A 122,632-nucleotide genomic window follows, 5' to 3' on the forward strand; every position below is an offset into this window, starting at 1 on the left:
GGGTCAGATCATGTCCGATAAAGACAGATAGTGGTCGATAAGGATCAGATAGTCTGATAAGGGTCAGGTCGAGTTCTATAAGGTTGGTAACGACTGATAAAGGTTGATAAGGGTTAGATCAAGCCCGATCAAGTTGATAATGATCGATAAATTTTGATAAGGGTTTATACCGGTCGGATCACGAGCCAATACAGATTGGAAGGACAATAAAGCATACATATAATGAACCGTTTACTGCTTTGTCAATCGCAGTAAACATACGTTGCGTCGTGTGCATGGTGATGAGCAAGTGGCACAATGCTTATGGAGTTTCTGCATAATTTTATTCGAGGTAATCTGCCTCGTATGCCGAGATGGCGTGTCATCAGGTGCGCTGTCTTCCCGCGCGTTTAGTACTGAAGGTTGCGTAATCTCGAGCTTCGGAGACGCGTTGAAGCGATGGGGAGACGGAGCATTCGCTTCCCGTTGCTTTCATTATAGCGTCGTCCCGCTGCGGGTGACACTATCAGCTGCGGTGGCGGAGTGGACGCAAGATTGTGACTGGCGCTTCGCTTCGTACCGCCGATGTGAATATATCGTCGACACGGCGTGAAAACGTATCTTTCGTCACCGACTCAAACAAAAACAAAACATTTTTCTCAAATTTGCTTTTCTCGATAATCCGGAAAACTTTGCGGCTCCTTGCCAGTAAGAAAAATCCATCGGCGACTGAACTCTCGCATAAAAAATCAAATTTCAATAGAACAACATTGCGATATAACAAAGCAAATCGCTGGTTTTACCGACTTCTTTATATCGAGGTTTAACTGTACTTGTTAATTCAATGGTCATCCTGTTAATAGTTTCTGAGAAAAGGTACATCGAAATCTCACTTAAAACTGGATAGAGAACTATAAAGGATATTAGAGGTGTGGTGAGAAAGCTACAGAATATTAAGCTAAAGGGCCTCTCCATTCAGCATGCAAAATTTCAGATTAACACATGGAGTAGTTTTAATAGACACTTAAAACCAAGGTAACCCATTCAACCTACCATCCCTCCTTAAGGAAGACAACCAACAAAGGGCGGGGTGGTCAGTTGCAATGCCGAAACGTCAACAATATAAACAATTAATGACGATCGACAATTTACGAATTTCCAAATGACAACCTGTCATTCTTTTACCGCAAAAGCGATTTCTGCTTCGGTCAGATATAGGTATGCCGCCGACTTCCGCTACCAGAAACAGAACCTACGTCATGATTTGAGATGGCCATGCCAGGCCTGCCTGTTTCATGACAAATGGGAAGCCATTTTCGTACCCACTCAGCCCCTTCATCGGAAGTGATCGAATGGTGTTGTAGACATTCGCTACCCCTAATCTCGCATCGTAGCAAAGTTCGGGCACTATCTCAGCAGCTTTCTTGAGATTGGCTCTTGATCGATGGTGATGATATCACACGATGGCTTAGCTGATGGCAACACATAGGCTGCTCTTCACTTGGTTGCACTAAACACTTGGTTCATGTCACTGGCTTCGGTGCAGATCTAGAGCCTGCCTAGAAGTAATTTTTTTTTTTTTTAGAGAGAGAGAGACTTTATTTGAAGGAAGGCAGAGAGGTCAGCCTGAGTTAGCGTGCTCTAGCCTGCTACTCTGCACAGGGGGAGGGGGAAACGGGGACGTAAAGGCTGGATGAGGGGCGATGATGACATAGAAGAAGGATGTATGTACAACGATAAAGGCAAGTTCAGCATCCTCATGGCTATCAACAAAGTCCAAAAAGGTAATTCAAAAGTGTGATCCACCTTCCAGAGCATGGATGGTGTCCCGAATACAATAGACCCATCCCACCGACCGATCTGCGCACGCGCCGGTTTTCCGGAAGTAGCACTGCCACCATCTTGGTTGTAGTCAACTGGTCAACCACACCACCGCAGTCCGTGCTCGTTGAGAACTACGCACGAGCTTCCCAGACACCTCTGCGACTCCACCACCGAGAAAAATTCGTCATGTATTTTAAGAAATTACATCGGCTGTTTATTGCAGCATGCGAGGCGAACGTTGAAAAGTGCCAGCTGCTCTTTCATTTCGGTTGTTACCCGCTGATTACGCGTTGAGTATCGTATTTGTTCGAGCTTTGTATGTATGCTGATGTACGCGGTCGTTTTGCGTTACTATTTTTGCACATGTGCATCTCGGTGACTGCAACGTCATGTTTGCTTAGCGACGGACATAATAGGATTAAATTTATATACCTCTTGGAGACAGGTTTGAAATGCGGCGCCGAAACTTTCGTGCCCTAATGATGCTTACCTACATGGGTTTCGCGCACGACTTGCAGACTTCGGTAACAGCAATATCTAGAAGAATTGGCTAGGCGTTTTTAACAGCGGAGCTGTTCTGTTAAAAACGCCGATAGCCAATCATCGCCAAGTCATCGATAGCCAATCTATAGCTAATCGATCAATATTCAATAAATTCCGGAAAATTCTGGGGATGACTTGGTAGTGCTTAGCCTAACCCAAATACGTGGCCAATACCTTGCGATAGCCAAACAATAGCTAATCAATCAATAAATTCCGGAAAATGCCGGGGATGACTAAGTAGTGCTTATCCTAGCCCAAATACGTGGCCAATACCTTGCGATAGCCAATCAATAGCTACTCGATCAATAATCAATAAATTCCGGGAAATGCTGGGAATGACTTGGTAGCGCTTAGCCTAGCCCAAATACATGGCCAATACCTTGCGATAGTCAATCCATAGCTAATCGATAATCGATCAATAATCAATCAATTGCGGGAAATGGGGATGACTAGCTAGTGCTTAGCCTAGCCCAAATACGTGGCCAATACCTTGCGATAGCCAACCAATAGCTAATCGATAATCGACAAATAATAAATGTTCGGGTGGCACAGCTGAGCTCAGGGGACTTCAGGTTGGCAGGTAAAGATAAAAAAAGAAATCCATGTGTTTCAGTCTATAACATTTTATTTATTTATGTACAATACCCTCAGGGCCCAAGGGCATTACAGAGGGGAGTTGGTTTTGATTAAAAAAAATTGAACATAACCAGCAGTATATATACATGCTATTCCAAATATAAAAGATGCTCACAAATGACAACAAAAGTTTAATTAAAATTAAATATGGGGTTTTACGTGCCAAGACCACGATCTGATTATGAGGCACGCCGAAGTGGAGGATTCCGGAATAATTTAATTTCTCTCTTGAGTACTTTCTGGAGGGCCGGGGGAGACTAAAAAACTAGCTGGAATGCGTGCTGAGTAGGTCGTGACAGTCTTACTTTTTTTTTTTCGCAACATGCGTGCAATTTTTTAGATAGTGACATTTTTCAAGTTACTTTTTTTTTTTCGCACCAAGCATTTTTTACTTTCGGGTGATACGTCATTTTTCAAATCGCACCAAGCACACATAAATTTATTGGAATAAAAAGCATAATTTATAAAATGCTTGCGAGCCTCCAAGGAACGTGCAAAAAAAAAAAACCAAATACTAAATAACGAAGGCCAATACCTTGAGAAAACGGCGAGTTTAAAACGCACCAAAGTCTTTGAATCACATAGCATGTTTGTATAATCGATAATGCGATCAATAATCAGCGTTGTATCTCAATGATAGCAGCTATAGGCAGTAGTGAATTGGTAGGATGACTGAAGCTAGTGCTTAGCAATGGCTAGCCCAAATACGTGGCCATGCATACCTTGCGATAGCCAACCAATAGCTAATCGATAATCGACAAATAATAAATGTTCGGGTGGCACAGCTGAGCTCAGGGGACTTCAGGTTGGCAGGTAAAGATAAAAAAAGAAATCCAGTGTTTCAGTTCTGTCTGAGACGTCCACAAAAAGCGGGATCGGCCACACTACTGCTATTCCTTTAACACTCGTCGAAATAAAACTGTCCGGATGCTCGCGAGGACACCGCAACAAGCGGAGCAGACGACGCCATCACGGAGCGACACCGGACCAAAACCGCGTGGAGTCACGTGGCGGCGCGGCCAATCGGTGGCTCCGGCACGACCTTCAATCATTTGCTTTTTGTGTGCTTGTTTCTGTATGGAGGAGATATGGCAGTTTTGAAGACGGAGAAATGCGCTTTCCAACGAGACCAAGATGCGGCGCTCGGCTGCGCCGTTCCGAAGATATCGTGGCTTGAAAAACGCGCCGTTTTTTCGCGATTTCCGCGCAATTTTTCGGCACCTTGGCCGATACAACAATTTTTTTAGAGCACTTCTACTGGTTTTCAGTGATGATATTTCGGAATCAGATAGAATAAGAGTTACAGAATGAAAATTTTCAAAAAATGATTTTTACCATTTTTCCGATCGGGGTTCTTTAATGTGCACCTAAATCCAAGTACACGGGTGTTCTTGCATTTCGCCCCCATCGAAATGCGGCCGCTATTCGTCCCCCATGTTTCTTCTCGCGCTGTGTATTACCAGAACCACCTATTAATCCGTTGGATCCACATCTCTCGAAGCTTTCGCTCTTTAGCAAACACAAAGAATCCGAAGCCTTTGTGCATTGTGTGGTTGTTGTAGCACGCAGGAACACAGCAGATGAATCCTTCCATCGCACGATGGCTCTACACGAACCATAAAAATTGCCAAAAATCTTTCGGAAACAGGACGCACAGGCACTCCGGGCGGCTGGAGTAGCCGGATGACAAGTACCAGCATGCACCGTGGCAGCGGTGGCGTCGTGAAACTGGCCGGTGGGATCGGTCTATTGAAAGTTCACAGAAACGCGCAACGAAGGAGCTAGTGTGTGGGCTTCTCCTCCGTGAGCAGCACAGGTGCCAAGAAAGGTAATTAAAATATGTAAAGAGCAGCGACAAGCTGCTCCAGTACGGCGAGGACATGCACGGCACTTTTAGCGGCGGGAGTCTGGAGACCACAGAGAATCACACGCATTGATTCTAGCAGGTGCTTCAGCATTTTTTCAACGCTTTCTTTGTCGTTATTTTCAGCTCCTGAAAAGCGGGTGGCTAATGGCAACTCCTTGAAATGCTCGTTGACATACACAAATGCACGAATGCATCAAACAATTAGTTTTGTAGAAGCATGATGTAAGCTCATCATCATCATCAGCCTATATGTCCACTGCAGATGAAGACCTCTCTCTCCCCGCGATCTCCAATTAAAACCCTGTCTTGCGCTAGCTGATTCCAATTTAGGCCTGCAAATTTCCTAACTTTATCACCCCACCTAGTTTTCTGCTGTCCTCGACTGCGCTTCCCTTCTCTTGGCACCTATTCTGTAACTCTAATGGTCCACCGGTTATCTACCCTTCGTATTACAGTGAAATCTCGATGATACGAATCTCACGGGGTCACGAAAAATATTCGTATTAACCGAAATTCGTATCACCGAAACACAATACTAGCTAAATTAAAGAGTCGGAGGTGAACTCACTCAGGCACGCGCACGTAAAATGCATTTACAGTATAGATCACTTATAACGTAACTGTTTATAGTGCAGAAGTGGCTACAACGCGGCCTTTTCCGACTCCCGTTTACCCTCCCATAGAACTCCATGTATACGCATACCGCTTACAGTGCAGCTGCGTGAGACGAAATACCGGTTATAATGCGGCTTCCGCTGGAAAATCTCGCCGACAAGGGCGGTAGCGAGCACGCTTCTCAACGAGGTGCGCCCACCGACGGGAGAGATCAACGAAGGCGATGTGGAGGAGGAGCATGAGACGTGGAGCATGAGTCCAAGGGCGATAAAATCGTCACCGCGCGCCGTATGTGCGAGTGAAAGCGCGCCTTCACGCACGGAGAGCGAACGCACAGGGGAGAGCAAACGCGACTTCCGTCGCGGCCGGGCGCGCCAGTCGAGCCCGGCCCTGCTTCCGTCGCGCGAAAGGGGCCGGGGGGGGGGGGGGGGTAGGGAGGGAGGGGGGGGGGGGCGACGCTGTGCTGCGGGGCACCAAATGCGTAACTTGCAACGGAGCGCAAGGGTAACTGGCGACGCAATCTCCCACCGAAAGGAGCGGGAAGGCAGCGCAGGAGGGAGGAAAGGAGGGAGGGGGGGGGGAGGGCTTCTACTCTGCCAACAAATGCGTTCTTGTACTTTGCGCCTGTGCCGGCTGTCGGGGTTGTCGCGCGCACCGTATCTTGAAAGCGATCTCCACACGGCTCTGACCTTTGTATGCGCTGTGCTTACGCCCCTCAGTTTCCGTTGAAGCGATAGACCGCACGAACCTTTGCTCGCTGCGGCGGCCGCGCGCAGAAGCAAGAAAAGCGCCACCGCGTCAACCTCATCGCGCCCAGTCGCGGCCTCCGCGCTGTCCTGCGCCGCATCCGCGCCTCCGCACCAAAAAAGGGAGAAAGCCCGTGACTGCGCGCTGTTCTCTTTCGCGGCCGTCGGTGAGGCGGCGTTTATTCGTATCAACCGACGCGGGTCGAAAATCGATTCGTAACAACCGTTCTCTAGCACGTTGCAAAGTAACGAGACTCAGCCGGGACCACAGAAAAATTCGTATCATCCGGAAATTCGTATTAGCCGTGATCGCATCATCGAGATTCCACTGTACATGGCCTGCCCAGCATCACTTCATTCTCTTAATGTTTACTAGAATATCGGCTATCCACGTTTATTCTCTGATCCACACCGCTCTCTTCCCGTCTCTTAACGTTAGGCCCAACATTTTTCGTTCCATTACTCTTTATGCGGTCTTTAACTTGTTCTCGAGCTTGTTTGTTAACCTCCAAGTTTCTGCCCCATATGTTAGCACCAGTAAAATGCAATGATTGTAAACTTTTCTTTTTAACGACAGTGGTAAGCTCCCAATCAGGATTTGGCAATGCCTGCCGTATGCACTCCAACCCAATTTTATTCTGTAAATTTCCTTATCATGATCAGGGTCCCCTGTAATTGACCTAGATAAAGGTACTCCTTTACAGACTCTGGAGGCTGACTGGCGATTTTGAATTCTTGTTCCCTTACCAGCTAGGCCGTTCAACATAACCTTTGTTTTCTGCATATTAATCTTCAAGCCTCAGATGTAACATAATCGGATACAAAGACACGCGTCTCTTATTCTACGCGCTACAGACATGTATAATTCTGGTCCTTTCGGCATTCGTTTATACATATGGAAGCTAGCGTCTCGAGATGAATGAAATGTTCAATTACCTTCACAAATGTAAAAGTGTGTTGGAAAGCTTCTATAGATATTTCCCTACTGCTAAATTTGGGAGCCACCCTACGCTTGCTGATTGGCCCAGGTGGTGCAGGAGCTAGAGGAACCTTACAGGTCAAGATTCGATTTCCAAGCCACAGCGAGGCATCTGGTTTAACTGTGTTTCACAACAAATGAATTCGTTTTGAGAAAGCACTGCATCAACGACTGAGTTCACGGACTGGGTTAGGTAACGTTGCCAGAGAAAGCTTCAAGTGGACAGCCTTTGGAACGAGCAAGAAACTCTGTGACCGTGCTAGCCGCACAGAGGTGGTCTACGTATCGCCAAGCACGTGGTAGTTGCATACCTTGTTGTATTTACTTTCGATGTTCCTGCAGCACTCATGAGCCTCAGCTTCTGCTGTGGTAACCTAATTTAGTCTAAAAATCAATTAGCCCTAAATTGATTTTTCTAGACAGCTGTTGTGCTCCGCTTTATTCGATGTGTGATTGGTGTAAGCCATGGGTTCTCAAGGTGTTTCCGCGGATCCCAGGGGTTGCGCAGGCCTCTCTTCAGGGTTCGGTGAGCCACTGATAACTTTTCCTGGTTCCGCGCTTGCCAAATGGCTAAGACGGTGAACGTGAGGTGCGCTCTATTCAAAGAACCTCCATTACCCATTCCCGAATTTCAAAAAGCACCATCACAGTGCGTAACACAAAACGCGCGAACTGTGCAATAAATCGGCCAGCAGCTTGTAGCCATCTAGCCTCCGAATACGGGCAGCGCGCCTAAGCTTTTGCACTTAAATCTTGGAGGCTGCAACTTACACCATGCGCATTTCTCCCGTTTGTAGATCGGGGCAGGTAGCGTGCGCGCTGATGTATACGTCGGAGGAATACGCAAAAACAAAAATACAAAAATAAATGCGCGACACCAAAGAGCAAAAACGGCGCTGGCATCCAACCGAAACGAAGTGGTGGAGTCCGCATCCGTCCACATCGCCATTTCTCGTCAGGGGAAATCGTACGTGAAACGTGTCTGACAGCAACACCGGAACGCTTTGTGCCCTTAAAGCCTTTATTCTTGCGTTTATCGCCGCTCACAACACAACGTTGGCGACTGGCCCCATGCCTTCATAAGTGCATAGTCACTATCCATGATCATGTCAATAGCCACCACGGTTTTGTCTGCAGTAGTTGCGGCAAACAGTAGTTTCGTTTCGACTCAGTGAGCGCGTTGGCCGCGTGCCTTCAAAACTGCGTAGTTGCCATTCATGATTGCGTCGATAGCGACCGCAGTTTCGGCCGCACTTGTTGCAGCAAACGGTAGTTTCATTATGACTTGGTGTGTGCGCCGACCGCCTGCCTTCAGAACCGCAAGGTCGCCGTCCATGATCGCGTCGATAGCGGCCGCGGTTTCGTCTGCAGCAGTTGTGGCAAACAGTAGTTTCGCTTTGATTCAGTGCAAAGCTGTCAAAGATAGAGCGCACCGGCTACATCACAATGGACAGACGATTTGTTGGCGACCAGCTCACGGGCGACAAAATAATCGGTATGTGCGCATGGTAGTGAAAAGCGTGTCTCAGATGAAAACACGTGCCGCGGCCTCGTTGCGAGCACTATATAATCAGTCACGAGATGACGAGAATTGCAGCTTCCACACTGCTTTTGTGCAAAATAGAAACATGATTTCCTGATTCATTCAGTAAATAAAAGCATGTTGACTTAGTGAGCATTTGTTTATTCTTGTCTTGATACCCTTAATAATTCGACATTCGGCTAATTCGTATTTTTTTTCGTTCCCGTGAAATCCGAATTAACAAGGTTTTTATACTGTACTCAAAGTAGTGTTGGCATAAATTCTAAGACCTCTTGTGAAGAAATGTTATAATTAAGTGCGATAAGCACTGAAAACTGTCATTCTTTCTCGGCATATGTCTTGGTTGCGATGCTGTGTTTTCTTGGCTGTGCTTTCATAACGATTGCACCCAGTTTGGACCACGTGTATTGCACATCACCATCAAAATAGCCTGCCGAACACCACCAATAGCCCCAAACATGTTGCGTGCTAAGCCTAGCCTATTGGGGGGGAGGGGGGGGGGGGTTCCTTGGCACTTCATTGAGCTTAGCAGGGTTCCCTGGGACCAACTTGCTTAAGAACCCCTGGAGTAAGCAATGACGTCCTTGGAGTAGCCACGTTTGCACTGCGCAAGGACAGCACCAAGAACAATCACTGGCTTCCGTACAATTGTGGTGGTGGAGTCGCAGTGTTGTAGTACAGGCGGAGGCATAATGAGCGTATCATGAACGTAGCGTCACACACAGGAGATCACTGGCATCACTTAACAGTTCTGTCAGAGGCTACATAATTGAGGCAAAATTGCAAACAACGCGTCCGAATGAAGAGCAGAGGCTGATGAAGCAACAGATTTCTTTGGGTGGCTTTGGTTTGGGGAACTCGGGGACAGCGTAAGGTTTCGATGGGTCGGGAAGGAGTCTGTCTTTAGATACAACCTGGCCGAGAATCGCAAGCTTCTGGGTCATGAAGTGGCACTTTTTCAGGTTTAGTTGCAGGCCATTTGCAGGCCAGAAGTGAATGAAACATAATGGACAGTCTGCCCAGCACAGCCGCGACTAGGAGGTGACGTGTTGGGCCAACTCCTGCAGGCACGAGTGAGAGAAAAAATGCGAAGAGGACAGTTTCACAGAGAGTTGGCTAGAGAAGGCTGGCAGCATGCTATCATGCTTGCTTCTAGTTCTTTTTCTTGATCTGTGCGACACATCCTCGACTTCTTTTCTTTTGCTATTCCACAGCCCATAGATGACGGCTCATACAGTATAGACCACTTATAACATAAATGCTTATAGTGCAGGACCGGATATAGTGCGGTCTTTTCAGACTCCCGTTAATTTTCCCATAGCACTCCATGTATACACATATCGCTTATAGTGCAGTTGCGGGAAACGAAATACCGGTTACAGTGCGGCCACCTGGGAGTACGGAAGTCAGCGGAGACGGCGAACGCTCCCCTCAAACGGGCGCCCCAAGAAGTGCTCGAGAAAGAAAGAGTAACGAAGTGGAGGAGAAGGGCACGTGGTGCGAACGAACAGCCAGTGAGGCTGAAACCAGAATATTGAGTGCGAGTCGTGAAATATCACGGCGCGGAGGGCCGCGAGACTGCCAACGCCATCCAACGATAACGGCAGTAAACGAAACTTCAGGGAGTGGGCGGCGCTGGCACAGCACGGCGAAGGGCGCACGCGGAGACTGTGGAATGTGAGGAGGGTGGCAGGGAAGCGGATTTCGTCTCGGCAACTCCGCCGCTTCGGTGGCTCCCCTCGCCCTCCCTCGTAGCTCCCTCACTTTCGACTGTCACCGTGCGCGCTCGCCGCCGTGCAGGTGCCGCCGCTCCAGTCGGCCCGGCGCCAGCTCCCCAAAGTTTCGTTTTCTGCCGTTATCGGGAAGCGGAGTTTGCCGGCGTGGGCAGTTTCGTTGGCCGGCCTGGGACAGTGCCGCTGCTTCCCTCGGCGCCGTAGCCGCAACGTGCAAGGTCAACACGTGACTAGAAAGTAGAGGAAGCATAAAGGAGAAAGAAGGGTTCATACACGTGGCCACGGTAGCGTGGCTGAGACGTCAGCACGTACACGCATGTTCCGGCGCAACGCAGAATCGGCGACCTTGCCATTTGAGAGAGGGTGAAATTTCCGGCACGTTTTTTTTTTCTTTTGTTTCGTTCGCGCGCGACAATGAGGGGTCTCCCCTAAGCTTTTACTCTATGGCGGTGCCGGAGCAATGCCGGTCGGAGGCGCCGCAGCGTGATTTGGTTCGAATTAACGAGATTCGACTGTAAATTGAATGCAAACGTTCTAGCCGCATTCCTCGACTGTCGCATACGCGTGGCGGCTCGGTGCACATGTTTTGCATATGTGCGGGCCTTGAAAATTGTTTCTTTGGTTATAGTGTGGTACCACTTATAGTGCGGATATTCGCGACTCCCGCGACTGACGTTATAAGTGGTTTACACTGTATATAGTGCCAAAGACAGCATACATAATGCAGGAAGGAAGGGGCTTTTGTACAAATTTTAAGGGGAAAATATCAACATATCTATTGTTTTTTTACATGTGTACTGTGATTATTTGTGTACTGGCTGTATTTTGTAGAATCTGCCATCCTGCAGGTTCTACAAAATACAGCCACTGCGACAGGCCTGCTGGTAACGACATAAGTGCTTTACTAAAATCTTGATGAGGGCTAGTTGGTCACTGTTGGAACTATGCTCAAACTAATACCCCTGTCAAGCGGGCAAGTTAAGTGCACTTACGGGGAGTGCACTTTGGGACCTTGAGTGACACTTTAGGCTACGCGGTTCTAAACGGGAAAACAACGCACTCGCAGTAAAAAAAAAAAAAAATTTTGACAGACTACGAGAGAGTTTTGTGATGATGTAGATTAAAAAGAAAGGTATTTCCAAAAAGTGATTGTTTTACGTTGTATTATTAATAAAAACAAACTTAATCTGTTTTTTCAACAAAAAATGAAGATTTTTTATTACAAGAGTGTGGCAAGTCAATGCCGGCCAAGAAAAATGCCTAGCCAATCCAGAACAACATAGTGGTGTGCGACGAGGCGACATTTGATCCTGCTAGAACAGAATATGAACCAGTTTTAGGCTATTATCTGTGCGCAACAGCTGTTCGACCACTAAAATGAACTTCCGTGTCCTTTTTTTTATGCATTACATTTTGTACCATTCAAACCACTGGCTACGCACTCGGCCAGCAAGGTGCATTCTGTGAACGCAGTTTGACCAGAGTACTCTTCTGCGAGTGACACTCCACTTGCGACGTTTAGATTTGGCAAAGTGCACTTAAACAGAGTGACACTCTCCGTAAGTGCACTTAACTTGCCCGCTTGATAGGGGTGAAACAACGACACGCAGACAAATATCATAGAACAAGCACTTGTTCTCTAGTATTTATCTCCGTGTGTCCTTGTTCCATTGTGCTGTCTGAGCATAGTTCTGAAGCATTAGTGCCTCTCAATTTCTACTTTATTGCCTTAACATGAACAGCTTAATTAAGCAGTGTAGTCTTTAAGTCCTAAAGTAAGATGCAAGCTACAAGAGGTGCCATAGTGAAGGGCTCTTGATTATCTAAGAGCACCTCTGAGGTGAAATTGAATTGAAATCTCACAGTACTATGAGCATTATTGCGCTTCGCATTTACTGGAACACAGTTGTTCCGATTGGAAATTGAACCTACAGCCTTGTGCTTGGCAGCAGAATGCCTCAGACGCAGCGAACATTGTATTCACCATCAAACTACCAAGACACCTTTCAATGAATGGAGACAGAAACAGGTGATCTCAACTCTCTTCTTTTAATGCAAACAAGCAGCAATTTTTTTTCTTTGCAACTTCCTAAACTAGTATTATACTGTATTCTTTCAGCCTGGCTGCTGTGCTACTTGACAGCTGCATCTCACAGAAGAAAAAAAAAGGAAGAAAATCCTACGCGCCATTCCCCGCAGCAGCGGCAGAACTTCGCCTGTACATATGTATAGTGCGGTGAGGAAAAAGGCAGATAGAAGTGACGGCTGCAGTCCTCGCAGTGTCCAGGCATCTGTGAAACAAGCCTAGGGGAACAACGGCACCACAGGGTTGTGGCCAACAGCGTCCTGGGACGCGGCCAGACGCAGGTGCAGTAGGTGAGGCCAAGGGAAGGAGGGCCAGGGGTGCATCACAGGTTGTCCTTGTGCCACACCCAGCGTCTTGAGGTGTGGTCGAAGGCGTGTGTTGTCCACTGTTGCTGCAGCAGCTGGAACCGCTCCACGCTCAAGTAGAGTGGCTTCCCTCGCCTGCGTGCATGTGCCGCATACCCAAAACGTTTTGAATCAACATTTTCATTCAATTCAGGCCCTCTCTGATGGCGGGGAAAAGATGAGAGACATCACCAAGGGCAGCATGGTGCAAACAGTTGAATTCGGTGCTTCCAAGTACAATTTGACCTAGACATAACCAAGCCATTAAGCCATACTTGCAGTAAAAAGTTTGTTAAATCACAAGCTTGTGAGGTCGACGTGTCTAGGTTTCAACAGCAAAAATTACTTCACAGGATTCTAAAGCATTACCAGCACCTACTGATAGCGGCCACCACAACATTGTGCCAGGCATACATTTGCATAATGTAGTTGTATGACATCTATAATTTGACGTACCACATGTATAATGTGATGTGTGCATCTGTGATGATGTATGCAATTGTACATGTGATCATCATCATCATCATCAGCCTATATTTAAGTCCCCTGCAGGACGAAGGCCTCTCCCTGCGATCTCCAATTACCTCTGTCTTGCGCTAGCGTATTCCAACTTGTGCTTGCAAATTTCCTAACTTCATCGTCCCGTCCTCGACTGCGCTTCCCTTCTCTTGGTATCCATTCTGTAACCCTAATGGTCCACCGGTTATCCATCCTACGCATTACATGGCCTGCCCAGTTCCATTTCTTCCGCTTAATGTCAACTAGAATATCGGCTATCCCCGTTTGTTCTCTGATCCACACCGCTCTCTTCCTGTCTCTTAACGTTACTCCTAAGATTTTTCGTTCCATCGCTCTTTGTGCGGTCCTTAACTTGTTCTCGAGCTTCTTTGTTAACCTCCAAGTTTCTGCCCCATATGTTAGCACCGGTAGAATGCAATGATTGTACACTTTTCTTTTCAACGACATTGGCAAGCTCCCAGTCAGGATTTGGCAATGCCTGCCGTATGCACTCCATCCCAATTTTATTCTTCTGCAGATTTCTGCATCACGAGAAAGAAATCACATGTCATCACACCCCACTAAATCTATGATGCCATTATGCTCGTTTACAATGGTGTATTAAGTCACGATAGCGAGATCACTGTGATGTTATAGCTGTATCCGTTCCCTTTAATGACGCCACTGGTACAACACATGCTCCTTTCATCCCTGCCACATTATTTTCACTGTAAACTCATTCCATTTGGCATTTTACTGTTCGAAAAGGCCACTCGAACCTTTCTGGAGCATATCTGTGAGATCATGGAAATTAATGCGGAGCACCAAATGTGGTTTCCATATAGGCACAACAGATGGTGACGCAGCGTATGCCATTATGTGCTTGGCAGTTGTCATTTTTTGTCGCTTACTTGCAACATCCACATACAAAAGGATGCATGAAAATGATAAGGTCACAGTCGCACAATGTTTTAAGCATGAAATGCTTTTAGCTCCCGTTGTCGGCGACCTTCAAGTGACCTTGAGCCAAAAGCCAGAGCTGTTATTCGGGCACTCAAAACGAGAACATGCCGGCAAGTTGCGAGAACAAAACAAGATCATCCAAAACAAGTCAAAAATTCCGAAAATGTGGTCTCTGGCCCCCAACCCTTTGTACAGGACCGTATTACATATGCTAGTTACTCTCCCAACAAGTTACAAAAAATATTGCTTCCGAGTTCTTCCTAATGTTTGTTCACAATATCACTCAAGCTGTAACTTCTAGTACGCTGAAGTTTCATTTGTCATTTCCAATAGCAACGTTCAAAAGGCTGATACAGGGGACCTAAGGCCGCGCATTTGAAGCTGACCACTTTGATGCGACAAAAAAAAGTGGCGACAGACGCTGAGCACGTTGGATTGTTGAAAGAAGAAACGCGGTTGCAAGCGGCGGCACCACAGGCAGCAATAGACGCCGTATGGTAGCCATTTCATGCTTACATCTAGACTCGATTATGGGAGAGCCAGCAACTTTTTATTTCTTTTTGCTTGTCACAGATGCTCCAGGTACTTGCATGTGTCAGGCATGGAATTTGTTAGCTCAAAATTGTGGAACCTAAAAAACATCTGACATTGAATGGGAGCAAGATCAAAAAATTAAGAAAGTTTGTTATGTCATAGATATTGCTAAATCACGTATGTTTATTGAGCTTCAGCTGCAGCGACATTTTGTATAGTTATGACCAACCAAAGACAAACTGAAATATTTACAAAATTTGTAACTTATTCTACACACCATGTATAAATTGCATGTATACATGCATACAGCTGCAAGTGCTAGCTAAATTAATGTCAAAGCACTACACAAGGGCATGGAAAGTGCCAGTGGCACTGACTGCAAGTCGCCTGCTGCAAAGCCGGGCGACTGTACACCTACGGCCTATGTTCATGTGTTCTCTTTAACAGTGGACAGCACTGTACATTGTGCTTTTCTTTACAAACAATCTAAATGGCTAAAGAAAAATGCAACTCCTTCAGCTGCAATCTTCTCCACAATGAAGTCATTTTTCTTGTCACAAAGATGACATTGTGGAGTTCCTAGAAAGATAAACTTCACTGTCTATTTGCACTCACTTGAGGTCTCTGTCCTCTTCACCAAAGCTGTCGAGGTAGACTGAGCCCCAGAGGCAGGCCCGCTTGCCTCGTATCACAATCACTGTCGACGAATTCACCGCCAAGTAGATGGCTGTGCCCGCGCCACAGTTAATGGAGTGCTGTGCAGTGCGAAAAACAGAATATACAGACCAATAAGCTATTTAACTTGCACTCAAGGCCAGACAGAGAACAAGAAAGACCACAAGAAACCATGTTGTAGCATAAAGTGCTTATGGTAATGCCCGATGAGCACAATGAACGTACTGACACTGCTTCTAGGGCCTTGACATGCAACCTGCATACTGTTAACCTTTAAGAACAGACTAAATCTTCTGGGTACTGCATGTAGAGTTCTGTTAATATGTGACAGGGAAAATGCATGACCATACATTTCTACTCATCATAATGTTGTCTATCCCAGTACCAGTAATGCTAACAGCACAATACATCTTATAACCTTCCGTTACGATCCCATGAAAGACCTAGCGGTATAAGAGGTGCAAAAGCCTGCCCGGGCAAAGGAAAGTGGGAGTCGGGAATATATGAAGGCCATTTTTTTTTCATGGCAATACATTCAGAACACTAAAAAAACAGACTAGTAGCAGTGTCTTTGACCAAATAACGGCTATAGCAACTGTCTTTGGGAGCTCTGTCCGTCCACTCATTTGATGCTATATCTGAGATCAGTATTACTCAAGATCAATGCTTGTTCCCTCTCAGTGTCTCAGTTACTTGAAAAAATCCTGGTTACTATATATGTCACTGCCGGCATTTTACTGCAGTGTACTGGCTTTCCTCCTTTAGTAAAGTGTTTCTTTCTAATTATAAAAAACAATCAAAGCAACAATTTTACAATAAGCAGTAATTTTGCATTTGATAAAGTTTGTTAATACCATACAAAATATATTTCAAGTCAAGTTTTAGAGAGCCAAAACTGCTGCCCACTAGTATGTTTGCTGGTGGTAGGCAAACAGTCATGACATTAAATACTTCTAATACCGTATAGAGTCGTGTAAGGGCCGCACCCCCAACATGGCAGCTCAATATGTGTGAAAAAAATTGCCAACCGAGAAGCAATTGCGTTCGGTGCCTCGAAACCGCGTGCACGCATAGGTGAATTTTCGCGTGCCAAATACTTTTGCGTGCGGCTACTGGAATGCGAGAGCTGTGCGTGGACCTTTGATACAATGGTACATCTGGGGATTTGGGGATGCATAAGTCTCCGGCTGTGCTGGCGCCATTTTGAACAACAGGTTCGGTCCCATGTAAGTGCCGCGCCTCATCAGAATTGTGAAAAAAAAAGTGCAGCCCTTACACAAGCCTATACGATATCTTATTTGATTCAATTTACCCTGTGCCACTACTACTTACTCGAAGTAGTCAAGCCTAATGGGCACACTAAATTTAAAAACAATGCTACAGAAGCTTTTGGGCAACAGAAAATCACTGACAAACAAACTACATTAATGACAGAACAATCACTGCATGACACATGTATGACACATTGTCTGCATCCGGCTGTCTATAACTTTCAAATGCATATGTAGAGTACCATGGCACATTTTGGGTTTGATTATTATCTCTTTCCGAAACAGCAAATTTAGAAGGAAGTAAATATCTGTAGCTAGAAAAATTTAAGTGGTTTTGAGCCTGTAAAAAGTCCACAACTAGTTACTGTACAAGCCTTAGTGAAAGGTAACCACATTCAATGGAAGTGCAACTGGAGGCCACACACAAAACAAAAATAATGGCGACAAAGACAACAGTGCTGACTAGGATTCTCCCAAACGCAGTCTGCTTACACACATACTCAATAAGGCCACCTCGTAGAGGGCCCGCTAACCAGAAATGTCTTGAACAGTTCGCACAGCGCGTGCCTGTTGTTGCATGCAGTCTAAATACTTCTTCAGATTGTGACGGCACTTCTTTGAATTCTCGAGGAGTTCTAATGTTTTCCAGATCACACAGAATTCTACGAAAACTATCTAATCACAACAGCTCTAACCATTACCGTATTTATTCGATTATAAGGTGGTCATGAATGTAAGGCAAGGGTGCCATTGGGGGGGGGCCAAGAGAAAAATTTGAGTCCACACACCAATATAAGGCGAAACAGAGTGGCCAACGGATTATCGACACTTGGCGGGGATCGCCTGAAATACTGAATTACTGACACAGCCAGGACACAAAGTGGCAATCATGAAATACGGGGGAAGGGAGCTTCAACACACGGAGCGCGAGTTATATGCAAATTCTGCCTTTAGGCGTGGCTTCACGGCAGCGCGAGTTTCTCCTTATAGTGTGGCTTCATGGCCCTACGGCGTGCGCTGCCGTAAAGCCACACTGTAAGGCGAAATTCGCGCTGCCGTGAAGCCACACTGAAAGGCAAAATTTGCGCATAAGGCGGGCAGTGACTTGAGGCTAAAAATTCTGGGAAAAAAACCTCACCTTATATTTGAATAAATATGGTACGTCTTTTCACGCCCAAGCATCAGGTGCTTCCCAGGTTTTTTTTTTTTTTTTTCTCTCTCTTTCTTGAAACGATAAAGTAATGCTGACTAGCCCAATGCAGATGACAGCCACTGACAGAAAACGGGCAAAGGTAATAGAGGCAGCACAAGTCGACTCACGTGCACAGCCTCAAAGTGCGCTTGCTGGCGACAGCAGCTCTCACGCAGACAAACCAGCGTGCCGCACACGAGGCACACAGACGGGTCCTTAGGCACGCTGTGGCAGTTGCTGCACGCCCGGCTGTGGTAGTACTGGAAGAGCTCGTCATAGCGGCCCGGCAGAGACAGGAGCCGCGGCTGGGCCCAGTTCCACCTCACTGACATCAGGCCCTGTTGCAAGACGAGGAATGCCTTGGAGCATTCTTGCACAGTGCACAATTAAGGATATACCCCTTATAGGGTAGATTCAGCCACCACAACCTAACCTAACCCAGAAAAGATAACAGATGTCCTCAAGAACAAACAAGGAACTCACCGCGATTGCCTAGTGGCTAGGGCATCGCATTGCTGGGCTCGAAATCGCAGGTTTGATCCTGCCTGCCCCAGATGCATTCCGAAGGGGGCGGAATGCGAAAACTCTCATGTAACGTGCATTGGGTACACGTTAAAGAATCCTGGGTAGCAATTTAAGTTCCAGCCCCCCCACTACAGCGTGCCTCATAATCAGATCGTGGTTTTCGCACGTAAAACACAAAAATTTATTTTAATTGTAACAAATGAGGAAACATTCCCGTTCACTTTCTGTTGTCCCCGTGTAAAGTTATGCTTGCCAAACCTGCCGACATTCACCGACTATCTCAGCTAAATGCTCTGCTTTAATAGATGCCCCACAAAAACGGGTCCCTTGCCTGTTGCCTACCGCACACGCTTCGATAACCCCATAGGGTATACTACAGTAGAACCCCGCTGTTATGTTCCCGGGTGCTGCGTTTTCCCGGCTGTTACGTCGTTTTTGGCCAGTCCCGGCACAGCTCCCATAGAATCCAATGCATTGGTAACCCCGCTGTTGCGTCGCAACTGACCGTTCTCGTATCATACGTTGTGAACTGCCACCCTGCGCCGGCCCGAGCGGCCATTTTGACTTTTCATGTCGCTTGGCTTGGTGGCTTGACGATGGCATTGGCCGCCCAAAGTGCCGGGGGCAACAACTATGACGTATTTTCGGTTTCCGCCAGCAAAAGCATGGCCCTTGAGATCCGTATTTGCTATCTAAAGATTGTGTCTATGACGCGTTGTGGCCCTAAAATTGGTTCTGGCTCATAGATGTTCCATATAAAGTCTAAGGGCGATAACGCTGTCGCCGTGCACCGTATGCTGTATGTGCGAGTGAAAGCGTGCGAGGGGAGCTGACGACCGCGTCTAAACCTCGCGCGTGCAAGAAAGAAAAGCAGGGAGGAAGCGTGCCTTCTTCTGTTGCGCTCGAGGCACCAGCGAGGGAGCGAGAGGGGAGGGATAGCGGGTGGCGTTGTACATACTCTGGCATCAACTGCGTACTGCGCGGTGGCGTGGGCTGTATCTTGAAAGCTATCTGCGTTGGGGGCAGAGTCTAGGCAGTGTAGGTGCGTCGGCGGCTCGTAGCTTTGTGCATGCTGTGTGTTCTCGGCGCTCAGTTTGCATTGAAGCGATAGACAACAGCACGAAGGCCACTTCAGTCGCTTCTGCAGCGGTGCTTTCTCACGCCAGCGTTAGACAGCGCGTGTCCGCGCTCATCGAGTGTGATGTGTTCATGTTTGCCTGTGTGCGCTGACACCATGCTTGTTAATATAGTTAATAAGCAAATGTTTACAAGTTCATGTGGACGATAAAACTACTATCCTTACTTTGTATAGCTGTCTACTAATTTGCTATCGCAATCGATGCTTCGGCTTTCCGGCAAAACTATAACTTCTTTTCACACGTAAGAATTAAAATAATATTGTGTGCAGTTCAACACTACTCCCATTTCTCAATTTTTCCTGTTTCTCGGGTCTAAGAGTTTTTTTTTACCGTCCCATGAAAAACGTATCAGCGGGGTTCTACTGTACTATGGTGACCATGCTGCTTCATTTTCATCAAGATACGCGGTGACCAGCGATTAGTGTGGATGCCAAATTTCCACTTGTTTTCTCCAATTGCGATTTTCTCTGCAACCATGTCATCTCTCGATGCGGAATGAACACCGAGATCTCTGGTTCGTGATACATATCATGACTCTTGGTAGACTTACCTGCCCCTTTAATGTACGATGTAGTTTCATGATAATGTTAGCAAGAAATTGAATAGTCGGCATGATTAATTGCCAGAAAACATTCTTCCCACTTACCCTAGCAGCAACTGGGACCCCGCCAGCAAATTGGTTGAACTCGCGGCACCAGGAGCGCAGGAGAACCTGGGGACTCTCGGTGACCCACGAGACACCTGCTGCAGCCAACTGGGGAGGCTGGCCCTCACGGCCGAGTCCCAGAAACTGGCACAGCATGCCCAGCTCGTCCGCGGGGTCCTGTCAAGAGTGGGAGTGCACCAAAAAATGAAGAGCTGCTGCCAAGTGCCTGAATGTCTCAGACAACAGGGTCTCCAGATCAGGACAAAACGTGAAAGAATATACCATAGGCACACAATTAAGACTGAACCAAGAAAGTGTTCCTCAGAAAGGCAGTGTTCCATTTTTGATAGGCTGCCTCACCTTTGTCAAGGTAGCCTTATCACCCTCAGTGCTTTTGAAGGACTACAGACACATCAAAGTGGCATAAACTCTACCCCACACTTCTTTCACATGAAAGGTTCATACTTAGCACGTATGATGGTTCAGAAACACTTTAGGCTATTTTAATTTCATACTAAAGTTGGTCTCGAAATGCCAGGGATGGCGTCATTGACATCACTTTGATGCCGGACACCGAACAAAGTTTGCCAACATCGTGCAGCGACGAACTATGTTGCTAATAAACAGGCAAACAAGAGTGATACATCTCTTTCTCTTGGTTGCACTCACGTGCGACAGCCACAGCAATTTCAGAAATGTAGTTGACCAGCGTATCACACTGTCATGATGTAATCTATCTCTTAGATACCAAAATCAAAACCGGTTTGTAGAAAAAAAGTATTATACAGTTGACTCCCGTTAATTCCGACCTCGGTTAGTCTACTTTTCGCATAATTCTCTTAACTTTTGCTAATCGAAAGCCTACCTACTTTGGTTAATTCGATCCCTACCGACCCGCATATCGGCACCCTCTCAGGCACGCAGCGGTTACTATAAGCTGGAAAACACAAGAAATTCAGCAGATAATACTTCCCTAGGTGTGAGGCTGTTTTATATAAATTTATTTCCATCCTTTAGTGGCAGACGCCCCTTCTGACCGTAAAGAAATAAGTTGCTGCTTGTTTTGTGTCGTGTCATGCTGAGCCAATGTAACATGTTGGCGCTCGTCCCCTCAGGCTAGTTGAGTCATGTTTCAAGTGCAAGAAACAAAGACATTACAGACTACTTCAAGCAATGAAAAAGAGATCTGAATTCGTTCATTTTGCTGCAATTTGTTTATTCGACCTTTCAGATAATTCAAACAAATATTGCAGTCCCACAAGGGTCGAACTAACGGGAGTAGACTGTGGTAGATTATTTAGGCCATTCTGATGCTTGCCAATGATGTGTACCGGACTTGGAGGGCCCTCATTTATACCGCAAAGAAATAAGACACCGGAAATGTCATATCAGTATTCCTTTAACTGTTCACATATGGATGACAAAGCAGCCTTGAAGACGGTTTCTCCTCCAAATGAAACCTTGGCACACCTTTCCAAGGCACTCTAACTTGCCTCAACTTTGCTCCTACAGTCTGATTTCCATCATTTTTGCCTTGTCTCTTAACTTTCTATCATAATATAACTTCTGGGCAATCCATGCCTTGCTGCATAGATTTTTCATTTATAAAGGCAAAAACAGAACTCGCCTGCATGTGACACGACCCTTGCTTACATGCACGTCACCTGAGAGGAAAAATTGATAACGTGGTAGTTACTCAAGTTGCCAGTTCTTCCTGATGTGAAATGCGTGTAAACTGACGAACTGTAACGCAGCACACTGATAATAGTATACTGCTGCTAGCAATCAGCTATGTTACCAGGACCAATTTTCACATCATCGCTGGGCAGATGCCAGGTACAGTGATTGAAACTACTGTCTCACAACGGATACAATGATAACAATTCTAGCTTGAAGAAAAAATAAGAAAGGCAGAAAAACCATTCCCATGTAAATCAGACGTAAAATAAAGTGAAATTCTGGTAAGCAAACAATGCCAATGTGGCCTCTAGTGGCTTGATGCTGGGCTCTTCGAAATGGCCCCACTATGCCACATGTCTGCAAGTGTGAGCGCTGCCCCAGGCAACTGAAACGTAGATGAGAAAGAGTAAAATATAACTACTTTTACAAGTGCAGTTAAACCACGATATAATGAACTTCAATGTAATGAAATTCTCAATATAACAAAGTGTTTATATTTTTATAACTTCTTGTCCATAGAACACCATGTATATTGAAACTCAATATAACGAAGTGTGTTCATACAAGATTTCTATTTAATGAAACTTCACTGTTGCCGTGAAGGAATACCAAGACAATAAATAGAAACTTTGGCAGATGCAGAAGGTCAAATGATTGAATTACATGCAGCTGCATGCGAACACACCTCTCAATTTGCGGCCGTGCAATTGAGAGAGACTGCCGTAGCGAAGTAGCATTATTTTCCGTGTAAAGTCGAAGTGCAATAAGATTCTATCCTGCCCCGCATGCTGTATGCGTTGGGCACGAGTGAAAGCGTGTGAGGGTGAGACGAGAAAGACGGTGGCTTGATGAGCGCTGTCTTCCCGTGCGAACAAGGGGAAAGGGAGAGGGGAGTGAGCTCGCAGTAATGCGATCAAGCGTGCACAAGGGTCCGGGGAGGGACTGGCGAGCAGGTTCTCTTTTTCTAGCCCAGCTGTCGTGGCTGAGCGCATATGCAGCCTGTACGTGAGGTAATCCGCCACGTGTGCAAGGACTGGGCAAGCCAAGAGGGTGTGGCATCACGTACGCTGTCTTCTCGAGCGCTTAGTGCTGGAGGATGCATAATCTTGAGTTTCAGAGACGCGGTAGCATCATTCTACTGCATGTGACACTATGAGCCATGGGGGCGGAATAGGTGGAGTGGACATGAATCGCATGGCTGGCTTCGCTTCGTACCCCCAATGCGAAGATATCGCTGACACGGCATGAAACCGTATCTTTCGTTGCCAACTCTCAAATTCAACAAAATGAATTTTTTTTGCTCATCTAAGTTTGTTTTTTCTTCGAGAGGCCGATAATAAGGAAAGTCCTGCAGACCCTTCCGTGTAAGAAAAGTCCATCGGTGCTTTATTTGCACAAAAGTACAAATTTCAGTGTAACAAAATTTTGATATAATGAAGCAAATTGGCAATTTTACCAACTTCATCATATCAAGGTTTAATTGTAGTAGTAACTGATAATGTGATTTCACACCAATGGCCACTGAAGATGGTTGAAGCTCTAAACTAATGGCACATTCGACTGGTTCCTACGACGCTCCGACTCAGAGTGCAACGATGCGGTGCCCTCTTGAGAATGGAGTCAGAGAAAGACTCCTCTGAACACTCTGAACTATACTCACGCATAACCTACCATGGCAATGAACGGAAATCTACGGAGGCAGAGTTCATGCAAGAGCACTCCTGAAGAAAGTTCCACATTCTCATCCACGCTCGTTTAAGCTGGGGAAGAGAATACATAAACATCTTGTATTTACAACAGCAAAATAAGGCAAAATGCACCGTTGAGTGTTAAATTTGACTTCTTTTCCTGCTTTATATGTTACACGTGTGGGCAAATGCAAAACTGTCGCACCTCGAAGCTACGCTGATTCAGTATCCATTCCAAGAAACCAAGGTGCTGTCAAACGCTGCCAGACGACTTGGAGCAGTAAAAGAGTGCAGATGCTCCGCCATTGTAGCTTTTCCTTCAGTGCCTCGGAAAGCAGTCCACGAGTATAGAGCGCAGCACTCTGAATAAACCAGGCAAATGTGTGTTCCAAGCGCTCGATTTCAACCAGCCAAATGTAAAGTACACCGCCAGAGCACTCCAGAGCTCTTCAATGCAACCAGTCGAATGTAGTATAGGTATACAGTTGAATGTAGCATAGGCATACTAGCCAAACTAGCATCACTGTCGTAAAAAGTTGTGAAAGTGGAACCAAAAACATGTCCTGGTTGGCTATTACTCACAATTGATTAATGGGGTTTTCTGGCGCCAAACAATGGCATGATGTAGTCGTCTTCTTCTTTCTCGGGTTTTACGTGCCAAAACCAGTTGTGATTATAAGGCACGCTGTAGTGGAGGGCTCCGGAATAATTTTGACCACCTGGGGTTCTTTAACGTGTACTACAACGCAAACACACAGGCATTCTTGCATTCTGCCTGCATCGAAACGTGGCCGCCGTGGTTGGGATTTGATCCCACAACCTCGTGCTCAGCAGCACAACGCCTTGGCTAACTGAGCCACCACGGCGGGTATGATGCAGTCGATGGTATCTTCGAGTAAGTACATACAGCAGCCAAAATTGCACCGACATTATACGAAGTGGTGAAAATGGTACCGAAAACATATCTTAGTTGGCCATCATTCATGTAAATTTCATTTATCCATGGTAGTACGCAGATAAACAAAGCTGACAGTTTTTTTTTTACGCACCATGGCTGTGGGCAGCTTCTCCTCGAAAAGGTGCGACTGCAGCAGGGCAGCTATGCGCAGGAAGGGTCCGCACATGGCCATCACTTGCTTCTCCAGCTGGTGACCTGTCAGCTCCTGGCCTCTCTGCCGCTGGTCAACACAAATTGCATGCAAAGGAAGCAAACAGAGCCACATCAGTCTCTACCAAGACAAAAGGCACAGAGCAGTCTCTCAGATTTTCCTACTCGCCGAACTGGTAACTTTGAGTACGCTCCTGAAATGTTCTAACCATAACTTGTGAGCATGAACAGCACGGCATGTCTGCGCCTTACAGTGGCAAGAAGCGACAAGACGGGCGGCGATAGCAATCTCCAGTTCGAATGCCATCTGTTATGCTGTTTGCTTCAGGAGGGCACACACACTTGCCTGTTTTACTTGTGGGGCCCCGTTGTGCACCACAACAAATACCAGGCCACACAGCTACAGGTATTTGCAACCATCGCTTCTGCTTCCTTTTTACGACTATACCTGCCACGTGCTCATAAATTGTCTTCCTTGTGAACTGTGCGCCACGGTGATGTTCAGAAGGCGGAGCGGAGCCTTGCGGCCACGCTTGCTCCGCCGCCGTAGCTTTCGCAGTGCAAGGCATTGAAGAAGGAGCGGAAGCACCACGAAGGTGTTGCTTGATTGCCAATAACCCCACTTCTGATGAACGCATTGAAGCACTTTTTGTGGCAAAGTATTCCTGAAATAGCCCATTTTAACTTCAAATGCATTTCTAGACATCGATAAAAAGTGGTTCAGGGCCCCTTTAAACCGTAAACACGGCTCGTACATTTCAAGATTTTTCCTAAACCTCAACCAGTCGTGAAGCAACTTGGCTGCAGCATTTTTCAAACCCCAATCACATTTTAAACGACAGTAAAAGCTAAATCTATCGCAATCCTGGTTCAGAAAATCTGACATAAGATCTGTAGTCACATGGCTATGAGTGTCATTGCATCCCATGACATATGAATGTAGCGGTTTCGTACCACCCACTGATGGTACACAGTCCTACTGTGTTTTTTTCTTCCTTGCACCTCTAACCTAAAAATTTGCACAAGTCACTTCTGCAAATTAGAATGACTAAATTCCACAATGCTGCCATTGGCTTCAATCACTCTTGGCCTTCTTATGAAGTTAAGTTTAAGCCTGCCTGAACTTTTGCAATGTTAGAAATGTTCACGTCTTAGCGTTCTTACAAGACTTATTATTACAATCCTGCATTTTTTTCTTTCCCTTTGCTAGTCTATAAATCATCTTGAAGTGACCTGCAGTGTGAATTACAGTATAATCTCGAGTAAGGGGTTCCACCTGTGTATGGGCTGCGCTTTAACTTGGCGGCGCAAAATTTCGCAAAAATATTCCGATCCAATCACATTTGTGTTTGGTGTCGCGCGCACGCATCGACGAATTTTCGTGTGCCACTACTAGCTGACAAGAGCTACACTTCGACCTCTGCTGTCCCGGGTGCGGCCATGACTGGTTCCTCCGTGTTCCTCTGTGGCAGCACGCAAATCGCTGGCGCCATCTTTCCTGGCAAATGTTTCAAGACTGCCTCGGGGCTGGTAGGTAGCAAGCAAGGGTTATGCTTGCACCTTCGGGACAGTGCGTTTGTGTTCACACCCACGAAGGCAATTGGCAGAAGCCTGCCAACGATTGGAGGCCCAAGCGTGGCCGGCCAATGCCAACTTCGCAACCACCTATTCTAGGCTTGGCTCGCGACTAGGTGGCTTCTAGGGGCGTAAGTTGCGTGCCATGGTGCACACAGACGATTACCTTGCCCGCTACTTTGCTTCCAGAACTGCAAGTGGTACTACATAACTGGTCTCTCAAGCATTTATGTAACCGATAAAATGAGCACTCCAAAGAAAGGTCAAGACTGCCTTGCAAGATGCCTTGTGGCATTTTCTTTAGCATGTTATTGTTTACTGCACTTTTTTATGTATTATATTACCCTAGCGCTTTTTGTAGTGTCTTAAACCCTTGAAAGTATCTTTAATAAATAAATAAATAAATATGTGAAGAATTCATTTGACTGACTCACCGCATGGGTGTCCATGTCCTCGTCATCAATGTACAGGTTGCCTTGCTCTAGTTGCTCGACCAGCAGGCCGAGCACAGAATCTGCAGATTCCAGGGAATTCTGCAAACAGATGAAAGAGCATACAGGGATCAGTTTAAAGCAAGCAATAAAAATTAACACTGAATTCTATTGCGCATTTTGCCCTGTCCTCTCTTCCAATTATTTACAGGTGGTTGACTGCTTGTCGAGCTATAAACAAGGCAGATTTATCCTCAATGTTATCTTTTCTCATAATTGGATAACATGTAAAGATTCAAACGACGATGTTTAAATGTTTCACAGCAAGTCACAGGCCATCAGAGGAATCATAGTGGAGGCTCTGGATTAACTTCGGCCCCATTAGATTCCTTTAAGAGCATACCTGCCAACCTGAAAACTAAAACATTCGTAAAATCCTGCAGACACAACACCGAGAATTGAGGAGCGGGGGGGGGGGGGGGGGGAACCTAAATCTGAGAATGCAGGCGTTTCTGTGTTCCTCCCACCAGCGCCTACAAACGTTCATACCAGCATCCACTCAAACTTGCCGATAGTTACTCACGTTCATACTTGCATCAACTCAAACTCACTGGCTTCTCATTCCCATTCATACTCGCGTCTAATCACACATTTTGTAACTCCCTCACACGTCTATGAAATCAGAGTGCAGCGGGTTGAATCGGTGTACTGGTGAGCGAGTATGCTGACCTGTGGCTATCACAGCTGATACTGACGTGGCTGCTGCAGGCTGATTGAGCAATCAATTGAATGAATAAAATGAAAGAAGTAAATGAGGGGTGTGGGAAAACAGAACATATACTAATTCGGGAATTTAAAAGTACCATATTCTAAATTACAAAGTTTTTTGGGGCCTAAAGACTGAAGAAGGAATGATTCAAGTTCTAAGGGCAATCTACATACTCATGCTCCTATCTCAGAGTCGAACAAGACACCCACTGGTGAGCCGAGGCTTTTCTGCTTGAACTGGGTCCGTTCCATGTGACCAAGATTACAGCTGATCTGCACCAAGGACTGGACGTAGTTGAGTGCATACAGTGACCGAACCAGACACGTGTAGTACGCTGCAAGAGAAAAAGAACAGGGGGGGGGAGAAGAGAAAGCAGCAGTTTATCACTCTCATTCATAAATAGCGCAATGCAGTCAAAACACAACAGGCAATGACTGACAGAAAGAAAAAGTAAAAAATGAAAGGTTGTCTGCTTCAGTTACCTATCATTATATTCAATTATTTATTTATTCATTCAAAATACCTTACAGGCCCGAAGAATGGGCACTGGGTAACGGGAGCTTCAAAATACTGCATGGTATAGACAGCAACATGGTTGTCATGCCATCATCATCATATCACTGCACCCACTTTAACATCGTCATATCATTGAGATCACTCCAGCATTGGCATCCCATTGTCATCACTCCAGCATAGTCATTTCACGATCGTCATGCAGTTGACGTCACGCGATGGTCGTCACATTGCCGTTGTCATACCATCGGCCACTCTGCACACATTTGTGTTGTCTATACCTTTCAGAAATGATTTGCGTAACATAGAAAATCATCAAGGATGGTTCCTGCTTTAATTTTGTCGTCAATCCGCTGACACTATGACCTGACGCTAATTTCAATAACCATACTTTCCCATTGACAACGGCTCACTAAGTGGGGCAAGATTGAAAAACCCAAAATACACCTGGAAAGATGCTTACAGTTATTATAGAAGCTGAAATCCACGCCTAATGGATTGAAGTCAATAAATGTTCCAGTAAGAAAAAAAAATGTCACAGTTTCGCCCTAAGGGCGAAGCAATGAATGCGATAGCAACACAGCAATGTCATACGAAGTAAGGTGAGCGGCTTTGGTAGCAATATGAATTGTAGTAAACATGAGCTGATTAAGTAAGCAGGTGTGCTGCGGCGTAAGTAGACCGACATGAAGAGAGACTCGATGACCACGAGAAGGCGCGTGTGAAACGGTGGTGTTGATGAGAAGCGCTTCCCGTGGGCAGCGCGTGCGAAGGGACACACCTGTAGCGCTGCACTGCCGACCCGGGCAGCATTGCATGTGTAGTGTGCGTTGGAAAATGTGGCCCGACTATTACTAACTGATTGAACAAGCGTGGTGTGAGCGCGCACAAACAAACATGAATAGATCACACTGAATGACTGCAGACAACGACTGTCAAAACGCTGGCAGCAAGCGCATACGCCGAAGCAACGGGCGAAGGTACGTGCGGTCTATCGCTTCAACGGAAACTGAGCGGCGAATGCACGGCGCATAAAGGTCAGAGCCGTGTGGAGATAAGAGACTGTGCGGGCGAGCGAGCGACGAGCGCGGTTGTTGGCAGAGTAGAAGTGCCCCCCCCCCCCCCCCCCCGCTCCCTCCGGCGCTGGCTTCCCGCTTCCTTGCTTGCGCGTGGGAGATTGAGTGCGTTCGCTCTCCGTGATAGTGCGCGTCCCCGCACGCTTCTGCTCGGGCATACGGCGCGCGGCGAAGATTTTATCTATAGGGAACCTCACGGCGACGGCGACAGCAGAAATCCGGTTGAAGTGTCCATATAATTATAAAAAAAAATATAAATATAAATATAAAAAAAACACTGAATAAAGCATGTTTAGAAATATTTGTAAAAGTTATAAGAATAGAAACACATGATTATCATCTCAAGGTTTTAGTATTCAAAATTGTGCTTTTTCTCACTCAGAATGCGCTTGTAGGCTGAAAATGAGCATTTCATATTGACAGAAGTGAATGGAGCATTTTTATATTTCTGTATGTTGATGGCTCCACACACTCTGGGATTCTTGAGTGTTTGTCCGTAAGAACCTCAAAAGTTTCTATGAGCAGAAAAAAAAAATGCACGTTTCTTGTCTACAACAGCTTGCACAAACTTTTTCTATAGCTGCTGCCACATACATAGGATGCATTAACTTGTGTTATGGTGCAGAAGCTGTGTCACCACTCGCAAACTGTTCACAAGAACTCTTCATAAGCGCTTTTATGTATCGTTACAACTTTATTCTTTACAAAGTGTTTCTCTTTGATCACACACTTGAGCAGAGGAGTATGTATCTCCCTATACAGTATAACCTCATTGATATGACCCATATCATACGATTTACCAGCGCCAACGTTCACGACCAAGAATTAAAAAATTACCCAATACAGTTACCGTATTTTCCTGTCTATAAGTCGCACCTTTGTATAAGATGCACCCCCCTCAAAACGGCAGTGTTTCCTGAAAAAAACGTATATAAGTCGCACCGGTGTATAAGACACACACCTGTTCGCTAGGTAAGCGATTCAAAAAATCACAATGACGTTTCACTCCATTAACGCGGGTCACGTGCAAGCGTATGGATGCCATGTATTTCCACTCCAGGCACATTTCTGCCGTCGTGGTTGCCGCGATGTTCCATATAAAGTCCAAGGGCGATAACATCGTCCCCGCGCACCGTATGCTGTATGTGCGAGTGAAAGCGTGCAACGGTGAGCCAAATCGCGTACAAGGGAGGAAAGCAGGAAGGCAGCGCGGGAAGGAGGGGAGGGGGCGGCTTGTACTCTGGTAGCAACTGAGTAAATTGCACAGCGGCGCACGCCGTATCTTGACAGCGATCTGCAGATGCGACGAATTCGGGGTCAGCCGACTCGCGGTTGGCCTGCCATCTCTTGCATTGCTGCTTTGTCCTTCTCGCACAGCGCTCAGGAACTCGATCACGAGAAGAACGTACCCGCCACCTCGATAGAGCGCACAGAACCTGTAGAAATTAAGTCAACCAGTGCGCTTTGCGTGGCCATAACATCGAATCCGATTTTGTCGGCAGTTTTTCCGAAAAAAAAAAAAACGTACATAAGTCGCACTGTTCTATAAGACGCACCGACGAAAAATTCAGAAAAAAAAAATGCGTCTTATACACTGAAAAGTACGGTATGCTTCTTCCTTGCCAGTTAATATGCTCCTGGTAAACACCATCTTTCAGCACCAACGTTCAGTAAATTGCCAATCTGCAATCGTACGATACGTTTTCCGGTCGCTAGATTCCATATGAAAAAGAAAAGGTGAAAGGTGTTCACAATCGAGATCACCCGCTTGCCACAGCAGCTTCCCTGCAGTGTACCAGCAAATCTTCTCGCAGGTCATCACATGCCACATTTACAGCTACCGCCGCCAACCCTATTGCGACAAGGATCTTCATTTATCTGTTTGACAGCTCGTGTGACGTAATGCCATTGGAAGCTTGCTGCATGCTTTTAATCGGTGATAACCCAAACATGCTGCTATTCCCTGCTGCAGAGGGCACCAAGTAAGTGTCATGTTTTGCTTTGGTGGCATTGTATTCCACTACTACCCACCAGCACCATTTTGTTTTGGTTTCCATTTGCCGTATTAAAACACTACGCAATAGGACAACAGGAAAGCGCGTCTCCATGCCCGAGCCTCACTAGCTCGATGCATGTCGGCATCTCGCACCGCACCGATTCTTGTCGAATGGGCACGTCAAAACTAACAGCCGAAATGCCCCGCCCAAAAAAGCTACTGACCAAGGCTGAATTCGAGAAGTGCACACGTGCGCTTGACCAAGACGCAAGAAAGACAATGCGTGTCTCGGGCCACTCAAGCCCCACCAAATTGGCGCGCATCAGCATCTCAAGCTTCATTTCATTAAAAGAAAAGCAACCAGAATCTACCTTTTTCTAGGTCCAGAGGCAAGGCCAGCATCAGTTCCAGCAGCACAGCTGCAGGGTCGCATACGAACACCGGTACCTTCCTTTCCATGGGTGTCAGGCTGCAATGCACACATGAAACATCATACATCACAAACACACATGGGATGAGCATACCTGCCAAACTGAGGACCTCAAAGTTCGGAAGATTCGGCGAGGGAGGGGGACGGAAAAGAAATACTGCTCTTTATTTTCGGGGTAGGGGGGGGGGGGTGCATAGCCACATCAGAAACAGCAATTTAAAGGGGTTTGAGCTCAAGCTAGTTGGTACAGTTGCGTAGCTAAAAAAGAGCACAAAATAAAACTAGGACAAGAAAGAAGACACTGGACGAGCGCTGACTGCTAACAAAATGCATTATTCTGTGTACATAAACAGCCAACGTCCGATTTTCAAACTCCCTAGAGGCTGCAAAAACGTCTGAAAAATCGGGCAGTCTGAAAAAACAAATGCTTGCCTTTTACTGCCCCCACGGGCTCAAATCGCCACAGGCATGTCCGAAATAGCTCTAAAGGCCTGCCAGTATACTTATGAGGCATGTCGGTGCTCGTACTATGATAGGAGAAAGTGGGTGTATGCTTCTATATTTAGGGAAACATACCATGTCCCGTGACAATTGCCCGTTCCCACCCTTGGTATGCTTCACCGCGTAACACAGCTGTACTGAGGCGAAGCTGACTATGGGGAACTGGCTTTATGCAATGCGCCGTGCTTTCCGAGCTTTGATGCCATTGGCGAGGATTACAAAGGCGGAGTCAGCGCCATTGCAAATAGCGGCAAATTGTTTCAATGAAAAACACAGCACCAAACAGCAAGAAGCTTTGTATTCAACGTTGAAGCCTAGCGTTGCCACGGTAGTGGCTACGGCTGCCAGTGGATCTGAGTGCAAGAGCGCTGGTTTGAGGCAGCAAGTTAATCGAAATGGCAGCAGCTGTGGCTTCGAGTAATGCTGTTTCGGACGCGTGGTCATGGCAAAAAGTCTGGAAAATCGGATGGTGAAGGCTTCTTGCATCCGAAATTTCAGACGTTCTTATACATTGACTCTATGGGGTACGTGGCATGCCGCAAAGACGTCCAAATTATCAGGTATGTCTGAAAATTCGGGCGTCCGGAAAATCAGTTGTTGACTATATGACCAAGAAACAAGGAGGGGGGAAGGAGAAGGGGGCTCGTGCTCTTATAACCGTGCATGCCCCCGTCAGGAAGTTAAAAACTTCAGAACAATTGATCAATCGTGGAGATAGCGAACCCCCTAGTAAGTTTTGGAAATCGAAGTCACACTGACACATAACGATAATTTGCAGTGCATAAAAAAAAGCTTTGTAGATCTTGTGTGCTTGCTGGTATCGGTTGTGGGGTCTCACACGTGCTTTAGGGACAAAGGAACGACAACACAGTAGTGCAAACAATCAAAACGGCATTTATTGCACCTTTCACACACTAATACATGCTAGGCGAATTACTATGCATAAAACATTCACATGGGCACGTGACAAGTCAAGGAAGTCCGACTCACCGCGACCGGATAGCGAGCGAATATGTTTGCCCCATGCTATGACATTATCGCCTTATCGTTCACGTGTACGGTCACGTGAACGGTAGCGCATTCGAACGATCCGAGTTTGTCCATATCGGTGCTCTGCTCCTAGCCACGCGAGATGGTCTCGCGAAGCGTGGATCGGCGCACGCGCGGGACGTCCGCATCACCACCGACCCCCAACTCGAAGAGGAAGCGCCTTCCACTTTTTGCTCCCAAGTCACCCCACCGTTCGGTGGCGTTAGCATCGCGACACTCGCACCATCTCTCACAATGCGCCGCAACCACCACGACCGCCGCCGGCGCTTAGACACGCGGAGAAGCCGGATTACAGGAGACGCAAGCTATGTGGGGAAAACAACATCAGGGGATGCGTGAGAGTCACGCATCCCCCCACGGCTCCGGCGCAGAACCCGTGCCTTTTGGAGTAATGGTACGCACCCACATTTGGCACAACGAATGGCCGAACTTCCCCCATTCTTGCACTTGAGGTTATTGGCGTGCTCGCTCAAGCGGACATTAAGGCAACGACCCTGCTTGTCCAATGTATGATCCACGGCACGACCTCGTACACAATATGTACACCTCACATCATACATACCTCGTACACATATATATGCACACGTAGAATAAATGCATTTTGCTAAGCAGTCAGCGCTCGTCCTGTGTCGTCTTTTTTGTCCTGGTATTATTTCGCGCTGTTCTTTAGCTACGAGTCAGAAAACACCCTGAATGGCTACCTGCACAGTTATTACACATCTTGGTGCTAGTACTGTGACCAGAGACGGCACATGAGCGTGTATTATTAAAGGAACGTATACTATGCCCCATGAAAGTGGTCCCTTTTCACCCTCAATATGCTCGATGCAAACCAGCCCGGAACATCGGCAGCCACAGCCCGGCACGCCCAACTGTAGTTCTTGCAGTTAAATTTTTGTAGTGAAATACCTGTTCGATGAAAAATTTCGATTTTTTCGGAAATAGTGCCTAATAGACGGGAATACAATTTGTATATCTCATAATTTTCGTAACATTTTTTTCTTAGTAGATACAAGCGTGTCTTTACAAACTTTGTTCAATTTTATCGCACAATCTTGATTTTAACAATTTATATCTTTATGACATACATTTCGTTAATACAAAAACTTTTATGCATGAAAAGTGCATTCATTTTGCTCTCTGTTTATGTATTCCATTAATTATTGAGTGCAGTAGTTCCTTCAGCAAAAAACATCTGCCGTAACATACAAAAAACACCTATTTTCCCCATGATAGGGACAGAGAACCCCTTAACCATTTCAGGGCAAGTATAGCTCGTCCGCACGGGATGATATCTCCTTTTGAGCGTTTTGAACAAGACACGCTCGTTTGCGGGCTAGTTGGTGTGTCGCTTCGCAGATGGCAGCATTGGGCAGGTAATTTCTGTTTTTTCAAGTGCCATTTCACATTTCTTTGGGGGAAACTCGTGTTTAAAAAAATGGCATCCGGTGGAGGCGACGCATTTTTTTGGTCCGTCATCGCAGAAAAGAAGCATTTCGCCGTCGTCCAGCTCTTCGGAGGATAATCATTCAGAAACCGAACTTTACTTCATTTCTGGAAACAAACAATAGCGATGACTTCGAAATTAGCAGTTCATCAGATGAAGAAGACTGCTCAGAAGAAGCTATTGCGAGTGTGCGTCATTGGCGGCACATTGATGTGAAGGACCTTCCCACGAAGGCTCCTCGGATTCCGTTATTGGGCGTCCCTGGTAAGGAGTTTAATATAACATTGCCTGATGACTTGATAAAACTTTCCAAACAGCGCTCTTGTTCTGTTTTTTATTGTTGATTACCAGCAGGTAGGTGGCCTTCCTTATCATGAGCAATAATAAACTTTAATATGCTAATTTGACTTAGTATGTGCTTGAATTCTTTTTCAACACCGATAACTTGCTTTTTAATGGAAAATATTCAATATCAAATTTTTAAAGAATAAGTAGTTTGGGCAAAGAAATTGTCAAAGTAATAAAGCGATTGAGGAGTTCACGCAGGTCTCAGTCAGAAGCGAACTGAGTTAAGCCTGCTCTGCATGCATACAAATAGCTCAGATTTAAATTTAACTTTGGCTAGTTACTTGACACATAATGGCAATTGCAATGCCTGACTGTGCCACATGACAAATTTCTTTTTTCATAATGGGCAATTTTTCTGGAGATTTATGGCCATGCCCGTACAATGCAGAGGATTGGTCAAAATTCGTGAGTCTCCCTGAGAAATCAGGAGAGTTAGCAGGTATGGATGAGTAAAGGCTCAATCACACAAGCAACTTGAGGACGTTGCATGACCATTTGCGACCAGCTACCAAAAAGCGACTGAAGGCAGCCAATGCCCACACCAGCGAGTGTGACCGGCCAATTCACAATTGCATCGCCACGTAAAATAAGTACCAGCGTATACAGATGTCCTATTTCTGCGAATCTGATTGGTTCAGCAGTTTTGAGACTGCGGTCGCACGACTAAAGATCGAGCAGCAAGCGACTGGCTCAAAACGGTCGCTTTTCGAGAAAAGCAACGATTTGTGACCAACTTGGTCACACAACCGCTGTCAGTTGCCGGTGTGAATGAGCCTTAAACAAAGGTAGGAAAGATGCTGCAGTTACAGCTAGCCTCCAGTACAAACATTCTTGCCATGTGGCCACAGACGACGGCAAGTGCTTTAAATTATTGCTAGGACAACAAAAACCTTTCTGATGGTTCAAAACACTAAAAGCCCCGTGTATCAAACGGTGAACCCGAACGAGTCCCTGTGTCTGCATAGACTTTTGCCTGTACATTTGTGCTCCAGTGCGAAGCTTGCTCCTCCCCCCCCGCCCCCCCTTCTCTCTGCCGCATGCTGCGTGGGGGTAGCGAGCCGACATGCCAAGACATGACAACCAAGCACCAACAGCTTGTGCTGCGGCTGACGATTGCCCCCCCCACCCCTGGGCAACAATGTTCCGGAAAGCTATAAAATGCAGCATGCCTTGCCGGTGGAATAGCCTTCATCTTTCTTTCATGAACAGCTACTTGAACAGACTGGTTGTTATGCAACAACTTAACTAAAGGTCATGTTTTTTTTCCACGTTGCATTGTCAATGCCCAGGCCTTCTCTGTTGATCTATCTGGTCAAGCTCCAGGATGCTGGGCCAACACTAACTGAGGAGTCTCATGCAACAATGGGAAAGAATGTGGTGCAAATTCTGCTAAGCTAAACCATCAGTACGAAAATGTTCTCAGGAGTGCTTGTTAGGGGAGAGGTGAGGGGCAGGGGTTCACGTTCCTTTGAGAACGGTTCCGAAATGTGGACACTTGTGAGCTGTGTTTTTAGATTACACTACTGCCTTTGCTGCTTGCTGCTCAGTGTTTGTTTTGGTGTATATTTACAACTTAAACCCAACAAAGGTTGTTTTGAGTACAGTGGCAATACAAAGAAAAGCTGCAGTGAAGCAAGTGGCTGCAAAAGCAAAGAGACTGGGTAATTCTTGTTTGCCGTACTATAGTATGCCTTATGTTTGAGTGTTGGAGAGTTCATAGCTGTGCAAAAGCAACCATGACATGTCTGTCTGAGAAAGACACTTGTGAGCATGAGAACTGTCCACAAATTTGCATTTTGTGAAAACAAAAGCAGGCTACACATTTTTGAATACAGCTCTCATTTCTGCCAGCTTTCAGAAAAGATGGATTGCAGTCATGAAATTCCAAGCGGCTTCTGACTTATAAATTGCTCTTCGCTTATACAAATTTAGCTATAACATCAAAAAGCATAAAGGAATTGGCAAGTTTTGATAATGCAAGTCACCCAGAAGGAAGGAAGGAGGTATAGGTGAAGGATAACGATGGCCGTGCTACCTGGTAAGATTCTCACTGAGCACCATGCCGGTGAGTTGTGACCAAAAGGGGGCTTGGCGTCGCTCCATCCACCGGTCTGCATGCAATGCCAGCACCCGGAACAAGGGCACTGCATATGCGAGCAAGGAACGTTAGCTGCGCGTGTCTATAAAAAAAGACCCAGCAGTCAGTGACAAATGAGCTAATAACTCTCAGGTACGCCCTTCTTCGGCGAGCTTACTTTTGGTTTTACTCACAAGAGGGTCGCTTGAAGAAAAACTTACTGTGCAAGATTACAAAGAATAAAAAAGTATAAAGTGGAGCGCAGATTTTCAAATTCAATGAAATAGGTGTCAGCAAATGAATATATGTATTAAAAGAGCATATTACAATCCCCACTTATCACGTGTACGCATATTCATTTGCTGATGTTCTTTTAAGTTAAAAGCACACACTTTATCCAGTCATATTATGTGCCTTTTCTATGTACTTTTGTCTAATAAGATTTCTATCAAGTACGGACCAACAAACCAGTGAGAAAATTCTTCTTTCAGAATATGCCACTACAACACTGCCTTGTTTTGAGCCAGAATGCAAATTTACTGAGTCGTCACTTGGAATTCTCTGCCCTACCTATGACCATAATTAAAGAAACAGCTTGTTCGTGTTTCACAGACAGGAACTCTATGTGACATGTGTTCCGTCACTACATGTTAGTGATGCAGAACAACTGATAAATTGACTATCGACAGTATCGATAGTTTTTTACAACAGATAGTTAAAAAGGTCTACAGTTAAAACTCAATCTAACGAAACCCAATTTTACGATTCAACGAAGAAATTTCCATTCCCTGGCAGGTACCCATAGGGTTAAACGTTGTCATCAGTCTGCATTAATGAAACTAATGGCCACCAAACCCGATTTAACTAAGTTTTTCCTGAAACAAATTAGTAAAAAAAAGTGGTGATTTCTTCCTAATTTGAAACAGACGGGTTTTTCTTCGAGTGTGCACCACAACGCTATCGCGTTAAAGCATCTTTGCGCTTTAGCCCCGACCCTAGCTTTATTTTACTGGCCGAGAAACTTTCTTGCTCGGCCAATCGGCAGCCTCGGACTTACAAATTGCTCTTTGCTTATAAAAATTTAGCTATAGCATGTGGGGACTGAGGAATGCGCCGTCGCCATTGCGTGGGCTTCACCTGTTCTGCCGTCACACGCCTATCCCCGTCCGCTCCCAACCGGTTTCAGCGATGGCGCTCCACTCGCGGTGGTTTGCGGTGGGGGTGCAATGCTGACGTCACTACGTGGCCGGGTTCAGCTGCGGGTTGCTGAGCGTGGCTCTCTTACCGCCGAGACCAGCGCAGGGTAAGTAGATGCTTTCCTCACGTCCGCCGACACCTTTGTGACTAGGACTTCAGCTCGCGCATGGTGTCCTTGCCTGTGCGGGGAGTGCGTACTTTGTGCTGATTCTTTTCTGACGCTAAGCCGAAGAGTGGTGCCTAGTGCTCATGCGAGGTCGTACCCCGCTGAGCCGCACTTGCCGAAGGAGATTGCACGAGCTCTCGCGACCCATAGGTTAACGCCAGAGCAAGCAGCATAGCTGCCAGGACTTTTCCTAGCAGCGTGTCCCAGCTTGAGCCTATGCTCTCGCAGCGACGTGCTATAGGCGCCCATATCTGTATTTTCATCCTTGGTGTGGGACCTCTTTAGTTCCCCGCTGCCCAGGCGTTTGTGCAGTGCTGGTGCCGCCGGAGAGAATAAACGGTTTCCGTTACTCAGGGCAATATGGTGTTTTTGCGTGCGTCACTCTGTAGCCCCTTGCGGCCTGACCACATGCACGGCGGTGCTGGAGGCGACGGCTGACACAGCCCTGTGGCTTGCTAAGCTTCAACCCGCGGTGGTCGGTCTCCTGTGAGACCCTAAGACCTCACAAACATAACATTATAGCACTATCGATAACATTGCCCTATTTCACTATGAAACTATTGATAGTAGTATACTATCAATAGTACTGTCGATCGTATTGCGATAGTTCACTAGTGACAGTGCAATGAATAGCTTCCAACGACGCAGCGTCGTTTCTAGCCTGCTTTGCACAAGTGATTCAGGCTGCCCTCGCAGACTTTTCACACGCGCAGGCGTGGGTTAGCGGCAAATGGAATGCCGCGGTAGCTTTTGGGTGTCGCTACGTTACATTTTTCAGTTTCGAAGGGCCAAAAAATTCTTTTCTCGATTTTACGAACTTCCCAATTTAACGAAATAATTCGAGTGTGGTCATTACTTTGTTAAATCGAGTTTCAACTGTATCAGTAGTATTAGTATCAACAGCACTATTGATAGCATTGCAGTATTTCGCTATGAAACTATCGATCGTAGTATACTATCAATAGTACTGTCGATCGTATTGTGATAGTTGACTAGTGACAGTGCAATCAATAGCTTTACAAATCTTGGCTAGTGATAAACCAAACCCTGATATAACAAACATGGATATACAGTGTAGACCGCTTATAACGTAAGTCGCCGGAGTCGCGAATATCCACACTATAAGCGGCACCGCACTATAACCAAAGCAACAATTTTCAAGGCCCGAACATATGCAAAACATGTGAACCAAGCCGCCACGCGTATGCGACAGTCGAGGAATGGGGCTAGAACGTTTGCATTCAATTTACAGTCGAATCTCGTTAATTCGAACCAAATCACGCGGCGGCGCCTCCGACCGGCATTGCTCCGGCACCGCCATAGAGTAAAAGCTTAGGGGAAGACCCCTCAATGTCACGCGCGAACGAACCAAAAAAAAAAAAAAACGCGGCAGCCATTTCACGCTCTCTCAAATGGCAAGGGTGGCAAGGTCGAACATGCGTGTACGTGCCGACGTCTCAGCCACGCTACCGTAGCCACGCGTGGAAAACGGCAGTGAACCCTAGTCACGTGTTGACCTTGCACGCTGCGGCTACGGCACAGAGCGAAGCAGCGGCGCCTGCACGGCGGCGGGCGCGCACGGTGACAGTCGAAAGTGTGGGAGCTACGAAGGGAGGGTGAGGGGAGCCACCGAAGCGGCAGAGTTGATGAGGCGAAATCCGTTTCCCTGCCGCCCTCCTCCCTCACATTCCACGGTCTCCGTGTGCACCCTTCGCCGTGCCGTGCCGGCGCCGCTCGCTGAAGTTTCGTTTACAGCCGTTATCGTGAAGCGAGCGTTGGCCGTTGCGTGGCCCTCGCTCGCTATGCGTGACGTGATATTTCACGACTCGCACTCAAGATTCTGGTTACAGCCTCACTGGCTGTTCGTTCGCACCACGTGCCCTTCTCCTCCACTTCGTCTCTTTCTTCCTTGAGCACTCCTTGGGGCGCCCGTTTGAGGGGAGCGTTCGCTGTCTCCGCTGACTTCCGTACTCCCAGGCAGCCGCACTGTAACCTGTATTTCGTTTCCCGCAACTGCACTATAAGCGATACGTGTATACATGGAGTGCTATTGGAAAATTAACGGGAGTCTGAAAAGACTGCACTATATCCGGTCCTGCACTATAAGCAGTTACGTTATAAGTGGTCTATACTGTATTGAAGTAAATATAAAATTTTGTTGGTCAGGCTTTATTACAATGAAGTATTCTCCTGCTAGTATAATGAAATCGAAAAAATTAGATCCAACACGATATCGGGTACAGCGAGGCAAATTTTTGTTGGCACTTGCCTCATCTAGTAGCGAAAATGTCAATCACAATTGCAGACCGGTTTCTGTGACGCCCAGTTTTTTGTGCCTGCACAATTATTTGGACTTTTCTGTGAATGTCGCATGGTGTTTCGGACATGAACAGGGCACACGATGTCACAAATATAGTGGCCATGAACAAGGTTGTTGCTCTCTCGAGTGGCACAATACTGCAACTTTGGTTGCAAACTTCCAATGAAGCAGCGCTGGTAAGGCCTAGTGGCTTGAGCAGTGTAACTCATGCAGTGGCTAGTGACAAGCCGTTGTGGGAAGCTCACTGTCAATATTAACACACGTATTTGCTTATATTTAACCGGTGACCGTGTTTCCCCATCTAAGAAATGTTAAAAATTATTGCTCAGCGCAAGACGCACCTTTCTGTATCTGAAGCTTCTCGAATATTATCACTGGTTCTATACATTGTCAGTCGTCACCGAACCTTGTGCAATCAGATTCTATGTCCGACATGAATTGTGTAGTACTTTCTGGAAGGCACACAGGAACCAGCGATTATGCTGGAACCTTCGACGAGTCATATATTAACCCTTTTCGCGGCGATCCCAGTGGGCGCTGCCATGTTTGATCCCATGGTGACGCGTATATTGCTTGCCTCAACTGCCTCCGTTGCCTCCTTGTTTACAATGGAAGTGTATGACGACGGCGCGGCTTAGAAAACCTCTGTTTTCGGAGATATCGTAGACGGTGACTAGGTGAACGATACGAAGCTTAGATCACAGCTTCAGAGAACATGCAAAAGTGCTTTCGGAGCTGATTAAGCTATGTCCAAACGGCGTAAGCAGTGTATATGATGCTTGTTCTAAAAGCGGGGCTAAATATCTATTCCAAGCTTTCGGATTATGAATTCAGTCAGGATTAGTGTGTTTTACTCTTTGTTCTTTATTCAGCAAATATTTGAAGCAGTGGCTTGTCAGTTTCTGACTCAGTGAAGTTCCTCGGTGCGGCCAATATGTGATTATTTTCTGCCTAATCGCTCGCGGGTGTGCTCAGTTCCGATAGATTTGTTCTTGCTGCGCTGAAGGCTTGAAACGTAGCTGTTTTGTACATTGTAATACCTTGTAGCAAATATATATTACAGCTAGTAACTCACTTACTCTTGTGGACCGTCACGAAATATTCAGCTTCGACCATTCGTGCGCCATAGGTATAGTCCCGTCATTTATTGTGCGTCTACAGTGCACATATATTCAAGTGTGCGCCCATTCACTTATTCTTGATACGTCGGCAATAGAGAGGGCGTAAGTTTTCCTACAATTTGGAACAGATGTGTATAGATAACGTGCGCGAAACTTACTATGACAGGAAGCGGCGCTACTCCCTTTGTCATTGTTTAACGAGTCGTACTCACTCTTGCCGACATTCTGGGGATGAAGCCCTTTCTTTGAAGGTTAGCGATACAAGGCTGGCGGATGAGCAAATTTCTGTATCCTCGAGGAAAGCCGTACATCAGGAAGTGCCGGTAACACGTTCGGACAGTTGCAGCAGCGGTTCGCGAACTTGGCCACACAGATTCATTCTGTTCCTTAACATGCCAGTCACTCTTTTTGCAGTCAACTACTGCACACCTCTTCAATCCACATGATTCAATCTAGCATGATTGGAGCACAGTGTGTTAGCAAAAACTCAGTTGCATTTCCGACAGCTGATCGCACAGAAGCAAGGTAGAAGCGGTAGTGGTTTCGTATTCGTGCGAGGTCGCTGAGCTGAGGTATGGTGCGCCGCCGTGAGCGCCATCTCGTTTCTCCAAAGCAAACTGCTCCGCGAAAAGGGTCAATACAAGTCGATGCGCTTGACCTGCAGATCAGATTTCGACGATCACTGACTATGCTCACCGCTATCGTTGTGCTTTGAGTGCCCCTTGCTTTGCTGGGCACAGGTTCACCCAATAAAGAGTTAACATATTGAAGTCGCGCTTTTGACAGTGTGTTACTCTACATTGTCACGATAATGTCACTGGTAAACCTTATCGGTTATTGAGTGTAAGATCGGACACACAGCTTAGGCTGATGGCGTAGTAGTGGAGGACGAATCCACGTGTGGTCTTCTCCACGTGCGAAAAGTCTGTCAGTGGCGTGCATATTTTTTTTGCTCATGCTCATACATTTTTGGCGACAGAGAACGAGATCAGATGCGTGGGTTAACAGCCACAGTATATAGGAGTGTCGATTCACGTGCATTCCTCTCCACTGCCTCCATGTCTGTCAGCGGCATATGCATTTTGGCCAGCAGTTGGGCTTGCAGATGGCAAACTAACATGCCTATTCTGTGTGATAACACCGATCGCGCAGTTGAGAATTCATGGCAATGCAAAGCAGGTGTATGTAATTTATTGGTGTTCCCATGCCTTATACTATCACGGCAAGATGCTGATGGGCTATCAAAATCCGTAGCAGACCTTTTGCTAGCCTGTTGGAGGATCCACACTTATATTTCTTTTCGAATAGACTTGATGGCAATTTTTTATGGACGATATCTGCAAGTATGCTCATAACGAATATTAAATATGAAAAAAGGTATTTTTGTGTCCAATGTGACTCCACTGTAACACAGTTCGACTGCATTACCAGAAATTTTGCAATAATTGACAATTCAATTCACTCAGTTCATGCAAGTGGGAACAGGGAAACGTTGTCAAGTTTATGATGCAGTGTTTACGTGTGGTTTGGTGTCACATTATTGATAGTATGTATCAATATTACTGTCAATCTTGCACTATCGATGCTATTACCTAACATTTTGTGCTATCGAACGTTCGATAATGACTGAACTATTGATAGTTTTGCATCACTAATACACGTACAATTTTAACTAAGTAGACACATCAAACAGGCTGAAATGAGCGCTTCCGTACCACCATCAACAGCTTAAAACAGAGATGGAAAATAAAATATAAATCTTTGCATGTTAAGGTTTGACTTTGTGTATTAAGGCTCCAAAACAGTTTTTGAATGACACCTGTTTAAACATTTTTTTTTAATAACTAGGTTTGGAGACATTGCATGGCCCCATAGTCGATGGCTAGTAGTGAGGCCATTCACAAAAATGAAAGTGGGAGCTATTTAAGCATAAAGATACAGCATTCAGCCATGCAGCTTTCCTACATTACAACCTGAACTAGTTTGCAGGAATCAGTTCCATTTTTTTCCTTTTCATATTTTAGTATACACTCAAGGACCTATGTTGATTGGGGATCAAAATGATGCACAAGGAAAGCCAGTGATAAATGTTCCTGTGAGAAAGGACAACGCACTTGTGCGCTAATAGTCAGGTCAAACAAAGAATTGACAACAGACCATGCAGCACTTACAGAAACAGGACTGCTTTTTGACTTGCTGTGGTTGTGGAAGGCAGAGGTTTCGCTTCCTTAGCACTATCTCCGCCTCCAGGTTGGTCCTGGTATGCAGAGGCACAAAAAGAAGGCCAAGGAAACAGTCACTCACCGCAGGATGCCTGAGTGCAAACTTATCTTGCATACGTTTGTATGCATGCAGAAGCACGCATGCACATATAAACACAGTGTGCAAAGATTTCCCCTAAGACATAAGTGCTGGTTTCTCTGCAAGCTTGTGTTTTGAAGCCAGTTACTTTTGCGCTTACACAAGTGATGCATTTGATGCTTCCAACTAAAGTCTCGGCAATGCACTGCGCCTAAAGCTTTCCACAGTGCTAGCTTACCTTGCTCACCCTTACTCACGCCCTTCTAATGTGCTCTTTCCAGTTTCATTGTTCACTAGCTGTTATATAATTGTGCATGCCACTGCACAGAAAGAAAAAAAAAATGACCAACAAATGAGGAAACGGTATCCTTAACCTTAGTCGGACCACGGCAATATCGCACCACCTAGCCTTCGTGTGAAAAACACGTTGCTGCTTGTAATCAGCAGCCGAGAAAAATAAAATTATGCAGATCCCATGCGCTGTGGGAATAAATTTTATATGAAGAATTTTGCAGAAGCTGGCTATTTGGCCACGCATGGTGTTTTGCAAAGTGGTACACCAGATGGTGCAGGGTGTTTGCAGAGGGTAGTGTTCCTCTATATGCTCTTGTGGGGGAGCAGAGTTGTGCAAAGATCTGCCACCTTGCGATCCTTTGTTATGAGGGAACGCCACTCCTCATGCTTGCAGGAACCAGGCTAATGAGTGCCGAACAATCTTCAGCGCTTTATTCTCATCGTTACTATTATAACAAGCCTAAGATAATTTTGATTGCACAAATAACTTCGCCTCCTCAAAAACAGTGTTTGGCAGGCTGAATTCATCACATAAGCTACACAGATAAGTCTCCACACCAATAGTGTTTTTATCTGGTTACATATGGTGCAACTAACCTGTGCACTGGTGTTTTCGTCAGTTATGCCTCGCTGTTGCTGGCACACTTTCACTTATCTTAAACAGAACACGCAAGCACTGTAATTAAATGTAGGTCAAGTAAGTTTTGAGAAAGTATGCTTGCAATGGTCATTTTAACAGCGAAGCTGTTTAAGCCAGCCGTAACTTGTGGTGCGTAGCAAGACACTACCAAGAAAATAAATTTTCTTGAGGAGGCGGCATGCGAACCCGCGTACCCCCGGTCCCAAAGCGAGCGTCGTAACCACTAGGCTATAGAGCCACACTTGCAGAACGTGCATTTATGTGAACCATATGATTGCGTTCGAGCGTCGTCATCTTCGTCCACAGCTGGCGCATTCGTATGCTCGTGCTCTGCGAGGTGAAGAGGTTTTGCGTGCTATGAGAGCGAGAGAGAGACGCATTCACGGAGGGGGTCTCCTGGAACGCGGTGTCGGCATTGGAACGCGGTGTCGGTGTTGCAAGCTGCGCTATGCAACGCGCAGTGACGGCCGTAAGTCCGAGACGCGCAAAAAGAAATTATCATCATCATGAGTAATAAGATGAAAAGTTCATGCGTACTTCCGGAAAATGCTGGGCTACGATCGCCCAGCTTTGCTGTTTCAAGCGTTGCGCGGCCGAGTGCAAGGTTTTTGTGCTATGTTATATGGAAACAAGGTGAATGTACGATCATTTAGTCGGACCACGGCAATACCGCACCACCTAGCCTTCGTGTGAAAAACACGTTGCTGCTTGTAATCAGCAGCCGAGATGTCTTCACAGCGAGAATAGTCCAAGCACTCGGGTGGGCGTCCTGGGAGTGGCGACTCACATATTTACTCACATAAAGAATGCATTCATGTAATGAACGCACCCTCCACTTCTTCGCACGCATGGTGCCAAGGGGAGAGGAGGGAGGGGGGCGGCGCAGCAACTGCGCATTGCGCAGCCGCACGCGCCTTATCTTGAAAGTGATCTGCATCAGGGGCTGGGTCTAGGTGCAACGGCGGCTTAAATCTTTGTGCGTGCTCCGTTCTCGCCACTCAGTTTGCGTTGAAGCTATACAAAGCACGAAGGTCACTTCGCTCGCTGTTGCTGCCATGCTTCTTCATGCCAACATTTTGACAGCGAATGTCCACGATCATCGAGTGTGATGTGTTCATGTTTACATAGTTAACAAACGTTTGCAAGTTATAGGGCCGATAAAAACAATTATCCTAACTTCGTGTAGCTGTCTACGCATTTGCTATTGCACTTGATGGTTCACCTTTCAGGTGAAACTGCGACTTTTTTAGAGGTGGCCACGAAAAAAAAAAATCGCTCCAAATTTTACCTTGCATAATGAACGCACCGCCCAACATTGTGCATATTTCTCGGGAAAAAAAGGGGCGTTCATCATGCGAGTAAATACGGTATATGCATGTCCCTGATAGCAACGCAACAAACAGTTCTGGTTCTTCACAGTACAGCACCAACGACGATTGAATGTGCCTAAAATCTCTGCAAATACTGAGGCAAGACCACTGTGACATCACTGATTATGATGAACAGTAATCCAGGTATTGGTGCCCTCAACAGCACCAAAACCAGCACAGCATTGGCAGTGGAGCTGTTTAGCTGGCTTCTCTGCTGAGCTTTGGAGTTCCATGTGACAGCAACCGTCGAATGTGGCATAAGTGGTGCGGGGAAAACAAACATGCAACTCTGGCTCCCTACAGGAGCCTATATAGTGACTCTAGAGTAAGCTGAGCAAGTGTGTGATGCAAGCGTGTGACGACAACGTCATCACCTATCACGACGGCCACAATATGCTGATAAGTGAATATCATGGTAATGACAGCATGACAACTGATTTATTGTACTCTGACAAAGAAATGTTACATTTTCAAAATTTATCAGCACTATGAGGAATGGAGCATAGATAAGTATTAACTGGAACATCGATTCATTTCGTCGGATTTTGAGAGTATATTTCGTAAACTGGTGTAAAGCTAACTGATTTCTGCCAGAATGCATGTTACTTCATTACTGCTTGATTTCAATGCCACAACTGGGAAATGTGCTTCAAAGATACAGCCGTCAACTTATTATTCAGATACCGATAACTATTCAAAGGCACCGAATTATTATTCAGACACCGCGCTCCGCGGCACCGCCACGGGCACCATACACTTAATGTATAAGGACAACCGAAATTTCGGACACCTTACAGCATGTCATGCGATAATTCGGACTCTGATTGCATGGCCATGTGCTAATTTGGCCACCGAGTCAAGCAGAAATAGTGATATTTTTGTTTTGATACGTTGTCAGCCATGTTGTCGGAGAGGTCGCCAATGCCTCCTTGAACCCAAAACTAGTGAAGCCTAGTCGAGTCTAGTACTCGCTGATCACACCTAAAGTGCAGGACAATAGGGGCCAATAAGTCGTAAAGGCCAACGTTACTAGAATTTTTCGTCACGTTGGAAAAGGCTGTATTTGTGATTTGCTTGATTCAAAGAGCGAGTTCCGTGCCGCTGTTATCATCCACCGTTCCTGACCGGTTGATCCCATTGACAACACAGGCAGAGCGTAGCTCTGACCACTGACGAAGCACAAGAAGCGGGAACAAAAATGGCATGAAAGGTCCCATTAGAAAATCATGGCCACAAACTATTTAGGTCAAAGGCAAGCGTATGTGCGCGTAGCAATGCGTTAACAAACCTGCGTCGTATTTTCGGATGCTCACTTTAGAAGATAATTTCACTTTCGTGATATTTTGTGTGACTAGCACCGAATGCGTCAACGGGCGACAGTGTTTCTGCACTGTGATAAGTTAGCGTGCTTGAGACTGTGCCAAGAATGCTGTCACTCGCAGACGCCGATCCACCTTGCACTAGTCGCAAAAGCGGGAACAGGAATGGCATAAAAGGCACCACTAGAAAATCACGGCCACAAACTATTTAGGCCAAAGGCAAGCGTATGTGCACGTAGCAATGTGTTAACAAACTTGCGCCGTATTCTCGGATGCTCACTTTAGAAGATACTTTAACTTTCGTGATATTTTGGGTGACTAGCCCCGGATGCGTCAACGGGCGGCACCGTTTCTGTTAGCGTGCTTGGGACTATGCCAAGAATGCTGTCACTCGCAGACGCCGATGGATCTTGCACTAGTCCCTCAAAAGATAGCGAGTTTGGCATTGTGCCAAGTTTGCCATAGAAGTCGATGCATCTTGTGCTAGTCACGCGAAATAGACGGTATCCCCGAAAGTGACGATCAGAGAATACAGCACATTTTTTTTTCTTGGCCACTTGTGGCATAAAGTTACTAATTTTATGGAGAATCCGGTATTTCGAGCTACCGATTAGTTGGATGTTTTGAGTCCCCGTCGTGTCTAGATTATGGTCAGCAACCCTATTAATTACAAATTTATTTTGTAATATTTTGTTAATTAGCTAACACCATTTGACAATTCGTTTTGCAAGTAGTTGTGTTTGCCTTTTCAAGTAATCCAGCTGAAGTGACCAAATTGCTATAACTACCACAGGAGATCATTAGTAGTTCTGTTATTAAAGGCCAACTGCAACGAAATTTCACTTTAGCTAAATTAGTTATTGGTGAGTAGTGTATACTAATGAAGCAATCTTGGCAATGCTGCAAGGCTAGTAGCTGTACAAATTTCTTATTAGCAGCCTTTAAACAGCACCAAGCAGCCGACACGTGCATCTGGTGGCTGTTGTATATGACTGAAGTCCCGGTATGTCGCCTCTGAGATTTTTTAGAACAGATGCAGTCTAATATGAGATGTCATGCAGAGGAGATTCATGCTCTCGATCGTGTGCCACTTCGGGCAAGCAGTAATGGTGGCATTTTTTTTTTTTTTCAGTTTCGAAATCAAAAACTCTTGCTAGCATTCTTTCAAAATGCATCCGCTTGCATTTCAAGTGCAAAATTTCGCACGGAGGCTACTCCATATATTCATCACAGAAAATAGGCCTTTACATAGTCCACAATTTCGTTGTAGTTGGCTTTGAATATAGAGAGACCGGGACATGGGGTAACAGTACTAGTTTCCTTGCGCTGGCAGTGCATGCAACACCTTCACCACACTTGCCGAGTGCAAGCCTCGCCCAATGGTCAGGCCCTCACCTGGCGATGGAGCAGAGAAACAACACCAGACTATGCGAATTGGGCAAGTAAGAGATGGTCCGGTACTGGCTGAATGTGGCATTGGTGAGGTCTTCCATGAAGGGCCGCATCTCCTTTATCGACGGCTCCTGGATCAATGCAGACACAGAGGTTGAAGCACAAGCAAGGGCGCCACAGCCAGGGGTAGACCGTTAATGTCTTTATTAACCCTTTGAGGGTTTTCACCGTATATGTACAATACCCCTGATCTGTGCCACATGGTTTTTGACGCTTATGTACGGCCCTGATCTTATGTTTGATATTTTGCACGTGTTCGACACCACTGGTTATAAGGAGGTGCTGCCATCTCTATGGAGTCACCCAATATAATCTGAAATTGCATTTCTGCTCAGTGTGGGATGCAGAACTCAACTCGTTTACCTCCAAGCGCTCGCTCACCTAGTCGTGCACATCTGCAACCTCCAAGGCGTGTGTGGCGGAGATGCTATCATGTTACCGGCAGCTTAGATATAGCCCTGCATGGCTGAAATGCAGAAATACTATTGAATTTTGTTTTTCTTTGCCTTTGATTGCAGCTCCCCTTCCAGTTGCGGTTCGTGTATTCCTGTACACTAGGGTAGCACAGTCGTGATTTCGGTATGGCAGTGCATGGTGCCTCTTGCGGTGACTGCTCAAGTGTTTCTTCTTCAGACTCGTTTTTGACGCGTTCCTGCATCTGATGTAACATGTCTTTGGGACAACAAATTGATAGCCATAAATACTGCAATACATTTTTTTTCGATCTCTTACTATTTGCGAGTAAAGTCGAACCCACTTATAACAATATTCAAGGGCCAAGAATATCCATCCCACTGTTACAACCGGGTTGCACGAAACAACATTCAAACATTTTAATTACACAGAAAGTACAGTCAAACACACTAACAGCCTTATTGGTTTTAACTAGAAGAGTGGAAATATTCTAAACTTTGAATATTCGATTCCAATAGGTTAGCATTTCATTTGATTCGAAATACACTTTTACTATTCGAAAAACCGTCGACTTCTGTTAATTCAACCCTGCCGGGACTGACGAAATTAATCAATTATTTCTTGGGTTGAATTGAAGATTCATAACAAATGCCAAAACACCGCCGATTCATTTCGAAAGTACTTCCCAGAGTCTAACACGCCCCCAAATCAAATGCGCGTCCACTTTCTACGTGTCCAAACCAGAAAACCAACGTAGAAATTACATTAAAGCTGCTAAACAAAGTAGAAATCTAATGCACACCCGATATTTTAGCAAGAAAGATATATGTGTTCCACAAAGGCAGTCGGTTTTACAAAATCCGTTCTGCCGAACAGTTCTTGAAGTCAGCTTCGACGCAGTACATCCTTGTTATGGGGTAAAGCACATAAATGCCGCAAAGGCAGTTTTGGTTTTGGATCCGATTGCACTGCTTAGGCAATTTTCGGCCCAATTTTCTAGAAAAAAGAAAGGAGCACGTTAGAATCCTGTAAATACCATAATCGGACATTATGTGATTTGGTTATTGCTAGAGAATCTTCCTGGGCAGGCAGGCAGGCAACAGGCATTTTCAACCGGAGATGATGTGTGTTCAACGCACTCACTGGCTGCTAAGCTCCACCAAGACAGACACTGCTACTAAAGGGGTCACTATTGGGGTGAACATAGGCATGCACATGCTGACTGGCCAAGTTCCGAGTTATCTATGAGAAAGCCAATTTTAGGATCGAAATAATGAAAGTTTGGGCCCCATAGAAATGCAAGGGTGCAGACCGGGAACTTCGGTTGGGATCGAATTAACAGAAAGATAGAATTAACTAGAGCAGAATTAATGGAAGTCTACTGTATTCAAATCGCTGAAAATTGCTGTTGTTGGTTCGTGTCTGTTTCGCTGCAGGTTCAGCCATTGTATACGGCGAAGCATATTTGTTGTGCAGCGAAGCATATCAAAAGAAGGGGCACTGTCACGGGACCCCTGCTGATACTTATGGCTACCGGACACTGTCAGCTCAAGTACACACACTATACTGCCTCTTCATGCAAGTGGACAACACCTGCCGTCAAGTGGAAACCTCTGTGTCTGCTACTTATCTGGCTAAGTGCTTGAAAACACAGCTTCCAAACTACAAATTCGACCAAGTAGCAAGCTTGGCAATGTTTTTAGACCCTCGCGCTACAGTACTTGAGCACCACCACGATGCTTCAATAACATAATAAACTGGGTTAAAAAACCTGGCTTTAGAAGCAGCTAGACAAATTTCAACACCAAGGAACCCCAGATATGTTCTCACAGTAAAAACTTCTGAAGAGGCTACTTTCATGTCAGCAGTGCCGAAAGACTTTGATAAGCTCATGAACCAGCAGCAATTTTCACTGTCACAAGCACAGGTTGAAAGATGGGTGTGCTATGAAATTTTGTACCAACATGAAGATCCATGTGAGTAGTAAAGCATGGTGCCCATTGTTGGCTTGTCTTGCAAAGAGATACCTGTTGAAACCAGACACTAGTATGTCCAGCGAGCAACTATTTTCAGTGTATGAAGGGAGGGTGTCACTGCTCCCCGAACATTTCGAGCAGCTACCCTTCCTTCACGACAACATTAAATAACTGCAGTTAGGATACTGTTAAGTAAAAGTGTACTAGAGAATTTTGTTGACCCCAAAGAATACTTTGATGCTGTGTGATTTGCTGTGCAATAAACTTGCTCCTTTACTTTTGCCAGCGGAGCTGTTTATGCCAAGTATAATCTGTCTGTCGTCAACAGAGAATGTGGGCCGATCCTGGCGGCAGTCCAGAAAGGGTCCAAGCGCAATGGCACATACCCCGTGAACTAGCAAAGCTGAGCCTGGCTAAGTGTAGCGAAGCATGGTTGGGACTACTTAATCTTAGTCAGTCATCGATAGCCAATCGATAGCTAATTGATAATTGATCACCAATCAATAAATTCCGAAAAATGCTTAGGATGATTTGGTAGTGCTTAGCCTAACGAAAATATGTGGCCAATACCTTGCAATAGCCAATCAATTGCTAATCAATAATTGACAAAATAATCAATAAATTCTGGCAAATGCTTGGGATGACTTGGTAGTGCTTAGCCTAGCTCATGTACGTGGCCAGTACCTTGCATAGCCAATCGATAGCCAATCAATAGCTAATCAATAAATAAAAATACATTCCGGAAAATGCTGGGGATGACTTCTCCTAGCCCAAAAGCCAGGACAAGCTAGGTGCCCATCCGCTCCGCTGTCTCTTTAGCATTGTGCCTTCAGTGCAAGCTACGCAAATTTCTTTTGTACCTCTGGCTGATAAAAAAAAATGCATTTTTGCAAAACCAATAGTATTTGTATTTGAAAAACTTTCTATTTGATTTGTACTTAGTTCTCATTATTCGAATTTGCTTTGAAATTTAAAGTAGCAGTTTCGCCCGAAAGGCGAAGCATCAATCGCAATAGCAAATTAGTAGAGAGGTATACGGAGTAAAGATACAGTAAAATCTCGTTACAAAAGACAAGTGAGACTCGGTTATACGGGAAATTTGAAAATGGTTTGGTTGGTTTTCCTATGTTCGCCATGTTAACATCATCGCATACAAGAAACATGGTTACAAGAGACACTCGGTTACTACGGACAACTTTTTTAGGTCCCTAGAGTAAATTCTTCACTATTTAGAAGACACAACTCACACAACGTAGCCGACATCGTACCAACTGGTATGCAGAAATGACATTTGGCTGCGAAATGGAAAAGAATCAAGCCAAGGGCATGAAAAGTGCACTTTTCATTCCCTTGGCTTGATTCTTTTCCATTCTGCAGCCAAATCTCATTTCTCGCAAAGCTGCGACTACAAATTGCACCGAACTTTCTGTTATTATACTTTCTGTCTATTAGGGCAGCAAGCGTCGGCAGTTGAGGCTGACGAACATCTAAGAGCACTTCAAAGGTATTGTGAGCAACAGGAAGGTTTGCAAAGTGAAGTACTTTACTTCCAGAAGTTGGGAAGGAAGCCAATACAATCTACAGTAACTAAAAAACAAACTACTATGAATGACTTTTTTAAGCCATACTGTGCAATTTCCTGTAGATGTGTTAAAACATTTTGATGCTGATGTATAATAAAGTGATCTAGTCTCCGGGGGTTTTAAAATTTTTGGTTACAAGAAACCTTGGTTACAAGAGACATGTTTTCCAGGTCCCTTCAGTGTCGCTTGTAACGAGGTTTTACTGTAGTAGTTTTATCGGCTGCATAAACTTGGACACATTTGCTTACTAACTGAATTAACAAGCATGGTGTCAGCGCGCACAAGCGAACGTGAATAGATCACACTCGATGACCGCAGACAACTACTGTCAAAACGCTGGCGTGAGCAAGCGCGGCTGCAGCAGCGAGCGAAGGTTCGTGCGGTCTATTGCTTCAACAGAAACTGAGCGGCGAAAGCACAGCGCATAGAGCCAGGTGGAGATCGCTTTCAAGATACGGTGCACGGGACAGCCCGCAGCCGCGCGAAGTACAAGTACGCAGTTGCCGGCAGAGTAGAAGCCGCACCCCCTCCCTCCCGCGCTGCCTTCCCGCTTTCCTCCTTTCGCATGGGAGATTGAGTCGCCAGTTCACCTTGTTCCCAAACGCAAGATACGCATTTGGTGCCGCAGCTAAACGTCGCCTCCCCTCCCTCCCTCCCAATCCGCCATGGCCTTTCGCACGAATGTTGCTCTCCGCCGTGCGTTTGCTCTCCATGAAAGCGCGTGTCCCTCGTGCGCTTTCACTCGCGCATACAGAATACGGGGCATGGCGATGATTTTATCGCCATTGGACTTTATATGGAACCTCACGGCGACGGAAACGGTGACGCCAACAGCAGAAATCTGCTTGGAGTGTCCATATAATTGCTATGGCAGCAAAATTTGATATTCGCACACCCCTAGTTTTAACAGTTAATATACAATCAATCGCAGATATATCAAACCTTGGCTATGTCGAATTATTGTCTATATCGAACAGTTGTAAAATTCCCACGAAAATCCCATGCAAAAGTATAGCAATGTACTATGCATACATCTAACTGTTGTTTACAGCCACATTCTATTTATCAAACACTGCACTGCACTACTCCCCTGCAAGTGTGCTTCTCCTAGTAGCAACGCGATCACTTCGATTGCATCGTCGGAAATATTTAACACCAACAAATTGAAATTATGTGGCACTGTTTAGGCACATGCTGTTAAACAAGATAATGAATCTGAAGGGCAGTACATGCCATGGAGGAAAATGAGCTGTGTGCTCTCAGTCTTGCTCGCCGTACATAGAGATGGCTCATGCAAACTGCGGCCGTTCGTTATTGGCAAGAGCAGATTGCCATTCTGCTTCAAGAACTCGAAACGTCTTGCGGTCCATTACGTGTTCCCCAAGAGAGTTTGGATGACACTTGATCTTGTCACCGAGTTTTGCCGGCAAGGGATGCCGAAATGAACATGCTGCACCACCAGGTTTGTTTCCTTGTAGACAAGGGCTTTCGACAAATGGCATTTTAGGATTTCGTGAGAGACCATAACGAATCTAACTCCAACCTCCACTTTTGTATGTGTTCTATAAAATAAACCACTTACTACAATGCTCCCATGCCGCATTATCTGTTATAACAATTAAATCTGGCTGAAGGATGGGGGCTCCGAAACAAGAAACAACCCAAAATCTTGGGGGAAAAAATAATAGAGAGTTTTAGAATAGGGGCCCAAAAGTTTGGGGCCCCAAAGAGCTTTGCGGGTGTTAGCGTTGGGGCATGCAAGAGTGAAGAGTTTTAGAATAGGGCTTTCCGTTTGCGAATAGCGTCTTGCGCTTGCAGCGCCACTACGGTGTCAAAGAAAAACTATTATAAATATTAAAATAAACTATACCCGTTTATGATAGGAAGAGTAATTTTGACTTTCGTGGTTTTGCGTTTAATTACAATTGAGAGGTTATTCTATTAGCAGCAAGCGATTTGTTGCGCCTAATTTTGAGTAACCAACTTGACGTGCCTTCACCAGCCAAGCTAATCCACGTTAGGCCTATGAGCGATGAAATCGACAATCGAATTCGGAATCAGCGGCGTCTAATGAATCAATCTTCATTACACACGTTAGTTGAGAGAAAACGATAACCGCAGTCACTTCTCCTAGCTTACGAACTTCACGCGTTACCAAGAATCAAGCCGAGTTTGGTACTCGGAGAGCCGTCGCTTCGATGGGTGCCGCCATGTTTGTTGACGCAAAGCTTTTGGGGCTGCTTTTGGGGCTCCCGCTAAATCGGTGAAATAGCATGCCCAACGCAAAACCCAAACGCAGTTAGCGTCTCGCGCATGCGCAGTGGTGTCGACGCTATTTCTTTGGGGCCCCAAAACATTTGGGGCCCCTATTCTAAAACTCCCTAATAATTTAGCCCCTTTGTCACACCTGCCTTTATCCCATGCACCCCGCATGGCATGCCTTCGTGGCACCCCTCTCGAGTCTCCCTTCCACCCTCTCACCAACATGGAGGGATGGAAGGGAGACCAGAGAGGGGCAACTAAGGCGTGCCGTGTGAGGTGTACAGTGAAGCAGCTCGCATTTTTTTTAACGCAAAGCATTGCTTGCGAACTTTAAGCAGTTTGAGTGTGTCTATCTATCTGTCTGTCTGTCTATCTCGCTAGCTAACTAGATAGCTCACCCTGTGCACGCCAACCGGCTCCTGATGCTCACAAAGAAGTTCTTGGAAGACTGCAGCTTCGTCAAGAAATGCGTCAACTCGGACATTGCGTTCTTTAGAGGCTTACTTGAGAAGCTCAAGATGGAGTACTACTGGGGTACTACCAGTGTTGCCAGGTATGGCTATATATAGCCAAATTGGGCTACGGTAAAAAATTTTTGGCGTCGACTTGAACGAGTTGGCTATGTGGCTATATTTGGGCTACTGATAATCTGCGACTTGGCTGTGTTTAGGCTATAAGTGGCGCCCCAATCCACGCTCCAGAGGTGGCTGTGATCGGGTAGAAGCAAATTTCGAAGGCTGTGTTTTAGCTGGCCGAGCCGGCCGCGTGGCTGTGCGTGTGTGCGTGCGTGAAATGACCCCCCCCCCCCCCCCGCCTTTCCTTCCCTCTCTGCGCCATTAGCTTTGATGCTCTTAAACTTACACCCTGCTTGCGCCCGTTAGGCACACGATCCCCGGGCATCGGGGATGAACCTGGGAGTAGTGGGTTTTTCACAGTACTGTACCAACATGGCTATGTTTAGGAAGGGAGAGCAATAACATAGGGTCGGGGCCGTCGGGCGATCGTGGCGCCGACATGAAAGAAGGGAAGCATGGGTGGATGACACTCTCCAGTGTGTTCATGGCCATGTCTTCCGGATGAAGTATCGCGCCGGGCACAGCTTTCGACCTGCTCCACGTTTCTGGCGATAAGCTTTACTGCCATTTTCCTTTTCCTGCTAGATGAATTTTTCTTCGTGCTTAGATTCGAGATTCATTTCGATAGGTTGGATGTAAGATCGGATCCTCCTCAGAGAGGAGAATCCAAACATAGGTAAGTGGGCCAAGTATGCGAGAACGTATAAAAAAGAATGGGAGCAAGACCCCGAGCCAAAGGTGGGTTCTGGTGCTTTTACTTCTACATGGTTGCCCGTAATGTCACGGATGCAGATACTCATTCTGCCAATATTGAAACATGTTTGCCACGATGACATCAGTGCACCACATCACATGAACTTCACTCATCGTGTTAGCTTAGCTTATGAGGTGTCGTACTGCTGGATCGAGGACGTGGGTTTGATTCCCGGCCACGGCGGCCGCATTTCGAACAAGGCGAAAGGCAGGAACACCCATGTACTTCGGTGTACGTTAAAGAACCCGAGGTGGCCAAAATAATTCCGGAGTCCCCCACTGTGTCATGCCTCCCAATCATATTGTGGTTTTGGCACGTAAAACCCCAGCAATTATTAGAGTTTTAGAATAAGGGCCTCAAACGTATTGGGGCCCCAAAGAAATAGCGTCGAAGCCACTGCGCATGCGCCAGACGGAAACCGTGTTTGGGATTTGCGTCGGGAACGCTATTTCATCGATTTAGCGAGAGCACCAAAAGCTGCCGCAAAAGCTTTCGTCAACAAACATGGCGGTGCCCATCGAAGCGACGGCTCTAACCTAGCACAAAACCGGGCTCGATTCGTGGTAACTCGTAAAGTTCGTAAGCTAGAAGAAGTGATTGCGGTTATCGCTTTCTCTCAACTAACATGTGTAATGAAGATTGATTCATTTTACGCCGCTGATTCCGAATTCAATTGTCGATTTCATGGCTCGTAGGCCTATCACAGATTGACTTGGCTGGGTGAAGGTGCGTAAAGTTGGTAACTCAAAACTAAGCGAAACAAGTTGCATGCTGCTAATAGAATAAGTATTAAATTGCAATTAAAGGCGAAAACATGAAAGTCTAAGTTACTTTTCTTATCATGAAATGGTATATTTTATTTTAGTATTTATAACAGCTTTTCTTTGACACCGTAGTGACGCTGCAAACGCAACACGCTATCCGCAAACGCAACACGCGTTTTCCATAACTGTCCACTCCTGCATGCCCAACGCAAAAACTCGCAAAGCCCTTGGGGCCCCAAACTTCAGGGGCCCATATTCTAAAACTTTATTAGCCATCAATATGGTTTGGTTTTTGACAGTAACCAGTTTTGACAACATTACCACAGTTATCAATTTGTTGTTTACCATTGCTCTTTGTGTGCCGTCGCGGCTTTTACCATTTCGAGCGAGTTAGTTCGGGACGTGCTCGTCGCCGAAAATGACTGCGCGCTTCTTACAACACTAGTGTGCCAGTTTGCGCAGTAATGTTTTAAAGCTCCGCTTACACCGATTCAGACAGTGAGGGGCATCTGTTGCCTGTCCCTTTTCTAAACGCAGGGCCAGGTTGATGTAAATTGACACTAAATAGGTAGTGTGTGTCCCAGCTAATCTGGGCCAAGCTAATTGAAAAACAAAAACAGGAAAATGAGGAAAACAACATAGGACAATGAGACAAATAACGCGACATATCATAGCACGAAAGACTTGTCTTAGCTCATCAAAAAAGAAGCCGTGAGGACGTCGCCGTCGCAGATCGCTGTACAGCTGAACTTCTACACCGTAGGCAGAGATAGCGTGAGAGATCGATGACGCTGAACATTATTTTGTGTTCACGACAGCTAAAAAGCAGAGTTCGTAGTTAATATTCCTGTAAATAGCTAAAAATAATAACTTAGTACTGTCTGTCATAAAATAAAAGCAATAATTTTGCCCTCTGCAGCGCTTCGCTGGAACTTAAGAGCTTCCGGGGCCAACCAAAAAGTGTTCTGTGCAAGCATGATGTCGCTGTTGTTGATGTCAAGGGCGGAGCATCACGGCGGCACGGACATTTTGTTACGACGGATTGTGCAAAAAAGGATTGCCGTAGTCGAATGTGAAAATGTACACACAAATAAAATTGCAAATAAAAATGGCTATATTTGGCTACGAAATATTTTGCACTTTTTTCTGTTTGGCTACATTTGGGCTACAACTTGTCTAGCTTTTGGCTACACCACCTCGTTGGACCTGGCAACACTGGGTACTACTTGGCGCAGAGGAAGGGGAATGTGTTGGCAATGATCGAGCAGCTAGGCAAGCCCACATTCTTTCTGACCCTTAATATGTACGAACTCCACAATGAGCACCTGCTCAAAGTCATCAAGAGAGTCAAAGAGCTGGTCAAGGCACGCCACCTTGGGGTCGATGCCTTAGCTAGCTATCGGCAAAATGCTTCGCATAACTTTGATTCCCACACTATGTGGGAATCAAACTTTTTTTTTATTATTTTCCCGGATTTTGCGTGCTTTTTCTTTTTGGCACAGACTTTCAATAGACATATTTAATTGTTAAAGCCAATAATGCAACACAGGAAAACTGTGGTAAGCAACCCGGTTATAACAATTATTGGTTATAACAATGGGATTTTCTTGGCACTTCAATATTGTTATAAGAGTGTTCCGATTGTAAAACTATACCAGTCCCACTACTCTTGGTTACAATGATAAAAGGAGAATAGGTGAATGATCATGCCGTGGCACCTTTCATTTGTTACCATGCATTTCCCCTAGTGGCTGATCACAACAATGGCCAAGCATAGCTTCATGCAAGCCAATAATGAAGGGTAAAAATTGGAAATGAAACGAATGCTTGTGAAATGCGGCCCCAGTTTCACAGAATGGCACTATCTACAAGGACAGGATGTTTGTCTCAAACCACAGAAGCTTGCTCAACAAAATTCCGCTGGTAATTTATACGGCACCACTTCTAAAGTTGTATAACTAAGAGGACAGATCACATGCAAGATGCACACCATGACGAATGCAGCACCTCAGTTTGTTTATTTACACGAAAAAATTCACAGGAACAATTTTAACACAATGACAAGTTTTTTTTTTTTAAATCGTTTCCATGTGTGCTATAAATACCTGCTTCATGGTTAGACGAGACATGCCAATGCTCACCTCAACTGGAGGCTTGTGTGCAAGCATCGCGGACAGGTCTTGCACCAGTTGAGCGTTTGGTGTCAAGCCCCTGCGCACCAGTGTGCCCCTGGGTTCCTCGGGGTGCAGGGGCAGGACAGAGTTCGCCAGCTGTCTGCACAGTGGGCACCAGTACTCTCCCCGCTCAACCGCCACAGTCTGCAACCGCTGGCTTTGTTGGCTCTACAGAAAATAGGAGAAAGAGAGAGAGAAAAAAGAGGAATTTTCCTTTTGGACATATATACACAATGAGCATGACAACAAGTATTTCTTGTGGTACACAACTGCCAGACACAAATGGCATCATTTGGATTTAATCATGCTTGGCTTCATCCTGCAACAATGTAAAGCAGGAATGTCAGCAGTCAAGACGGTCATATCAAATGCATCAGTGATAACGACAATTCTGCCAATGAACTGCTCAGATGATTGGTACAACATGGTTTAACACTACAGTCACACTTTCAAGACCATTGAAATCAAAGGTGACTTGAAATCAAAGAGCGCCACTGGCTCTGTTCCACGAGTTCACACAAAGCAGCCAATTAGGCGTGTGCACTTCGGTTTCGATGATCAAAGCGAGCAAGTGACAGCGGTATAACAGTGGCCTCAAGTGATAAAAATTGGTGCGGGCAAGGTTCGACAATTTGCAGCTCACAGGTGGTAAAGAGGATGTTGGCTGAGATGAGGAATTTGAGTCAACAGTTTACAAACATCTGTTACAAGAATCTAAGCTCAGCATTCTCGTTGCTCTAAGCTCTTGGCTTTGGTTACTATACAAGCAGAACCAGGAAGCACTGCGATCATAGAGCTATATGTTTTTTTTCTGAATTTTTCAAAGGTCAAACTGTCAGCCTTTTTCATGGCTACCTTATATACAGCCAGCTTCCGTTAATTTGACTCCAGTGAATTCAATTTGTTGGTTAATTGAATCCTGACCAAAAGTCCCAGCCAGTGACCATGCATTTCTATGGGCTCAAACTTTCGTTATTTCATTTCTAGAATTGGTCTTCGCCAGATAACTCGACCTTGACTAGTCAGAACGTATGCGCCTGACACCTATGATGACCTCAAATGCAACCTCTTTAGTGGCACCGTCTGTCTCGGCGGAGCTTAGGGGGCAGCGACTGCCATTGGACACATTTCATTTCCAGTTGAAAACACCTATTTTCAGCTTGCCCTACGAAAATGTTCAAGCAATAACCATAGCTCAGAACATCTGATTATGGTATTTATCGTATTCTAACATATGCCCCCCCCCCCTTTCTTTCTTTTTTTTTTTTTCGAGAAAATTTGGCCGTAAACTGCCTGCGCGATGAAATAGGAGACGAAACCAAGACCACCTTTGCACCATTTGTATGCTTTACTGCATAATATGAATGTACTGCAGCAAAGCTGACTTTAAATACCCTGCAGCGAAGCTGACTTTAGAAAATCGGCCCCCATTGTGCAACACATATTAGACCTTTGCCCATTATTCTTGCTAAAAAATTGCAAGCACATTAGGTTTATACTTTGTTTAGAAGCTTTCATGTCATTTTTACATTAGTTTTTTACTTTGGAAATATAGAAAGTGGGCATGCATTTGACTCGGGGTCGTGCTAGAATCAGGTAAACATTGTCAAATGAATCAGCGTTGTGTTTTGGCGTTTTTTCTGAATCTTGTTTAATTCGACCTGCCAGATAATTCGATCCAATTTTGTCGGTCCTGTCACAGTCGAATTAACGGAAGTCGACTGCATGTACAAATACAGTGTACGTCACAACGTTCATAGGGTGCTTCACGACTATTTGCAGGAAAGTACTCACCCTTTGGGACAGCATGTAGGACTTGTGGCAGTCCAGATGCAGGTAATGACCGCACGTCTGCACATGTACCCCACCCTCCCAGCCTATGTTGACCGATTGTGCCAGCGGGAACTGAAATTGACAAGAAAAATATCAGCAGCATTATATAATATAGCAGCGAGGTGCAGGTCTTTTGAACACTCATCAAGCCAAGTTGCACAATAGTAATACAAGAAATTGCGATTAACGGTCAATGACCAGGTCAAAAGCTTTCATCTTGTAATGCACTGAGTACAACTGACAACCATTGAAGGACACAACAAGCAAGGAAAATGGAGTATCTTCTAGTGGTTGTCAGTTTTACTCGGTACATTATAAGTATAGAAACACTAATTAGCCCAATTTCCTACTACACCCAAGAGCTGTTAATGTGAACTATGTGCACAGGAACAATAATAATCATCAACTTGGATAACAGAACAGTCATCATAAGAGAGAATGTGTGTCATCAGAACTACTGTTTGAACCTTTAGTTATTCAAGCAGTGCCTAAAACTATTAACCAGGTTCAAGGGACTGCGCCTCTAGCTTATTGACACTCACTACTCCACATCAGGGGTTCTCAAGCATGTTTGTCCCGGGGAACCCTGCTAAGCTCCATGAAGCACCAAAGAACTCCCCCCCCCCTCCCCCCGAATTAATCGAATTAAAATGTCCTAATTAACTAATGTCGAATTATCCAGGGTATCAAGAAAACAATAAATGAATGCTTACTATGTCAACATGCTTTTATTTACTGAATGCATCAGCAAATCTTGTTTCTATTTTGCACAAAAGCAGTGAGGAAGCTGAAATTCTTGTCATCTCATGACTGATTAGAGCTAGCAGCGGCGAAGGCCTCGCAACATCCTTCGCAGCGCGGCCGCGGCGCGCGTCTTCATCTGCAGACACGCTTTTCACTACCGTGCGCACATCCGGTTAATTTTTTCGCTAGTGAGCTGGTCGCCAACAAATCGTCTGTCCATCGCGATGTACCCGGTGGTCAATCTTTGACATTTTTTCACTGAGTCAAAGCACAACTACTGCTAGCCGCAACCGCTGCTGACGAAACCGCGGCCATTATCGACGCGATTATGGACGGCGACCTTGCGATTCAGAAGGCAGGCGGCCGACGCATGCACGATGTCAAAACGAAACTACCATTTGCTGGAACAAGTGCGGACGAATCCGCAGTCGCTATCGACGCGATCATGGATGGCGACTACGCAGTTGTGAAGGCACGCAGCCGACGCGCGCACAGAGTCAAAACGAAACTACTGTTAGCCGCAACCGCTGCGGACAAAAGTGTGGTGGATATCGACGCGATCACAGATGGCGACTACACACTCATGGAAGCACGCGGCTAGCCGCCAACGCGGTGTTACGCGCGGCGATTAAGGCAACAATAAGGGCTTTGAGGGCACAAATAAGCACAGAGCATTCCGGCGTTGCTGTCAGTCACGTATCGCTTACGATTGCCGCTGAGGACCATAGCGATGCGGACTGCGCCGCTTCGTTCTTGGACGCTAGCGCCGTTTTTGCTCTTTCGCGGCACGCATTTGTGGTGCTCCGCGCATTAATATTTTTATTCCTCCGACGTATACGTCAGTGTGCACGCTATCGGCACCTACCCTATCTACAAACGGGAGAAATGCGCATGTTGGTAAGTTACGGCCTTCGAGATTCAAGTGCGAAATCTTAGGCACGGAGCCCGTTTTCGGAGGTTGGGTGGCTACAAGCTGCTTGCGGATTTATTGTGCAGTTCACGCACTGCCGTTACGCGCTGTGATGTGCTTTTTGACACTCGGGCATGGGTAATGGAAGTTCTGTGGATCGAGCACACCTCTTGTTCACCGTTTTAGCCACTTAGCCAGCGCGGGACCACGGAGAATTTATCAGTGGCTCGCGGAACCCCGAGCAGGGGCCTGCGGAACCCACTTTGAGAACCCATGCTCCACATCTTGCATACCGAACTGATGACAGCGTTTTGTCCACTACATTGTGAATGAGGAAACAAACAGCACATTCCCCCTCCCTCAGTGCACTGCTCTGAACAATGCCCCGCAGATTTCTCTGCACCCTGCTGTCCCCAATATGAAGCACAATCCAGGCTATATAGGCCAGAACCTCAAGAAATGAGACCGAACCATACTTCGTGCTTTAAGTAAAAATGTGCTTTATTCGGGCTGTGTTTACCTTTCCTTTCAGCACTTAGCAGAAGAAGTAACATTCTGTAGCATAACTTGTTTATTGAAAAGCCTTACACAGCGACGGAAGCTGCACTGGGTCTTTTGAAGCAGCTTTCATAGCAGGAAAAATTGCAGTTCGGAGCAGAAAAACTTGCTGCCCTTATGCAAAGAGAAACCTCTGCAAGCGCTTAATGAAAAAAGATGAAACATTGCACTGAATATGTATTACACTAAGATACAAGTTTTTTTTTTACATTTTTTTTCCAACTTGCTGTACCATTGTTTTATTATTATACATGAAAATGAATATCAATGCAGATTTAACCCTAATTCACAAATAATTTTGCACTTCAATAAAGAGTTATTTTCCCCTTCCATGCTGTCCTTGGTTTCATTATTTGTTTCATCTGCTAAATGTTTCATCTGTTAAAGCACATGATAGCAGTCGCAGCCTATGGTCTGCTAGGCTGTTCTATTCACAGAGACACATCTGCATCGCTGCAAGACGCTGATGTGCTTTCTGGCTGCAGTTCACATAATATTATTAAAGAATTGGGCAGCTGTACTATATCGACACTATATATTATACTACAATTAAAATTACTAGCTGAGCGGGTTGGCAGCTGATCAGAAGCAAAACTAGGTTGCGCAAATTGAGATGGAACAGAAACAAGCATGCTTTTTTTGTCGTCCTACATGTATAGATTGAATAGTGTGTGTGTTGCGTGGCTTATGCGTCTGTCTACTTCCTTGTCCTGTTTCTGCAATCTTTTTCCATGTATGGCTGCCTAGCCATAATAAAATGTGCCCTGTACACACTTGTCAAAACCCCTAAGCGACCGCGAAAAAGGTGTGTTGAGCTCCTGTGCCCTCACAATCGTGCATCACCATAATTACATAAAATATTTATTTCTAAACTACAAATCCCAGATGTAAAACACTAACAAAAGGCATATAGATAACCGTGATAGATCGCAAAACGACCGCAAATATCCAACAGATTTAGCAGCGAGAAATCATGTGCTACGTAAGTGCACACAGCAACAAATGTGGGTTAATAAATGACAAAAAAAAATGCATTTCAGCCAACTAGCAGAAGTATCAATCCTATTGCAATATGCACATCAAGGATCGATTTTTCGTACCTGCTTTGATTATTCGGACTTTCCCACGGCTCTGCCGCATTATCCATAGACACTGGCGGATCCAGAAAGAAAGGGTCCTGCCTGATACATGCTCATATACATCAGCGCCAACAAATTTGAACATACATACAGCCCCTCGTCTCATCCCGTGCATGGGCTAAACTGGCGGCCGCAGTAGTGGAGATTGGGTCTACGGGCAATTCGGTGAGAACTACCACAAACTCGTCTACTATATGCTTGCTACTGTATGAAACAGTACCAGGAAAAAGTTCCAAACTAGCAAAAATTTGCACAATGCACATCAGGCTGAGCGATGGGCAAACATGAACTGCCTCTACGGACACGACCGTTGCGTTAAGTGGAGACTACTTCAATGAAGCACAACATAGAGATAGAGCAAAAAAAAATTGGCGAATTATTCGTACCTCTGGCACGTTGTAAAAAGCACCAAAATTACCTTTTACTACAAAAGTGTTCGATTATTCGTAGCAGGTGTGTGTCGGCGCAAGCGTGGTGCGATATCTGAGATAAACGACAATTTGGTACAGCATCATGTAGCAGCATTTCCTTCATGGTGCAGTTTGACACACCGCCTCCATCCCTGCCTTACTGCATCGTCACAAAGAAACGAAAAGCAATGTTGATGGTGACAGGATTTGAACACTACAAAATTAAAAAGAAGCAACAGATGCAGGACCTATTTAACCACTCTGTACATTCTGCCCCAAACCCTAGCGCACAGGCGCGAGCGAAAGCATGTGCAAAGATTGGGCTGCTTAGCCGCTTCAACAGCTGTCGATCTAACCCACACACGTGACCTTGGGACTGATCATTGATAAGCCATTGATACAAACATACTAGCGGCAAGCATTCAGCACTGCTTAGGCCATTAGGCCTAACCTGCACTATTTCGGTGGGTGTCGGCAATTGAAGTTACGGTTTGGTGCCAAATCAACAGAGATCTATTTGTGGAAGCCAAGTGACACTCAGAAAGCCGACAAACATTATTCTAATTCATTAGTTTCAGAGGAAAAAAGCATTTGATTTTATTCGACAAGAATTCCATTAACAAAAATATTTTCTGGACCTTCGTATACTAGAACTGAACTGTAATCAGTGCTACATTCTTGTTATGCAATAATGTTAGAAGACTCCCGAGCATGTGCAGCACCATATTTTTTTGCTCCCAATTTGTAAGCACTAAATGTTGTGAAACATTTTCTGATACTTGATTTGATATTTCGCTTTCTTTCTTGATTAGCTTCGATATTCGATTCGAAATCTACTATTCGGTATTCATGCACCCCTAGTTATCATAAGTGCACCACTTAAAGAATTAGGAAATGAAAAATAGGCAGGGTGTCGCAATCTCAAATGAGAGGAAACATTTTGTTAAGGAGGAATGGCGAAATCTAACCTGCACTTCTATTTCTTGCTCCATGAGGTTCTTTTCAAAAATGTCTGCAGGAATATAAATTCATTGAAAAATGTCACACACACTCTAGAGTGTCCCAAGTTTTCAAAGAAAGATATTGCACAGTCTCTTTAACAAATGGCAATGACCCCTTTAACCACATGTCTGGAACGCACCTTGTTCTCTCCCATTGCAACTGTCCCACCTTGCATTGCCAGCTGAAGCACACAGAAGGTAAAGGCCGCCAACACTGTTACACCTAACCAGCCAGGCGTTAATCAATGCTGCTACCTGCCCATCCTCATCTCCGTCCCACCCTTTGGAGCCTTCGACGAACAAATGCACTCACGTCATCAAAGTGCATGGTGAGGGTCTCAAAGCGCTGCTTCATGTAGGCCGATCGACTGGCGTCTCGAAGCAGCGGCAGGCGTTCCTCGTCCGAGCAGGGCAGCTTGCGGTCAGCCTCCTCCTCTTCCCTCGCATGACCCATCACTGCAGAGAGGCACGCGCCAGTTGGACCTTGCTTCTATGAAACTGAAGCAGCCGATGTGTGGTCAGCGACACATCACAGTGGGGTCCCCACATAAGGAACACCACAAAATGAATTGCTGAATAAAACAAGGCTTTACAATGTAAATGGTGCGTGCCACTGATGCGTGGCCAACCAGGCAACAAATTTTATGGCGCATAATGCCCTTTGGCCCAATACGGACGATGCAAGCACAGAGATCCGGGAGGCACTGATGTTCAGTACTAGCCGAGGAGAAGTTGGGAAGATCAAGAAATGGCACCCCCAAGCAGCTTTGCGTGCCCGAAATCCTGAACCCCTCTGTAGGCCTTTTGCATTCTTATGGTACGCTTGCCCCACAGAGTACCCTGAACTTCGGGTTCCCTGTTATCTTAGCGGAAAGTAGAGATAAGAGAGAGGAGGCTAGGGGAAAGGTGCCAAGGGATGACAGAACAGACCTGACTGGGTAGGAAGGAATCGCATGTCGCATGCCCTCCCCCTTAAGGCAAGCCGACAGCTGTCCTGCAGTCACCTGCACCTGGGGATCTCCAAGTGACAACCCTAGAACGTGTCCCAAGTGCCCAGCACCTGTGTCTACGGTGAACCTTTGTCACCATTTGTGGCTGTGCCTTGGTAGCCAGGATACTAGGCACAAGATGCTCAGGGAGGCCAAACTAAAGCCGAATGGTCCTGATGACTTTACCTGCTAGGTAACGGAAAACAATAACGCTAATTCAATGCTGCAAAACCTCCATCAAACAGGGCTTCATGCATTTTGCTATAGCCCTTTTGCTATTTCTTTTGTACAAAAAAAAGTTAGCATGTTCATGCTTGCCCTACTTTCATGCAGGCCCAATTGTGAATTTGTTTGCTATAGTTTGCATCACCAAATGATCTGTCTGTGTGAAGCCATGCTACCCACAATACTGATGATAGTCCCTAATTAATGAAGCCTGCGACTTTTGTCTTCAGGTCACGCTCAGGATGTCGGGTCAAGACTAGGATGTCAGCATCCTAGTCTCCAGCATGTAGCATCTTTCTCGTTATTTCAACTTATTTGTCACCAATTGCAAAACAAATGAGTAAATGCTTTTTCTGGAAAAAAAAGAAATATTTCAATTTGGTTCAAACTAATTTCATTACAGTCGAACTTCGGTACCACGAAGTTGCATCAGCCATGAAACTATATTAATTATATATTTGTTATAAGCAGCAGACACGCAATTATCACTGAAAAAAAAAAAAAAATCACAGTCAAGTCTATGCAAAAGAAACGCAAGCAGGGTGCCTCCAATGGACCAGCAAAAGGTCTTCTGTGGATTTTGACGGCTCGTCAGCATCTTGCCGTGCCGATACCTTATAAAAGCAGTCTCACAGATGCACGATTCCTCCGCATCGTATCTTTGGCCAGCAGCTATTTTCTCCACTTCTTAGGTGATGCTCATAATCTCCTGCTACACTGTAAACAACTGCCACTGCGCACAGTTCTCGTAATCCAAGGTCTGGTTCGCTGGCACCACATGCAATACAGTTGAACCTCATTATAACGAAGTCACAGCTGCCACTAAAATCACTTTGTTATATCCGATTATTCGTTATAAAAACACACGCTAATATTGAAAAAAAAAATTCAAGATTACATCTCTGTGAGAGAAACGCGAACGTGATGCCGTGCGTCGGCACTGCAAGCCATCCAGCAAGCGCAGTACTCTCGGTCGTTCGCTTTCAGAGATAAAATTGCTCTCACAACATTTCTCGTGACTAGCAACTGACTCGATGTCGATGGGCGGTGGTATTCTGGCACTGTGTCAGGCACACTTTATGACAGGACTGGCAAACCACCACATCGTCGTTATCATTGGGATCAGCCACCCGGTGCCATGTGGCCGATCCCAGTGATAATGGCTGTGCGACGGCGGGCCAGTCACATTGGAGCCCAACAGAACTCATGCCTGAGCACTCACGGATCAATCGCACGCGAATAACACCACGTCGCACAACACATGAATGCTACCTCACCTGAAAACATTAATTTATTTGAAACAAACACATGTAATTGCAGTCGTTGACTGTTGAAGGTGCATTGTGTATCGTGTTGAACCACGTTATTAGCTGGAGCACGGCTCGTCTGAAGCGTGCATCTGGTCAGACACCAGATGAGTGCTTCAGACCGGCTGTCGCTGGAGGTATGGCTTACTAGACAAATCCAACAGCGAGCGACGACAACAATGTCACTACAAGCACCACTTCGCGTGACACACTCAATAAGATGCAGAGCGCGGCAGTCGATGTACTATCCATTTACTATAGTTTCCAGGGGCCACATTCTTGGTCAATTTCTATCAGTGATGTGATCATTTTCTCAAGATTTTGCGTGACTCGGCACTGGAAGCATTGGCATCTACGAGCGATGGTGCTTCTAGTATAGTGCCAAGCACACTATCTTGGCGCTGTGCCGGGAATGCCGTTGCTCATCGACATCGATGTGTTTGGTGCCGAGTCAGGCGAAAGTGATCATATCCCAAAAAAGGATTGACTGAGAATACAACTCCAGAATGCCTGCATCCAGAGAAACCTGTTTTGAACTGGGAGTGAGAAAACATTCGTTTCGCTATTTCCAATACTTTGTCGGACCTTGTAGTTTCAGTTTTGTTATAGCTGTAAGTTAGTCCATTTAAATAAAGCATGGCCAACCAAATTTTTCAATGCACTTCGTTGTATCTGGTAATCTGTTAGTATACTGAGGTTCGACTGTATTTGCCAACTGCTAACATAGCCAGAAATGAAAAATATGGCGATCCATGATGACGAGGAGAATGGGTGACCATGAAAGAGAGGTGAGGGAGCTTTAACATGCGGTAGTCAGGTCTTCTAGGAGATAACAAAACTTTAGATGGTGGAGAACTTTCCCTTGAGGTGTGGCTTCCCATCAGCACTGCAAGTGCTGCCATGAAGTCACACCTCAAGGTAAAATTTGCATTAATGAGCCCCCTGACATTACTGTTGAATTATTTAAATTTTTGGTATGGGTTATATGCACAAACATATGGTACTTGCGAGCACTCTGCATCACTGCAAATACACAACCGTACGATAGGTGTTATCACGCAGGATCGGCATGTTGGCTTGCCGAGTGCAGTCCAACCAGCCAAGCTGCTGGCCTAAACTTGCAAGCGATGTCCGATGTGTCATTTCAATTTGCAAATGCAAAGTTTCACCACTGGCTGACTCTTCAGACCTGGAGGTGTGGGGTCTCACACATGTTCTTGGGACAAAGGAACGACAACACAGTAGTGCAAACAATCCAAACGGCATTTATTGCGCCTTTCATGCACGAATGCAGGCTAGCTGAATTACAACGCATAGAACATTCACATGGGCGTGCAACAAATCAAGGAAGTCCGACTCACCGCGACCGGATAGCGAGGGAATATGTTTGCCCCATGCTCGACACCAACGGCTAATCGTTCACGTGTACGGTCACACAAACGGTGGCGCGTTCAAACAATCCTAGTTGGTCCATACTGGTGCCCTGCTCCTAGCCTCGCAAGACGGTCTCGCGAAGTGTGGATCGGCGTACGCGTGGAATGTCCGCATAGCTCACTGATCCCATGTCCAAGAGGAACAGCCTTCTCCCTTTCGCGCCCGTGTAACCCCCCCCGTCAGGTGGCGTTAGCAGCGCAACCCACGCGCCCCCTCTCGTAACATCCACGCCGACCGCCGCCGATGCTTAGCTACGCGGAGAAGCCGGATTACAGGAGACGGGAGCCATGCGGGGAAAACAACATCAGGGGACGCGTGACAGTCGCGCATCCCCACAGAGGGGACCGCACGTGGATCCAGACTCAACTACAACGACTGTCAGTCTAGCCTATATGCCCGATCTCATGCTTGATTGCTGATAAGGTTTACGAGTGTGAACATAGTGATTGCGAGCTTCCCGCGATGGCTTGTCACCGGGCACTGCGTTGCCTGCACTGCTTAGGACATTGGGCCTAACCAGCGCCAAGACAGTGATGAGTCTTGCACACTGCTGCTGCAATAGGGGGGGGTCTTTCCTAGAATTGTGGATTTGGCGTGCAGTAGTTTTTGTTACATTCAAACTGTAATCTAAACATTCCTCAAAATGGAGGTCGGGGTCGGATTCGTTTTGGCCACCTTGCGAAATTCTAAAATGCCTTTCGTCAAAAGCCCTTGTCTACAAGGAAACAAACCCGGTGGCACAGTATCTTCATTTCGGCATCCCATGCCGGCAAAACTCGGTGAAAAGATCAAGTGTCATCCAAACTTTCTAGTGGGACATGCAATGGACCGGGAGACATTTCGATTTCTATCAAAGTGGCAATCTGCTCTTGCCGATAACGAACGGCCGCAGTTTGCATGAGCCATCCATATGTACAGCGAGCAAAACTGAGAACACCCTGCTCATTTTTCCCCCTTGGCATGTACTGCCCTTAAGATTCAATCTCTTGTTTGACAGCACCCGCCACAACAGCGCCAATTCAAATTTGTCGGCATTAAATATTCCCGACGATGTGGTTGAAGTGATTGCGCACTTGATGGGACACGGTGTTTGATACAGTAAACCTTCATTATAATAAAGCCGTTTTACTCGAATGATCACATTATTCGAAATTTCTCCCAGTTCTGACCCAAACGCATGCATTTTGAGCCGGATTACTCGCAACATACCAATAAGCTACTCGGCTTGGGAGTGAACTGGCAAAGAGCATGTGTGCACTCATGTTGGCGCTTTGTGCGTTTTGCGCCGAGCGAAGCTAGATGCGGCGGGTGAGCGAGCAACCCTCTCTGTCGCCAGCTACGCCATCACAATGCCTGCACATTCTTTTCCTCCATGCTGCGCCCACGCGTCATCAGTGGCGAGTGGGGTGCACTCAAGATGGCGCTCAGCGCCTTTTGCGCTGCGCAAGTGAGCAAGCGACCTTCAGCCTCTCTGCCACACACCTATTTCCTCCATGCTGCACTCGCATGTTATCAGTGGCGAGCGGTGAATGCAAAATTGTGCAGCAAAGCTGACTTTGGAGCAGAATATGTATTTAAACAGCATTAGTACTGTATGAATTTGAAGCAGCATATGTAAGCACAGAAACGGTATTAGTAGCTCACCTTCTTCAACATCGCAATTCCTTTAGACAGAAACCACATAACACTAATTTACTGCGACCAAGCTTACTTTAAAAACTGTGTAGCGAAGCTGACTTTGGAGCAGTATATGTATTTAAGCGGTATTTGAGTAGTATTAGTACTACAGTGGAACCTTGATTATACGTTCCCCGGTCATCCGACGACCTGCATTTTACGACGAATTTGTTTGGTCCCGGCAAAACCCCCCTAGAAATAATGTGTTAATAACCTCGATTATACGACGCAATTTTACGCCGACCCGCTTCGTACGACTCTCTGGTACCATCCAAGAAAAAGCAGACGCATTCTGGCACGTAAGCACACTGCAGCAGGCTGATAACGGGTGCGCAATTCCGTATTTACCCGAATGTAACGCGAGGGGCGACTTTCAGTCATGCGAAATAAAGAAAATACAACCGCTAATGTAACACGAGATTAAACCGCTAATGTAATGCGAGATGAATGGAAAATGAAATGGAACCTTTATTCAAGGAATCGCAATGCGGAAATGTTCTCTTGACTCATCATGGTCGTCTGAAGAGGAGACGGGGCTTTTCTTGGGCGGTCTTCTCGGGCGATCACTTTTGTAGATAGTTTCACTTTCGCAAAATTTCGCGCCCGGCACTGAAAGTGTCCCCGACAAGTGTTTCCGGTGCTGTCCTAAGCTCGCTATCAGCGCCGAGAGCTGTCGGCAGTATACTTCGAGGGGTTTCTCAAGCCGAGTCTCGCGAAAGCGAAACCATCTCCAAAAGTGATCGCCCGAGAAACGTCATCTTCAGTGTCGTCGAGCTTGCTTGAGATTTAAGTACTTCTTAAAAGACCGCATAATCATTTCATTCGGGGTCAGTACCTAGCCACTTCAAGTTGCACAGAGCTTTCCCGACTGGCCTCGCATTTAAAGTGGGCCTGCCGCTGGTCCCGCTATTCGCAAATCGTCGACGTCGAGATATCAAGCCGTGGCGGACTTTCCCAGGTCCTCGGTCATCAAAATTCCTCGTCTCTCGAAGCGACCGTCATACCGAATGCACTGCATTGCTATAACGTCGCGAATAAACGGAGTCGAACCGCAAAATGCCGTAAAGTATTGCAGCATTGTAACCAGCCACAAGCACACCAAAAATAGTGTCAATTCCAACCAAAAACAAGTTCTGACTTCGGTCGACTTGTCTACGGATTGCATAGAGTTAATATAACCAACTCTATAGGAAAAGCTCCCAATAGCACCCATATATTGAAATCGGGAACCGCAAGGGCACTGCCATATTGCTACCCTAGGCAGGCGTGCAGGCGCAGACGACGAGATGCGATTCAGACGAGCCGCGCAATCAATGCGCTCCCGAGCCTCCGTCAGTATGGTGGCGCCATCTAGTTAAGGTGCCTGCGAACGCAGCCTATTAGGCACCGTAAGTTTTACATCAAAATTTTCCAAATAGCCATCCAATCTTTCTGAAAAATATACGGAATGAACTTCAAACGTCCATGCCTACATGCTATGTGTAAGTGCTTGCTTTTGCATAATATTTCGAATATTTTTAGTGCTACAAAAATGAGTCGTAGCAACATGGCGCCGCCCATGGAGTTCCCACTGTTTTCACCCAGCTTTCCCTTTAGAGTTAGTATACTAACTCTATGATGGACTGGATCGAGACGTAACGTTACAGGTTGCCAATGTAACGCTGAAAATCGTGGGATTTAGATTGTTCGTTTTAAAATGGTCAATTTTGTCGTTATTCGACTGTAATGCAAGGGTCGAGCTTAAGCAACAAAATCATGAAATATGAAACTCGTATTACAATTGAACAAATACGGCAACTTTTTAAATAACTTAATCTACCTTTCTTGGAAGCAGTGCAGGTTCGTACCACGGGCTTATTCAGGCTGTCGTACCCGTTTTTAGGCAAGACTGAGCGTCACAGCCTATATTCTTAGTTTTTCGATTATACGACGCCCAGATTATACGACGGTTTTGCGTGGTCCCCTCAAAGTCGTATAATCGCGGTTACACTGTACATAAATTTGAAGCAGCATATGTAAGTACAGAAACGATATTAGTAGCTTACCGTTTTCAACATCACAACTCCTGTAGACAGAAACTGCAATGGTCTACATTCTACGGGTAGACACGCAACAGCTGGGACCACTTACCGCTGGTAGCCTGCAGAAGCACCACCATGCCAACAGGCCGGGCCACCGTGGAAGGCGACGTCTGGCTGCAGATGACACACTCGTACTCCTTGGCCACTGACACCATTGGTTCTGGCTCGGACAGCTGCTCCGTCATGTCCAACTCCTCAGTTTCTGAGTGGGCAGTTGGATGAAAAAATTTTCAAATGAGAACATCAGTGCGCCAACTCTGGCAGCAAGCCATGGTCCTGTTAAAACCCTATTCCCAACAAGTAACCACCTTAAAACTCGCTACAACCGAAGACCATTAAACACGATTTCATTCCGATTATTTCAAGAGCCAGAGGAAACCTTATCTGTTCAGGAAGAATCACAACAAAACATGAGAGACGGCAATCATGCTGTAGTGAGCTCACCAATCTCCATGGCCTTCTTGAGGAAAGACTTTTGTCGGTTGGCGAACTCCGCCATGAGCTTCATTTGGCGCTCCTTGGCTCGACGCCTCCTGCAAGAAATTACCTGACAGATTACACAACTAGATGCCACTGTGGCAACAGTAAACAAAACAATACAACATTGTAGCCTTTACACACCGCTCCTCGCGATCACTGGCCTCCCGCGCTGCAGCCGATGTGCTTGGAGTGGCCGAGCTTCCCTCACCATCACTTGACTGGGGCGGCCAGATGCGCTGCCGCACCTCTTCAATGGGCGACTCCTGGCCAGCGGTGCGCGTCAGCCGCACCAGTTTGTCGAGCAAAAGGCTCAGGAAGTGGGGTCCCGCCCCAACCCGGTCCCTCTCCTGCTCCTCGGGTGTGGGGCCACCTTGGTCCTTGTCCGGCAGCCGGTATGAGTCCGGCCGGCCCGACAACTTCGAGTGCAGTTTGAGAAGCAGGGATATCAGGCTTTCGTCTATCTCAGCCACTGGCCGTGGTGCATCTGTTGGAGGAAGGGCCTGCACAGAACATACTGAAGCTGTAACTGTGGTGCTGGATGCAACCACCAAGGAATCATTTGATAAGAGTTTTGGACATTTTAGGCCCAAACTGCTTCGCTCATATGCAAACTCGAAAGTTTTACCGTACAAGTGATGCTGCCAATACATGGTGAATGGGAAGTACAGTCGAACCCATTCATAACTATACCTGTTTTAGCAATATACAGTAGAACCTAGCCGATCCAAACCCATTACGTACCATTTCCCGGTGCCAACGTTCGCGATCGAGAACACAAAAAAATTCATGAGCCATTCCACTCTGTGAAGGTGGATGACCAGAAGAAGCAGTTTAGCGCACGACACAGAGGTGACACAGAATTTTGAACGAAGGTACAAAAAAAAAAAAAAAATATGGGGTTTTACATGCCTAAACCACGATCCGATTATGAGACACGCCGTAATGGGGGACTCGGGAATAATTTCGACCACCTGGGGTTCCTTAATGTGCACACGCCGGCATTTTCACGTGAGATGGGCAGGCGAGCGAGCATTGTGGGGAAGCTGATAAGGCGGGTGGCTACTGTTCTCTATCGCGAGTGCCTCGCATATTTTCTTGTTTAGTACATGGGATCTAGCGGCCAGAAAATGTATCATACGATCGCAGTTTGGTGATGTGCTGAACGTTGGTGCCGAAAGATCCATGTCTTCCAGGAACGTATGAGCTGGTAAGAAATAAGATTAACTCTACTGGGTCATTTTTTGTGTTCTCGTACGTGAACGTAGGCGCCAGGAAATCGTAAGTAACGGGATCGTATCGCCAGGAAAGTATTCTCCCCGTAACAGTATCAATGAGGTTCTACTGTACATCTAATATTCGAAACATAGAATTGTAGATATTCGATTCGGCGATATGCAATATTCACACACCCCACAATAGAGTGGATATAACAATAAGCAGCCGAGGCACTTGTCAACTTTTGTATGTGTTCTATGGCCAAATAAACTGTGCTGCATTATTGGCGGTAACAATTAAATCTGGCTACAGGGTGTGTGGGCTGAAAAAACGAAAGCGAAATCCTTGGGGAAGAAAAAACTAAACAGCATGCCACCGCACCCACCTACACGTGGCACAGCTTCGCCACACCTGCCGTAGTGCCATGAGGGGTGCACAGCACAAAGGTGGGTGGGACGAAGCAGTGCGGCGGCTCGCACTTGTTTGTTCCTTTTCTTTTCGGTGGAGACACCCAGTAGCCAGATTTAATTGTTATACCTGGCAATCTACTTGAATGATGCTGTTGGTTCATTTCACGCTCGACTACGCTCCCTTTCTGAGATACTATTACTTTTGCGAGATTTCACACGACTCTGCATTGGACGCGTCGGCATATATGGCCACTAACATTCGTGGCACTGTGCCTAGCTTGCTATCTACGCAGGATGCCAGGAATGCTCTCGGCTGCATATTTCGAGAAGTACAATGCAGAGTCACGTAAAATCTCGTGAGAGGGATAATACGTAGTATCTCCAAAAAGTGATCGTTAGAGAATACCACCTTGTATGCTTGGTATATGTGGCCAAAGAAGTACAAATGGCGACGACGATGCGCCGCTTTGATTATGAAAGCTCATTTTAAGAAAAAGATTCCCTTCTGTGAAGGTAAATTCTGCATGTCTCGTTTTTTTCCGATCACCAACGCAGGGACATACTATATATTTTTCTTTTATAAATCAGGCACATGTTACATTCATGTGCATGTAACAACCAAGTCACTTTTATTATTGTACATTTTGGGGGCCTTGCAACACACCAGAGGAAAGCTTGTTAACGAGCGACACCAATGGCACTGCCTCGATGCGGCGATATTGCGTACTTCATATTAAAAAAAACTAATAGTAGATACAGCAGACTTTTGTTAATTAGATTCTTCAGTTAATTCGATCCTGACCGAAGGTCCAAGCCAGCACTCATGCATTTCTATGGGCCAGAACTTTTGTTATTTCGATCCTAAAATTGGCCTTTGTCAGATAATTAGAACTTTAACAGTCAGCACACACCTGACCCTTATGGTTACCCCACTAACGACACCTTTAGTGGCAGCGTCTGTCTCAGCATAATCTGTAAGCCTTTACTGTAACCTCTGCTGTTGTAGGAAGTACATGAGAATGCAAGTGACAGTGATTAACGATATAACGAAGTTGTACCTGCAGCGAAAAAATTTGTTATATCGAGGTTTCGTTAATTCAATAGAACTAAGATGGGGAAATAAAAATAATTCGTTACATTGTGAATTTCGTTAAATTGAGGGTCATTACATCAAGGTTTGACTGTACGAGGTTCACAAGCCAGACGTTCTCCCAACCCAACCTGGCCTATTCGTTCTCTATCTTGTTTCTAGCCTCCTCACTACTGGTGCACTGCATAAAGTGGCCATGGGCTGAACTGCGGCATCTGTTAGCCAAGCCAGCACCAAGTTTGCAAAGTTCAGAAGGGCAAATCTGTAGCCAAGTTTGACTGCGACGCTTGAAGTTTGCATTCCCTTTCAGTAGCTCGTGATTTAGTTTGTTGCATACAAAAGCAGAACCTTCAGTTGACAGTGCTCCTGTCGTCTACCTGCTCTACTGGAATAATTTTCACTGGGACTGCATGTACTGGCTAAAGCGAGTGCATGGTTGGGCGCAGTGCCGCTGTTAGCAGTGACAATTCACCAAACTAAGAACTACAGAAGAAAAATTGTGCAACCTGGTGAGGCCTCTGGCGCACATGGAAGGCGCCATTATTTGAGTGAGTGATGAAGCATTTTTATTAAAGACTAAATGAATACAAAGCAAGAAATCAAAAAAGGATGAGAATATAATTCACACGACTTCAGGGCTTGCACATTAAATGAATTAATAAAGCTGGTTGCTCCTTATAAAACCAAGGCTCATGCAGACGGGCTTGCGGTTGGATGTGCGGCGCCATACCTTATAGAACTTGTCGTCGGTACCACAGACAGACAGCCTCTGGATGGTCCTCCAGAGACTGCCTTTCTGACGACGAGGTGTGAACAGTTTCTTTTATTGTATGTTCACAAAGAATTTGTAAAATTCAGTTACCTTAAATGCGGTGCTGCTCTCCAGCTCATGTCGAGGCTTGCAGGTGGGCAGTTGAGGGTGGTTAGCGCTGCTGCCGCTGTTTACACCGCCGCCGCCCGCCCTCGACCGGAGGCCGTGAGACCGCAGGCGCCGGCTTAGCTGAGCTAGGCCTCGCCCCAGTGGCACGAGCGCACCTACGGAACTGCTCGTAGCCGCACCAGTGGCGCCCCCTTCGGAGGAGGGTAGAGGGCGTGCACGCCCCCACAGTGCTGTTGGCAACCTCGACGGAATTAGGGCCCCACCGGGGCCAGCTAAACTACGCTGGGACATACCAGCAGCACCATGCCGCACGAGTGCATCGCTTGGCACAACGCCCGCTGCTCCAGACGTAGTGGGAACCAGGGTGGTTGTGGAAGGCACGAGAGCCCCGGAATGAGTAGCAGCAGCCTGGTCTGCAATGCATAGTGTTGTTTTGTGGTGACATAACAGTGAGGCAGCTGTGGCCGATTCGCGGAGAAACAAGAGCATCAATGACCTGTCATAACATGCACAAAAACAGGGCTCATAACTAGAGGCCAGATCTTTAGGCATCAAAAAAGCACATTTTATGCGCCAAAAATAGGCAGGCAAAACAATGTTTTAGGCCTCCAACGTCGTAAATATAGGCACAATAAATTTTTACATAGATGCAATTAATTTCAAACAAAGACGTGCGCAGCCTATATCTACGATAGGAAAACAAGAAATGTCATTGTCTATGGCGGCACAAAGGCTCCAACAGTTGAACATAGCCGTGCAATTGTCCCATAAAACTGCTGGACTAATGACGATCAATTGGCTTCATTCAATACGCACACTGCTCATATTCATGTTGAATGGCCACTGTACTCGAGCGTCACATATAGTGAAACAGGCATGAAAAAGAATACTTGAAAGCTGGGAATACTGATTAGAAAACAAAGATACTTTGTTTGCCTGACGCAATTAAATTAAGACACAACAAAAACAGACAAATAACAAATGCAAGAGAGACTACGATTTATTAAGAAATCAGCATGTTCTTACATGAGGACTGTCAGGTACAACTCTTCGCAATTTTCTCATATACAATGACATTATCCGAATAGTACAGGCCAGACGTCCCAACACGGCCAAATACACTTCCGCCCATTTGAAGTGCACATGTTTGAAGAAATATATTTGGAGAGCACGCGTAATGTAGTTTAAGAATCCCTTTCAAGATTGTGGAAACAATAGCAAACTACCACCTTCCCCAGATTTTTGGATTCAAAATTGTGCCTCTTGTCACTGAGAATGATCTCGTACGTTGAGAAGGAACGCTCGACGGCGGTGAACACCTTAAAAAGTAAATTACAAGCAAAACAAAAGCCGCGTGCACATCACATTTTTGTTTCTTCTTTTGCTCTTCACTCTCCTTTCCCCTGACGGCTCTCCGCGGTTTCGCATTCGCCAACCGCTCGCGCAATGTCAGCGCGGCGGCGTATGCTGGCCGGCGCGTCCCATTTCAATGCTGCTATAGCAGTTGTTTTCTGGGAGTTGGTTGAACTAAAGAACTAAGTTGAACCCCATAGAGTTCCGAACAGTCAATGTTGCCCAGTAACATGAATAACGATCTCTAACTGCACTCGAAAGCGAAACTTTAGGCTAAATAGTGTTCATATAGGTGCCGATATTGAAAATAGGCGTTTATAGGCATTTATAGGCATTTAGGCACAAACGCCAAAATAGGCATTTATACGCACTATAAAAACACTATAGAAGCCCTTCTTAACCTCTAATTCATGCTCATGTATCAAAGTGGGGCAATAGGAGCGCAAGGAACAAAAAAGGCATTTGCCTAAAATCCGGTCTCTACTCATAACACTGTGCACACTAAGTTCAGTAGAGTTGTACGAATACTCAAATATCCCCAAAACGAAACGAATAGTGAACGTTAGAATAATTAGAATTGCGAATTGAATATCTGCTATTCGATTTTCCAATTATTCGAAATATTTGGTGTACAGACCTGCACAGGGCCACATGTCACGTGCACTGCGGAGCCCCTCGTGTTCGATGCCGCCCAAGCGAGCGTCTCACTTCGTTTTTGCCACAAGAAAATCGAGCGCTCCGCGGACAGTCTGCCCCCCGACTGACGCGGTAGTAGACTTAGGCATTGCGAGCGCTACCCGATCTTGGCCCGATGCGGGGATTGAACACACAGCACCCAAACACTGTGATTCGCTAAACAGAGCTGCGTCGGCTGGGAGCTTCACGTCGCTTGACAAGACCTCTGTCAGTACAAGGTTCGTCAGGGTCGACAAGACCAATCGAAATAATGTGCTGGACAGACGGAATGGCAACAAAACCAGCGTATATTTCGTCAAGTGTAAAAGCACGTGGGAAGATTGGGGCAATTAGTTGCCGGCAGGTATGCAGGTCGTGTTAGATATGCGGCAACGAACTTCACGCCACTTTAACAGCCATCGATCTAACCTGCACACGCATGATCTTGGGACCGATCACTGGCGAGCCACATACAAACTTATTAGCGGCAAGCATTTCAAGACGACTTGCGGCCCCTTACCACCTCGACCAGTGCCAAATATTCATCACGGCCACACTGCCTAGGCCATTAGGGCTTATTGGCAGTCCTTCGTGGGGTGCCGTAGACTAAAGTTACAGTTTGCACAATAGGATTGTACCACACGGCAAGAAGAACTTCCTGCTATGCTTCCATTTACAGTAAGTTCCTGTGCTATCCATGCACATCACAAGCCATAATTTCACTACCTTGTGTACTGGGGGCTAAACTCGTGATCCAGTAAAACCTTGTTAATATGTACCCGCTTATGACATAGTTACAGTTAAAACGCCGTTGCTGCAGTTCCCCGGCCAAGCCCCCATTGAACTCAACGTATTGACTGACCGCTTACGCCGTAGTGGCTCGTAGAATGTGTACCGGTTAGCGCGTACCATTTTCACTAAGTCGCAGTATGGCGAACAGCATGTTGCACCGCAAATGCGTTTTTTTCCTTCCTCACTTTTCAAAAAGAAAATCAACACAGAAACCACAATTCAATCGGCACTTGTAGGTACCGATTGACGCCATGTATCGATGACACCATGTAGGTGATGTAGATTGGGCTTCCTCTTTTGGATGGAGTCGCCTAACGCGGAGAGCGCAGCGTAGCTAAACGCCCTATTGCAGCAACCATCACCCTCACGTTCCGACCTGCCCACACTTTTGCTGCTTCGCAAATGGATTGCATGTGTGTCATCGACGTGATGTCGTTCGTGGTGGTTCAGCGGCAACTGGATATTTCATTGCGCATCTGAGTTCGTCCTAGGAGTGTTGTGTACATAGTGGTGTCGCTCCGTGGTGGTTCAGCATCGACTGAATATTTCGCTGGGTTTCGTCCTGAGAAACAGAGCCATGCCAAAACTGAATAGACAAAAGAATCGCGTACTCAGCTTAAGGAGAAGTTGGACATCTTTCGCAGCATTGAAGCCGGAACAACCAAGACAGCCGTAGGGCGCGCGTGGGGACTGCCTTTGACAAAGTTTGCGGCATATTGAAAGTTCGACAAAAGCTAAGGAGCAGTGCTGCATCGAACATCAAGAGGTGCCACTTGAGGAGATCAGCCTTTCCCGAGGTTGAAGAGACCTTGATGTTGTGGCTGAAAAAAGCCAGGGTGCAGAACTTGGCAGTCAGCAGCCCCCTACTCGCAGAAAAGGCCGAAATATTTGCTAGTCAATTGAACTGCAATCACTTTTCTTGCAGCAACGTTTGGCTAGCAAGGTTTAAAGCACGCCACAACATAAGTGAAAGTGTGGTTTGCAGAAAGGTAGCACATGCGGACCACGAAGGTGCCATAGAATGGTAAAATGGGCCGCTGCCAGAAACTCTAGCCAACTACACCATGGATAATGTTTTCGACTTGGACAAGTCTGGACTCTTTCACAGACTTCTGCCCAACAGAACGTTGGCATTCAAGGGCAAAAACTGCACTCGTGGCAAGCATGCCAGAGAAAGGCTGTCGGTTGCTTTCGCGGTCAAAGCGACAGGAAGCCAAAAGCTGCCACTGCTTGTTATCGGCCAGTACGTGAAACCGAGGTGCTTTAAAGGCGCTCAACTGCCCTCGGGAGTCATATAAAGAAGCAACACAAAAGCTTGGATGACTTCACAGCTTTTCGAAGAATATGTCCGGCTCCTTGATCTGCGTTTTGCGGGAAAAAAAAGAAAAGTTATCCTTGTGCTCAACAACGCGTCGGCACACATTGTGCTGGACAACTTGAGCGCAATCGAACTCTTCTTCTTGCCACCGAACACCACGACGCTTGCACAACCCCTCGACCAGGGCATCATTCACTCAGTCAAGCATTTATACAAAGAGAACTTGCTGCGCAGAATGCTGCTAGCAACGGAGTGCGACAATACATACTGCATCAACATGCTAGGTGCAATACACCTCCTAGCCTACTCGTAGCAGCAGGTGGAGTCCGCCACAGTGGAAAACTGCTTCGCTCAAGCGAAGTTCGTTGTGCGCATGAGGAAGAGGAGGAGGAACAACTTTATTAAAAACACCAGTCAATGAACGTCGGGAGAGAAATCCTTCTCCCCCGTCCCCCCTAGCCGTGACATGAGCAATGGTGAAAACGAAGAGAGTGCCGACAACTGCAACAGCCAGCTCACAGAGGTGTTGGAGCGTCAAGGTAATGCCAAGGCTCAGCAGTTCGAATCGTTCCGTGACCTAGACAGTGACGTGGCAACATCTCCCGACTTAACAGACGGCAAGATTGTTGCCGCTGTTGTGCCTCGTGAAGTTGAAGATGACGAAAATGACAATGATGACAGTGACGACAACTAAGCCGACAATCCAGGTCCGTCTCTGACGGCAGTTGCTGACGCCGTGGCTGTGATGAGGGCAAATAAGCCCAAGAATGAGTTAACCCGTTGACTTTGACGTGAGTCACGGATGGGTGACAGCAGTTATTCCTTATATGCAGCTGTGCCATCTTTCCTGCAGTGCGTAAGCAACATTTTGCTAGAAATCAACAGAGAGAAAAAAATCTTGTTGCTTCTTATCCTATGTGTCGTAGCGCCATCTCTCTGCACCTTGAAATTTTAAAAGAGCGCAACTTCATAAAGATTCGCCGGTGAATCACGACATACCAGAGAAATATGACATGTGACCCATTGGTGAGTCATCACGCACAGGAATCAAAATTTAATGAAGTGCTGCTACAGTGAACGTGTTAATCATGGTTGGGCAAATTTGCAGTTAGCAGTGTTCTTCCTGACGTTATCATAGATCTTCTGTTTGCACTACGCAGGAGATATACTGCATTTATTCGAATATAAGGCGAGCCTTTTTCCAAGTATCCATAGTGCCTTATATGCGAATTTCACCTTGTAATGTAGCTTCACGGCAGGGCAAATTTTGCCTTACAGTGTGGCTACGGCAGCGCACGCCGCCATACCGTGAAGCTACATTGCAAGGCAAAATTCACATATAACCCACAGTTTGCGTGTTGAAGCTCCCTTCCCCCCTTGTTCATGGTTGCCATTTTGCATTTTGGCATTGTTAATAATTCGGTATTTTGGGCAAAGCGTACCATGTCTGAAAAATCTGTCGGCTAGTGTATATTGCCTTTTATTTGTGTGTCGTAGAATTCGGTATTTTGGGCAAACCGTACCAAGTCTGAAAAATCTGTCGGCTAGTGTATATTGCCTTTTATTTGTGTGTCGTAGAGGGTCCCCCAACTACGCCCTCACCTTATAATCCTGACCGCTTTATGATCGAATAAATATGGTAATTGTTCTCCCAGACCTAGATAGGTGGCAGAATGTTTTCACACAATGAGACATTAGGCTGGACACTGTGACATACAGCAATACAGCTGAAAGTGAATAATCAAGAACACTGTTACGAGAGGCGTATGTGCAGACACGCTTTAGATGGTCGTGCAGTTAACAGTTTCTGAACAGCGAATGAGAGGTGAACAAAGTCTTGTGGGAGGATGAAGCACTTGGCGCCTGCTAGGCCGTCTTTCGTTTCTTGAAAGCATAACCCCCACCTGTTCCTCTCTGCTCCCTTCAGCATATTTTCCTCCACCAGTCCCAGAGCACATAGTGTTACCAACAAAAATTGTGCTGGAAGGCACTCTGGTGCTAGTGTCAATGCAAGCTGCAAGTACAGCAGTTCAGCAAGTATTGGAAAGATGCGTTCTTAAAGAAATGGGTCTGCCTAAACTTCGTCATTCTGGCTTCAAACGGCTTTGTGACTTCGCAAATTAATCATGCTCAGTGAGCTAATGCGTTATAAATGCCACAATTCACAATGAATATGCATGTGCGCAAGGACTTATTGCCTTGGCATGCTTAACAAAATATGAATGCTTGAAAATTTAGAAAGACAAAGTGCAACAAATAATGCCCAAAGAATGATCAAAACCACAAGCACAAAGATCAGACAAAAATCCCTGTACTACCCAGCATCTTTATGGTATCGGAATGATTGCTGCAGGGGCATAGTTCCCATGGCAATTTTTGTAGGAAACCATGCCAGAGCATGTCCACCACACAAGGAGTTTTTGTCGTATTAGGCACAGAAAAATAACTATTCTGCACTGGCCAGGAATAATTTTTTTTACTAAGTGGGCTGGGTCAATAAGAGCTAGAAATGTGCACACCCTTACCAGCAGATGCCCTTGCAGCTGCACTGGCAGCAGGTACCAGGGCGGTGTTTGTGGTCGACTCTGCAGTACCATTCGGTGCAGGCAGGGCTGGCGTGGAAGGGTGCGATGGACCAGCCAGAGGTTGGGCGTAAAAGGACGGCGGTGGAGAACTGTAGAAGGCTGGCACCATGGTGCCAGCTTCAGGGTTAACCGGAACCAGCGCACCAGTTTCTGGGGTCGGCGAGGAAGGGGGAAGAGCCAGTGGCTGGCCAGACGGGGGTAGCCGAGGTGCAGTGGTGCTGCCTGCAAGTGGAGAGCACCGAGTCTTCTGCACACACCCATTACACTGCACAACCTGCTTTGCAAAAACGAAAGCTGAAAGCAGCCCCCCAAAAGGTGCAAAATGTGATGGCAACTGTTCGGTTCGCACGATGCACTGAGGGCCATGTCTTGTATTAACTCTTTCCCTTCAAAATCAAAATCACCTTCATTCATACAATTTAATTTCTTAACATACAGAAATATTTGCACCGATAACCAACAGGCTAGTGATCAATATAATATAAACATTTTTTTAAGGAGCTTTAAGATTTGCGCACCCGAAATTGGGTGCTGGAAACTGCTGAGCATACAAAATAATGCAGAAAGGTATACAAAAGAATGCAATAGTACAAAAGAACTCAAGCAGGACATGAAGCTTTGGGTATGCAAATATGCTTGGGTGCGCCATTTCTGAAACACAATTAAAGGGACACTAAAGAGAAACAGGAAGTTCAGCTGGAATAAAAGAGGGACCTTCAGGAATGCATGCCGTTTTTGTTGGGTGCAAAAATATGAGTTATTAGCGGAGAAAGTCGTAAACAAAGACCAAATAGCTCTTCCTCAATTTCTCTCACCCTAGATTTGGCGCTGAAGCAGTGTCGTCACAGATTGCATTGCTCTCAGCGAATCAGAATGCGCCATGATACGTCACCGCTTGCGTAAACGGCCGAGGCGCTGGGCTGGATGCATCATGGCTGCATGCATGGTCGCTGCGTTTGCGTCGGCGCGATGGATATCGTAGCTGCCGCTGAACCTTGCAACGAAGAGCTCGCCAGGAAAGCAGGACTGCATTTCAGCGATATTCAGTGAAACGGAGCGCGAAATGATCCTCTGTGCTCGAGCGGTAGGTGGTTCCGCGTGCGATGGCGGTGAGCCGCCGGCCGCGCCGACGGAATGCAGAGCTTCGTTTTCGTCGATGGGAGGCGAAGCGTCCGGTCCGCCAGGCGACGATGTTCCCGACAGAACAAGCGTAGAAAGTTGTCGCGTACTCGGTATGGTTATTTCGTGGCTTAGAATGCAAGAGTACAAAAGAACTCAAGCAGGACATGAAGCTTTGGGTATGCAAATATGCTTGGGTGCGCCATTTCTGAAACACAATTAACTGTTTAATTCAGCTGGGAAAAGTACTAAAAAAATATTTCAAGAGTACCATTTTAAGTTTCGTCATTAGAAAGGGCATTAAAGGCACCACTAGTTCAAAATAATGAATGAGTAGAAAGCACAGTTTAAAAGGAAAGAACACTTCAATCGTGTGCTTTTGATGTGACAGCAATAATGATCTGAGAAGGTTTGCTAGTGCACGTAACACAGCCAGGCCAAGACGTAACCTCCACAGTTTATTAAAAGGGTATATTGGCATGATGTATTTTACTATTAAATGCGAAGCATTTCTTGGCAAACATTTGCTACTTTGACAGTATCTATCTATCTATCTAGCCGCCTACGTCTTTGCGCTCTCATGATCGTTTCGTTAACTTGATAAGTACCAAAATTGGCATACTATGACAAGAGTATATGACAAACATAAGTGATATGTCATGTAGGTCCTGAAAATAAGACAGCGAAAAAGATTAACACTCAAAAACCACTGAAATGGGTTCGGACGTAGGTACTAAGAGAAAGAAACAATAAAGGATGCTGGTAGAAGTCATAGTCATGAGCATGACACAGTAAAAATGACAATGACTCAGCAAAAAAGATTAACACTCAAAAACCACTAGAATAGGTTCGAAAGTGGGCACTAAGTGAAGGAAACACTAAAGGATGATGGTAGAAATCATAGTCCTGAGCATGACTAAGCAAAAACGTCAATGAGTCAGCAAAAAAAGATTATCACTCAAAAACCACTGGAATGGGTTCGGACGTGGGCACTAAGTGAAGGAAACACTAAAGGATTGTGGTAGAAGTCATAGTCATGACCATGACTCAGCAAAAATTAGAATGACTCAGCGAAAAAAAGAGTAACACTCAAGAACCAATGGAATGGGTTCGGATGTGGTACTAACTGAAGGAAAAGGCTGATGGTTGATGGTCGAAGTCATAGTCATGAGCACGACAAAGGCTTTCGCCTTAATGTCTTTTAGGTGTGGCTAAAGGGACTCGTGAGGACTCATGACATGAACGTCATGGCATGCGTGACTTTCATGTAGGTCATGAAAGAGCCGCCTACATCTTGGTGCTGACTTGGTCGTTTCGTTAACTTGGTAGGCTCCCCCCGCACACTGCTTCCCATAACATTGATTCCTACAGGGCGTGGGATTTGCTGGCTTTTCAATTTTTTACACTAAAACACGTTCCTGCCTACAGGAAAAAAGCAGCAGTTTTTGGGTAGTCTAGTAAATACTTTATTCCCTATCACAGAACATGTTTGATACTAAAGTGTGTAGTATTAAATTAAAGAAAAATAAATTTTCTTGGCGACGGCACTATTCCCAAACATGTTTATTAAAAAGAATTTGAAAAAAAGAAATATCTAAACAATAATTTTATTAAAAAAAGTTATTAAAAACGTCATTGTTGCTTCGCACAGCAAAGCCTTCAAAAATTTTCGGAATGTGCATTTTCAACACAAAAGACCTGTGCAGAATTCCAGCAAATATCATCATTCTATGTAAAAGAGTTCTGGAGATCTATAAGAAAGCATGCACACTAGTGACTAGCCCTAGCGTGATGCCAAGGTCGACTCGCGACCGTCTTCACGTGCGACACTCGACTCGCTATGTGGCTGCTAGCGAATGATCCCAACCGAAGATTGTTAGCACCCTGAAGATAAAAACTGTGACCGTTAGAACATGCAGGATATCTTAAAATCGACACACAGCAGCTTTGAAGCGGTTCGGTGAGGAAAGTGAAATACCATTCGGAAATCTCACAAATGGAAGTTGTCTTCCATGTACGTGCTGCTTTCTAAGTCTAAAAACTCGCGCGCAGATGCATTAGAATGGGCAGAAATGCAATGTTTCCGTGCATTAGCAGTGCGCGACGCCGATGCCATCTTGGAAACTATGAGCGCTCATCACGCCGACCACGTCCCTTTTTAGGAGGCACTTTTAACAATTTGCGCACGGTGGAAAAAGATAACTGAAAACCGAAATTGACTACCGTATTTACTCAATTGTAACCGAGGGGTGACTTTTCATTGCATCCATAAAAAAAAAAACGTGAAAGTAACGTGAGGGGCGACTTTTTCTTGAATCCAGCAAAAACAAAAGAAAATAAGAAGAAAACCGCTAAAGTAGTGCGAGACCACCGAATGCATGAAAATGTCACAGCTTCGCCCGAAAGGCGAAGCATGAATTGCGATAGCAAATTAGTAGAGAGCTATACGGAGTAAGGATAGTAGTTTTATTGTCTGCATAAACTTGGACACATTCACTTACTAACTGAATTAACAAGCATGGTGTCAGCGCACACATGCAAACATGAATAGATCACACTCGATGACCGCAGACAACCACTGTCAAAACGCTGGTGTGAGCAAGCGTGGCGACAGCAGCAAGCAAAGGTTCGTGCGGTCTATAGCTTCAACAGAAACTGAGCGGCGAAAGCACAGCGCATACAAAGGTCAAAGCCATGTCGAGATCGCCTTCAAGATACGGTGCGTGCGACAGCCCGCAGCCGTGCAAAGTACAAGTACGCTGAGTAGAAGCCACACCCCCTCTTCCCTGCGCTGCCTTCCTGCTTTCCTCCTTTCGCGTGGGTGATTGAGTCGCCAGTTCCCCTTGCGCTCGGTCGCGAGATACGCATTTGGTGCCGCAGCTAAACGTTGCCTCCCCTCCCTCCCTTCCATTCCCCTACGGCCTTTCGTCGCGTTTGCTCTGCGCCGTGCATTCGCTCTCTATAAAAGCACGCGCCCCTCGCACGCTTTCACTCGCACATTTTACTTGATTATAATTGGGTGCATCATTGCACTTTTTAGACAACTTGAATTTCGGTATTTGATTGTAACGCGAGGATCGACTTCAGGTAGCAAAAATGTGGGAAAAAAACTCATTACAATCGAGTAAATAGGGTAAATGGTTCTTAAATAATCCAATAAATGGTGCTAGTAGTCCGAGAGCGCTCGGAAAGCGGCAAAATACGAATTTGTAACCATTGATAGCAGGCTATCAATGGAAATAAGCGCAGACAGGAAAGACAGGAATGAAGGTCCTAGAGCTCAAACCCTAAAAAAAATTGTGACAAGCCTCAGAGTGCCATGAATAATTTAATATAATAGCTTTTTTACAGCCAGTTTTGTTTTCGTTTTGCAGGAGAACCATGTGTCGTGACATCACAACACAGTATGTGGTCACGTGGGAGCAGGACATTGGGATGTTTTGACACTCGCTCTGGCTCCCTCAGCTATGTGCTATGCTGCTACATCGGCACTCACAATGAGTAGCAGAATAGAAGGTGATTGGGCAAGCCAGAGCAAGTGTCAAAAGCTTGCAATGTCCTGCCCCCACATGCTGTGTAGTGACATCACGACACAGTAACTTCCTAGAAACGAAACCGAAAGTGGCTGGTTTGCATCTACAAAATGGTGGTTCGCAATTGTGGTGAAACGACGACGACGACATTGACTACATGTGCGGCGAATCGTGGGGAAAAAAAACGAGCACGAGGTGGCGGCGGCGGAGAAGAAAAAAAAAAAGAAGAGGTAGAAGGCATGAGCGCAGCAGAGACTGGTTGGTCACGGCGTTCGAAGAGCCAGGGTTCGAAAGGGCTGCTCGGGTGAACCACTGGGCAACTTCCTGACCAGGCGCGCTCCTGCGGATGTCTGTGACCAGTACGGCGACTACCTGCCCGTGACTGTTCCCGGCCAGTACTGTTCCTGGTCGTTCTAATCTCCCGTCGTTCCTGAACGTTCGAGCCGCCGCCACCACTCACCCAGCACCTCGACAAGTCAACACGCTACATCTTGCTCAGCGACCAAGTCGTCTCATCACGGTCTCGTTCTGCTGAAGACGATGATGACGTGAGCACGAGCAAGAACCTGTAGCGTAGGGACTTAGCATGCATGTGTAACATGTACTTTAGTTACTGTGTGATGTGTGCGTCATTCTGTTTGTATAGTGTATAATAGAGTGCTTAGTCCTAATATATGTTATCTACCAACCTAAACGTCTACGGCTCCATCCTTCACCGCACCGCACGTCAACAAACGTGACGGTCCGCAATCATCTCACCACAGCATTTACAAGAGACGCGCACCAGCGAATGCCCACTTAGCTCACTGATAGACGTTTTGAGAGACATTGTCTCCGTACTTTGTTATTGACAGTGCTTCAAAATGCTGAAATACTAATAAACACATTTCTTTTATTTTTAGAACCATTAGATCAGCAGAATAAAGTAAAGAAAAGACACAATCTCGCATGAGATAAATCTGCTTCACTGAGTGATGATTGTATCACACTGTAGCTCCGCAGCCAGGTGCATAGAAATGTGAAGCAGCCAGAGCCTTTATATGGCTCCAACAGCTATCCGTTCGATATTTGTCTGGAAGAGACATTCGTGCTTGCGCCATGCTTGGATGCGTATGATTTGCCCCGCACCACCTGCACATGCTAAGGCACACTGGCGCGAGCTTGCACGCGCCGACAGCAAGTGCACATTTAGTTTGGCCTTCACTGGCCCGATCTTTGCACACGCATTCGCGTTTTACGAAATATGCACTGCTTTTGTTGCCACTCCCTCTGTCCTTGTCATGTTATAATTTCGATCGATCCTGCTGACCCGGACGACCCTTGTACCTCACTAGAGGCAGGCACGGACAACGCGGAACCTTTCTGGGAATTGCAGCATTTGGGCGCTATGTGTGCGATCTGCATACCACCGACTCCGGGAAGCACTCACAGTGACTAAGTCCACTACCAGCCTGGGTGGCCCGTCCACGGCAGGGTGCCGTGGACGGGCCGGGCCACCCGCTCGTTCGCTTGGGCGGCATTGAGCACAAGGGTCTCCATGACACATGCGACATAGGGCACTGCGCGGGTCTCTACACTGAATATATTGAATATTCGAAAAATCAAATAGAAGATAATTGATGTGCGAATCAAGTTTTGCAAAAGTTTCCTATTCGAGTTGATTTGAGTATTCACATGCCTCCACTTTTCAGCCAAGAATCTCTGGCAACCACGAAAACAAAACATGAGCTGCTGCACTCATTACCTGCTTCATTTGCCTCTGTGCCGGCTGTCAGCTCTGGAAAGCTGCCACTGGCCGATGGGAAAAGGTAGGCAAGGGCATCCTCGGCCTCCTCGAGAAATTCGTCAGGATCCGGGTCGACCTCCATGTCATCAACACCCGACGGAGCAAGAGCCATGCCATCCGGCAGCATCACCGTCTTAATGGTACACAGCGCATTCTGCACCACGCATGTCTCCGGAAACCACTCCGACAGCGACAGGTCCGTCACCTCGTCCACCGACGTTAGCTCGTCCTGTCAACGAGGGAAGGAACATGATTTGCTTCATCAACACAGCATTAGTATATGCATAAAGGCACATGCTCCTAAACATTTTTTTGTTTGCCCTGAAAGGACTTAGCCAGTCTTCAAAAAAAATCACCACCCAAGCCCTCCATACAAATGGTTAACCAGCAAAGCTGAAACGTGCGGCCCCAGTGTTTCTGACTGGGTTAATCCTGACGGTTCATTAAAGTATTTCTCAATTACTGGTTACATCTTTGTGTTTCTTAATCCGGTTACGCACACATTCGGCCGCAACGGAGAGAACAGCGTCATTGACGGTATGCCCGCAGTCTCCTGTTGTTACTTGCATTTTATGTCTCGAGTTTGCTCGGCGGTGTGGTTAGCAGCAATCACCCGCCACTGCCACTTGCGATTCTTTGAAATTCAATTGCTTCAAAATTAAATCTGTCCGTTACGTAAGACAATGAATGGCTCATACCACCGTAAACACGGCCTCCTCCTAACGACGACAGAAGAGAAGTGAAATTCTATGCTGGAATGATGAGCGGCAACGCAGCCAGCTGTGGAAGCAGACGACGACGAACGAGAGAGCAGTGGCACGAGCATAACCCGAGGAGCGCCAACGAGTCAGCTGCGGAAGAAGACGACGACGTTCGAGCCAATGCTGATGATGATAGTTTTCTTTATACAGGTGATGGACAGACGCGTTTTCGTTTCGCCTAGCCATATAAAGCTTCACTTTAAAAGCGGTCCTGGGTAGTTGTGTGCGAGATATGCATCTAAGAATGAATGCAGACAAATGGTCTCTCAGTAGACATACATGCATACATAAAATGGCCTCAAAAAGTTTATTACATGGAAACGAATACAGTGGAATCTCGTTGATACAATCTTCACGGGAACCGAAATATAAAACATATCCGAAAATCGTATTATCCAAACATAATTGTATATAAGAAAAAGAAATGGTTTATAAGAAAAAAATGTATTACGGTAGAACACCGCTGTTACATTCCTGGCTGCTATGTTTTCCCAGCTGCCTAAGTCGTTTTTGGCCTGTCCTGGCATAGCTCCCATAGAATTCAATGCATTGGGAACCCCGTTGATACGTCGCAAGTGTGGTAACGTTCCTGCATGTTACGTCGCGAACCGGCACTCTAAGCGGCCAGTGCTGACGACCATATTGACTTTCATGTAGCTTGACTTGGCTTGACTGTAGGATTACCCGCATGATGGGTGACACCCCTCACGTTTCCGGACTCCCGCCAGCAAAATTATGGCCTTCGAGATCAGTATTTGCTATCCATAGGTGGTGCCTATGACGAGTTTTTAGTCTTGAAATCTGTTTCGGCACATGCATGTAGCAAAACCAGGGCCTTCGAGATCTGTTTCCTTTGCCCACAGAGCCGTCTTGTCGGCTTCATCGTTATCGATCATCGTTATCGCGTCCAAGCGGTCCGTCCAAGCTTCCTGCAGTCTTCTCGTGCTGCCTGTGCATTGCGAGTTGTCCCGCGAAGTGGCTGTGTAAGCTTCGTCCTTCCGTTTCGACATTCTTTTATAACTCCGACGCTCCAACTTGCCTGCCTGCCGTGGCGCCAAACACTCTTGCTTGTCAACGTGGCTGACTATGTGTAGCAGTTTCCTTGCTCCGTCACCTGTCATCTCCCCTTCAGTTCATTCCGCGCGAACATGCAGAAACAAGTTATTTAGCTCCAGTCCGAGCCTTCTTTGTTTGACTAGCGTGGAAGCATAGTCTTGCACCAGGATGGCATCAAGAAAACGAAAAGCACTTTCACTGCAAGAGAAGTTGAATATCCTCCACACTGTGAAAGAAAACCTACGCGGAAGAGGGTGTGTAAAGTGAAAGGACTAGGACTAACGCCTTCAACTCTCAACTCCATTGTCGCAAAAAGGAGCAAAATTGAAGTATGCAAGCAAGCCCGGCGTTCGCAGCACATGCAGCTTGATCAGGCCGTTTTTAAATGGTTTAACAAGCGAGGGCCGCAGGAGTGAACTTCGACGGCACCATCTTGCGAGAAAAAGCATATGAGATTGCCAAGAAGCTGGGCATAGACAGTTTTTGGCGTCAAACGGATGGATCGACCGCTTTAAAAAGAGGCATGGGATATGCTAGCAGACGGTGAATGGAGAGGCTGCAAGCGTCGACACAGCAACTGTCAACCCCTGGAAAGACTGTGGCATCCATTATCAGCGGCTACAAACCCAGGGACATCTTGAATGCCAATGAAGCAGGCCTTTTCTTCAAGGTGCAGCCATCCAAGATGCTGAGCCTAAATATGAGGTTTGCGACGGAGGAAAATGCAGCAAGGAATGCTTAACCTTTTCAGGGTCAATGACGTACATGTATGTCCTCCACGAACACCTTCAAAATGGTCAATGACATACATGTACGTCATCGCTTGTACATTTAAAATGCGCGCCTCTTTGGATCATTTCTTTTGCTTGGCGTGCTGCCACTTGACGGGAACACGTGAAATTTTTTACTTGCGCCGATGCCTCTCCGTTTTTGTTTTTTTTAATGCACGCGCTAAACTGATGGCCATCTGGTTTCAAATCTCTCAAATGGTGACCGCTTTTTTTACTCGAACGTTTATCGGTCACCGTGGCGCGATTACACCGGTTCCTGGGCAGGCGCGTATATACACAAGCGATGCTGCTGTTTTTGCGTTTCCTTTTTCGGAGACCACAAAAAGCTCTATCGCACCTTGTTGGCGATAAGACAAAGACACTTGTTTCGGTTTCCGGACGTGCACACAACCATTTTTCAGTGCGCTTATCTTCTTATTCATGAATAAACATTGTGTATTTTACAACACAAGCAATTTTTTTCGTCACTTTACCGTCACCCTTAAAAAATTACGACCATTTTTTTTTTCGAAATAGGTTCTTTTGAAGAATTTAAATCAGCAATAAAAAAAATCGACCCTGGGGAGGTCGCATTTGCCAAAAAAAATTCGACCCTCAAAAGGTTAACTCTTTCCCTACCATGGGGAAAATGGGTGTTTTTGTATGTTACAGCAGATCTTTTTTTCTGAAGGAACTACTGCACTTATTATTTAATGTAATAAATAAACAGAAAACAAAATAAATGCACTTTTCACGCATAAATGTTTTATTAATGAGATGTATGTCATAAAAAAATGATATAAATTGTTAAAATAAATATTGTGCGATAAAATTGAACAAAGTTTGTAAAGACACGCTTGGTATCTACTAAGAAAAAAATGTTACGAAAATTACGAGATATACAAAATGTATTGCCGTCTATTAGGCACTATCCCTGAAAAACTCAATTTTTCATTAAACAGGTATTCTGCTACAAAAATTTAAACGCAAGCACTACAGTTGGGCATGCTGGGCTGTGGTCACCGATGTTCCGGGCTGGTTTGTGTCATCGTCGCTTTCAGACTCAAAGTCCGACGAAAAGTCAGTGTCTGACTCGCTGCTATTCGATGTATCGATAAGATCAGCCGAAGAGGCAGCAGAATCGCGATATCTGCGATCTCCCGAAGCGCACGCGCAGTTTCCGGAACCGAACATTTTTGCATTCTGCTTTGACGATCGCGAAACTTCGAAGCACGTTTAAAAATCGCCGCCTGGCGGGAAAAAAGGCAAATTGCTTAGAAAACTAGAATATAGTTCTCCTTCACGTCTGATAGTGCAGTATGTCCGTGAGCGACGCGGAAGGTTTCGAAAGCGGCGTGTCAAACCAACGATAGAGGGCTAACGATGCCCAATGGGCACGGTACGGAAAGAGTTAACAGTGCGGCTGTGCTGCAACTGGGATGGCTCGGAATTGATGAAACCCTGGGTTATCCGCAAATTTCGGAACCCACGCTGCTTCAAGAGTATCCGCCACCTGCCCTGCCACTACAGGAACAATAGCAAGGCCTGGATGACATGCTTGCTTTTTAAAGAGTTTTTGGCTTAAGGGACTCGAAGATGGGCTGCCAGGATAGAAAAGTAATTCTTTTCTGGACAACTTGCTGGGAAATATCAAAAAAGCTGCAGGGAAATATCAAGGTGGTTTTTCTTCTTCCTGCCAACACCAAAAGCCACCTTCAGCCCTTGGACACTGGCATAATGAAAAACGTGAGGCACTTCTACAGGAAATGCATTGTAAAGTTAAACAATTAAATTATGGGGTTTTACGTGCCAAAACCACAATCTGATTATGAGGCACGCCGCAGTGGGGGACTCTGGAAGTTTGCACCACCTTTAATGTGCACCTAAATCTAAGTACACGGGTGTTTTCGCATTTCGCCCCCATCGAAATGCCGCCGCCGTGGCCGGGATTCGATCCCACGACCTCGTGCTTAGCAGCCCAACACCATAGCCACTGAGCAACCACGGCAGGTCATTGTAAAGTGGTCCCTGGCCAATGTGGAGCGTGGCAAGCAGCCAACAGGATACACAATCATAGATGACATGCACTATTTAGCTTTGGCATGGAGCGCTGTCACTGCAAGTACAGTTCAACACTGGTTCACAAAATGTTTCGCCGTGCGTGCAGACGGCCCAGCAGAAGCCGTTGGAGATGAAGCCTTCGCCGACTGCGACAAACTCTACACAGGTGATGCAAACTGTTGGTGACGGAATCATGTACAGTGATTATGTTTCTATCGATGATGCCGTTGTCACCTCCAAGGTTTTATATGGCGACGAAATCGTCGCAGAGTGTGCCGATGCACGCAGCAGTGAAGACAAAGTTGAAGAGGAGGAGCAGAAGGAGCAGCTGCCGGAGCCAACCTCCTCGTCGGCCGTAGCAGCACTAGATTTACACAGAAGATATGTGAGCTCAAGCGACGATGTCAAGAGCCACACGGCACTGCAGCTTCTTGAAAAATGCCTTGTGTTGCTGGGGTGTGAGAAAATGCGCCAGGCAACGCTTAACAACTTTTTCAAGTGTTAGCACTGAAATAAAATTGTGTGCCGATCACCACTGCTCTCAATTTTCAATCTTTCCCGTTTCTTGGCTCTTGCATTTTCGGCTCATACGTTTTTTTTTTTTTTATTTTACGGTCCCGTGAAAAAATTATCAGTGGGGTTCTAATGTAGCCCGTACGTATTATCCTGAAAAACGTGTTATGCAGAATCGTATCAACTTGATTCCACTGTACAAGGCAAATATACCTATTAGTGAAGCTTCCATAGAAGCCCATACTTTGAAAACATGACAGTTTATCAGTGGTTCAAGGGGCTTAGTGTAGCATCATCTGTGTGACGAGGGAACACTTTCAGCGGAACAGAGAATAAAAACAGAAGTGGCGGCTATTTGTTTTTTTGCCAAAGGTGCTAAATTTTATTTTGTGGCCTGCCATTTGAGCAGTTTATTCAAATGTCCTGCAATTCGACTTGATGGGCATTTTGAGCTTTTCGTGTGGAAAGCGATGCAGCAATACATCAGCTGTACGGGTGTCGAAATCACATCCATGCACAGAACACTGCAGGCCAAAGAAGCTCTAGGTGCTCAGTGCTGGTTGCATCATCAAAAGAATCAGCGGTATGTTTTGGCATTTTTTCTTCCTCTTGTTTAATTCGACCCTTTGAATAATTATCAATTTTGTCGGTCCCATAAGGGTCAAATTAATGAACTTTGACTGTACTAGAGCTTTCAAGCCACTAGGGATTACATTTTCTTTTGTATACAGTGCAGTCCACTTATAACGATAGCATATATAACGATATATCGGCTATAACGATGAGTCGACTTAAAAGTATCAACTTATGCATTAGGGCTATGAGAAAAAAAAAACCATATATAACGATATGTTATTCACCGCATATCGGATATAACGATCGAAATTTTGCTTCTGGGCTGTGCTTTTCATGCAGAATAATCGTGCAATTTCCTTTCCTAAGTTGCCCTTAAGTGAGACGGGGCGAAAGCTTGCCTACGCGAGTTCGTATCTGCCGCCATTACCGCACAGCGCATGCCGCCCGCGCGCCCATTGCGATAGAAAGCCACAGAGAGTATCGCAAGTTGGTGCAGCGTGCACAATGTGGCGCCAGCTGCTTTGCGTCCGCGTCACCGGTGGTCGTGCGAGCGTCCAGAGAAGAGGGGGAAGAAAGTGATAAGTGAGCGGCGCCTGCGATCTCCCCAATCTTCCTCTCTCTCTTTCTCAGCGAGCGCGGAAATGCGCCGCGGAAGCAGCGGGAGGTGCGCCAACAAAGCGCAAAGCTGTGTCCCTCGAGACGAAGGTGCAAATTTTGCAGGACTCGAAGAAGTGCGAGCTCGGGCAGTCGATGATAGCGACGACCGAGAAATTTCGCGGCTGGTCGGGCGTTTTGGCGCAGCGTGGCGCAATTTGAACATATATCACGCTTTTGGCGCAGCTGTTGCACCCCTGTTAATTTCAGGACTTTCACTATAACGACTTTTCAGAATAACGAACCATTTACTGCAGTCCCCTGAAGTTCATTATATCGAGATTTTACTGTAGTTAAAGGTGTTTGAAAAATGTCCGACAAGTTGCATGATACTGCAGCAAGCAAAATCTTTTTTTTGAAGGGGGGAAGGAGTCATGGCGGAGTGACCTAGGTCGTCCTGGCAACAGGAATGTGACAAGCGCATCGGTGCAGCCACTCTGCCGGCCTGACTACAGCCAGTTTCTGGTGCCACCTGCGCGCCGAGGCCTCCTCGCAGGTATTGCTGGGGTCACGCAGCGGCTGGATTATTTGTATCATCCGACAAGGCTTGAAAAGCAGTTCACAACATTAGAAATTCCGCACGTTGTAAGCTAATAGACTTGAGCCGAGATTTTCGAAAAATTCATATCATGTTGAGGTTCGTATCAGGCGTGATCGTATCACCAAGATTCTACTGTATTTGTCGTTGATGCTTGGACGCTCTGGCCACTGCATCTGTCAAACGTACAGAGTGTTGTGCGAATGTAATAGACATTATATCGCAAACACTGAGCCAAAGGACATGACATGTCTCTAAACATGTATGCAGCACATCCCCATGATGTCCCTCGCGGGCATGCAAAGGATGTCAGCAGGACACAGAAAGTGCTGCCAAACGATCGTGTGAGGGACGTTTTAGACACACCCCTAGGATATCCATGTCCTGACAGTGGATGTCCATAGGAAATCCATTGGGCATCATTGCAGTCACTGGGATCTCCACCTATCTGTTGCACAGCGCACATGGCCTAGTGCTATTGGAAGCATATTGCCCACTTTTAAAGGCAATAACCCAAATGTGCCGCCATTCCCTATTGCAGGCAGCGTGAAGTGAGCCTCATATTTTGCTCTGGCGGCATCATATTCCTATGTCACCCACCAGCTTGATTTCGCTTCAGTTTCACATCTGTCGTCTTAAAACGCTACGTAATAGGAAAACAACACAGTACATCTCGAGTCGCTTGAGCCCCACCAGCCTGCGCGTGTCGGCATCTCGTGCCGCAAAGTTTTCTAGCCGAGTGGGCACGTCAAAACTTCCTGCCAATATGCCCCACCCGAAAAAGCAGAATGACTTGGGCCAAATTCGAGGGGCGCTTCCGGAAGCCACAAAAATGACAACGCAGGTATGTCTCAGGCCGCTAAGACCCCACAGACTCGGCACTTATAGGTGTTTCGTGCTGTAACAATCTGCGCAACACTTCGCATTATGCAGATGTCAGTTACAGCTGAGTATGCAAATTTTTTCACAGACTTCGGGTAAAACGTTTCGCCGGTTATTATAGTTTTTCTCGCGTTTCTTTTCCAAAACACATATGCACGAGGTTCTACTGTATACAACATGCTTACACGCCCACTTCACCATGCAGTTTGGTAGCTATCAAGAATAGCCAAGCAGAATCTCTATACCACATACTAATTTTCAATTCCACCAACAGCTATGTCTGAGAGCCGACAGCTATGGCAGGATGGGGGGAGACGGAAATAACATCTAGTCCCAGATGCCAAGCCTCTTTGGTAGGCTCAGGCCTCCTGGCCCAGCGGATTCCCGATGTACTGCACCGGAAGAAGCAACCCTATTTAAATTTTTTTTTTTAAACTTAGGCGGAGGAGTGATCCAACCCTCCCAGCTGTTGGAAGACTTGTTCAATAACCATAAAGGTACAATCAAATCTCACAATAACAAAGTCGCATCCAACAAGAAAAGCCATTCATTATGTCGAGTTTTCATTACAAGCATACATTCTTTACATGTTGATATCTGCAATAAGTGATTTAGATTTACTGTATCTATTTGAATTCTAAGGCGGTCACAATTATAAGGCGAAGGTGCAGTAGGGGGACCCAAGGAAAAAAATTAGGTATGCGCACTAATATGAGGGGATATTGAGTAGCCAAAGGGTTATTCAGACTTGGAAAGGATTTCCCGAAATAATGTATTACTAACACTGCAAAAACGCAAGATGGCGATCATTAAAAGAGGGAAAAGGAGCTTCAACACACAGGGTGGACTAAACGCGAATTTTGACTTTAGGTGTGGCTTCACAGCAGCACGAATCTTGCTTTATAGTGTGGCATCACGGTATCTTGGCGTGCGCAGCCGTGAAGCCACACCTAAACCCAAAATTCGCGTATAAGGCGAGGGGTGACTTCAAGGCTAAGAATTCCGGAAGAAAACATCACCTTATATTCGAATAAATACGCTACTTCATTGTATCCAGTTACTTCATACATCAGTGTTCATTATGTTGAGGTCAGACTGCATTATGTAGGGGTGTGCAAATACCGAATAGTAGATTTCGAATTGAATACTGAATCGAATGAAGAATAAAGAGAGCTGAATGTTGAATCGAATATAAAAACATGTTCAAAAAATTTAATGCTTACAAATTTTGGCCAAGAAAACATGGTGTTGCACATGCTCGGGAGTCTTCTAGCGTTGCATAACAAGAACGTAGCAAGCTATCGGTGACTTAGGAACATAGAAATCAAGCTGTACAGTACTGTCTGCTCTTGATAAAGGGAACACCAAGTTAGGATGCCAGCACTAATTACAGCTCAGTTCTAGTATATCAAGGCATGTGAAATATTTTTTTTTATCAATAGAAAATCTGCTGAATAAAACGAAGTGCTTTATTCCCCCTGGAGCTAAAGAATTAGCAATGTTACGTTGTACTAAATACCAATGAGGTTTTCAGTTTGATAGTGGAGCTGTATTTTATGGCAATGTTTAATTGCAAAGAAAATTTTTGCTTTCCAGTTTTCCCCCTATATACAGAAGGGCCTTTCCCAACTTTATTGCAGGTGAGTTATCGTAAGGCCAATCTGCACGACAGACCGCACATCATGTGACTTGAGAACTGCCCTGTGCACAGCCATCGTAGCTGCTTGTCATTTCACACAATGCAAGGCGGAAAGCAGCTTTATGCTCACCTTCTGAGAGACGGAATGAGGGTGGAACTGCAGGGCCATCTCCAGCAGGTAGACAGTGAGAGCCAGTACCTGCTCCGGAACCTCAGGGTCTTTCAGGGCCTGTGAGAGATGCGGAGCAGCATTTGTGGGGAACCGAAAACAAATTTTCTGTGGGCAAAAGAAACAAATGCAACAAAGCAAAAAAAATCACACAGGCTACGCAACACCCAAGCCAATGACTTAACAAAGAAGCTCCACTGCCATGTATTTTTCTTCATATGACCTATCAACTCACGGATCATAGGGACAGATTCACAAGGGTTAAGCTTCAACCTTTTGGTACGGCATTGCAACAGGCATAAAGCGCTTGAAAAGATGGGGATGAAGAGGGCACATCACGAACGCTATTTGGCAAGCTTAATAACCACACTGAGGTCCAAGAACCAAAAAGCTGGAACACTAACAAGCCCACAGGCTATGAGAGCCAGTACTGTCAGACATATCTGAGAATTTGGCTTCGTGCAAACAGAAAGCCCCATTTTGAGGTATGCTAAACAAAAGTGGGAGAACACGCTGAAGACGCCACCAATGGGAACCTGACCTTGAACAAGATGACGAACAGAGCAGCCTGCATAGTCTTGCACTGCAGCAGCTTGCGAGGGTCCACCAGCTCTGGGTGCACTGTGCGCGGCACTCGGTATGGGGGCCAGGGCGTGGCACTTCCCTTGAGCCGACCAGACTGACGCATGCTGCAAAGACCAACCCATTTCACTTTGACTGCCTTAGTTACCTCACTCACTAGGGGTCACGACGCCCAGTAATGAGGTGACAGGCTACAAGAACAGCCAGAGCACACAACTTCACAGAAGATCTTGAAATAACTTTGCAAAACAACCAGCAATTCAATCAACATCAAAGCAAGTGCGCAACTTCCCGAAGGCAATGTAATTATGTGTTGAAGGCAACGCGAAAGGCTATTTGTAGATATATTGGTCTTCTAGGACCCGACTTTCAGGGAACACGTTCGAACATCACTGCAAGTTCTTTGTCTCATGTTTCCGTAATTTGCACTGTTGTTTAATAGGTTCCATTGAATATTCAAACACTGCATCTTGTCCCGAACGCAGGTATCACTGTGAAGTAGCTGGGTCATACCACATGACTCTGAGGGGCAGACGGGATAATGGCAAAACTTGCGCTCCCCCATGCGCTTTTGTGCCTTGTTGCAGCAAGACACAATTCAAATTGAATTTTGTAGACATTTTGTTCTATCTGACAAATGTGGCTATATGATACCAGTCAGTCGAACCCGCATATACAAAACTCGAAGGGGATCCCGAAATAATTTGATATATCGATAATTTGAAATATAAAATATGGCTATCTGAAGCTCATCTGAAACCACTGCACGTCAGATAATTTCCCGAGATTGTGAAAAGCGGGAATTTACAGATTTGCTTCTCCAAGGCTGTGTCATGTGCACAAAAGTTCACTTATTTCTTGCACATTAATGTTGTAAATAACTCGCACGATGGAGTGGTCTACATATTGTAACACTAAACCTAAAAGCCCGCATTGCCCGAATGAGAAACCGTGGAGTGCCTTGTGCACGTTGAAGTGCTTGTTGCATGTTTTTATTCAAGATAAGGTAAAACTGAATGCAGTGCGGAAGCAAACCAGCCTGTATGTATATGAGCCGTGCCGCCATCACTACATTTGTGCTGCGAATTGGGTGTGAACATGCCAGGCCGCGTGCCGTTTGAACAGCCGATCGTCATACGTCAGCAATGAGTAATTCATGCAGACTGTTGTGTCGTGTTTCAGTATCGCAACTGACTTCTAGTTGGAACCAGTCGTCCTCGCTTTTCATCTGCCACAAATCCACCCATCTTGACTTCTTGTGTGCCACTTGACGCTCTAACACCTCGCGGCACCTTTGTTCTCGGCCCTTCCCCTCCGGCTGCTGCGTCAATCGGTGACTGCCGCCACAACACAGACACTGTTAGATTTGAAAGTGGCTTCCACACGGTTTCGATTTAACAAAGGTTCGGCCCTTTAAAGCATGTACATAGAGCCTTTATGGCTGGTAAATCTAGCAAAAACTTTTAAAATGTTGGCAGAGGAAAGAGATATTTTCAAGCATTCTTCCACATGAAAAGTTAGAGCAGCGAGAACGTCGTTGAAGCGCGCACGCCGGGATGCAGTATGCAGGAAAGAGCGCTACACCATTTGTCTTAATTACCACATAACTTGCGAAGGCTGCATGGCAGCGCGGCAGCTCGGAGAAACAAGAATTATGGCGTCGCATTACGCAAAACGCTACAGTGGAATCTCGTTGATAAGATCTTCACGGGAACTGGAAAATAAAACGTATTTATCCAAAAATCATATTATTCGAAATACGTTGCTTCTGCAAGACATTGGCGGTGAAAAAAAAAAAAAAAATGTATTATCCCCAAAAACATATCATGCAGAATCATATCAACGAGATTTCACTGTAATCGTGGGTGCCATGAGCCACGCTGATGCATTGCTCTCGGCACGATCTGCACCCCGTGCGCTGGCACTCATAACCTGGCTATTATGGCCCAACCTTCTTGAGATTTGTTTACAAGTGATTACTGAGAAGATAGTGCTATCCATCAGGAATGTTCTGGGAAATTGTGAAATAATTTTTACTGCTGCAACTTTAAAACCTCGAATTACTGAAATGTGCAATTTAACGAAGTTTTTCGCTGCAAGTACAACTTCGTTATATCGCGGTTCATCTGCATTCATAAAAACAATCATTTGATAACTCCAATACTAGATATTCAATTCACGTATCGAATTATTCAAACAGACACTAATTGATGCAAAATTGAATAGTTGCGTATTCACACACCCCTAACGATTATCATTTCAATGCCTTAGAAACGGGTTGCACGGATCGCTTTTAGTAATGGTATACTCTACAGATTTCTTTTCTCTTCGACGTATTATGTAAGGGTTGTGGGGATGTGCGACTCTCACGCGTCCCCTGATGTTTTCCCCGCATAGCTCGCGTCTCCTATAATCTGGCTTCTCCGCATGGCTAAGCAGCGGTGGTGGTCGTAGTGGTTGCGGCACATTGCAAGAGATGGCGCGAGTGTCGCGATGCTAATGCCACCGAATGGCGGGGTGACTTGGGAGAAAAAGGCCGAAGGCGCTTCCTCTTTGGCTTGGGATCGGCGACCAACACGCACGAACGCTTCGCGCGTGCACCGGCCCGCTTCGCGGGACCGTCTCGCGAGGCTGAGAGCAGGACACCGGTATGGACGAACAGGGATCGTTCGGACGTGCCACCGTTCGCGTGACCGTACATGTGAACGTCTAGGCGATGGTGTGGATTTTGATGCTAGTGTCGGCGGCGTGCTTTCTTGAGGAGGAGACGGTTGCTGTGGAGTGCTTGAACTTTTCACATGCTAACCCTTTTAGCGGTGTGTTTGAAGTACACTCGTCAGTACCGATGAGCCATGTGGTCGCATCATGGGAGAGCGAGGCCGCGACCGCAGAGCATTGGCAAGCCTGAAGCGAGGTGAGTACGGAAGCCCGAGTGGGTGGTCCGAATTTCTTATTAAATAGCTTCTTCCATATCTTCTGACTAAGAAGTCGCGGCTCAGGGATCCGGGTGGCCGGGGCCAAGGTTGCCGCTATGCGGCGACTGGAATTGCGCCTGAGTACCGGGCGCTCCGAAACCGTCCGGGACGGTGGTGCGCCGTCAACTCGGATGCTGTGTGCATCGAGGCTGTAGGACCACTCACAGAGCTAACGTCTCCTCGCGGCTGCCATTGTGCCCATTTGGGTGATGTTTTTTTTTGTGGATGCCGGTGTTGTCAACCTAGCACTTATTAGTCCTACAGCTTTACAAAGCCGCACGTTGAGGGACACAACCTGGTGAAAACCGTGGTGTTGCAGTGAGCACTAGTGCTTCCCTCATTAGTTCGCATCACACGAATGGAAATTTACTCGTCGACTCAAGAAAGCGAGCTTTGTTCACGTTAACATTCGCATCTGAATAGCCGCCCGAAATTTGCTAGACGAATTTAACATCGTACCACGTGGCGATGCGTATGCGAATTCCCTTCTCCATTGCACTACTTTAGTGTTTGTCGAGTGCGTTGAGTGTACGCAGCGTGAGCGGAGTCACCCCTGGTTTGCTGTCACCTGCACATTGTCTGCGCTGCTGCCCCGGACTACAATCGAGCTACCCGAGGCGATGAAGATGCCTGTGGCCAGTTCGGCGCAACGACTTCGGCGGCCGCCTATGTCTGGCTCGCAACCCTCGGAGGCTGGGAAAAGAGCCGGCAGTCACAAACGGCTACAGTGGCTCTCGCCGGCAGGGCGCGTCGGCGCGAGTGACGCTTGCTCGTGCCGACTTCTGCGTCGCCGTTTCCGGAGTCCTGGGCTGGAGTCGTGCCATCGAATCTGCAGACGTGGTGCTGTGACCAACGGACGCCAGCGGTGAACCCCAGAGACAATGTCGACTCGCATGTTGTGGATAACGTGTGGACATTTCCTCAGCGCGGCCACTGTCGCATGTACTAACTTTTGTTCGCGACGCGCGTGTTGATAGACCGTGTGACATGTTTCGCCGGAGTATGTGTAGTGATTTAAGGTTCGGGGGATGTGGGGATGCGCGACTCTCAAGCGTCCCCTGATGTTGTTTTCCCCGCATAGCTCGCGTCTCCTGTAATCCGGCTTCTCCGCGTGGCTAAGCGCCGGTGGTGGTCGTAGTGGTTGCGGCGCATTGCGAGAGATGGCGCGAGTGTCGCGATGCTAACGCCACCAAACGGCGGGGTGACTTGGGAGAAAAAGGTCGAAGGCACTTCCTCTTTGGCTTGGGATTGGCGACCAACACGCACCAACGCTTTGCGCATGCGCCGGCCCGCTTCGCGGGACCGTCTTGCGAGGCTAAGAGCAGGACACCGGTATGGACGAACACGGATCGATCCGTGAACGACTAGGCGATGGTGTCATAGCATGGGGCGAACATATTCGTTCGCTATCCGGTCGCGGTGAGTCGGACTTCCTTGATTTGTCGCGCGCCCATGTGAATGTTCTATTGGTAGTAATTCGGCTAGCATGTATTAGTGTATGAAAGATGCAATAAATGCCCTTTTGATTGTTTACACTACTGTGCTGTCGTTCCTTTGTCCCAAGAGCACGTGTATTTAGAAGAAGGCAGCATTTGAGTTTCATTTAGTGCATGGAAGTACTTATAAATAGGTGCGAATCTTCTTGTAGTCCATAATTTCCCAAGTTCTTGCACATAATTTGCCCAAGTTTTTTGTTTTTGGTTTTTTTAATGCTCGAGTCGCACGCAAGAGTTTTGACAGCAAAGTGAGAGCGAGTCTGATAGTACATCCGTGAAGTCAACGAGGCTCTCAGTGACACTATTATGTGCATTAATAATGGATGAAGAGTACGAACAGACAGTTCCTGGCGTTTGTGCTACATATGATATTTCAACGACCATTTATTTAAGGTAATGTTCTGTTCAATTTTTTTTTTATGGTATAGTAATCTGAGGGTCGTAAGTCCGAATCCTCCTCCAGTCCACTGCATTTTCAGGCATGAAGTGGCGCCTGACACCCGAAAAAAAAAAAATATCGCCGAGAGCTAGTGGGGCTGTACTACAGTCGAATCCCCCTACAACGAATGCCGCTACAACGAAATTTCCACCACAACGAAGATTTCCTGATTCCCCGTCAGCTGCCCATAGAGATTAATACAAAAAAGTCCCTTCATAACGAAGGCGTTTTATTCGGTATTTCCGCTTCAACGAACTTTTCGAGAACGAAACTGGGACTGAATTGAAATTGGAACTGCCGAGTAGTCAAATTAGAAGGCCCTACCAAAGCTGTGATGATCGTACGTTTGCTTGAACGAGGTTTTCGCGAACGAAATCAAGTTCAAAGTACCGATTTAAACCACTGCAATCCATAGCCACACGTGGTCATCACCCGCCTGCGCAAGACTACAGGGGATTACTGCAATCGCTGCCGTTTTCTGTGGTCTGTGTCCGGTCGAAATGGCTACGCCAACGAAGAAGCGTAAATTTCTTTCTCTAGAGGAGAAGGCACGTATGATCGCTGAGGCAGAAAGCGGAAGGAAAGAATCTCGCAGTTTCGCCCGAAAGGCGTAACATCGATTGCGATAGCAGATTAGTATACAGCTATACGAACTACGGATAGTAGTTTTATTGGCCGTATAACCTTATAAACATTCGCTAACTAAATTACCGAGCACGGTGTCACGCGCGCACAGGTAAACATGAACACATCTCACTCGATGACCGCGGAAACTCGGTGTCAAGACGCGGCAATAGCAGCGAGCGAATTGACCTCCGTGCCGTCTCTCGCTTCACCGGGAACTAAACGTTGAAAGCACGGCGCACACGACGCAACCGGCACTAGTTGCACTTTGCCCACATCGCAGATCGCTTTGAAGATGAGGCCTGCGCGGGCGCTCACTTTGTGCACGTCGCAGATTACTTTCAAGACAGCACCCGAGCAGCCGCGCCGCAGCCGCTTTTGTCAACAAGATGCTAACCTCTCGTCGTCTGGCGAAAATGACAAACTGCTAGACACACCGACTGCGGCGACTGCTTTCAAAGTAATGGATCCTTTTCCCCTCATCAGAAAAGTTATCAGAACCCACGACAATGTGACTGTTATGGCTCTTTTAACGGACTGTGAGACTCGCGTAACGACTTTGCTTACCGTGGAGCATAAGAAATCTGGGCTGACCGATTTCTGGAAATAAAACTTCCGGTAATAGCTTGGCACGCTTGTCACGCTTGCCGACATTGTTATAGATATGCAGTGAAATTGTGATAATTCAAACCGCTTCATTGCGGCGGTGCATGCGCCGCAAAATGAGTTTCGCGATCGGGCGGGTACGTGCATTGGGTTAGGCGTCGGCCGCAATGTACGAAAAATGATGCAACAGCAACGCGAAATGCATTCACTCGTGAAGTTGACACTTTATCGACTGCCTTCGGTACGTCTCAACCTTTTCTCCGACGCCATCGCGAAGATTTCCCGGACGATGTTTTCGGTTTCGTTCGCGGCTTTGCCGTTTGGCGTACGTGTATACATGCCAATTTCGCGTCAACGAAGTTCCGCCACAACGAAATTTTTCGCGTGTCCCGTGAATTTCGTTGTCATGGGACTCGACTGTAGTCAAGGTGCAACCAAATTAGGAAGGCCCACTAAGCTTCAACCAAGTCACTCCCTCACCAGAACAGGAATTGGCCTCCCTGGTGCAGTATTCGGCCGCTACCTCCCTAATGACTCCTACAATTTACCCATGGCCCTCAGTCCCCAGCCGCTGCGGAGCACCTGACCAAGGCGGCGGTCACACCTGCGACGCGGCAGAGGGTGCCAAGAATATCTGGGTCCAAACAGGCCGCCAATGGAAACTGAACCTGGCAACGTTCAACACGCGCACCCTATCGAGTGAGGCTAGGTTGGCAGGGCTATTTGAAGAATTCAGGTATTGCATGCCTGGGATATTATTGGCCTAAGTGAGGCGAGAAGAACTGGTGACGCTTATACAGTGCTGACTAACGGCCACGTCCTCTGCTACAGAGGTCTTCCAGATAAGAGAGAATTCAGGATAGGATTTCTAGTCCATAAGGACATAGCGGGCAACATTGATGAATTCCACAGCATTAATAAGAGCGTAGCAGTCGTCGTAATAAAGCTGAATAGGAGGTATAGAATAAAGGTTGTACAAGCCTATGTCCCAACCTCCAGTCACGATGATGAAGAAATAGAACAGTTTAATGAAGATGTTGAATTAGCAATGAGAAAGGTGCAAACTCAGTATACTGTAGTCATGGGCGACTTCAATGCAAAAGTGGGGAAAAAGCAGGCTGGCGAGCAAGCAATTGGCAACTACGGCATCGATTCTAGGAACACTAGAGGAGAGATGTTGGTAGAATTCGCGGAAATGAATAGGCTCCGAATAATGAATACCTACAGGAAGTGGACCTGGAAAAGCACTAATGGAAAAACAAGGAATGGAATAGATTTCATACTCTCTGCCGGTCCCAGCATAGTGTAGGATGTAGAAGTGTTAGGTAGGGTAAAGTGCAGTGACTATAGGCTAGTGAGGTCTAGGATTTCTCTCAATTTGAAGAAAGAAAGAATAAAGTTAGTCAGGAAGAAACAGGCCTACCTAGACGCAGTAAGAGTAAAAACAGGCCAATTCAGGCTGGTGCTCACAAACAAATATGCAGCTTTAGAAAAGGAAGATAAAGACAACATAGAGGCAATGAATGAAACCGTAACTAGGCTGATCTCAGAAGCAGCAAATGCAGAAGACAAAGATAATGTTCAATAGCCTGGCAAGGGAACAAGAATTCAGGATCACCAGTCAGCCTCTAGAGTCTGTCAAGGAGTACGTTTATCTAGGTCAATTACTCACAGGGGACCCTGATCACGAGAAAGAAATCTACAGAAGAATAAAATTGGGTTGGAGTGCATACGGCAGGCATTGCCAAATCTTGACTGGGAGATTACCACTGTCGTTGAAAAGAAATGTGTACAATCATTGCATTCTACTGGTGCTAACATATGGGGCAGAAACTTGGAGGTTAACAATGAAGCTCGAGAACAAGTTAAGGACTGTACAAAGAGCAATGGAATGAAAAATGTTAGGCCTAATGTTAGACTGGAAGAGAGCGGTGTGGATCAGAGAACAAACAGAGATAGCCGATATTCTAGTTGACATTAAGCGGAAAAAGTGGAGCTAGGCAGGCCATGTAATGCATAGGATGGATAACCAGTGGACAATTAAGGTTACAGAATGGATACCAAGAGAAGAGAAATGCAGTCGAGGACGGCAGAAAACTAGATGGAGTGACTAGGTAGCCGATTCCAACTTGCAGGCGCAAGTTGGAATCGGCTAGCGCAAGACAGGGCTAATTGGAGATCACAGGGAGAGGCCTTTGTCCTGCAGTGGATATAAATATAGGCTGATGATGATGATTTAGCCTGTATACAGGGTGATCAGCGGCAACCCTGCCTGATGGTGACTGTCGTCGCACCTATTCTTGATGTTCTCCTGGAGCGTGACATCTCTGTGCCACAATCCATCGTAACTCTTGCCGCTAATCAGACGTGCCTCCCCATTATCAATTTTGGCTTGACGAAGCAAGTGTTACCTGAAGGCATAGCGGTGGCCACGCTCCGGTCAGTGACAGACAACCACGTCACTGCTTTTGCAGCCGACGCCTCTCCAGATCCTCCTGATTACCCACAGGATGCCATGAACCTCAAGGCCCCATTACGTCCCATGGTCGCTCTGGACCTCGCACCTGCTCAAGCAGCGGCCCTATATCACCTTCTGCTTTCGCCACATATTTGACACTGACAATGGACCACTTGGTCAGACGTCCCTTGGTAAGCATCGGATAAACACTGGTGATGCTGTTCCCATTCACCGCCGACCGTATCGCGTGTCCACGGCAGAGCGGCAAGTTATTCAGCAGGAAGTAAACAAGATGCTCGTCAAAGGCATTGTTGAGCCATCGTCGAGTCCTTGGGCGTCACCGGTCGTGCTCGTCAAAAAAAAAAAAAAATGGCACGTGGCGTTTCTGCGTTGCCGCCACCTAAACCGAATCATTAACAAGGACGTTTAGCCTTTACCACGAATCGACGTCGCTCTTGATTGTCTTCACGGTGCCAAATACTTTTCGTCCATTGACCTTCGATCTGGTTATTGGCAGATTTGCGTAGATGAGCAAGACCAAGAAAAGACCGCTTTCGTCACTCCAGATGGCCTCTACCAATTCAAGGTTATGCCGTTCGGTCTATGCAATGCCCCCGCCACGTTCGAATGGATGATGGACTCTCTGCTTCAATGTTTCAAATGGTCCACTTGCCTTTGTTTCCTCCACAATGTCCTTGTGTTTTCTCCTACATTTGAGATGCACCTTGAGCACATCGCAGCTATCTTTGACGTCTTCCGCAAGGCGAGGCTCCAATTAAACTCATCGAAGTGCCACTTCAGGCGCTGACAGATTACAGCGCTAGGCCATCTTGTCTATGCTTCCGGCGTAGAAGGTTCGAGCTGTAACGGCTTTTCCTGTACCTCAGTCTGTGAAAGACATCCGGAGTTTTAAGGGGCTCTGTTCTTACTTCAGACGGTTCGTGAAAGATTTTGCAGCAATCGCTGGATCGCTCAATGAACTTCTGAAGAAAGACGTGCGTTTTATGTGGGGTTTCCCTCAGGCTACTGCATTTTCATGCCTCATCAAGAGTCTCACTAATCCACCTGTCTTGGCCCACTTTGACCCATCTGCACCTACAGAGGTCCGAACCGATGCCAGTGGTTATGGGATCGGCGCCGTCTTAGCGCAATGAAAAAATGGACACGACCATGTTATAGCCTACACTAGCCGGCTCCTGACAGCTGCAGAGCGCAACTATTCAATTACCGAGCGCGAACGTCTTGCTCTCGTGTGGGCGGTTTCAAAGTTCCGCCCATATTTATATGGCAAGCCCTTCTCAGTAATCACAGACCATCATGCGCTCTGTTGGCTTTCGTCACTCAAGGATCCTACTGGCCGGCTTGGTCGTTGGGCCCTCCGACTACACGAATATCCCTACACAGTGACTTACAAGTCGGGACGCCAACACACGGACGCAGACTGCCTCTCTAGCTACCCAGTCGAAGGTCCAACCTCTACGTCTGATACTGACACCGACGCCTGTTTTCTCTCTGTTTTTCCACTGCTCCATGTCGCGAACGAGCAGCTCCGTGACCCGTCCTTGCGTATCGTCACTGACCACCTGAAATCGTACCTTGCCGACAGTTCCCTTCGCTTAATCCTACTTTAAGATGGCGTACTCTACTGCCACAGCGTTCACCCTGACGGCCCTGCATTACTCCTTGTGATCCCTAAATATCTTCGCTCTGCTGTTCTCCACGAACTTTACGACCTCCCCAATGCTGGCCACCTCGATGTGTCACGTATCTACGACCGGATCCGCTGATGCTTCTTTTGGCCAGGGCTTGCTCGCTTTGTTCGAAGATACGTAGCAGCGTGTGAGAAATGCCAGCAACGCAAGACACCATTAACGCTCCCTGCCGGGTTCCTTCAACCACTCGACATTCCCGCGGAGCCATTCTTTCAGGTTGGTTTGGACTTACTTGGCCCTTTTTCTCTATTTACCTCTGGGAACAGGTGGATCGCTGTGGCCACGGATTACGCCATGCACTGCGCCGTCACCCGAGTGCTTCCTACAAGCTGCACCACAGATGTCGCAGATTTTCTTCTATGCAACGTGATTTTATTACATGGAGCTCCACGATAACTTCTCACAAGCCGTGGCCGGACATTCCTATCAAAAGTTATCGCAGACATCCTGCAGTCCTGTGCAACGAGGCACAAGCTATCCACGTCATACCATCCGCAAACAAATGGGCTCACGGAGAGTCTCAATCGCACTTTCACGGACCCATGCTCGCAAAGTATGTCTCTTCAAACCACACTGACTGGGACCTCGCTCTGTTTCTCACGTTTGCTTATAATTCCTAGCGCCACGACACAGCCGGTTATTCACAATTTTTCCGTCTATTCAGCCGAGAACCAGCACTGCCCCTCGACACAACCCTCCCTGTTCACGTGGCACCAACCAGTGAATATGCACTTGACACCATCACCCAAGCCGCCCACGCAAGGGAAATTGCCCTTGACAGCCTTCTGAACTCCCAAGAAAGTCAAAGGCAGTTGTACGACCGGCGACACCGAGACGTGCACTTCCCGCCTGGTTCTTTGGTGCTTCTATGGTCTCCGTCGCGTCAGGTCGGCCTGTCTAAAAAACTGCTGTCTCACTACACAGGCCCATACCAAGTTCTTCATGCCGTGACTCCTGTCACCTATGAGATCGCCCCTGACGCCCCATCTGCTTTCAAGTCCAGTGATATCGTGCACGTTACACGACTGAAGCAGTATCACCCTCCCAGTGATGACATTTAGACGCTCCGAGACGTCGCTTCTGCCGCCGGGGGATTATGCTACACGCGTGTTGTACATGATTGTTTGAACGAGGCGCAGGCGCCATCACTCGAGAAAAGAGAAGGAAGAACAAACTGGGCTCGCGCTGTGAATCCAACCGGTCAGGGCTGGAACCGTTGCTGTAAATATAATCTGTAAATAGTTGCTCATCTAATTGACTCGTCCTTAGCGTAAGAATAATTAAGTTCCCCGGCATTTTTAAAAACTGCCTGTGGCAGATAGCATCATTCATGTCCCTGAGTTGGATTATTCGAAGAGGCGAAAGATAAATCGATACCAATGATAATCGAAACAAGTATTCAACTAATTAACCAAAATGCACAAATTAACTTCTTATTAATTACTTTACAGCACATATGTAATTTACTAATTGTAGCTGGTAAGTTTGCAAGATGTACCCACTTTAAATGAATCTCCATGATGACACCAGTTTCGAGATATCATTTCCCAAAGTGTGGGAGACGAAATACATGGGCGTTCCAGTTACTTTTACCCTTCAATGCATAAAAGAGCATTTCGTTAAAAATGTAAGTGGAATAACAGTGCATTTTTACAGCGAGTTTGATGGCGCATATATCCAAACTGGTTTCCTTCTGGAAGTAAATTCGAAGTGGTATCGCCTTGTAAACTCACCGGCTACAATTCGTAAATTGCAATATGTGCTGTAAAGGAAATTATTAAGAAGTTTACTAGAGAATTTTTTTAGTTTCTTAAATATGTGTTTTGATTTCTTGTGTCCACCTCTCTGAATATATAGAACTGTTATCTGCAACAGGCGATTTCTAAGAATTCCAGAGAACTTAAATATGACCCCCTAGTATATGCACTGATGCGCATGTGCAAGAAATTGTGTACTACCTATGTAGCCTTTGTGTGCAAGAAAATTTTCAATTGTGAGTGAAGCACTACCGTGGCTGCTTTTCTGTAACCTATTGTCTGTATGCCGGTGTGCTTCAAGAAGTGTTCAACATGAATTCCTTAGCAATTACTGAACATAATCAGCTATTACCAAGTAGCCCAAGTTTTTCTCCTTTCAGTATGTCCCAATTGGCAAAACAAAAGGAGAAGCAACACGACTTGGAGGAAACTCATGGGCAGATAAGCTTCTGGTGAGAGTTATGTTCACATCAAATAATAGTTTATTGCACTGTCATGGCAAGCAGCGACAACATGGTGACACCAATCGACTCCTGTCATTGAAGTGTGCCAAAGCAATAGATATCACATCACGTGAAAGTGACTAGGGAAATTTCAATGTCCAAAAAAGGTCCCCGGCCCCTTTACCACACACTATTAAATAGTTAAACCTTAATATAAAAAAATTGGTAAAATTGGCACTTTACTTCATTATATGAAAATTTCGTTATATTGAAATTCGATTTTTTATGCAACTAAAGTCACAGATTTTTCTTACATGAAAGGGGCCATTTTATTTTCCAAATTATCGGGCAATTAAAAATAAATGAGTTTCAATGCGAAAAAATTTCATTCTGTTCATTTAGATATTTGGTGACCAAACGTACGGTTTCAAGTTCTGTGAAGGACATCTTCACATGGGCGTTACGAAGCAAAGCTTTCGCGTACACTCCGCCACTGTGGTTGATAGTGTTGGCCACAGTGGGACGACGTCATAATGAAGAGCACAGGCCAAAGGGAGCGAAGGCTTTGTCTGAATTGGTTCAACACGTCTCTGTAACTCGAGATGATGGGGCCGCCAGCACTAAATGCGTGGGAACAGAGCGAATATGAAGCCACGACCATCTTGGCTCGCCTCACATTTGCAACCGCTGTAGATTACCTCCATGATAGGGCACACTGGCCATGTATGCGCCCAGCCACAATGACAGCCATGCACAGCCACGGCCGGGAGGGGAGGAGACCCACGCTCACCTACCTCCTCCCCACTCTCAACTTAACGTGCACCTTCAACACCTTCAACACGCACTCTCTCCCACTCTCCTTGATCATGCAGGAAGATGGCGTGCATCAATCCACCATCCTTTACAGCTCACCCTCGCATGCTTCCCCTTGTAGCCGCAGCATACGACATGCAGGGTGGTGATCGGATCTTATCGCACATGGACATTATACTGAACATGACGGCAAGAGAGTCTTGCTGCTACGCTGTTCCGCTTCGGCGAGTGCCTTCTGTTGCACTGCATGCAATTTGAGAGGTGCGTTCACAAGCATGTTATTCAACCATTTGACCATCTGTGTCTACGGTAGTTTCCATTGATTGCCTCGGTATTGAATCCTTTGCAGGCGGCAGTGAAAGCTTCTTGATAGTGAAATCGTGTATAAACACACTTCGTTATATTGAGATTCAAAATACATGGCGTTCTATGAACAAGAAGTTATAAAAAGTTAAATGCTTTGTTATATCAAGAGCTCCCCCCCGCGTTATACAGACAACTTCCGTTACTTTAACTCCGGTTCATTTGCTTTTTCGGTTAATTCAATCCTGACCAAAGGTCCCAGCCGGTGCCCATGCATTTCTGTGTGTGTGTGAGACAACTTTAATGAATATACTGCAAATTTATGACCTGGATCTAGGCCGCGCTGGGGGCAGCAGAGAGACCCTGTCTCTCGGTAGCTTGCTGAGCTTGCTGGATGGCCCAAAGTTGGTCCTGGAGGTCTGAGCTAGTCAGTGCGGCTCTCCACCGAGCCCTTAGTTCATCCGGGGGGACTTCGATTCTCCTCTGAACTATTTAGCAATCCCAGAGTATATGCTCTAGGGTGGCACCTCTATCATCACATAATTTACATTTGGCCTCAGGGTATAAGTCCGGAAACATTGGGGTTAAATGTACCAGGTTTGTGTAAGTTCTGGTGTGAAGTCACCTCCAGTCAACTGACTGAGACTTGTTTAATTTTGGGCTAGGAGATGGATATATAGACCTCGACCTTCTTTAGAATTGGGTAATGTCACGGAATGAGAAAAGTCTAGCCCTATCCATCCGTTCCATCTCCTCCTGGGCCAGAGCCCCCCTTAATTGGGCGCGGTTAATGAGTCCTCACACAACACGATGGGCATACTAGAACCGTTCAGCTCAATTTATACTCAATAATTATGCTCCTACTACCAGTGTCACCTTGATGAAATCCACTGTTCACCTTCCAGACCTGGCAATCAGAAGAAGGATCTCCCGTCTCTTGCTTTTTTTTTCATAAATTGTTTTTTCATAAATTTTTTTTTCATAATCAAGTACTTCGACAGGAATTCATCTCAGAACCTGCTTACTTTTCATCACGTGTTGACCACCCAAATAAAGTAGCCATTCCTTTGTGCCGCACTAATCTCTTTTTACAATCTTTTCTTCCGATGACAAGTAGAGAGTGGAATCACCTTCCCCCTCCATCGCTGCCACTGAGGACCAAGCGTTGTTCAAGTCTGCAGTTACTGAACACATACTGGCGTAGCTGCAAACTAATGTTGTTGTTTTCCTGTGAATTCCTTTTATTGTTTTGTTTTTTATTTACATTGTACCCACCCCCTCTGTAACGCCCTCTGGGTCTTGAGGGTATACTAATAAATAAAATAAATAAAATAAGGTTGGGGTTGGCGGTGGATTCGCACTCTGTATGGGCTGGGAACCAGATGATTTCCTTGTTGTAACATTCTTCAGATGATATGAGTTTGGTTTCACTGTTTAGAATTCTTGCAGCTTCAACTGATATCCGTCCTCTGGCATAAATTTGTATAGCCAATGGAGAGTCGCTAATAATGTTATCTATATTTGGGAGAAGTGGTAGCCAGAGCGATGGCAACCTCCTTTGCAACCTCAGAGACACTGGTTTTGATTGAGCACGTGCGTACGCTTTCTTGCTCGATAATTCGAACTCGAAGGGGCCCGAAAATTTGTTCGAAATTGAAGAAGTTCGAATTAAAAGAAGGATTTATTCTTGAAGTATTCGTGCACCATAGCACGATGCACGAACGGTGCGAGTCGTGAAATATCGCGGCGCACAAGCAGAGAGCGAGTGAGGACCACGAAACTGCCCACGCCGCACTTCCCAATAACGGAAGAAAACAAAACGTCAGGGAGCAAGCTAAGCTGGCGCCGGGCTGGCGGGGCCAATGGCGCCGGCACGGTGGCATGCGTGCGCTGAGACTGTCAACGGTGGGGGAGGAGGGAAGCGGATACAGCCTCAGCAACTTGGTGCTGAGCCGTGCACCCTGAAGGGCTGCAGAAGATAGCGCCAACCTTTCCTTTTCTCATGCCGAACCACTTTTCCTTCCTCAGCAACTCTGCCGCTTCGGTGGCTCCCCTCGCCTTCCCTCTCAACTTCCCCACCTCCGACTGTCTCCGTGCCGGCATCAGCCTAGCCTGCTCCCTGAAGTTTCGTTTTCTGCCGTTATCGGGAAGCGAGCGTAGGTCGGCGTGGTCAGTTTCGTTGGCAGGACTGGGCCTCCACCGCTGCTTTCCTCTGCAGGGTTCGTACAGGTTTCCAATAAAAAATTCAAGGACTTTTCAAGGACCTTTCAAAAAATTTAAATATGTAATGCGGTAGTTCACACACGTTACATTTTATTGGACAGAACAAAGGAAAGTGATTTGACTTAGTGCACGTACAGTTTCATTCGACTAGATGAAATTCTGAAGCTCAGGGCAGGTCTTTCAGTTTCTTTTCTATTTGTGTCTTAATGCTGCCGAGTTCTTCAGCCTTCGCCATTGCGGTCTTTCTCAAGCTGTTTGATTTCACCACGTGCGAGATGTCACCGGTTCTCTCAGCCTTTTTTTCTGCATATCCATCTGCAAAGGCTGTTAAATCGGCAACGACTGCCTCAAGCTTCTTTTTCTTCGTCTGCAACCCTTCAACTTCCATGATTGTGCACCTTTTTGTCAGCTTTGAGTTATCCTGGTACCGTTTCTTTTCCGATTCCAAGTGTGCACTGTAATGCTGCCTCGCTACGGACACAGCTATTCTGAGTTCTTTTGTTATAGGAACATTCAAAATTCCACCTACCCTGTCCTCTGCGTCACATATGAGACGCTGTGAAATGTATTACAAACCTTTCAGATTCTCTACGGAGATCTGGCGGTTGACGCTGAACCCCCGTTCGACAGTTGCTTGCCCATGGCTCAAAACAAGCAACAGCCTGACTGCTTTCCACAGCTCTTTGTAGGAGGAATTGAAGCTCAGGAGGTCATAAAAAAACTTATTCAGCCCTGCTAAGGCTCCTCAAGTTTTCGCGCGGTGGGGGTCCGATGTATCCGGCGCAACCCAAAGTTTGTAATCGTCGTTGCTGAGCCAGGCGCTTTGGAATTTACATTTCCCAGGCATTATTCTGAACCATGCGCACCACAACCGAAACGGGGGAAAAAGCAAACAAAGCGTCAACGAAACCTGAGCACGCACGCAGATAAACAAAGCACAATGTGGCCAACAGACAACGCTCAGGCTATGAGGCTGTACCTGTTTTTAGTGGGTTGCCAATAAATCAAGCCCAAGGCAAACCCCTCAAAAAAGTGAAATACTACCAAATTCAACTGTTAAGATTCATGTAACTGCTTTTTCGTTACAAATAAGCATGATAGCACAATTTGTATTTTTCCCGAGGAGGTCGAGACGCTCTAGCCTCATTGTGGCCAGCAACTTATGGCTTTTGGCCAACCCCGAAGTCGAAGCAAGCCAGAGTGAAAAAAAAAAAAAAAGTGCGCAACGGACGCGCGCTCGCTTCTTCCTCGAGCACGAAGTTTGACTTCGCGGTCCCGGCGTTGCGGAAAGCAATGAAGTTTGCCGGGACCACCCTCAACCGCCATATAATGTGTCGCATTGTCGGACCCCATGAAAACCCCAAGAATTCAAGGGTTTTCAAGGACGCAAAAGAATTTCCAGGACTTTCAAGGCCTTGAAAACGGAACTTTCAATTTCAAGGGTTTTCAAGGATTTCAAGGACCTGTGCGCACCCTGCTCTGGAACGCAGCGTTCAAGGTCACCACGTGACCAGAAAATAGAGGAAGCAGAAAGGAGAAGGGTTCACTGCCATCTTCTCTGCGTGGCTGTGATGCAGGTACGCACCAACACCACTTAGATGTGCGCAAACGTGTGTTTCGGCGCGACATTGAAACGGTGACTTTGCCATTTGAGACAGGGTGAAATTTCCAATGCGTTTTGTTTTCTTCTCTTTTTTCTTTTTTTCTTCACGTGCAGCACTGAAGGGTCTCTCCTAAGCTTTTGCTCTATGGCGGGGTTGGAGCAATGCTGGTCGGAGGCACCACCGCGTGATTTGGCGCGCCGCTGAAAGCGCTGGAGCGCGGTATGTTCGAATTAACCGTTGCAAATGCTAGCGCTTCGAATCACCGGGCGTTTTTGCCCATTAGAATACACATAACTTTGGCGGGACCGATAACTTTGACGGGACCACAGCGTCAGTTCGAAATAACCGGAAGTTCGAATTAAGCGTGTGCGATTTAACGGGATTTGACTGTAATTCAAACTTGACCAGTCAGCATGCACATGCCTGATACCTATGGTGACTGCAATAGCAACCCCTTTCAGTGGCTGACTCTGTCTCGAAGGAGCTTAGGGGACAGTGAATGCATTGAACACACATCCTCTCCCATCGAAAATGCCAATTTTCAGCCTGCTCTAGAAAGATTTTTTAAGCAATAACCATAGCTCGCAATGTTTGATTATGGTATATACCCAATTCTAATGCGCACCTTTTTTCCTTTTCTTTCTGTTTCTTTTTTTTTTTCAGGAATATTGTGACGGAAATTAATGGGGCGGTGCAATTGGATACAGAACCAAAACTGCATTCACACCATTTGTATGCTTTACCGCATAGCACGAATGTATTGCGAAGCTGACTTTAGGAAACTGGCCGTCGTTGTGGTTGTGCAACCCATGTAAGACCCTTGCCCACTCAACTTGCTAAAAAATCGGGTGCGCATTAGATTTCTACTTTCATTATAAGCTGTAATGTAATTGCTACATTAGTTTTCTACTGTGGACACGTAGAAAGCGGGCGCTCGTTTGATTCAGGGGCATGTTATAATTGGGTAAATACTACCACAGGAATCAACTGTGTCTTTTGACATATTTTCTGCATCTTGTGTAATACAACCCGGCGGATAATTCAATCAATTTTGCAGTCCCGTCAGGGTCGAATTAAAGAAAGTTGACTGAAATAGTTCTCTACACAAAGGTTTAATTGTACTGTAATGCCTGCAGGTTACGTGAAAGAGAAAGAAATTCTATAAGATCAATGCAACGGCCTTAATGAGACTTTAATGTTTGCGAAACATGAGCAGCTTCACCTTGAATTAGTAGAGCATAAAGGCCGACTATAAGCAGCAAGAGTAATATCTGCGGAAGCACCTCACACAATTGATTGCTAGGTGCTACCTCTGAACTTTCAACAAGTGGAAAAGCACAGAACCACTCACAAGTGCGTGTATCGGTCCATGGATGCCTGATAATCCTTGCGATGCACAGCACGCAGCTGGACGTGCACGGGATCATACTCCTGTTCCCACACTGAACCTCGAGGCACATACATTCCCTGCAGCAAGTTGCCGCCGGCCTCAAAGTTTGGTTGTTTGTACAGCGCCACCTGGGTGCAGTAGACGAGACAGGCAAACGGTCACCAGGAGCATGTTAACACACATCCTGTGTTCAATTTTCCCACAATTTAGAAACTAATTTAAATTAAGTAAATTGTGGGGCTCAATGTGCCGACACTACACAGTGGATTACAAGGGACAACATCGCCAAGGGGACAGTGGCGATGTCTGAATCCTTGCTCAGAATTCAGGATAATAGCGTGGCACGGAAGGGGTTGACATACACCCAAAGCGTGGCGACAAAACCACTTTTGCATTCCATCCGCATCGAAACGGGGCTATTGCTGTGGGGGTCGAACCCAACACCTTGTGATCGGCAGCACAACGCCATAGCCACTGAGCCATCGCAAAGGGTTACTAAATTTACACGAACCTAGTGAGCACTTTTCTGTCAGAGAAAATGGGTCCAAAAATTGACTGCACATTACAATCAGATACGAAGCTAAAGCTATGTTCTGAGAATTGGCAACAGCCTACCATCAGTCATTAGATGCAGCGTCATCACAAGATGGCGACAGAGCATGTTATCATGAAGGTTGCTGTGGGTTCATTTTGTGCTAGACTATGATCAGGAGCATTATTATCGGTCAATCACTTTCAGGGGTACGATCACTTTCGTGAGATTTCGAGCGACTTGGCACCAGATGAGTCAGTGCATACAGCAGCTAGCGTTTCTGGCGCTGAGCCAAGCTAGCATCTGCACATAGTGGGTGAAACACTCTCAGCTGCATACTTTGACAAGTCCAATGCACAGAGTCACATAAAATCTTGTGAAAGTGATACTAGTCCAGCTGAATTCATTTAAATCTAACTCGATAGTTCCGTGAAAAGCAGTCGTATCAGTAGTTCGTTATGAGTGACCTCGCCCCTCAACACATGCAAAAATTAATGACACTGACGTTGGCGTCAGCAGTAACGATTCGGCACCACATTGGGCCAAAAATAACAGATTTAGCATCTTCATTTTTGTTCCCGGCACTTTCCTGCATCTAGCTACAAGTTTCTGTGAAACACGTCATCTAAAGAACAAAATGAGGCATCATATCTTTTTCAATACGATGCCCGATCGTTTCCGATCACCTGCCATTTTCTAAACTACGAGCACAGGTGGCATTTTTTCTTCCAAGAGCTTTTTATATATTTTACTATCAGCAGGCCCTATGAGTGGATTCTGCATATGAGAGTGAAGCTTTTCAGTTGGCTGGAAGCGGAAACTACTGCGGCATGCCGGCATTTTTCAAGTCTTGTCGTTACAGCGGCAGCATCAGCCACATGTGTGCTGAGCTGTGAAGTTAAGTTTTCTATGTTGCTTCAGTCGAAAAAGTATGTTTCTAACAGTAGAAAACCACTGCGAACATTTATCAGCAATGACAGAAACGAAGTATCGATGAACCGCAATCTCCCGATAACAGCGTAACAGTGGCGCATCGTACTACATTCACACAGACTTGGGCTGCGTTAATATCAACAGCAATGATAAACTAGCAACACTTGAGCTACCGTTAGTCCAAATTGGTTCAAATCGTCTAGACAGATGTAGAGCACGTGCTACCGCACAGAGAACTGCACAAAAATGAGAGTGACGCTGTCGTGGCCTTCGAGATTGCACCGGCGTGTACAGAGAGATTGCACCGGCACTATCCTGGAGGCAACAGCTGCCGTACTGCCTCACCATGAAGGAGGCTGGAGACATGCCTTGAAAGCATGGTTACCCTAGCATGGTTCAAAGCGAGTGACTTTTCTCGCGGCTCCTGAAATCGCTCACTCATCTCCGTGGTTGTATCTTCATCGCTGCTGGAATGGAATGGAAGGGAAGGGGGGGGGGGGGGGGGGCGTAAACAAGATGGAGTTTTTGGCAGCGTGCTGCACGTTGCCTCAGTGAAAGCGCTTGCATATGAAACCACTACCACTTCTGCCAGGCTACTGCGTGAATGCGACTTGGTGTTCGCTAGCGCACAGTGCTCTGTTCATGCCGCAAAATGTGGAACAATAGAGGGAAGACGTGTGCAGTACTTGGCTGCAAAAATCATCATCATCATCATCCTCATCATCAAGCATATTAAGGAAATGAATCTGTGTGACCTAGTCCTTGGATCAGTACGACATAAGGACAGCCTGGGTTGACCAAGGCCCTTAGCGATGCAGGGCTTTCCTTGAGGATAAAAAAAGATTGCTCATCTGCCAGCATTGTATCACT

General features: G+C 46.2%; 1 protein-coding gene across 3 annotated transcripts; it reads right to left on the reverse strand.

The window, feature by feature from the left end:
• Positions 1 to 12,498: 12,498 nt before the first annotated feature.
• On the reverse strand, positions 12,499 to 120,442 carry LOC119441768 (E3 ubiquitin-protein ligase Ubr3-like). Of its 3 annotated transcripts, XM_037706378.2 has the most exons (24): positions 120,259 to 120,442; positions 101,414 to 101,561; positions 100,834 to 100,932; positions 91,212 to 91,482; positions 84,756 to 85,037; positions 78,386 to 78,505; positions 78,075 to 78,283; positions 74,639 to 74,997; positions 74,462 to 74,550; positions 74,067 to 74,219; positions 66,618 to 66,760; positions 61,504 to 61,614; positions 59,677 to 59,877; positions 49,151 to 49,278; positions 44,003 to 44,088; positions 36,986 to 37,094; positions 31,546 to 31,643; positions 27,799 to 27,923; positions 26,824 to 26,922; positions 24,756 to 24,884; positions 20,339 to 20,515; positions 18,157 to 18,366; positions 15,506 to 15,645; positions 12,499 to 12,991 (listed from the first exon to the last, which is right to left on the reverse strand). In XM_037706378.2, the coding sequence occupies exons 1-24, from the start codon at positions 120,369 to 120,371 to the stop codon at positions 12,874 to 12,876; spliced, it is 3,717 nt and encodes a 1,238-aa protein (XP_037562306.1). In that variant the 5' UTR covers positions 120,372 to 120,442; the 3' UTR covers positions 12,499 to 12,873. The 3 variants fall into 3 exon arrangements, with proteins under 3 accessions (XP_037562306.1, XP_037562305.1, XP_037562303.1); XM_037706377.2 differs by having other exon boundaries at positions 24,756 to 24,878; positions 78,075 to 78,505; XM_037706375.2 differs by having other exon boundaries at positions 78,075 to 78,505.
• Positions 120,443 to 122,632: the final 2,190 nt, after the last annotated feature.

Source organism: Dermacentor silvarum, chromosome 2 (assembly GCF_013339745.2).
Source record: "Dermacentor silvarum isolate Dsil-2018 chromosome 2, BIME_Dsil_1.4, whole genome shotgun sequence".
NCBI lineage: Eukaryota > Metazoa > Arthropoda > Arachnida > Ixodida > Ixodidae > Dermacentor > Dermacentor silvarum.

Bases quoted from the DNA above. Each gene is read 5' to 3' on its own strand.
- LOC119441768 (XM_037706375.2), bottom strand. From the start codon at position 120,371: ATGTATGTGCCTCGAGGTTCAGTGTGGGAACAGGAGTATGATCCCGTG. The intron at 37,095-44,002 runs GTAAGTGCTGCA...TCGCATATGCAG, and splicing joins CAAAAAGCAGTCCTGTTTCT to TGCCCTTGTTCCGGGTGCTG. The intron at 24,885-26,823 runs GTGAGTCAGTCA...TGTGTTGACCAG, and splicing joins AGGACATGGACACCCATGCG to CGGCAGAGAGGCCAGGAGCT.